Genomic DNA, 117,263 nt, shown 5'->3' on the forward strand with positions numbered 1-117,263 from the left:
TAGAATGACAATGAGGTGTGTATTGTGAGATGATCACGGAAAAAAGAAAAAAAGAAAAAGAATGACAAAGAGGTGTGATTACAGGTCATCGGAGTCAGCCAGCTAGCCCCGTTAGCATTTAGGGAACTGGCTGCAGCTGCATTTGAAGAGCGTTTGGTCCAGCTCTTACCGGTAGAGAGGTGTCTGGGTGCCAACTTGTACTGCCCTCCCCGACTGGCACCAAGAGAAAGCCATGCCACGTAGTCAGCCCCCAGGGACCTTCTGCCACAATCAGAGCCTCCTTAGGGCGATCAAATACACTGTGGGAAAAGGGTGGTTAGATATTTATATCTGTGTTCCAGGGGTGAAACAATAACTACAGGAATATGCTTCACCTTCTGAAAAATTCTCAGAGGCAGGATGTTCTTTAAATAGTTCTGTTTCCCTCTCCTAGTTAATGTGTGGAATCACGATTTTCCGGTCTTTAACAGAGATATTTAATTCTCATGCAAGTTAAAAAGGAATAAGGAGAAGAACTTGTGACTTTTCAGCAAAATCATGTGTTTGAGCTGGAAAAGAATCACAGAGATACTTCATCCTCATGAAGTATCCACAAATAGAAGAGTGAGATCTGGTTTGTCTCAGAAGTCATGGGTCTGGCTGGTGGAAGAGAACGGTAGACATACGGGCTGTTAGATGTCCAGCGCTCTTCCCCTTTCTCGGGAAAACTGTTTCCCCTTCCCCCCCAACAGCGTGGTTGTGGTAGGGCTTCCCATCTTGAGGGTCTTACCCGACTCCTGCCCCATCCCAGAGGTGGGCTCTCACCGGTCTCAGCCACCACCTTCCTGGCCACAGAGATTGGGTCTCGGTGAGCAGGTGTGAGAGCTAGAGCCTGTCCAAGTCCATCCCTGGAACTCTTCATGGCAAAGCTTGGAGGGAGAGTCCTCTGCTCACCCTTTCCTCTTGACTCATGATCCCAGAACTGTCATCAGCCGTGTCCCCAGCTAGGTGGAACAGCCTGGCATGACACTGACCGTCAGAGAGAAGCAAGGTGTGAGGTGCAGATCAAGAGTAACAGCAGTATCCCGGTTCCCACCACACTGCCCCCAGGTCTGCAGGCACGCCTCACAAAGTGTTCCCGTTAAAACCCACTGGTGTTTAAGCTAGTTACAATCAGGTTTCTGTTGCTTACTACCGAGAGTTGTGACTGATACACAGATTCCAGTCTAGAACCTCAGTCTCTTGACCCTAAATACAGCGGTCATACCACTACACCAAATCGTTGAAATTCAACACCATACATTTGATAATGCCTTGTAGTTTTCAAAATATAGTCCCTCAAGGGGGCTAACTCTGGAGAATTACAATATCAGGTAAGGGAAGAATATATTTCCAGTATAAAATTCTTAAGTCAGTCCCTGCTTTCTTTCCAAGCACCCCTTTGTTTCCCCCTAGTGCTTTTCATCTTTTTTTGTGTATAACCAGAGGAAGGTCTCAATTAGGGAATAGTTTATAACACCCATACCAAACACCTAAACTCAACACAGACTGATCCAAAAGTAAAGATTGTAACTCCTGGATCGGGAATAATACTAGAGAGACCTTAAGTATCAAAGATATAAATTATGTATCTCTAAAGAGATTTGAGGCAATGTTGCATCCATGGTAGAAGGACTGGAAGATAACATTGAAGAAAATTCACAGAAAATATAGTAAAATAACTAAGAAATATAAAAAGTGGGGGAAAAAGATGAGAGGCATAAGCTATCAGTCCAAGAGGTCCAACATCTGACTAACAGGTTGTTCAAACAGACAGGAAAGACAAAATATAGGAGAACAAATAATCAAACGAATAATACAATATAATTTCTCAGAGCTAAAAGATATCACTCTTCAGACAGAAAGGATATACCAACTGCCCAGCACAAAGAATGAAATAATCTCACACCCGGACTTAGCATTGTAAAATACCAGAACTCCGACCTTCAGAAAAGATTCCAAAGTTTCACAGAAAAAAGAGGTGCAAGAATCAGAATGGTGTTAGACCTCTCATCAGCAACTCAATTTCAGAAGCTAGAAAGTTCAAAGTTCAGAGGTCAAATAATATTTACATGGGTATTACCCACTTGAATCATGATCCATGTACTGTTGACATTTTCAGACATAACTGGACTTCAAAAATAGTTCTTAAACATATCCTTTCTTATTCAAAAATGTGTTGCAACAAGAAATGTGAGAGCAAGGTCACAGTTAAAGCAAAGCAAATATTTAACATGTGAAGGGATTCTCCACCACCCTGATTTTTAAACTACACTGAAAACTAACAGCTCACCTATCAGTTTGATAAAATCCGCAAGTTTGACAACATAATCCGTTGCCCAGACTATTGTCTGGGAAAACAGGTAGTTCCCTACCTGATGAGAATGCAAGATATTATAACTTCTACAGAAAGGAATTGTCAACATCTAACACAATTACATATGTATGTATCCCTTGACACAGAATTCTCACTTTCGGGAATCGATTCCAAAAATGCAATGACAAAAATATGATAAAAACATGAACCCAAGGTATCACAGCACTATCTGCAATAACAAAGACTGAAAACAACCCAAACAGCCACCAGCTGGAAACTGGATGGGTAAGTTGTCATATAGCTACACAAGGGCAGCATTATGTATCTGTAAAAAAGAAAAAGTATCTCTACATGCCACGGAGAGATAAATTAAGTGAAAAAAAAGCAAGATAAAAAAAAATGTAGTTTGCTACTGCACATCGAAAAAGGGAGAAAGGGAAAGAATGAATATATATACATATTTATTTATTTATTTTTAATTGAAGGATAAACCAAAAACAGTTTTTTCTAAAGTGCTTACTTGGGTGGAAAGTAACAGGAAGAGAGAAGAATAGAAGCTAGAGCTCTGTAGATACACCTTATTTTGTATATTTGATTTTGGAATCAGGTAAAAATTTTATAAATATTACATAATTATAAAACAAAATAAAAATTTTAAAGTGATCTCTAAATATTGCAATATTTAATATATTTAGTGGTAGCATAACTTCATACAGAAGAACAATTTCAAGTGACTAAAACATGAAGTTGACTATACATATCTTGTAGGAGATACTCCAAGAACAGCAGCAACAGCAAAAAAAACCCTGCCCCGGGTTTCCCTGGTGGCGTAGTGGTTGAGAGTCCACCTGCCGATGCAGGGGACGCAGATTCGTGCCCCAGTCCAGGAAGATCCCACATGCCGCAGAGCGGCTGGGCCCGTGAGCCATGGCCGCTGGGCCTGCGCGTCCGGAACCTGTGCTCTGCAACGGGAGAGGCCACGGCAGTGAGAGGCCCGCGTACCACAAAAAAAAAAAAAAAAAAATACAACCCTGCCCCAATCCCCAAAAAGAGATCTAAAACTGTTTTCAGTAATCATGTTGTTGATATTAATATTATTATTCTGAGATTGTATGTGTATTGTATATTGAGTAATTATAATTATTTAGGGGAATAGGATTTGAAATTTTGGAAAAAAGAGATGCAGCTAAGAAAGTTAAAGTTAATTAAACCTCCACGGTGATGATTTTGAATTTAAAAATATCAGTATGAGAGAAAAGAAAATAATTAAAAACAGGAAAACAAGCACAACAAACAAACAAAATATAAGTATGAACTCATGATATTTTTACCTTAAAAAATAAATGTTTCCTAGCTCTCTACATTGACTCGGCCTGAGTACTGTAACCAATTCAGTAGCAATAAGCACCCTTAGCACCCAGATTATGGTAGCTAAATATTTCCTACTGAAAGAAACCAGGAGTCCTTGCAGAAATGGCTGAATCCATAATCTGGGGTAAATAATGAGCCTGGAACATCTTGTCATTCCAGAAAGCAAGAAAGAACATCTTGTCAATCCATAATCTGGGGTAAGTAATGAGCCTGGAACATCTTGTCATTAAAGAAGCTATAAAAACCAAAACAAAGCAAACTACTAATGTAACCAACATGAAGAGGCTCTCACTGTCCAAATACTGTATGAGGTAATTTGTGCATCAGTAAAGATAACAGCTGTAATGGATTGGAACACACAGGTTTAATTGCACGAGTTCACAGTGATTCAGAATAAAAACGAAAACAAACAAACAAAACCTCTCACTGTTCACTGCTAGAAGATGCTAGAAAATCCAACTATTATTTTGAAAACTGGCAAAATGAAAAAAAAGGAACGAAGGAAACAAACAAGTAAATCAAATATTTGTCCCACCTTGATATGAACTGTACCTCGAGTAACCAAATAGTTCATAAAGGAAGGGTTTCTTTGTTTGTTTTCTTTTTTGTTGTTGTTTCGTTGTGTTTTGTTTTTTTCAGAAGGATGGTAGCTAATAAGTGAAGAAGGAATAAAGAAATCACCATTTTTACAATGCTTAATGCGTTAAAGGATCTCACTGGCTGATCACATCACACAAAAAGACACAACTGGACACTGTGTCTCCTGAGTGTAGGACACCACACCACATATGAGGTATTCTTGCCAAAAAAAAAAATAAAAATTGAACGTAAATCTGATCCAGCCTCCAGATCTAACTTCACTTTCCAGGAAATACAGGGAATGGGGAACATGACTAAACCCACATGGGATCCAACTGGCAAACTCTTCAGGGCAAATAACTCATTTCCTCAACAAATAAATTCCAAATTAAATTTTTAAAAGTAGGAGGGAGAGGAAGCCTACAAATTTAGCAAGAGACTTCAGAGTCATTTCAACCAATTGCAACACATGCAACTTATTTGCTCCTGATTTGAGCAAATTAACTATAAAGAAATTATGAGACAAACTGGGAAAATCTTAACATTGACTAGATATTTGATGCAATTAACTACTATTCATTTTTAGTGGGATAACAGTATTATGGTTTTACTTAAAAAAAAATCCTCCTTCAGAGATACATACTAAAATATTTACAGATGAAATGATGTATTTAGGATTTGCTACACAATAGTCCAGAATCGGGGGAGTGGATGGAGCTACAGATGAAACTAAATTACCCACGACTTGATGGTTGTTGAAGTTGAGTGATGGTTCCACGGAGTTTTATAATACTATTCCTGCTGCTTTTGCAAAAGTTTGAAATTTTCTATGATAAAAATTTATTTCTTCAAGAGTCATGCAAAGTTTGTATTTACTCTGTTATATATCTATGCTTGTTTCAATATTAAAATGTAACTTTTTACCAGAAATCTTTGACAGCAATGGATACCCCAGAGAGAAGTGCTGTGTTTACCTTAAGAATTTGTATACCCACAACATGACATTCTCTGCCCCACGTGGCAGGCTGAATAATAGCCCCCCACAACGTCCACACCTAATGCCTGGAACCATGTGAATACTACTCTTTATGGCAAAAGGGACTTTGCAGATGTGACTGAATTAAGGATTTTGAGATGGAGAGATTATCCTGGATTGTCTGGGTGGACGCAATGTCATGCATCTTCATAAGTAGGAAAAGAGAGATTTGACTACATAAGAAGAAGGTGATGTGACAAAGGAATCAAGAGGAAAAAATGTACGGCGGGAACACAAGCTGAGGAATGAGAACAGCCTCCAGAAGCTGAAAAAAGCAAGGAAACAGATTTCTCCAGAAAGGCCACCAGAAGGAACCAGTCTTGGCAACACCTTGATTTTAGCCCCAGAACTCATTTTGAATTTCTGACTCCCAGGACTGTAAGATAATAAAACTGTGTTGTTTTCAGCCACCATGTTGTGGTAATCTGTCATGGCAGCCATAGGACATGAATACACCCAGTTTGCAAGTCCAAGGTGTCCTGGACAGAGCTTGCAGGCTGCCCTACCTGCCTGTATCCCAGAAAATGGGGCTCCCAACACCTGAGTAGTGTATTGTGAGAATCGCAGAAAACACGGAACACAGTGGCCAGCTTAGGTCATTGTCCAGTAAATGTTTGTTCCCTCCTTTCTTCTCTTCCTTTACCTTCTCCCCTGTACTCGATCTGTAATCACAAGATAGTTAACAAGCATGCGCATTTCCTGTAAGAGAAAACATTGAAGGAAAAACAACTTTACCTTCAAGTTTGGGGTTATAAATTAAAGTGAGAAGAAAAACAATACCAAATGTCAAGGTCTTCGAGGTATTTGTTAATATAAACATGTCATTATTATCTCGGAGAGCTGACCTTGATGGGAGTATTAGTTCCTACTTATGTCAAAGGGGAAAAAAAATTTTTTTTAATCTGTTTTTCTACCAGGGCACTTTCATGGGTGTTTAAAAGTCAAGATTATTACCAGACCAATAAATTCATTTTTAACAATCTGAAGTGTGAATTCCAGTAATATACAGATGTGATTCCTTTAGACAGAGGAAATTGACTTAAGTGGGGTTTTTTTGTTGTTGTTGCTGTTGTTTTGAAATGGTCCTTTTACAGACAATTTATTTTATTTACAGGTCAGGTAAAATTTACATACAGTGAAAAAGCATATATTATATCTTAAGTGCACAATTCAATGTTTTGAAAAATGCATATGCTCATGTAACACATCTGTGTCAACAGAAAACAATTCTATCACACCCAGAAAGTTCCTTTGTGCCTCTTCCCAACCTCTCCCCAACTGCCATCCCCAGAAGCAACTAAAAAAATTTTTGGCATAGTTTTGCCCTTTTTTAGCATTTCACATATATGAAATATACTGGTTTTATTCGCATTTCCCTGATAGCTAATTCTATTAAGCACTTTTTTATGTGCTTATTGGCTATTCACATATCTTTGTGCAATTCAAGTCTATTGCCAATTTTTTAATTGGGTTTTTTTTTATTATTGAGTTATATATTCTGTATATAAATTCTTTATCAGATATATAACTTGTAAATGTTTTCTTCCAGTATGTGGTTTGCCTATTCATTTTCTGAATGGTCTTTTTTTTTTTTTTTTTTTTTTTTTGCGGTATGCGGGCCTCTCACTGTTGTGGCCTCTCCCGTTGCGGAGCACAGGTTCCGGACGCGCAGGCCCAGTGGCCATGGCTCACGGGCCCAGCCGTCCGCGGCATGTGGGATCCTCCCAAACCGGGGCATGAACCCGTGTCCCCTGCATCGGAAGGCGGACTCTCAAGCACTGCGTCACCAGGGAAGCCCTGAATGGTCTTTTTTGATAAGCAGAATTTTAAAATTTTGGCAAAATACAATTTATCACTATGCCAATTTCTAGTTTTAAAAAAGCTACTGAGATTATGATTGGGATTGCATTGAATATAGAAATCAATTTGGGGTCCACTGACATCTTAACAATACCAATGTGTGTGGTTTCCCCCATAAGCATGGTTTCTGTCTCTAAGTTTTAGGTCTTATTTAATTTCTCCCAGCAATATTTTGCAGTTTTCAGCCTTGCCCATCTTTTTGTTAATTTTATTCCTATGTAGTTATAGGGCTTATTTTTACATAACAGCAGACATTTTTAATAGTATCAGAAAGCATAAATTATACTTGAAAAGATGTGTATTCTGCAACTGGAGGGTATAGTGTTCTATACAAACAATAAGATCTAGATGATTGATCATTGTATGAGTTTGCTAGGACTACCATAACAAAGTACCAAAGACTGGGTGGCTTAAGCAACAGAAATTTATTTTCTCACAATTTCAGAGGCAAGAAATCTGAGATCAAGGTGTCAGTAGTGTTGGTTTCACTCTGGGGCCTCTCTCCTTGGCTGTAGACAACCACCTTCTCGCTGTATCCTCACGTGGTCTTCCCTCTGTGTGTGTCTGTCCTACTCTCCTCTTTTTATGAGGTCACCAGCACATTGGACTAGGGCCCATTTTAACGGCCTCATTTGAACTTAATTACCTCTTTAAAGATCCTAACTTAAATCCCTAAATTTATGCTTTTTACTTGATTTAGGGAATTTTCAGCCATTACATTGTCAATATTTTTTTTTCTGTCCCATTCTCTCATTCTTGCTTTTTGGGGTACCATTTACCCATATGCAAGAATGCTTTATACTGTCCCACATATCACAGAGTCTATTTTCTAAATCTCTTTTCTCTTTGTTTTTCAGATAGAAAAAGTTCTGATTATCATTCCTCAAGTTCCCCAGCCGTGCCCACTACCATCTCCATTCTGTGTTAAGCCCATCCAGAGAATTTTTCATTACACATGCTGTACTTTTTCAGGTCTGGACTTTCCATCTGTGTTTTGTTTTTGTTTTCAGTTTCCCTTTCTTTGCTCAGATTCCCCCATGTGTTCATTCATTTTGGTTATATTTTCTTTTTAGACATTTGGACATATTTGTAATAGTTGCTTTAAGGTCCTTACCTGCTAATTCCAATATCTAGATGATCTCAGTGCTGGTTTCAATTGACTTCCTTTTCTTCAGACTAGAGAGAAGTTACGTCTTTCCTATGTCTTTGTAATTCTAGTGTTTCTATTGTATACTGAACATTGTGGATGACATGTTACGGAGACTCTGGATTCTATTATCAAACTCTGCAGTGTTGATTTTTTTATCTACAGGCAGTTAACTTTGCTGGATTCAGACTCCAGACTCTGCTTCTCCTGAAATGAGAGGTAGCTGAAATCTCCATTCCGTTCTTTCAGCTTTTCAGTTGTTACTTGCCACCGGGCTCCTTTGACTCTTCCCTTGCACATATACAGCTCAGGAGTGACCCAAGGATTTTTTGTTAATTTATATTTTGAAATAATGTAAGACATACAGAGGTGTTCAAAAATAGTACAAAGAGCTCCCAGCATCAGCAAAACCAAGAAATTAACATTGGTGGAATACTATTAACGAAGCTATCGATTTTATATTGATCTCACCAGATTTCCCACTAATGTCCTTTTTAATTTTTAAAATATTTTTTTCCAGTTTTACTAAGATATATTTGACATACAACATGTGTACGTTTAAGGGGTACAACATAATAATGTCTTTTTTCTGATCCAGGAGCCAATTCAGAATGTTACGTCGCATTACTTGTTACGTTTCTTTAGTCTGCACCAATTTGTGATAGTTCCTCAATTTTTCCTTGACATTCATCACCTTGACCGTTTTGAAGAAGACTGGTCAGTTATTTTGTAGAATGTCCTTCAATGTGGTGTTTCCTGTCGTTTTATCATGATTAGATTGAGCTTATGCATTTTAGCAAGAATACTGCAGAGGTGCTATGCTCTCCTCAGTGGGTACATGATGTCACTATATCTTATAACTGATGATGGTAACTTGATCACTTGTGTAAGGTGTTATCTGCTGGATTGCGCATTGTAAAGTTATCGTTTTTATCTGTGTAACTAATAAATAATTTGGAGTACATATGTTTTAAACTATGCACCTGTAGTTTTTCTTCAAATACTTTCACCCACTAACTTCAGTATCCATCAGTGCATCTTGCCTGCCAACAGTTACTACCATGGTGTTCTCGTGGTGGTTTTCTATTCCCATCCTTACTTCTCCATTTATTTATTATAATTCTTCTGTTAGGAAGGGCCATTCTTTCTCTACCATTTATTAAGTCATTTATTTATATCAGTGTGGGTTCATGGATATTTAGTTTATCCTATGGGTTATAATCCAACACTGTTGTTAACTATAGATTTTGCTCAAGTTGTTCCAGATTTGGCTATCATGATCGCTTTCGGGTTGGTTCTGTACCATAGCCAAGGATATGAGCAATGTTTACACACAGATTTGAGGGTTTATTCTTCTGTGACCCTGTACTTTCCAGGACTCCCCTCCTCCCACTTTCTGTAATTTTTTTTTTACATCTTTATTGGAGTATAATTGCTTTACAATGGTGTGTTAGTTTCTGCTTTATAACAAAGTGAATCAGTTATACATATACATATGTTCCCATATCTCTTCCCTCTTGCGTCTCCCTTCCTCCCACCCTCCCTATCCCACCCCTCTAGGTGGTCACAAAGCACCGAGCTGATCTCCCTGTGCTATGCGGCTGCTTCCCACTAGCTATCTATTTTACGTTTGGTAGTGTATATACGTCCATGCCACTCTCTCGCTTTGTCACAGCTCACCACTTTCCAATTACTCAGTCTGTTGCCCCAAGCTCTGTCCTCTGACTCCTCGAGCCAATGAAACTTTTGTTTTCTGTTTGAGTTCAAGCTATTCCATGCTATGAGGAATGAGGAAACATACAAGCAGAGAAACTGCTGTATAAATACAAACGTCACCCAGTGCCGTTCCCTTTTTCAAGAGTTGGCTTCCCTTCAGTTTCTGCCTGCTTTCAGTCACTCTCCAGTGCCTCCAAAGAGTTGCTTTATCATATCTCATCCAGATTTTATAATTGTTATCTGTGGGCTGGTTAGTGTGATACGCACCATTCCACAATTATTGAAAACTATTTGATTGGTTTTTAATTTCATAATTTCCTACTTCAAGAACCTGAATTAGCTGACAGCTGTTACATCATTCTTTGCAGCCTTAAGGTTTCTGGTTGTTAGGAATAAGTTTTGTTTATCTCATGGAAAGCTTTTAGTATGATTGACGCTATCAGCAAATACTGATGTTATAGTTATTGTGTAAAGCATGGTCTTTGTCTTCAAAAACTTTAAAAAGCAGTTAAGCAAGTAAGGGCATGTACGGAAGTGAATTTTAAAATGTGGTAGGTCCTTACCAGAGTATTTAAGCATTTGACACTAACAAAAGTTGGTGAAGATGTGGAGCAACTGGAAATCTCATATTTTATCAGTTACCTTTTTCTGTGTAACAAATCACCCCGAAATTAAAGGCTTAAAAGAACAACCATTTCACTATGGTTACCAAAAGGGAAAGGGGTGGGAGGAGAGGGATAAATTAGAAGTTTGGGATTAACAGATACACACTATCTATATAAAATAGATAAACTACAAGGACCTACTGTATAGTACAGGGAACTATATTCAATATCTTGTAATAACCTATAATGGAAAAGAACCTGAAAAATATATGTATTTTTTATATACAGTTATATATATATATATATATATATATGTATGTATAACTGAATCACTTTTCTGTATACCTGAAACTACACAACATTGTAAATTAACTATACGTCAATAAAAAATTAAAAACAAACAAACAAAAAAGAACAACCGGGACTTCCCTGGTGGCTCAGTGGTTGGGAATCCGCCTGCCACTGCGGAGGACACGGGTTCGAGCCCTGGTCCGGGAGGATCACACATGCCGTGGAGCGACTGGGCCCGTGTGCCACAACTACTGAGCCTGCACTCTAGAGCCCGCGAGCCACAGCTACTGAGTCCGCGTGCCTAGAGCCCGTGCTCTGCAACGGGAGAAGACACCACAAGGAGTGGCCCGCGCACCGCGACAAAGTGGCCTGCTCGCCGCAACCGGAGAAAGCCCGCGAGCAACAACGAAGACCCAATGCAGCCAAAAATAAATTAATTTTAAAAAAAAAAAAGAGCAACCATTCAACTAGCTCAAACTCTCATGATTCTATTGATGATCCATTTAAGTCAGGCTCAGCTGGGTGTTCTTTGGATTTCGGCTGTGCTCACCCATGGGTCTACAGTCAGCGGCTGGTCAGCTGGAGTGCTCCAGTCCTAGGCATTAACTGGCTGTTGACTGGGCAACACGTCTCTGATCACCCAACAGGCTGGCTTCTGCTTATTCACAGAGTAACTGGGCAGGGGTCCGGGACAGTGGGCACATGGCCTTAAGGCCTAATATGTTGGCCTGAAACTTACAAAACTTAATAGTCCTATTTATTAGTCAAAACAAGTCACAAAATCAAAAAATGGAGGAATCTGCTTCATTTCTTAATGTGAAGAGAATATACAGTCACTGGGTGTATAAGGAAGAGGATTGTAGGCATTTTTGCAATACTCCATATATATACCTGTGAGCGTGTAAACTGGTATTGACACTTTTGAAAACTGTTTAGCTATACCTAGTAAAGCTATCCCCATCAATTCCACTCCTGATATATACCTGATATATAAATTAGTACTTATGTCCACCACATATGTGAAAAAGAATGTTCGGGGCCTTCCCTGGTGGTGAACTGGATAAGACTCCATGCTCCCAATGCAGGGGGCCCAGGTTCGATCCCTGGTCAGGGTACTAGATCCCATGTGCAGGCTGCAACTAAGAGTTCCATTGCCACAAGCAAGGAGACTGCATGCCGCAACTAAGGAGCCGGTGAGCTTCAACTAAGGAGCCCACCTCCTGCAACTACGACCCAGTGCAATCAAATAAAATAAATAAATAAAATATTTTTTTAGAAAAGGAATGTTCATAGCCCATTTATTCATAATAGCCAAGAAAGCGAAAAGAACTCAAATGTTCATCAAGAGGAGAATGGATAAATAAATTACAGAATATTCGTACAATGGAATACCACAGAGGAAAAAGAAGAACATGGTGAATAAAAGAAGTGAGATACAAAAGAGTACATATTGTAGTGTAGATTTATATGAGGTTTGAAATTAAGCAAAACTAATCTGTGATGATAGAAATCAGAATAGCAGTTTCCTTGGTGTGTATGAAGAGTGGAGGCTGGTCATCCACCAGGAAGGATCCTGAGGGAACCTGCTGGGGCACTGGAAACATTCTGTATCTTGATCTAGAGGATGCTCACGTGTGTGTATGTTTCTGTGTGTGTAAGAGTCCTCAAGATATATACATAAGGTGTTTGCATTTAATTATACATCAATTTTAAAATAGTCTTTTAAAGGGTGGTAGTGATGCCAAATACATGTGATTAGCGTTGAGGGGAGGAAAGTCACTGGGGCCCGGCAGGATCAGAGAAGTTGTCTTGGGCCGTGGGGAACTTGCACTTGAAGGAACCGAATAGGAGGAAGATCCAGGGATTGGCCGAGAAAGGGGCAAGCGCTCCCTCTTGACTCAGCTATTCTCACACTCTGCATCAGTCCACCTGCCAATTTTGCAAATCCCCTTGACTCCAACCTTCCAACCTCCTCAGTTTAAAATGAGAAAAGAAAAAATTATAGTGACTTGGACAGGTACGTGTTAAATTGCTTAAAAGTGTAAAAACATGTACGACCCCAATTAAGGTAGAGCTGGTAGCATAATAGTTCGTTTCAACACATCCTTAAAAGTCAGAGATCCTCTTATTTACAAAGCAGAAATAGAGACACAGACATAGAGAACAAACGTATGGATACCAAAGGGGAAAGGTGGGGGTGGGATGAATTGGGAGATTAGGAGTGACATATATACACTATTGATACTATGTATAAAATAGATCACTGGACTTCCCTGGTGGCGCAGTGGTTAAGAATCTGCCTGCCAATGCAGGGGACACGGGTTTGAGCCCTGGTCCGGGAAGATCCCACATGCCGTGGAGCAACTAAGCCCGTGCGCCACAACTACTGAGCCTGCACTCTAGAGCCCGCAAGCCACGACTACTGGGCCCACGTGCTGCAACTACTGAAGCCCGCGTGCCTAGAGCCCATGCTCCGCAACAAGAGAAGCCGCCGCAATGAGAAGCCCGCGCACTGCAACAAAGACCCAATGAAGCCATAAATAAATAAACAAACAAACAAATAAATAAATTTACCCCCAAAAATCACTAATGAGAACCTACTGTATAGCACAGGGAACTCTACTCAGTGTTCTGTGGTGGCCTAAATGAGAATGAAATCCAAAAAAGAGGGGATATATGTACACATACAACTGATTCACTTTGCTGTACAGTAGAAACTAGCACAATAGTGTAAAGCAACTATACTGCAATAAAAAAGTAATTTAAAAAAAAAGTCAGAGATCCTTTATCTTTATCTTTTTATCAACAAGATCTCACTCAGCCTTGAAATTGAACCGCTCTTTGGTCACATTTCTTTGCTGCTAATAGCCTAGGTCACCTCATTTGCCCTTCAGTTCCCAGCGGAGAAGGAGTCCCTGTCTCTTCTCCCTCCCTGTATCCATGCCTGTGTCTTAAGAGCATGACGTTCTTTGTCAATTGCTTTTTGTAAGTCACGTCCATGAAGACTGCCTAGTGCCAAGGGGCGCTCAGCAGACTGGGAGTCGGGAGACACAGGTTCTTATCTAGACTCAATCACTAATTGGCTGGGTAAGCCTGAACATGTCACTTAAGTTTCTGGAAAATACTATGTGTGTGTGTGTGCGTGTGTGTGTGTGTGTGCACGCGCGTGCACATGGGTGCGTGCTGGTGGATGATGATGGTAACCTGAGGTTGGGAAACTTTTTACCAGAGGTTCTCCTTAAAGGACAGGCAGAGAGCTGGAGACCGTGACTAGTTAAGGCAAGAAATAGAAGGAGTTCGTCTGTATCCAAGGTTGGTGTTGTACACAGAAAGAGATGGATGGATTATGAGAGAGGGGGGTGAGAGTAGAGATGAAGAGGAGATGGACTCGATGGAGGATGAGAAATGAGAAAAGAAGCATGGTGGGGTGGGAGGAAAGGCCACATTCGCTGGCAGGTGACAACAACAGCTTATATTTACGGGCGCCTCCTACCGACAAGGCTGCTGTAAGTCCCATGCCTGGCTGTGCCCATCCATACTTCCCAGCCCCGCCCCCCCCCCCCCCCCCGCCGCCGCCGCCCCCTGCCCGGGAGACACATGCTGTGGTCATGCCCATTTCACGGATGAGGAAAGCCAGCTGCAGAGAGGTTAAGTCACTCGTCCAGGGCCACACTGCCGGGAAGAGCTAGAGCTAGGATGCAAAGTGGGCAGCCTGGCTCCAGAATCCATGCTTGTGTCCCCCACACTCTACTGTCCCTTTAAGCAAGGACTCCCAGGAGGCACGTGCACAGCCGCGCGCACAGCAGCAGCTGGACGTACGCGCACAAGGACGTGCACGCTGTACGGAGTGTCTTTTCAAGTGGATCTTTCATCTCCTCACTTTGGAAACGCAGGAGCTCACTTCTCCCTTTCTAATCGACTGAACCACCAAGGTTCAGTTCAGGAGGAGGGGTCCCCGTGGAACGCTGCAGGCCCCCCAGGTGGGCCTGAAGTTATCCGGGTTCACTGTCTACACCATTAGTGCCCAGCTTTCCTCTGGCAGTGTAGACCTGAATCAAGAAGACGGGAAAGTTCATATATTGGAGGGAGAGTCCCCATCATTCTGTGCATTTGGATTTTGTAACTAATTCTAGGGATCCTCTCACATTTAGAGCTTCTCATTCCCAGTACTTGGAATGAGAGGAAGAATGTTCCTGTTGACTGCATCTGTGCTCCTAGAAAAGTGAATGTACAACTTGGAGTCAGGCCCTGACCAGCAGAATCCTTGTCCCGTGTGTCGTCAGCAGAGGGCTGGTGAACCCTATTCACCCTGGGGCCCTATTTCCCAAAAGCACAGTCCATGTGGGATCTTGACACAAAAAACAGCCTGTCTGAACAGAGGCAACTGACTGATTGCTTCTTGGGGGCTCAGATGAAAGCTGGGAAGTGTGCTCAATTGGAGAGGAGTGTTCTTTTGGTTTAATTAATTGCTGACGTGGACACGAGAGGTTGCAAGTTCAGGGTTGACATCACTCAGGCCCTCGGATAAGGAATCTAAGCCAGTGATTTGCTGGTTGCTTAATAGCACCAAGCACGGCCTTAATGCAAGTCAAGGGCACTGACAGGCTTTTGATTTGCTGATTAACTTTTTAGGTACTTAAGGTAGAAAGTGACTGTCCTTTCCAATCGTAGACCACATCTTGCCTTTCAAGGGACCCTGGGGGATCTGTTTTCCTGTCCTGACGCTGAGGGCCAACCTGGAACTGCACTGGGACTGCAGGCTCCAGCCTTGTAGCTCTGTTTGTCTTGGAGTTCCGTCAAGCAGGGCAGGATGGAACGCTCTACTTGAACACTGAAGATGTCAGGCCCACCCCTCTGACCTTCCTCTGAGCCCAACGGCTCTGATAAGTGGGCAGGCCTTGAGCCTGGAGACCCACAGACACACTTGGATGATTTTACAGAAATCAGCCGGGCAACCTCCTAAGAGCTCTGAGCAGCTCCGGAGGGGCCACCTGCCAGCGCTGCAGGCATGGCCAACCGGACCAATGCCTCTACCGCATACGACAGCTACGAATACTACCTGGACTACTTGGACCTCATTCCCGTGGATGAGAAGAAGCTGAAGGCCAGCAAACGTGAGTCCCGAACTGGGAAAGCTGGCCAGGCAGAGGGTGGGTGGGGGTGAGTCCCGAACTAGGAAAACTGGCCAGGCAGAGGCTGGGGGTGAGTCCCGAACTGGGAAAGCTGGCCGGGCAGAGGCTGGGGGTTGGCCCAAATGACTTTTCTCCATTCACTTAAGAACTACAGCAGATGCCACTGGGAAGCCAGAACATGACTTGAGCTCGTGGATGTAAGGGAATGGCGGGGGGTGGCAGGTGTACCTGTTATCTTCTGTAATAAGTTTGGAACTAACCTCCTGAGAAGCTAAGACACTTTGGGAGCAGAATCTACTGGTAAGATAGATTTCTTGATAGAGTTAGATTTGTCTGGGGTTCCAATAAGCTAGATGAGTTTCTTCAAATTGCAGATTTCACGTTCTCTGTTGTCTCTATACAGATGTGGGAGAGAGTTACTGTGTCCACTCCTAAGATGTGTGACTTACTAATTCTTATTAAAATACCCACCAGTGCTTCATCTTCACAGTGTCAGGAAGGACAACCAGACAAGTAAACATCCTTTTCCTCCTTGCCCCAGCCCAGCCTTTATCTCTTGCATAACTTGGTACTTTGTCAGCGATCTCCTCTGATTATTCCAGCTAGTCAGTCAAGATAATGAGTTGACTGAGTGAATGAACATGAAAAACAAAACAAAACAAAAACAAAGTCTCAGTTTCAGGAGCCCATCCTCTCTGCCTATTCTGAAGTCCCTTGGGTTCCTTGGGATTTCACTACCATCACACACTATGTCCTTCAAAAAATGAACGCAGTCCTCCGAAGGAACCGGATGCTTCTCGTATGAAAAGAAAGATAGTCTGTTACACACCAGCTCGAAACTGAAATTCACTCGGATGGTATCATTTAATAAAAGGAGGCAGATCCCTGGCAGGGCCCTTGGGGGAAGTCCTATAGAATGTCTGGTTAGGAAGTGTTCCTGTTTCCTGTTTCATTTACAACTTGCAGAAGCTAAGGACTTCTGTTTCATGTTTGCTGAGGACTTCCTGTATCCCTGGCACTGTAGCAAAACATTTGGGGGGAAAATGATTTGGCGTGTGTTTTCTGATTACAAGGTATATAATCATGACATTAAAATGCAGGGTTTTTTTCACCTACGACTCACAATAAGGAAGACATATAGTAATAGGGAGAAAGTGGCAGATTTGAAATCAAAGCCCGCATAAGTATATTATCAAAAGTTCAGAACTTCGGGATACATATTGATCTGGACAACATGTAGATCTGCATTCAGGAAAGACTTTTTAAAATTAACACGAATTAAATAAAATTCTGGCTCAGCTTCAGACACCCCTGTCCTTTCGTATGCCAGACACCCCTCTCAGCCACCACCTGGGCTCCAAAGAGTCTCCCAGCTGCTTTGGGTGGGAGGACCGTTTGCAACTCTAGAATCTTAGAACACATGATCTCAGTCCTCTGCCCTTCCCCCCTTACCCACAAACAACTCCCATTTCTGACGAAAACGGCTGGTGTTCTCTAAATTGTGTATGAGGTTTGAGATGTTCTTTCTTGCACATTTGAACTAGAGCTGGAAGTTTACAACCTGGGGAGCTAGAAATGAGATCAAATAAGAAATTCCTCCTCAAACTCCCAAACCCAGTAAAGATTATCTCAGTGAGGAATCTCACCAGAGAGACAAGTCACCGCCTTGCCACCCCCCAGACAAGCTAGATGTTGGGGGCTTTTGACTCCTACAGGGGGAAGCCAGTTGCTGGGTCATCTCTCCCATGAAGAGTAAACATCGATTGGTATTTTCATAGCAAGGATTCAAGTTATGCGTCTTAGGGGACTGACAAAATAACTCTCCCGTATCTGCATACAGACAATAGGAAACATGATATCTACAATTTGAAGAAACTCACCCAGCTTATTGGAACCCCAAACAAATAAATTAAACTCTATCAAGAAATCCATCTTAAGGAAATTCCCTGGGGGTCCAGTGGTTAGGACTCGGTGCTGTCACTGCCGAGGGTGCCAGGTTCGATCCCTGGTCGGGGAACTAAGATCCCACAAGCCATGTGGTGGTGTGGCCAAAAATTAATTAACTAATTAAAAAAATAAAATAAGAAAAATTTTAAATCTCATTTATTTTTTAAAAAATCCATCTTAAAAGAATATTCTGTCTCAAAAGTATCCTAGTGTCTTAGAATGTTAACTCCAGATTTATTACAATGGATATCAGATACCATTTTATACCCAACCCCTAGATATCAGGAATCTTTGACACCCACAGGGAGAGGTGCTCCTTCTGGGATCCTTTATTCCTGTTTGCAGGTGGATTCCCAACCACTGCGCCACCAGGGAAGCCCTGACCACATTTTTTAAATATATTTTTTAAAGGTTGATATGCTCCTTAGTAAATGACTTCACTCTACCAGTCAGAAAAAAATCAGTGTTAACGTTTTGGTGCCTAGCCAATTAGGGTGGTTCTGTGTCCGTATCCTCATGTGCACACAGGCACATACACATGTGCATGCCTGGACATACACACACACCTATACACCCACATACAATTGCACTCCTACTTTGTGTGCTGTTTTGTAATGACTCCTGCCTGGAGCTGCTGAGGGGAAACTGAGGACTCCCTTGGGTGCCCTCTCTCCTCCCTGGGCCTGTCTGTAACTGTATGAGGCTGGGTCCAGTGGGTGCTCAGCAGAGCTCAGGTGGGGAGGACAGGCCACCGGGCTTGTGGGAAGTTGTGTTATCAGCTGGTGACAATGACTCCATTTTCTGGTCCCTTTGGAAAACATCAACCTACAAGCTTATCTCCTTCTGCCCCCTGGTTTCAGTCTCTCTCCATCTTCACTTCCATCTCCTCAATCTCTTCTTTCTCTTGCTGCCATACTGAGGGCAACCAACCTTCTAGGTTTGCCCAGGACTGTCCCATGGATGCATATTGAGAAACCCAGGCACGTCGGATGGTCACCTTAATTCTCCTCTCCTTCCTCAAGCCCCACAAACATAGGAACAGGGCTGCCACTAACCCCCATGGTAGAGAAAAATTAGAAAAAAGCCTCCTCCTTTGGGCACACAGCTAATCACAACCCATTCAGGTGGGGTCCCTTGAGCAGTGTGCAGCCTGTGTAACTGTTCACGGCATCCCTGCATAGGAGGGACTCCAGGCTCAACCATGTGCCCTTTGCTCTTTTCCCTGCCCCTGCCCTCCCCAATAGGTCTAAGCCCCCTTTTCCTCCTGGTAGTCCCTCTGAAATTAGGAACTGTCAATTTTGTTTTCAGTCTTTTCAAAGACATCCACTTCCGCACCAGAAACACTCCATACCTTTTCCCACCTTCTGGCCATTGCTCATGATTAATTCAACAATCAAAATTCTGTACTATCCATTACGCATCAGACAGTTGCACTGGGAGCTGGAGGTATAAAAGCAAATGGACTAAATCCATGTCCTCGATTTTTTTTTAACAACTTTTTTTTTTTTTCCCGGTACGCAGGCCTCTCACTGTTGTGGCCTCTCCCGTTGCGGAGCATAGGCTCCGGACGCACAGGCTCAGCGGCCATGGCTCACGGGCCCAGCCGCTCCGTGGCATGTGGGATCTTCCCGGACCGGGGCACAAACCCGTGTCCCCTGCGTCGGCAGGCGGACTCTCAACCACTGCGCCACCAGGGAAGCCCAACAACTATTTTATTTTATTACCATGTTGATCTATTTTGTGATGATGTATTTCCAAGTAGGTTACAGACCTCATGACACTCCTCCACCAAATTTAGGAAACTATTAAAAGTTAGGACATCACAGTACATCTAAACTCTTCAACAATTATTTCTTAGTATCATCTAATCTCCGGTCTATGTTCAAATTTTCCCAGTTCCCCCCAAATGTGCATGAGAGCTATTTTGTCCACTCCATGCTGATGAGCTGCGTCTGGTCCCTGGAGTCTGTCTTAGTCTAGACCAGACCCTTTTTGTAGATGACACTGGCTCGAGGAAGAGATCAAGCAGGTTACTCTGTTGATCCTCAACTGTCCCGTCAAATGGGAGATACTGATCAGTAATAAACATTTATTCAGTTAATGGTGTTAGGCTGGAGATTTGCGAAAGTTGCCCACAGAGCACAGGGAAGGACAAGTAAGTAAGTAAGAGAGAAGTAAGAGGTGAGAAGTAAGAGGTGAAGGGGAGAAGTAAGAGGTGAAGGAAGGCTTCCCAGGGAAGATGTGGCAAAGCTGAGTCCAAAAAATCGATTAGAATTTGCCTGCTACTCAGGGGGCTGGCGCAGGGTAGAGAACAGTTACACTCCTGTAGGTAAAAGATGTGTTTCCGGGACGGTGTTTTGGGAAGGGTGACAAAGGATGAGCTCCGGATCCCCGGGGGCCAGGTTCTTGCAGGCCAGCCTTGGCGGATCCCTGTAAACTGCAGGGAGTCATTTAAAATTGTAAGCAGGGAAGAGACAAGGGCCGATTTGCTTGCTAAGAAAATGGCTCTGGTGAACATATAAATGTGAGGGTCAGTAGGGTAGTGGTGACACGTGGGCAAGAAACAGCCATGTGCTGGGGCTGGAAGCATAAAGTTGAAAAGATCCCTACCCTTAGGAGTTCGCAGTATAGGAGGGAGCGGCCGCATAAATGAATGAATGAGCGTGCTCTGGTGTTACAGCCATGGGAATAGAAGTATGTGAGGCTCAGAGAGGCCAAGTGACTTACTTAATGTCACGCAGTTGACTAGTCACAGAGCCACGACCTAAATTCCAGCTCTGTTGCCTCAGGACTCTTCCCAGGACACTTTTCATGATCAGGGGGCAGATTCTCACCAGGATGTCAGATCCAGCAGAGCAGGAACCTTTGTCCACCTCTCTCTCTTTCTCCCCCACGAGCTCCTAAATAGTGCCTAGCACACAGTAGGCACACAATAGCTGTTTGCTGAATGAATGAATAAACTAATGTGAAGTAGGCTGCTCTTGCACACATAATTAATTTTTATGATGAATATTTGCACCAATTATCAATTTATTGCCTCTCAGCTCTGAATGTGCCCTTCAAAATAGGCTCTGTGATCAACGATGGAATTTTCTTTAAAGTGAGCACGTGTTAGGCTTTCTCAGGAGAGGGCTCTGGAGGGCACCGCTGGAGCACCGGGGCTGGGGGTTCAGCAGTGAGGGCGTGGGGACTTCTGGGGGAACTAGCCCCGGTCCCTGGCCCAGAACACCGTCTCCCTGAGATCTTGCAGCCTCCGTGTGGCAATAACCTCTCTGCAGCCACGTAGACAAAGAAACCAAAGCCCCCGGGGAACCTGTGGTCGGTGGGGGAGGTGCCACAACTCCTCCATCTTCCTCTCTTCCCCCTCAACACCCCCACCCACCCACCAGGCCTCCAGAGGGCTCTCCATGGTTTGTCTAGCAGCTCCAGGCAAACTCAGGCCTGGCTGAACGACCCAACCCTTCTGCCAACCAGTGGCCAAACCACATCTCCTCCAGGGAGGTCTGAACCCCTTCCAAGTTTGTCCTTCCTGGGTGTTATAGGCTGAATTGTGTCCCCCGGCCCCCCACCAAATTCTTATGTTGAGGTTCTAATTCCCAGTACCCCAGAAGGTGACTGTATTTGGAGATAAGACCTTTACAGAGGTGATTAAGTTAAAATGAGGTCATTAGGCTGGGCCGTAATCCAGAGCGACTGGTGCCCTTGTAAGAAGAGATTAGAACACAGACACACACAGGGGGATGACCATGAGAGGCCCCAGTGAAAGACAGGCCAAGGAGAGAGGCCCCAGAAGAAACCGACCCTGCTGACACTTTGGTCTTGGACCTCCAACCTCCGGAACTGTGAGAAAATTAATGTCTGTAGTTTAAGTTACCCCAGACATGGTCCTTTGTTACAGCAGCCTGTATTAGTCCTTTCAGTCTGCTATAACAAAGTACTATAGACTGGGTGGATTATAAACAAAATAACTTTATTTCCCACAGATCTGCAGGCTGGGAAGTATGCAACAGACACATAGGGAATGCCCTGCGTTGTCTCCATGGACTCGAGGGCAGGGCACCCTCTCCTACAAGATGAGGGTCTTGGGGGACTCCTAATACTATCTACTGTCTCTAAAGAAAGTTCCTCAGAGCTAAGCATCACCAAGTCAGATTTTAAGTAGTCAAGCCCTGTCTTGGTCTCCTTGGGCTGCTATAACAATATATCACAGGCTGGGTGGCTTAAATAACAGATATTTATTTCTCACAGTTCTGGAGGCTGGAAGTCCAAGATCAGTGTGGCAGTAGATTCTCTGTCTGGTGAGCACTTGCTTCCTGGCTTGTAGATGGCCACCTTCTCTTTGTCTGCTCACAAGGCCTTTCCTTGGTGCAAATGGTGAAAGAGTGTACGTGTGTCTCTTTCTCTTCTTATGAGGTCACTAATCCTAATGAGGGCTTCACCCTCATGACCTCATCTAACTCTAATTACCTCTCAAAGGCCCCATGTCCAAAAATCATCGCACTGGGGATTAGGGCTTCCACATATGAATGGTGGGTAGGAGACACAAACATTCAGTCTATAGTGGCACCTTTGTCTTGGCCATCAGCTGAAGCAGACAGAGAGAATTCACTATGCACATCCTGTCTCCTAGATATATTTCAAATCAGATCTGGCTGTGTATGCTATTTTGTACCCTGCTCTTACTGACCTCACAGTATTTTCTTTTCCCATGTTGTTAAATATTCTTTCACAAAACTTTTGCAAATAGCTGCATGGTGTTCTAGAAATATGTATCTTTGAGCATATAGAATGTTTCCAGAATTTTGCTCTTATAAGCAGTGGCCTTGGGGAGAGAACTTCTTCCACTGTTGTGTGTTAAGTAACGATGTCTCGCCTATTTCTGTCCTTAGTATTTGAATTCAAAAAAGTTCACTAAAAAAGAAAAAGCCTAAAAAATGCAAAAGCAGCAATGTCCCTCATCCAATCTCTGTGCTCCCGTTATCACTGTGTCACTTTTGTTTTCTGTGATGATCAGCAAAAGGCAGCATTGGGCAGTCTCAGGGATGCTCTGTTACTTGGCTTCGAAGGTACAGTAAGGTAAGCGTGAGTCCAGGTGAGGGTGCAGAGGTCAACCACAGCAAGCAGGTGACCTCCTTTACTGACAAATGTGACTTTCTCTCCCTGCCAGTTCCTCTGGGCTGGATCGCCAACCCAGTCAAACAAATCAGAAGGCATCATATCCCAGGTCTGCGCATCAAAGACAGAAAGATGCTGGGAATGCTTTGGGCAAAGAGGCAAAGCTCTCGCTCAGATCGTCTCACTAGAAGGTCACCTAGGGCAGCTGGTAGACATGGTGAAGTCCAGGCTGGGTTGAACTCCTGTGTCAAGTAGAGAAGACAAAAATAGAAGACAAAAATCCCCGAGCTCATGTGTTAACCTAACAAGCAGGAAGGATTTTAAGATTTTTGTGTTCATGCCCAGACAGTGCAATTTATTCCATCATGGTTGGGCAGATAATTGGAAACGTCTAGGGATTTAGATATACTTTTATGAGCATTCAGTGCTGACTTGAAGGCTGTGGGTTGCCCTTTCCCAGGATGGCTTAAAATCTGGTGTGATTCTGTTACAGGGACGTCACAAGGATTGTTACCCTTGTGATTTTTCAGACGTGGCTTCTGTTTCACGGAAAGGTTAAGAATCTTCCCAACACTGTCAGAAAGGTGGAAAATGCAAGTCTGTTTCCTGAGACCCTGCCTGAACAGACTGATTACACGTTTGATCTTCTATTTGTTCCCTTTTCAGCGGCTAAGCTTAGGAGAAAAAAACAGTCCCATTTTCCAGTCTTATAGCAACCATACAGATTATTTTAATACCATGAGTCTCCAGATGCTACTCAAGTACTCCCTTGCAGGGAGGAGTGAGATGAGTTGATTTTCCTTGGGTAGTGTCTGGCTTTACGGCTGTATTAGTTACCTCTCAGGTCAGTATGTCTTCTTCCTTTAATTAGAGGTTAGGAAGAATTTGTCATGGCCCATATTGACTTCTGCTGATGCACTGCTTCTGGCGGCTTCAATAATAAGGCAGTCTGGTAAGCTGGGATGAAGTGAGAGAGTGGCATGGACATATAGACATCATCAAATGTAAAATAGGTAGCTAGTGGGAAGCAGCCTCATAGCAGAGGGAGATCAGCTCAGTGCTTTGTGACCACCTAGAGGGGTGGGATAGGGAGGGTGGGAGGGAGACGCAAGAGGGAGGAGATATGGGGATATATGTATATGTATAGCTGATTCACTTTGTTATACAGCAGAAACTAACACACCACTGTAAAGCAATTATACTCCAATAAAGGTGTTAAAAAGTAAATAATAATAAGGCAGTCTATTCATCTGCTTCTCTGACAGCTAGGAGAGGAAAAACACACCACTAACCAATCTCTTCTGAACACAATGCATAGACTTCAGGGTAAAGATTGAACAAAGGACCTCTATATAACTCTTCTCTTTTGGTCGGAGGGATGAAGTTCAGGTTACAACTTTAATTATGATGTTTAAGTCTTCAGCAAATGGTCAGTTCCATGGGTGTGACGTAAGCAGTGAAAGTGATTTTTAAACAAAGATATGAGTATGTTTACCTTGGAACAAATTTCCCATCTAGCTAGCCCCATGTGGAGCTGCCAAACTTGAATGAGTCTGTCATTGCTCAAAAACTGCTTGGAACTCTTACTTTGGAAATGACTTTGGTGGCCATGACACATTCTATGAAATGTCCACAGAGATAAATTATGTATGTCTTTGGAGAGTGGATTTGCTTCTGAGAAATAGTTAAGAATCACCCAGAAACCAATCAGGTGAATGGACTTAAGCTGATTGATACCAGCTGGGTGTCAAAAATAAAATATCTCATAAAGTAGCAAAATTGGTGTGTGTGTGTGTATGTGTCCTTCAAGGTAATTGCAAAAGAAGAATTTATAAATGTTTGATCATCGTATGTATTTTAGGAAAATTTAGATGACTGTGGAAGAGAGCAGATGATTATTTTGAAGGTCCGCATTCATTTGGATTTGTCAGTTTTGATATGTTCATTTAAAAAGTCAATTTTTTTACAGATTCAATAGAGAAAATTGGTTAAATTAACAGAGTTCCAGATAAAACAGATGTTGATTTCTCTTTCATGTACAAGTTTGAAGGATGGGATGGTATGTCAGCTCCATGAAATCTTCAAGAAGTAGCTTTGTTCTAGCTCATATCTCTGCCATCCCTGCCATCCAAGCCTGGCTCTAGCCATCACATCCATGTTCTGGGCAACAAAATGGAGTAAGGGCATAAGAAGGGACATGGGTTTTAGAAATCCAGCCATCTCTGCAGAAGGACTCCTAGAACCGTCTTGTAACAGCTCCACTCACATCTCATTGGCCAGAACCTTGTCTCATGACCCTACTAACTGAAAGGGAGGCTGGGAAATGTAGTCTTCATGCCAGGAAGCCATGTGACCTGCTAAAGGAGGGGTTCTATTACTATGGAAGCATGTGAAAGCAAACATTAGGATTGACAGCCAGCAGTCTATGCTACAATTACCTTCACTCATAGCTTACATTTTAGTGAGCTTGAAGGATACTGTGATATTACTTGCCACAAAGCCCTCGTAACTGAAATAATATTAGTTCTATTTATACATTGGTTCACGACCATTAAACAAGGAATTGTGCCATGTACATTGCATATACATATTATTTTATTTAATTTGCCTAACAGCCAAAAAACACATACTATTATCCCCATTTAACAGATAAGGAGTTTATCTGTTAATAAATTTAGAGATGTAAAAAAGATTGCCTGAGATCCAACAGCTAGGAAATGACCAAGTCAGAATTTGTTAGCCTCCAGAGCCTAGGCCCTTAACCCCGTTATTATTCTCCAAGAAGGGAAAAACCTTGGGGTTAATTTTATTCTAGGGCCTTGGAGAAGAGGGAAGGGAAGGGGAGTTTTCCGTGGCTGGACCAGTTTCATTGTCAAGCCAGCCTGGTGATCCTTGTTGTAAAGACAAGCCCATGGATGTTTAAACACTTCCAACACTGGGGAATGACAGCTCTCACCCTTGGTACAAAACGTTCTCTCAAGCACTTAGGCTGAACCTTCAGGAAGAAGAGGAAAAAACCCTATTTTCTTGGTTGTGTTTTTCAACAGAACACGATGAAATAGAATGTAGTACAGGAAACAGCTGGTGGCTACTGTTCGCCTTTTGGTCTGGCGAAATGAAAATTTCACTTCTCTGAAGACGCTGTGTTCTGGGAGCGGTAACATCTCATTTCCTGCTCGGCGTCCGGAGATAATGACCAAGGGCTGGGACAGACAGCGTGAGCCTGGGGGAGGGGAGCCTGGGAGAGGGGAGGGGGCGTCTCAACTGCTCAGCTTTGGGGGCTGTTTTCTTAGAGGCTCTGACGGAACTTACGTAGGTGCCAAAGACCTCAAATCCTGCATTACCTTTATGAAAGTAAAAGAGCGTTAGTGTCTGCAGAAATCTGAAACTTCCTTATACAATAAAAATCCCAAACCATATTTTCTGAAAACATACATACTCTTATACTTTGAGGGTTCTACAATAAATTGGGACTCTTTGGGACAGAGTTGGACCGAAGCAGGTATTGTGGAATAATACACAGTGAGCAGGCAAGGAACACTAAGAAAGTCAGAGGCTTCTTTTTTTTTTTTTTTTTTTGCGGTACGCGGGCCTCTCACTGTTGTGGCCTCTCCCGTTGTGGAGCACAGGCTCCGGACGCGCAGGCTCAGCGGCCATGGCTCACGGGCCCAGCCGCTCCGCGGCACGTGGGATCTTCCCGGACCGGGGCACGAACCAGAGCCCAGGCGGACTCTCAACCACTGCGCCACCAGGGAAGCCCCAGAGGCTTCTTTTGATTGACGTATACACACTACTGTATATGAAATAGATAACTAATAAGAACCTACCGTACAGCACAGGAAACTCTAGTCAATACTCTGTAATGGCCTATATGGGAAAAGAATCTAAAAAAAAGAGTGGATATATGTATACGTATAACTGATTCACCTTGTTGTATACCTGAAATTAACACAACATTGTAAATCAACTATACTCCAATAAAAATTTTTTTAAAAAGTCCTTAAGCTTAAGACGGATGGCAACAACCTCATTTCCTGTTTCCCAGGAGCCCATACGGCCCCTACAACAGTCTGTTGCTCTAGGGCACCCCCATCGGTTTCTCAGGTCAGGGACAGAAAGCAGAGAGGATGTGAGAGTCAGCCTGGGGGGCTTTGCTGTCCTTGCAAAGCTTTGCTGTCCTTGTCCTCTCTTCAGCGTGAGTGCCGAGTTGCTGATGCATTACTAGGTGGTGGAGGTCCAGGATTCTTTTTGCAGATACTGCATCTGTTCCTTATTACCTGGTATCGACACTTTTAGGACCTAAAATCGACTCTTTCAAAGTCTCAGTTTCTCCCTCTACCTGTCTTGGATCATAGAGGGCAGTGGTAACGGTCTTTACTAAATTACTATTATTTACCCCACAAATGACTCATAGATCTCTAATCCTCCATTCAGTTATTTGTTCACCCATTTATAAACATCTTTTCATTTGAATCCATCACAAGAACATCTTTTGTTTGAACAGAACCCAGCAGAAGGCAGGGCACGGCTGGCATAGGCAGTGCAGCAGGAGTGCCGAGGGTGCTGGGGGAGAGATGCAGCATCCTGAAGGGGGTCCGCGATTTCTGGTGGGCAGGTTGGCCCCCTCTGAATCCTGAACAGCCCCCAGCAAAGCCTGGCTCCTGTACGTGCTTAATACATGCCTGTTGATTACTATCCTTCAGTGGCTTCCTTTGGTCACACATGTAGGTGCCTAGCATATCCTGGTCTGGGGCATCTTGTCCTGGGGGCATGAGTGTGTCTGGGAGAAGATACTTGCAGACACTAATTATGAGCCTGGTCCTCTGTGCCCAGAGCCAAAGACAACCCCCAGGAGAAACTATAGCCCCGCAGTTCCCTAGCAACTTGCCGAAAGTTCCAGACCCAGAGTCTCAGAGAAAGGAACCTCCTGACCTGCCAGGATCTACCCAGAGCCCAGAAGAGACTAAGCATCTTTCCCGTTTTCCCTGCGTCCTTTCACCTCCGGCCACAGATACAGCCAGAGTAGTGGCTGCAGTAGTGCTGCTTCCTCCTGCCACTGCCCCGCAGCTGGGCCTGTCCCTCGGAAAGAAAGGGACCGGCTCTTTCCACCTCTAGCAGGCTGGCCGTGGCAGACCTCGGGTGACAGCTCCACAGCGGGAAGGGCCTGGCCCTTCCTGCGGCAGGTTGGCACAGTTGCCTAGCGCACATCTTTTTTTCTAAGTCTCTGATCTCGGGGTCTTTGAAGCTGTCCCTAACCAGGCTGCTAGGGGCTGCAGCCCCCACAGGGGAGGGGAGGCCGTCTTGCCTCGAGAAGTTGCTCACAGCTCTTTCTTCTCCCTCCCGAGAGGAAGGGAGGAGGGGAAATCCATTCTCTGATCATCAGTAGCAGCTGAAAAAGCAAACCCATGAGGTGTCACCCAACTTCATTCACTGTTTTTTCCCCTCAATAAGCCCCCTAAACTCACCGAGAGGCCCGTGGCCCTGGGAAAAACGCCAGGTCCCTGCTGCTGCCCGTTTCCTTCCCAAGGTTATCATTAATGGAAAAATCTGCCCCCGTACCTCCACCCCCCATCACAGCCAAGAAGACTTAGCCCCAGAGCCCCATCCCCACAGCACATGGGGGCCCTCGCTTCCCGGCCGTGGGCCCTGTGACATCACACTGACGTGGAGACACGTGTCTGCCTCCCACAGATTCGATCGTCATCGCCTTCTGGGTGAGCCTGGCAGCTTTCGTGGTCTTCCTGTTCCTGCTGCTTCTGTCCATGTCCTGGCCAGCCTCCCCGCAGACAAGGAAAGTAAGGACAGGCGGAGGTATGTGGTAAGTGGCCACGTGAGGGGCTAAATAGGGGGTACTCGTATGTCCCAGGTGGAATATCATTAGGCCATAAAAAGGAATAAAGCCCTGATTCATGCCACAACGTGGATGACCCCTGGAAACACTGCTACGTGAAAGAGGTGAGGCACTGAAGACCACACGTGGTGTGATTCCCTGGATGTGAAACGTCTAGAAGAGGCAAACCCACAGACAGGAAGCAGATTAGCGGTTGCCCAGGGCTGGGAGAAGGCAGAGTAAGTGGGGCTGACTGCTAAGGGGCACAGGGTTTCTTTGGGGCACGAGGTAACTATTCCAACATAGATTGTGGTGATGGTCGCACAACTCAGGGAACGTACTAAAGACCATTGAATTATAAACTTTAAACGGGTGAACTTTGGGGTGTGTAGACCATAAATCAGTTAAGCTGTTGAAGACCATGAAGCGGAAGTTAAATTGGAGGCACAATCTGTGCGTTCCAAGTAGTAACTAGAGCCGAGCTCGTTGTATGTTAATTCTCCTGTGCTACGCAATTGGCCTCCCGCATCCAACTTTCCCTTCCAGCTGAATCCGCCCAACACAGCCACCGCCGTCCCAAGGACAATGCTTACAAGGGGCCCTATACCCCCTCTCTCCCTGCCATAGCTCCTGGGACCAGGGGTGGGCAACCAACCCGGAGACGGCTGGCCCAGGGCTGGCCACTGCCCCTAGAGACACATGGCCTGGCAGGGGAGCTGGGGCCACGAGGCACTGAGGGGGCCAGAGGAAGATGGTGGCTGGGTACCATGATGGACCAAGAACTCCTGGGATGTGGGAACCGTGAGTCAGCACAGCCAGCTGGGAGCAGGGAGAGGTGGGCAGAGCTGTTCTGAGAGGAGGGGAAGAGGAGCCTCCAAGCCCCTGAGAGAATCAGAGGGCAGCCCCCTGCCTGATGGGGTCCCCCTGCCAGTTCCCCGAGGGCCTGTGATCTGCGGATTCACAGACCTGCCTGGAGGGGCCTCTTGTCTCTCCCACCCCCTCGTCCACCCGCCCTGTCCACAGTGTCTCATGCACCGGGTCTACACACACCAGGTCATTCTGGTTCCCTTGGTCACATGTGGGAGGCGGGGACCAGCTTTCGAGCAATGAAGAAATCCATTCTTTCAGTTTTCAGAACTCACGTTGAAGCTAAGCAGATTTTTACCCCCAAGAGATCCCCGAGGGACAAACTAATGAAATTGACTTTCTTTTCTACTCTTCTGCGGTGACTTGGAGCAAGCCCTGTGCTAGGGACAGCTTGCGAGGATACTCAGCTGCCTCCCAGCGGAAGCTTCCCCAGCCTGGTGGGCACAGGGGCTTTGCGCATCTTCTGGGCTACAGTTTTACCACAGGGCAAAATAATGACGCTCTTTGTCCTGACTGGCCGCATGGCTTACTACAGAAAATGCTCTCCAGGAACTTTGTGACAAAGAATGCTCAGGACTGCCAAATAGCTCCTTAGTTAGATTTAGGAAAGAGAATGCTGAGCTGCTTCCCAAAGAGTCGTTCTTTCCATGATGGAAAAAAAAAAAAAAGATTGTGCTAGCATCATTTGAGTCATCTGGAAGGAGGGCTTAGCTCCCTCGTGCTCCCTTCCTGGCCTTCTTCATTCACATTCCAATTATAACCACATCTGAACTAGTTCTCTAGCTTAGACAGCTATCGGTACATGGCCTCATCTCATCCTGATACCCACAAGGCAGTTATCATCCCACTTCACTAATGAAACTAAAGGCAGGCGGGATGTGTCCTGTGCCCCCAGCACCTCGAGTGCAGGAGGGTCCATCCAGGGAGGATGGATTTCTGGCTCAGATACAAGTTGGCATGAAGTACGGACACGAGATGAGCTACACTCAAACACGTGGATGGACGGAAGGTCAACCTCCCCCCCTCCCATCCCCCCACCCCTGCCTCCACGAGCTGTGAATCTGTGACATGAGGTCAGAGGGAAAGCCCCAAGGTCAGGGTCACCATCAAGCATTTCCTCTTCTCTTCCATTTCTCCACTGTGGTAGCCTTGGTGAGCCAGGCTGAGCCCCCGCCAGCCCTGGGCCTGCTTCCCCGGCAGAGGGGCTCTCGCCCTGTGACTCTCCCCTGCAGGCTTTGGCCAGGGAGGAGGGTGCAGCAGGGAGTCCCCTCCCCAACCCGGGGAAGGACAGTTCTCTGGGCAGCTTGGACACTTCCTTCCCTCTGCTCTGTCCGCAGGAACAATGCCCAGCACCACCCAACGTGCCCCTGGAGTCTCGGCCTCAACCTCCCCTTCTGTGTCTGGAAGCAACCCCAGCACCACGGGGCCCCCCAGGGGACCCCGCTGCCTCTACCGAGCTCAGTCGAGGAACCAGGTGGCAGAGCATCGGGCCCCAGAGCATCGGGTCCAGCAGCTGCAGCAGGAGAGTCCCTCCACCTCGGCCCCCTTCCACCCCCCCCAGGGCCACCCTGCTCGCCTCTGGGAGCTGGCCCTCGATGGGGACCCACACGGCACCAGCTGATGTCAGGAACTTCAAGCCCAGTGAGCCTCCCCTGCAGACAGAACCTCCCGATGGTAGAACCAACAACCCAAACCAGGGCCATTGCTGAGTGAGCCGGGGAACTCAAATCAACCTGGACACACACGTGCCCTCTGAAAGCCTGGTTACAGGTAGCACGATGTGCAACTAGGTCAAGAATGACTGTACAAGGGGGTGCATGTATGCATTTACCCAAGGCTGGCAACAGCCCATCTGGCCGAGGGAGGAGGCCCCAAATATTGCTCGTTTCCTTTAGTGCACTTAACCTGCCTATTTACTGCTCATGCTGCTTTGGGAAGGATAGAAAAGTAAAATATGTATGAATTAAGATTAAAAAATATTCACTGATCTCTACCATGTCACTTCATAGTTTCCGCTATTACTTCTGCAATGTTTTTTTTATCAACTCTGAGTTCACTGGCTGATCTGCACCTTCTTTAGGACGCCCAGGGAGTGCCTGCCAGGTCCCCCTCCATCCCCCGCTGACACCCACTGTCACTAAGACGGGGCAGTGTGTGCCCGGCCAGACTCGCTGACTGTGGTCAGGGGACCTGAGCCACACCTCCGACCTCCCCAAGGCCTTTCACAGACAGAGCCCAGGGCGGCGTCTCCCCGGACAGGGCAGTCGGGTGCAGCAGGCAAGGCTTAAGCCCGAGTGGCAGGAGGATCCCGTGCTGTGTGACTTCGTGTGACGTCTGATCTGAGAGCCCCGATGGACCCAGTTCTCTAGTGCCTGACAGCCTGCCCCTGGCAGGGTGCCAGCACCATACCACAAAGCCCATACACCTCACCCCCTCCATCCCAGGTGACTGAAAAATAATCCTGTAAGGTGAGGGCCAGGCCTGGCCTCGCCAGCCTGGGGGACAGCGGGTTAGAAGGGAAGATGGGGGAAGGGAGACTGATGGGCTCCAGAGATGCAGAAAGAGGGCAGAAAGGACCACATGGGCTTTCCAACTTGAATCTAAATGTAGGATTCTGGCTTCACGACATTCTAAGAATATTGTTGTGGGTGTTCTGCAGGCGAGGGGATAGGGGAGGTAAATGCTCCTTGTCTTCTAGACGATGAGCCCCACTGTGGGAAGGGGACAAATGCACAGAAGCGTTACTCTTGACTTGGTAAAAATCTTAAGTCATTAAAAAAACCAGAAAAGGGCTTCCCTGGTGGCGCAGTGGTTGACAGTCTGCCTGCCGATGCAGGGGACACGGGTTCGGGCCCCGGTCCGGGAGGATCCCACATGCTGCGGAGCGGCTGGGCCCGTGAGCCATGGCCGCTGAGCCTGCGCGTCCAGAGCCCGTGCTCCGCAACGGGAGAGGCCACAACAGTGAGAGGCCCGTGTACCGCAAAAAAAAACAAACCTGAAAAGAGTCTAAACAACACTGGAAGGAGACAAAAGTGTAAATGTTTAAGCTGAAACCAAGCCATTGCCAGTGCAATAAACATCATATGGGCAAATAAGCAGCCACCTCCCAGGCGGCAGACAGGGAATGCGCGTGCTGACGTGGCACGAGGGCCCAGCAGACCCCTGGGCACCTACCTGGGTGTGCAGGAGGGTACATGCAGAGCTTTAAATGATCAGGACCAAATTTTATCTGGGAAACCCATGAAACTTCATAGTCAACGTTCGTCAGCTACAGTATCAATTAATGTAGGAATCTTACAAGTCAAATCCTGACCTCTGAAATGCAGGTCTCTGTAGAATAAAAAGAGCCTGTGATCACATCAATTAAACAAAACACAAAAACCTAACAAAAACAGACGTTTATTAACAAGTTATAAAATTCTAAATCCCCCTTTGAAACAGAAGTTTTAAAAATATAGGCTGTCTTTCCAAAGCAGAAGTCAAAACAATTCCATACTTTAAGGATTTAGTGTAACATCCTTTTTATTTACTAAAATAACTTAACACTGGCAGGGCTTATTTATTCAAAAAGTTCCACAAAGCTATGTTTTAAAGCCTTAAGGCAAACTTTACACGTCTCTCTCCTTGCTCTTCTGCCTGATATATCTCTGGACACTTCGGCTTTAAAGTCCATGAACCCCTTACGCACTCAGAAGCGCCACCTCGATTTGTGGTATTTCTTTGAGGAACAATGAGCCCCTAAGAGGAAGGGTCCTCGCTGACTGGGGCTCACGGCCCGAAGGTCCCCAAGCCCACTGTAACCCTGACCGCTTTGCACACGTGGTCCCTTGAGCTTATTATTTATCAGTCAGTTAAATGAAGCCAACTTTTCCTGTCAGGACACCTGGTCAACATTCAGAGCTTGTCATCTCGCAGGCCTTCCATGGAAACCCTTGACTCAACCTGACTCCTAGAGCCTGGAGCCAGAAGCGCCAGCCGCAGGGGGTTAAGTGTCAGGGATCGCGGCCGCGATGTCCTTGCAGAGCCTGACGACGGCCTCCTCGTCACCACCTTCCCCGTCCTCCGAGGCGTCGAGGACCATCCGGACGTGGGTCAAGAGGGTGTCTGGCCGCTGGGCCCCCAGCCAGACGTCCTTAATGTACAGAGACACCAGGAACGCAGCAGTGGCTGAGGAAAGGGACAAGGCCATTAGAACGCAATCCGGTCAGTCAGAAAACAAGTCACCCGCCCACATGCACAGGGGCCCGGGGCTGTGCGAAGCCCCAGACGGCAGTGAGCGCGCACTGCCATAAATTAACTCCACCTTTGCTTGACTATAAGTCAACCTTTCTTGTTCATTTTAAAATTATCTTTTCATGCGATGAATGAATGTGTGTGAAATGTAAAAAAAAGTTACTACAAGTCAAGCCTCTTCCTTGGTGCTGACCGCCCAGGCCAAGAACCACAACCGAAGCTGGGGAGGAGCGGCCCGGAGTCACTTCCCATCATCCCCTCAGTGGCACAGGTGAGAAGGTTTACAGGCCCAGATTCAATTCCCCGACTGCGGCCACAGGAGAGGGCAGGGCACCCCGGCTACCAGGTGAGCTCACCTGCTGCGCTGTGGGCCCGCCCCCCTCCCTGCTCCCCGTCGTGTCCCTCATCCCCCAGTGAAGGGTCCACCCTCCCGGATGGAGGAGTCACCTGCACATGGTCACAGCCTCCCTCCTGTCCTCCTACAGCCTCTGCTGTTCCCTCGTCTGTGCAGTCACACCTTTATTAAGAACCTGCTAAGGGCTTCCCTGGTGGCGCAGTGGTTGAGAGTCCGCCTGCCGATGCAGGGGACACGGGTTCGTGCCCCAGTCCGGGAGGATCCCACATGCCGCGGAGCGGCTGGGCCCGTGGGCCATGGCCGCTGAGCCTGCGCGTCCGGAGCCTGCGCTCCGCAACGGGAGAGGCCGCAGCAGGGGGAGGCCCGCGTACCGCAAAAAAAAAAAAAAAAAAAAAAAAAAGAACCTGCTAAGCGCCAAGCACATGAATTGTGTGACTTGTGTGTGTGTGTGCGCATGTGTGTGCTCTTGTGCACGTGTGCTCGAATGCACACACACACACACACACACACACACAACCCTGGCCATGACATGAAACGTAACTCTTCACGTGGGTAATAACGATAGAAACTTAGGAAAGCCGCTGCTCTGCAACAGAGCGTCCCGGTGGGACACAAGGCTGTGATGTGAGCACCTTTCTCCACTGTTAGCAAAACCATCACTAAAGGTTTCTCTCACCTGAAGGCAAAGGCAGAGATTTCCTCTCCCCCTGCACTCAGGGCCCCATGGCCGTCTCCGCGATCCTCAGAACCGTGGAGAGGGGCCCCCAAAGGCTTACGACAGGCTCTAAGGAACAGGAGACGCTCCCCACCCCAGGCCCACTCCCGCATTTCTTCAGCCTCCGACCTGAGCACCAGGCTTACCTCGCGTGGCTGCATCCTCCGCGTTCAGAGAAGAGAGGTGGACGACCTCGAGTATCGGCCGGTAGGGGCTCCCGGCGGGGCCGCGGGCCGCCCCCAGCTGCAGCATGACGGCGTTGAAGAGGCTGGCCGCGCTCTGCTCGGGCCCCGCCAGCCCCTCGGCGCCGCAGAACCTGCTATACAGCCTGAACATGCCGCTCGCCACGGCGCTGTCCTGAAGGAGGTCGGCCACCACCGCTGGCTGCGGCAAGATGCGGTTCCTGAGCCAGCCCAGGAGGCCCGCCGTCTCCACCCGGCCGAGTGGGCTCGCGGCCGCGGAGCGCAGCACCCAGCCAGCCACCAGGACGGTGACGGCGCCCACAGGGCCTAGGCCTTCGCTCTCAGGTTCGGGGTCAGGAAACACGGGCCCCCAGTGGGTCAGGATGGACCTCAGGAGGCCCCTGCACACCTCCAAGGTGGACGCCGGCAGCTCGGGGTCCACCGCCTCCTCGGCCTCCCCAGGCCTCCGCTTCCGGCCCCGGAGGCCTTTGGCTCGGGCTGGCCCAGCTGGCTTGTTCTTATCCTTGAGCATTTCTGTCTCACACACACACACGCGCACACACACACATACACACACATCACACACACCACACACATACACGCACACACACACGCACACATACACACACACCACACACACACGCACACATACACACACATACACGCACACACGCACACATACAACACGCACACACACCACACACACATACATGCACACACACATACACGTACACACATACGTGCGCACACACGCACACACATACACACACGTGCGTACACACGGACACATACACACACATACACACACACGGACACACACACACATACACACACACACACACACACACACAGGAAAGAGAAAAGGTGGTGAGACTGGTGTTCCGCCCACCCCCTAACACACACACAGATGCAGATGGTGGGGCGGCCCACGGGCTGTGCCCTCCCGGGACGCGTCCCCACGCTTGGAGCACAGCGAGTGCTCAGTGCTTCCCTGTGACCCGTCGTGACTGCTATCGTAGCAGCTGAGCGCTGGTTAGCGGCAGAGCTGGGACTCAGAGCCGGCCCCCCGCTCCCTCTCGGGCTATGAAGACGGACAGGCCCTGTCTCTAAGCTGCAGACATGCCGCTCAGGGACGGTAAGACGCCGGCTGCTCCGCGGGGCAGCGAGCACAGCTTGGGGAGCGGGTCCGACACTCACTCAGCAGCTCCCTGACTTGGCATCTCTCCGCGGCTGCTCTCAGGTCCTCCTGGAGCCTGACATCTCTCTCGACGAGGCTCCACTGGTGCAGGAGGATGAGGGCATCCCTGGTGGACAGCACAGTCTCGTTCACGGTGAAGCGGTTCACGTCCCTGAAGGCCTGCAGCACGGTGGCCCGGTACCTCAGCACGGAGTCGAGTGCCCCGAAGAAGCTGGTGAGCTGGGTGGAGGCCAAGGTGGGCCTGCGGGAGCCAACGCCACGGACTGAGCCAGGGCCACCTCCTTGTCTGGCAGCCCAGGACCTCGTCCTGCAGCTCAGCACACCGTCCACTCACAGCCCGGGCGACCCTTCACAACAGACAAGAGCGTGGAGCCCAGCGCACAGCGCAGGAAACGGGGAGCCCCTCCAGGGGAGGCAGAATGGAGTCTGAGCTCCGCCCTGGAGGCACAGAAAGCGCTCTGGAAACCGGGAGAGCTGGGCAGAGCCTGCGGTGGGGGTGCTCGCTGCCACGCTAAACAGCTCCAGGACCGCCAGTTCCTCTCCGACTCAGGAACTCTCAGCCTCGAGGGAAAAGGCTCGGCAAAGCCCGGGGACGGCACACCCACGGCCGAACCTGACGGTGGGCACTGCGGGGACGCACATCCCTCCGAGTTCTAAGGAATTTAAAATTCAAAACCATCTGCCTTCCACAATTTTAACACTTACGATCAGTATTCTGAATAACAATCGGTTCTCAGAGACCAACGTGTCTCTCGGGACAACCTCAAAATAAGAAACGGGCTCTCTGGCGTGAATCCAACAATTGAATTCCGAACAACAGAAAACCAAACGCCTGGTTCTTTATCAAGAAAGTTTCATTCTGAGATGACACTCCACTGGCTATCGATCCTCTGGTTTCAATCAGCATACCCCTGTTCCCAAGTCAGAAATCTGAGGGCACGCAGTGTATATTCTCTAACACAGTAGAATCCGAGAAGAACTGAGCTCTCCTGAGGAAACCAAGAGTGTAATTCCAAGGGGAAAATACTGAAATTTTCAAGGAATTCATGGATAAGGGAGCCCACAGGCTAATGAAAGCGGAGGCGAGTTTGGGAGCAGCTTAACTTTCCTAGGCTTAGATCATGGAAAATATGTTCTTTCTATAAAACATTTTGAGTGCTTGGATCCAAAAGTCCACTAGATGGTTTGCTGCTAAAAATGATCTGGAATGACAGGCTTTAGGTTTTTCGAGTGTGCTAAGTTCTCACGGCCTTGAAAGGAACCTCCTGAAGTTGACGTGGAAAGAAGAGCAGCTGAAGTAGGTTTCCTGACGTCACCGAAGGGATGGCAGCCCCCGCCCAGAGCCTACCTGTGGAGCCGTGACCTCCAAGGGGTCATGGCCAGTGGGGAGGGGCTTACCTCAGGTGCTTCGTGAGCACAAGGAGAACGTAGAGGAACTCGTCGACCAAGTGCAGGGCGAGCAGCTTCGGGGGCTCCTGGGACCCAGGCTTGCAAGGAGGCTGCTCCCCTGCCTCCACGCCTCTGTCCCCCAGGGTGGTCACCCACAGTGTGTGCAGCAGGGAGATGAGGTTGGAGAGCAGCTGAGTCTCCAGGAACCTGAAATCAAATGTGGGAAAGTCCACTCACTGTCTGTCACATCCTCTCCTCCCAGTGACATCTCCTGGAGGGAGTGGGCGGCAACCATGGAAGACACTGCAACGGTGGTGACCATCCCAAGTGGCAGACTCCTCCCCTCTCCCCCAGCCATCTATCCTCCCGCTGCAGCCCCCAAAGAGGGGGACACAGCATCTAAGTGAACACAGGATGTCCGCTATAGAAACGCAGCTCCACCCCAGGGCGAGCCCCCAACCCTCCTTTCTAGACAGCCAACCACCTCAGTCCCCACTGAGGGACATTCTGGAGCTGCTGCGGCACCGTAAGAAGAGGCTTCCCGCCCACGAGAACAACTCAACCCTGAAGCATAAAGGACAGCCAGGAACAGGTAATCAGCCCATGCTGCCTTTAGATATAAGACATTACTTTCTTTCAGAGAAAAATCTTTTAATTCTTTTAAAAAAATGCACAAAAGGAAAAAAAAATGCATGAAAGAGCCTGGATGTCCCCAGGCTTATCATCATAGGTAGCTGTTTGAAAGAAAGATCCCTACCACCAAGGGCTGTCTGCTGAGACAAGGTCTTCATCTTTTCACACAGCCACAAACTTAGGAGAGTGTAAGGAATCAAAACAGATCACACTATGGACTGAAGCGTGTCCCCCGCCCCATTCCGATGCTGAAGCCCTAACCCCAGTGGGACTATATTTGGAGGTGGGGCCTTTGGGAAGCCATTAGGCTTAGAAGTCATGAGGATGGAGCCCCCATGATGGGATTAATGTCCTGTAAGAAGAGAAAGAGACCAGAGCTCTCTCATTCTCTCTCCCTGGTCATGTGAGGACACAGTCGGCAGTGTGTTTGCCAGGAAACGAGCTCCCACCAAACCCAACCATGCTGGCCCCCTGATCTCAGACTTCCAGCCTCCAGAAGGCGAGAAAATGAAACTGTGTCGTTTGAGCCACCCGGTGACAGCAGCCCCAGTAACAAGACAAACACCCACTCCAGCCCTCGACGCTGCTCCGGCACCGGCTCTTCGCCGAGCACCTTGACCCTGGGCGGGAGTGGAGTGCGAACCCACATCACCGCATGAGCGTTCCTGAAACAGGACCTCCCTGTTTCTGCCTCAGGAAGGGCAGAGATCTTGAAACCTCAGATGGGGGACCCCACTCCAGGGGAGGAGCCTGGACCTGGCACAAGAGACGGAAAGGTGGTGTAGAGGATGCTGTTTCGGGAACACAGATTCTCCGGGACACTTCCAGCGGACGCGAGAGATGGCAGGAGGTGGCACGGTGTGTGCACAGCACACACACTCTCTCGCTCTCACACACACACACACAGTCACACACACAGACACAGTCACACACACACACAGACACACACACACAGATACACAGACACAGACACACACACATACACACACACAGATACACACACACACATACAGACACACACACACACAGTTACACAGACAGACACAGATACACACACACAGACACACACACACAGACACAGTTACACAGACAGACACAGATACACACACACAGACACACACACACACACACACAAACACACACGGTGCTTACTTGCTCTCCAGGATGTGTAGGACCCACGTTAAGAGGCTGTAATCCCGCAGGATCTCATAGGCAGATTTGGCATCCCGGGCAGCATTCTGCAGAATTTCCAAAACCCAATTCTGCAAACCCAGAACAGAAAGTTACTCTTCAGTGGGAAAACCTGACTTACATGATCCAGGGAACACTTTAAAAAACAGAATGCTATGTTCCAGTTACAGGCGGGGGCTGCACGTACCATCTGCTAAGTCCGCAAGGGTGGTGGCCGCGTGGGACCACCCTTCCCCACAGTGACGGCCAGAGCACACAGACGGCCACAGCGAGCTCGGGCCCGGGGACGCCCACCCGCTAGTCCACCACAAGCAGAGACGCAGCACGGAAGCCACACGGCCCGCATCTGGGGCAGCCTGAGTGGGGAGGAGGGCGGACCCGTTTCTAGCCCAGCCATGAACTGCAGGCGGCTCGTTCATTGCCTTGATTTTGCCACCTGGAGGGGACAGAACGGTGGGACTCCTGCTGGAGCTGTTAACTGGGTGCCTTAGAGCTCTCACAGGCTGTAAACAATAGAAATCTACCGCACTCGAATTCGGTTTATTCAAACTCACTGCTATTTACCCACATTTTACATGATACCACAAGCAGAAGCTGACCCGGCTAGAAATCAGTCAAAACACTGATGAATTCTCCCAGTTATGTCTCGCACAACATGAGCTCTGGCTCCAGGGGCAGAGCGAATGTGCAGACTCCCTCGTCAGCTGTGAGGCAGGCAGGTTCGACTCCCGACTCATTTTCCCAGCCGAGTTTTGAGAACCTGCAGCTTCTGTGCATCGTGAGACATCCTGGTGGCTCGGGCGTGTCTCCAAGCACCTCAGTCATTTATGGGGTGACGAGTTTCTAGAGCTTTCAGCCGTTCCAGAGCCACCTGGGTACTCATCACCTCCCTCCCTCTCCACAGGCCCTGCCCCCAGGCTAGGGCACCGGAGGCTAACGTAGAATCGGGAGGCCAGGCTGGGTGAGACTCCACGGGGACTAGGCTGGCAGATGGAACCCCGTGCAAGGGCCCAGGCCTCAGCCCCCCAGGAGCACGGGCCGCCTACCTGGGCCACGTCGTCGCAGAGCGGGCTGCTGAAGAAGGACAGGATGACGTGGAGGACGCCCCGCCTGGCGCAGAGCTCGTAGCAGTACTTGTCCCGCATCCCCTGGCGCAGAAGCCCAAACATCCACTCCCGCTCCGTCTTCTGCTGTAACCCAAGCAACCAAGAAACTATTGTTAAATAAGTGAAGGCCTTTTCCCCTGAAAACTCTTCCAACGCCAGTACTTTCAACTGGGGGCAAAGGCTGCAGCACAGCCGTCCCCACCCTCCGTTTCTGGGTATGTTATTAAAAACCCTCCATCTCCTCTCTGCTTCCGTTTCTCCAGGTCAGGAATAAGGGACCAAGTCAAGTTTACACAGTGAACTGTGCTTACTCACAGGGGGTGTTCTGCAAAAGCACATTAGTATTCAACCCAGGGCTTCACCAAGAAAATACAGCGAGGAGGCCATGACTCGAGGCCTCTGGAGCAGTCTGTGAGGTCTGAGAAGACACCCAAGAATCAAGGTATGGAATGGGAAGCGTTTCCACACACAGGCCCGCCTGGCCCCGAGCTCCACCCCAGCCTGTGCTCTGCAGCTGACAGTCTCCTCGGGGAAACGTCAGCGCAGTGGCTGAGCACCCCATTTAGGAGTCTTTCCAGGACCCCGAGACCTCAGAGCCTTACCTCGAAGTCCGAGCTGTAGAAGAACTGGTAGAAGCCTGGAACTTTGTTCATGTTCAGGTACTCATGGGACAGCAGGAACTTGTTGACCTTCAAATACATGTGCTCCTCTGTGAAAACAAGCAGACAGTCCCTCACCACAGTGCCAAGAGGACACCCCGTGGCCGGCTGGAGTAGGGGAGCAGGACCCTGGGGGGCGGTCAGACATAAATCCCTGCCCCCTCGGGGCTTTCCAATCCTTATCCAGGTTATTAGTTCTCAAGAATTAACACGCAGTTAAGACACCTTAGTTCTACACAGCACACGGGCTTCTCTTGCGGCCCAGGAACCACGTGAGGATGTCCAGTCCTTCGGAGACGTCACCCCTCCCCAGGCATCAGCCCACTGCCTAAACTCTAATCAGCTGGTGGGGAGAGTGGGGCCTGGCCACACTTCAGACAGCACAGGGCTAACACCCAGCCCATCGGCCTCCCACTGAGGAAACCGCCACAGCAAAGGGGGCTCACACGCGCCCTGGGTCACTTGGCCCTTGAATGCAACGGGGCCGACACCTCCTCCCCCCGTCCCAACCCTGGACCACTGATGCTGCCCTGTGCTCCAACACCGACAGGAGGTCTGATGTGGGACAGCTTGCCTGGGGGGCACAGACTGGATGGGAGGCCAAGGCCATCCACCGTGACCTCTGCTGGGGTATTTTCACAGAAGAGTTTGTTCCTTTGCAGTCTAAATGGCTAATTACCTTCTTTCCTCCCGTAATTTCTAAGGTAAAGAAAAAAACATGTAATAAAAATGATACGGGGGGACTTCCCTGGTGGCACAGTGGTTAAGAATCCGCCTGCCAACACAGGGACACAGGCTCAAGCCCTGGTCCGGGAAGATCCCACATGCCGCAGAGCAACTAAGCCCGTGTGCCACAACTACTGAGCCTGCGCTCTGGAGCCCGCGAGCCACAACTACTGAAGCCCGAGTGCCTAGAGCCCGTGCTCTGAAACAGGAGAAGCCACCGCAATGAGAAGCCCGCGCACCGCAATGAAGAGCAGCCCCCGCTCGCCACAACTAGAGAAAGCCCGCGAGCAGCAACAAAGACCCAACGCAGCCAAAAATAAAGATACGGAGGACGTGAAAATCAAATCTGAATTCTAACAGCAACTTGACGACAGGTTGATTGTGGGGCCTTGAACAAGCTATTTAACCTTGGGGGCCCCAGCTGGGAGGCTGTCTCCTCATCTAAAAACCATGTTACCTCCAAAGAACCCTGTGGTCCCTAACGTTATCAACATTCTACGACTTTTCACTAATTCCAAAAAAAAAAAAGGTCCTATGATAGACTGACTGGTGCTCACACTACCTCGGCGCTGCCCTGCTGTGAGGAACAAAGTGGAGTGTTTCGTGTTCCATGCCCTGGGTGACACCTGCATGGGACCCACAGGCCGCTTGTCCTCTAGCTGGTGAGCTACACTGACGCCGACCCCCGAGCTCAGAGCGGCAGCTGCCAACACGGACGGGCCTCCGTGTCAGGTCCCTCTAAGCGCTCGCGTCCGGATCCGTGACGCCCCCGAGCAGCTCTTTGGTGGGAGCTGTGATTGGCTTTACCACAGCTTTACACCCCTACAGGCAAACAGGAACACATCATCTCCCCCCGTCATACACACTCTTCTGCGCCGTGCACGTGTGACCCTGATCCGTCTCCCTCACCTGTGTGGGGGACTGGTTACGCCTGCGGGATGAACGCCTCCAAGTGGCCTTGCTCAGCCTCAAACTTTCCACCTCACCCCAACCTGATTCTGTCAGTGGTACCTGGTTTCAAAACTTGCAAGGCTGCTTTGGCGATGAAGAGAGTCAAGGTGAAGGTGAGTCTCATGTTCTTAGTTCGGATCCCGTTCCGGACTACGTCCAACAGGTACAGTACCTTCAAACCAGGAAAAAGGGGCGGAAAAAAAAAGAGAATTTGCAGAACGTCTGTGATCAGCCTTATCTTGTACAGCCTAAACCACGGCTTTGCACAGTGGCCTGCTCCTCGCATCCCAGGGACCACCCAAGGTGACGCCTGTCCCCACCACCTCAGGGCGCAGCTTCTGAGGCTCTGTGTGTCCTGGGTGACAGCTGCCGTCACCCCTGAGTTCAACAGAAATTAGAACTGCTCTGCCCACCGCGACACAAGAAGACCACTTGTAAGGGGAGACCTGTCTCCATCTCCCAGGGCTGAGGACCCGAGACAGCCTCAGGCATCACCCCCCCTCCCCCAGCAGCGGACAGACTTTGTCCTGTATCAGTCTCCCGGCAACACCTCTGATCTCCTTAGGAAATCCTTCCACCAGGCCGGGCGGAGAGCCATCCCCGCAGCCCCGCTCACCTGGGGCTGCTCCCGGAAGCGTGCCCCCTCCAGCTGTGAGTAGTAGGCTGCCAGCACGGAGTAGGCCGCGGCTCGCATCAGGGGGTCGTAGCTGCTGAGGGCTGTGACAGTTAGGCCCAGAGCATTTGAATCCACAAATTTCCGACAATCCACCACAAATTCTGAGGGAAATAAAATACAGCCTTAACTACACACACACATACACACACACACGCTATGATTCTGTGACACTCGTGCAACACAGAGAATGCCATTTGCTCTCGCGTCTTACCACCATCAGCTATGGGTGCGTGCTAGGTACAAGAAATGCAAGTCTTCCTCCTGCACTCCTTAACGTCTGCTGAAGCCGGGTAAAAGACTCTCTCCCCTTCCGTGGCAATAACCACATGCCTTCAGTTTCTAAGATGCTTGTAATCCCAAGAATCCCAGGAATCTTTCATTACTTCTCACAAATACCCAGTGAACCAGAGATCAGAGGTGGCATTCGGACCCGCCACTGAGATCCCAGCATGCGGAGGCCTGGGGGACACAACCGGAGGGTCAGCAGAGAAAGCTGGCTCTCCGGTCTACCGTGTTCAGCCCTCGCCTCTGAGTTCCCACCTACAAACACAGCCGAGGAAAATACGTAAGGCGGCGATGCTGGGAGATACAGCCAATGCGAACTGGTCTGAGCTGGACTATCGATTTTACGAAGGATTAACTTATATCCACTCTGCAACCCTAGTTCTTTCTTCAAACAAATGACAGAAATCTCACAGAAGAGTGGCTCACCAAGCCCGAACAAAAGCTACAGCCCAGAGCTGGCTGGCTGATATTCTCTCAACACCTGTGAGCCCTGAAAAACGCACGTTACTCCAGGAGAGGATGTGACGGGAGAGAAGGTCGGATACATGAGGGGACCCACTTGATCACACCTGCGATTCAGGACACTTCAAATCCTCTTTAACAAAAACCCAGGCCTTTTTACAATATAAACATTGTCAAGAAAAACCTCAGAACAGGGATAGGTCACCTGGGGAGGGTGAGATGAATTGGGAGATTAGGTTTGACATAAGTACACTGTAAATCAACTATACTTCAATAAAACAAACAAAAGACCAAACAAACATAAAAGAAAAATGCACTAATCTGATCAGCAGATTAGACATTGAAGAAAAAAAGAACAGTGAACCTGAAGACAGCAGCAGAATCTAACCAAACTGAAACACAGAGAGAAAGAAGAATTTTAAAAGCATGAGCATCACTGAGCTGTGGGACAATTTCAAGCAGGCTAATGCATGTATAACTGGAGTCCCTAAAAATGAAGAAATAATGGCCAAAACTTTTCCAAATTTGACAAAACCACAGACCTACAGGCCCAAGAAGCTCAATGAACACCCCAAACACAAAAAACATAAAGAAAATTACACCCAGCCTCATCATAATCAAATTGCTTGAAACTGGTGATTAAAAAAATCTTAAAAGATTTTTTTAAATCTTAAAATCTTAAAAGATTCCGCTCAAAACATAGAGCGGAACAAAGATAAGAACACTGTTTCTTGTTAGAAACAATGCAATCCAGAATCAAGGTGACAACGTCTTTAAAGTACAATGAGAAAAAACCCTGTCAACCGAGAATTTCCTACCCCATGAAAATCTTTCAAAAGTTAAGACTGAAAAGCTGAAAGAATTGATCACTAACAGCCTTGAACTATAAGAATTCTTAAAAGTATTTTGATGAGAAGGAAAATGATAGAAGATGGAAATCTGAATCTACACAAAGGAATGAAGAGAACAAGGAATGATAAATATGGGGTAAACAAAATATTTAAATCCCTTGAAAAGGTAATTGACAGTCTGAAGCAAAAACCACCACATATTGTAGGCTTTTTAACATTTATCAACAGATGGAAAATGTATGATAATTATAGCGCAAAGCCAGGAGGGGAGAGATATATATTATTGTAAGGTGCTTCTACTATCCATGAAGTGGTATAATCTCACTTGAAAGTAAACCACAATAAATTGAAGATGTATACCTTAAACCCTAAAGCAACCAACACACACATGCACACAAAAACACATATACACACACACACACGTACGTATGCTGACAAGCACACACACAAATTATAGCTAAAAGCCAAAAAAGCAGATAAAGTGGAATCAGATTGATAATCACATTAAATGTAAATGGTGTATACATTCCAATTAAAAGGCAGAGACGGTCAGATTGGATATAAAAACAAAACCCAAGTATACGCTGTCTACAAGAAACCACTTTTAACCTCAAGATGCAGATTTTAAGTAAAAGGATAGAGTGGTGATTATTTTGAAATGTAGAGAAATAGGTAATCACTATGTTACGCACCAGGTACTAACAGTGTTGTAGGTCAACTATACTTGAAAACAACAAACAAACAAACCCACAGGAAAAGAGATCAGATTTGTGGTCACCAGAGGCAGGAGGTAGGAGGAGGGAAAATGGATGAAGGTGGTCAAAAGGCACAAACTTCCAGTTATAAGATAAATAAGTATGAGGGATGCAATGTACAACATGGTAAATATAATCAACACTGCCATATGTTATATATGAAAGTTGTTAAGAGAGGAAATGCTGAGTTCTCATCACAAGGAAAAAAATTTTTTATATTTCTTTAATTTTATATGTATATGACATGACGGATGTTCACTAAACTTACTGTCGTAATTGTTGCATGATGTATGTTAAGTCAAGTCACTATGTTGTACACCTTAAACTTATACAGTGCTGTATGCCAATTATATCTCAATAAAACTGGAAGGAAAGAAACAGTAAAAGGATGGAAAAAGAATAATTAGAAGACTCTTGGGCTCTAACAGCTTATGGACTAAATTTTCTCATTTCTAACAAGTGACTACTTTTGATGGGAAGGGGAAAAAATGCCAAATGCTTTACAAAGCATCAAACTGAGGGATAAAATTATATTGTTTTGGAAAAGATGAGATATGTTTAAGATACCTCCATACCTTCATAACAAACACACATAAATGGAATAAATCTGGAAAAGAGAACACTCTAAACATTTAATATTACACTCACTAAAAATAGCTAGTACTCAGCAGGGATATTTTTAGTAATCATTGACACTCTCTAAGACAAAAGGATTTTCCACGTGTCCGTGAGGAAAAGTCAATTTCATGTTCTGTGGTCATCTCTGTTATTCTCCGGAAGTCTTGGCTTTGTAACATGTATGGAAAAGAGCTTCCCTTGAGTGTTGAAAACCTAATAGGCTATCAAAAAATAGTTATAAATACCATTCTCTTTGTTTTAAGAACTTCATAAATAGAGATTCGGCCTTGTGATAACAGATTTTCAAACCAAAATGGCTTAACCAGGACAATTATCAAGGATTAAAAGAAAAAGCACCCCACGTTTTATGGGCTTTGGTGGCAGTGCAGCTGTGCTGTCGGAGCATAAAGAGCTGTTCATCACGCCTCCTCCCACACCACCTCCTAGAGGCGGCCTGGCCAGGAAGGCTCGTCACAGGGAGCGGTCCATGGAGCCTGTGTCCAGTGGTCTGGTGAGAACCGCACGTGGGCCTCCCTGTTCTGTGAATTAGGAGCCAAAGAGTTCAGCCCGGTTCTCTTGAGGACAAGAATTCGCTGTGGAAAAAGCATTTGTCACTGCCATTGCTAACAGCCTTGGCTGGCCCTGCTTTCCAGCCAAGGACTCACAGAAAAGCAGCAGTGAGGTTAAGAAAACAGGTTCCATCTTCAGCAAAGGCAGCGAGACGAGTTCCTCTGAAGCCTGGCCACCACGCACACAAACTAATCAGATTTGTGGTCACCAGAGGCGGGAGGCAGGAGGAGGTGACCCAGTTGAGGACTGCAGAATGTTGAGCAACACTTGGACCCGGGTGCCACTGCAGGAAGTACAAACACGCTGTGGAGAACTTGTGCTACACACAGCATGGATGAATCTCACAAATATAACGTAGATAAATGAAGCTCACACAAAAGAATAGAAAGTGTTTAATGCCATTTACATAAAGTTCCAATACAGGACACCGGTCCCTACTGGGGAGGAAGGGGCCCTGGCCAGGAAGGGGCCCGAGGAGGAGCTGCCGATTCTGTTCTGTTCCTATCTGGCCAGTGGTTTCACCAAAACTTGAGTCACACATATATGATTTGCACTGGTGTCTATACATCACACTTCAATAAAAGTTTACTTAAAACATTGTTCATGTTTAGTGATCCACCAGGGCAACAGTAAATGGAAGAGTAACTTTTTAAAAAGTAATAAATGAAAAAACAGATGCGTGACAATTCAACCACAGTAAACCTTTGGCCATTATCCTGTTCACAGATTTCTGTTCTGTTCAACTTATCATTTTACTGCTAGGAATTTTCCTCTCCTGTTGAACTGGTATTACTTCCTTTTATCAGATGATGAAATTTGTTTGAAATATTATGCTTCCATTTTTTTTGTTGTTCTGGATTATAAGTAGCCCAGAGCAAAATTTAATGAACCTAGTTTTTCTTGGTTTGCTTATTTGTTTTGCATAACTATTTCCCTATCCACTTATATGCTTTTTAAAATGTTCTACTTCAACATGAATGATTTTGGTATAAGCAGTATTTTAAGTTACTGCAAGTCCTTTCTGGGTAGACATGCTCTGCAAATTTTTCTACCTATATTATACCAATAAAATGTAAAAGCGGCTGTATTTGGAGATTTCCCTAACTTGAAAGAGCATTTACTAGTTACCTCTCTACACAAAAGGCCTTCCAGATCCTGTCCTTCCCCCTTACCCCCACTATCCAAGATTCCGGGAAAAACACTGCCCTGATTTTTACTATTTCTCTACTGTTTTCCAAGCCTTTGCCTTCTGTCTCCTAAAAGCTCTCCTGAAAGAGCAACAGACTAAATGATTTGTTATAATTCACTCAAGTTGCATCATATTTTTAGACTGTGGAAAATCTATTTTCATGTTTGATGAGAAACAGACTTAGCCAGCACTGCCAAGACCTGGGGGGAATCAAAGAGCGTAGTAGATGTGCCTCACTTGGCCGCTGCTAAAAGCCACCAGGGCAGTTAAGATATCTGCTGGCCATCATCACCATCTGACATGTGCATGAAAGGAAATGCCCCTGCTCTCTTGCAAAGAAACTCTAGCTCAGCCACAGAACCCAGTGCTCATGGAGAGGCTAGTCTCTGAGAACACAGCCCTCTCATCTTTCTGTTAGGAACTAAGGGCAGTGGTAGAGGATCAGCAAATCCATAAGGAAGAGCATTTGAGTATAAAAAGACCATCAAGTTTAAGAGGGGAGAAAACAGGGCAATCAGTGAGGCATGGTTTCCTGGTGCACCTAATCTACACGGCCATTACAACCAGGAGGGAGGAGTGAGGGAGCCCCTCAGGCTTCATGCTAGCTGGTCCCCACTGGGCATCGGAGGGACCCTAATACAGAGGAAGGACGAGGCTCCCGCTTGGTGCCAGTGGAGGCCACGTGAGGAGCAGTAATGGCCACTCCTGCCCTCCCAGCCAGGAAGTGTCAATGCAGGGGCGCCGGGACTCCCCAGCCCGGCAGTAACCAGGAGGAAGGGCGAGGAGGACAGATGGAGGACCGACAAGTGGGGATGGGATCGGAACACCCACAGGCGAAAAAATGAAGCCGGACCTAAACTTCACATCTTATACAAAAATTAACTCAAAATAGGCCACAGACTTAAATGTAAAACCTACAACTATAAAACTTTCAGAAATAAACATGGGAGAAATTCTTTAGGATGGAGCGATGGGCAAAGAGTTCTTAAGACTTGACACCAAAGCATGACCCATAAAAGGAAGAAATGATGAACTGGACTTCATCAAAATTGAAAACTGCTGCTCTTTGAAAAACTCTGTTAAGAAGGTGAAAAGATAAGCTACACAGTGGGAGAAAATATTTGCAAATCACATTTCAAACAAGGGACTAATAGGTACAATATATAAAGAACCCTCAAAGCTCAACAGTAAAAACAAACAAACAAACAAAACCCATTAGAATAAAAGGGCAAAAGACGTGAACTGATGCTTTACCAAAGAGGATTACAGATGGTACATAAGCCACAAGATGTTCATCATCATTAGCCATTAAGAAAACGCAAATTCAGGGCTTCCCCGGTGGCGCAGTGGTTGAGAGCCCGCCTGCCGATGCGGGGGTCACGGGTTCGTGCCCCGGTCCGGGAAGATCCCACATGCGGCGCAGCGGCTGGGCCCGTGAGCCATGGCCGCTGAGGCTGCGCGTCCGGAGCCTGTGCTCCGCAACGGGAGAGGCCATGGCAGTGAGAGGCCCGCGTACCGCAAAAAAAATACACACCAATCACCGACAAAATGCCCCAAACCAACAGACCTGACCGGCCTGGGAATCAGACGCTGGCCTTTACCAGCATGTACTGATACACATTTCTGTTCTTTCTGTCTCTCCGAAGCATTCACCCACAAAGATTCCCACCCTCAGGGTAGTAGACACAAAATACAATTTCAAAAATATACTTAAACCAAGAAAAAGCCAACCTTAGCAGGCTCTCACTCATTGTCAAAGACAAAGTCTCTCATTTCTGCTGGTATGTGACCACTATTCAGTGAAAATTCAGAAAATGCTTTTGTCATTAAAATTAGGAAAACATCAAAGACAAAGGGACACTCCCAGATTTTAAAATTATAGTTAAAAAAAATCACTGTGTATTCAAAACATTAACTGTTACTTTGCTGAAGATCACTGGAATGGAAAGGCGAGAAGGCAGCTGAAGATCCTTCAAGAATTATTTTCAAGATTAAGGTCCTAATTTGGTAATTACGGTAATAATCATGCCCCCTCAACCCACCCGGAAGGCTGCAATTACCTGGCCTGGTCAATTCACTGAAGAGGTGAAGAAGGAAACAGGGGTCATAAAGGTCACTGAGATCCATCGTGCTCCTGTCTTGAAATATCGGTTCCTGTGTGTCCTGAAATAGCCCGAGACAAACAGAAACGTATGGTGCAACTGCAGAAGCGTAACACCATGTGAATGTTTACCCACTATTACCTAGAGTTCAAATTATTATGAATATCCAAACCCATTAAAAAACGGTTCTATTAAAAAAAAACAACAACCGTGCTTGTACATGAAATTATACCTTTGATATTTGCTTTGGTGGAAAGAAGTTATAAGAGAAACAAGTATGGTCCGTGCTGGTAAGTTCTGAAGCTGGGTGGTGGGTACATGGGTCCTGTCTCTGTACCTTTGCATATGGTTGGAATTTTACTTATAAAAAGTTAACAAATCACAAGAAAAGCAGTGCTTGTATTTTATAGCAGCTAAAACCTGACGGCTCCCCCCTGGGCCCCCCGCACCTCGGGGGGCAGCAGTCTCCGGCTCTGGGGGAAGTGGAGGACAGTCTTCATCATGCGGTCCGGATCCAGCAGGCGGAGGATGTCCCCGACGCTCGGCTGCTGCCACAGGGACTTGCCCAGGCTCTGGCACGTCTTCTGATGCTCCACGGCCGCTGGGCCCCAGGTTAGCAGCCTAGAGCCGGATGGGAGAGCAGACTGGTCACAGGGCCCCATCGGGAACAGGGGTGACGATGGTGATGACGGCACTGCAGGCAGCTTTGTCGAGCAGCTAGCATGCCAGGCACTGAGTACATGTCCTGTGTTGTATCATTTAATCCCCAGCATAACTTAGGGGGAAGGTGGGAGTGATGGAGAGGTTGACAATGATGAGGGTGGTGTGACAGTGTCGGGGATGATGGAGGCCAACACTACTGTAAGCCTTTCATGTGTATTCATTTCACTTAATCTGCACGGCTATCCCATAAGGTACGTACTAGTGTCATCCTTATTTTGCAAATGCAGGAAGAGAGACACAGAGAGGATCTGGAACGCTGCTCAGCTGGTCCCCTGCCCAGCTGGTAAGTGGAAGAATAGGAATTCACATTTGGGGAGTCTGGCTCCAGAGTGTGTGCTGGACACAGCGGCAGAACCCTGGCAGCTCAATGATGCTCTACTGATACAAACCTTTCCTCGTTGCCACGGGGCCGTGAGCGGACCAGGTCCACTGCACAGCCTTGGCGCCGTCCCCAGCTCTACCTTTCGCACCACCAGTCCCCATGGCAGCCGCCCAGAGAGGTCACCTTGCCTTCCTCCTGGAAAGCGACTGAACCCGTCCGCGCCCAGGGCGCCCTCGTGTGACTTCCATTAACCGGAGAGGGGGTTCTGAGGCTGCGGGGGTTGGGGGGGTTCTGAGGCTGCGGGGGTTGGGGGGGTTCTGAGGCTGCGGGGGTTGGGGGGGTTCTGAGGCTGGGGGGTTGGGTAGGACGGCTCGCTCTTCACTGTGAGCGAGGCTGCTTCTGTTTTCTCTCCTCTCCCTCGTGTACACAGGGGCTGTTTATTCCAGAAAGAATACAACTGACGCAGCACCACCTCCAAGGCAGTAAGTGGGTGAGGCCACGAGGGGAAGGGAGAGACAATGTTTATTCATGACCTGGACTCTTTTTAAGAGGCAGAAAATGGTTCTCTTTACTGCTTTTTTTGTGGCGGGGGGCGGAGGGCTTCTAGGCTAATACATCTTTAATCTTTAAAAAAAAAAAAAAAGAATTCTACAAGGGAAATATATTTTTCCCTTCCCTGCAGAGTTCTCCTGAACTATTTTTCTTGGCCCAGTAAGCTTACTTCCTGTCTCAGCACACAAAGCTCTTCTTACGTACTGGGCAGATGCTGGGGTGCTGGCCCCAAATTAAGGAGAAAAGAAACTAGGGCAGCAAAGAGAATCTCAGATGCTGTCTATGAATAGTTTAACCCCGGCCCTTGCAGAGCTCAGGCAGGGCCCAAAGGGAGAGGCATCAGCCCAGCCCCTCAGGGCCCAAAGCCGTGCTGGCCAAGGAGCAAGCGGCCCCTGGGAACCCAGGAGAGACAGACAGACAGACACAGAGACAGACAGACAGACAGGAAAGAGACAAATCCAGGGACAGACACTGCGCGCGCGTGCGCACGCACGCATGCACGCACAGACAAGGAAGAGGGCGGAATTAACATCCAGCCAGCGCTCCTCAGTCTTTTCCCAGATCCCCACCTAAGTCACTCCCACCTAAAGGAAGGCACCAAGAGAAAGGTTTTCAGAAGAATCAACTAAATGACCCCCAGGTCAGAAGTGACAGACACACACTGCCAACCAGTGAGGTGGCCCAGCCCAGACAGGCCCGGCCATCGGGGACCATCCTCACAGTGAGAGGCCAGAGCAGCCCACGCTGGCAATGGTGTGTGAGCCGAGGGGTCCACCCAGCCCCCCTTTTCCCTGGGGGAGCTCACTGGGTGGGGCCTTCAAGACCTGCCGTTCTCACCTCCAGGCCCAGCGCTCACCTGAAGTTGACCAGGCTATGGCTGTTCTGTTCGTAGGCCCGCAGGAGAAGTAAGATCTTCTGGTCTAAAGTCAGTTGAGGGTCAGTTTAGAAAGCTTCCTGGTGACCCCCGAGACCTCATACACTCTGATCACACCGCCTGGTCCCCGCACCCTCACCCAGGACGCTGAGAGAGGCTCCGTAGGCCCCGAGGAGCACCGCGAAGTGGCTGCTCTCGCAGACAGAGGGGCACAGCCTCACTGCCACCGACATCAGGTCCACCAGCGCTTCTGGAAGAAAAGAGCACTGAGATGCCCGGCAATACAGGGGGATGGGCACGTGCAGAGTAAAAGCGGAGAAGGAAGCACTGCAGCTAACACGAATGCTTGAGATAGCCTTCTCTAGACAACACTGGTCTGAGGACTGCACCTGGTCCCTTCCCTGCTTTTTCCTTTTTTAAAATAAACACATCTTTGACGAGGCTGCCATCAGCCTCTCCAAGCCCCCTCCCAAACTTTAAGGCAACAAAGATTTTTAAACCTAAGCATTTCTCTCCATGATTATGTTACCAAAATCTCTAATATTTCTACTCCTGCCTGAAAGCGGGGAGCCTTTCTACTTTTTCTACTGCCTGTACCAGGAACTTGGGTAAGGGTTCTCTCCAGCTTAGCAGTTTATTACAGACCAGCTCTACAGTGATTCCTAACAGTTTGGGGATGTCAATTTTGTCTCTAAACAGGGTATGGCTTCGGGAGGGCAGGACCCCTCAGACCTCTGCCATCTCCCACAGTCTTCGCCATGCTAACGTAAACGCTCACCGAACCGACCATGGAAGAAGCCTGGGCTGTACGAGTCCCTAGCAGGGACCCACCGACAGGGACCTTCGAACGCTTCGACCTTGATAAAAGTTTCAATCACCCCATTAAGACATTTAACGCAACTAGACAATTTCTCCCAGGTGAGAACCCCCCCCCCTAACTCCCCCTAACTCACTCCCAGGTTTTAACGCTCGCCCACGATACAGCAGAAAACCTTAAATCTGGCTTCTGAAGAGAGGTCTGCGTTTGCTGTGTGACCCCAAGTCAGAGAAAACATTTCTTGAGCTTGGATTTGACAGACATGAAATATTCGGACACCGTTTGGGTAATGCTTCCTTAGCTCTGAGAACACGTGAAATCCAGGAATAAGCTCTGCGTCTGAAGTGGGAGGTGGGGTAAGGAATCACCTCTGACGGGACTGCCTGGGGTTTCCTCCTCTCCAGCCGTCAGCAAAGTGGGCAGGAACAGGGAGTGCTGGGTGAGCATCACGTGGACCACCGAGAGCTGAGTGAGCCGCGAGCGTGCGGCGCTTTCCGGGAGATACAGGAGCTGGATGGCAGCACAAAGGGCCTTTAAAAATGCATGGTCCTGATACCGAAATCTAGGAGGCAAGAATCAAAGGGAAAACTAGCTTCATAAACAATAGAAAACCTTTTTTCTCGACATTTTATCAAGGAAAACTTCCAACACGCCACACAGGTGAGAATCCTGGAGTGCACAGTCATACACCCATCACCCAAACTACCCATGCTGCTGCAGCACACCTGCAGCATCACATACCTAGTCGCCCACCCATCACAGGGAGCACTTCTGACCTGGCCTACCTGCCAGGTCAGCTTCCCTCCTTCCTTCCTTTCAGCTACTCAAAACGCCCCTCTAACGGTTCAGAAGCCTTCTCATCTTAAATCCCTTTAGAACCCACTAAAGAAATGAAAACATCATGCTCTGGTGAAAAAAGTTTTTAATCATATGTGAACGTTGTTAAGAATCACTTAGCACACAGGGAACATTCCAGAAACGCAAATTAACCAAAGACTCAAAGAAATGTCGTCATGTCACGAAGGTAATCCTCGGTTGCCATTTACCTCTGACTCATCTTCACTTATTTCTCTCTCTTGGGTATTTTTCTCAGTTTCAAACTGATGAATAATCAGGGAAATGAAAATTACAGGTGCAATGAAATACCGTTTCATGACTACCTGACTGCCAAAAAGAAAGAGTCTGACCACATCAACTGCCGGTGAGGAAGCGAGGACAAAACGAACTTCCACACCATGTTACGTGAGCTTGGAGAACAAATCAAAAAACCTAGTAAAACTGGAGCTGTGCCCACATTAAGAGCCAGCAAGTGACCCCTCCCCCAGAAAATCTGGCACCTGGGCACGAAGAGACATGCAACGTTCACTGCAGGCTCGCGAGGGAGGAAGGAAGGAAAGAAGGGAGGTCCTGTCCACCAGGAGGACACGGGCTACGTGAACTGGGGCACGGTCGTAAGACAGAATGCCCTACAGCAGTAAAAAGCAATGACTTGGATCGCCATGTATCAACATGGGTAACTCAAAAACTTCTGAGTGCAAAAGAGGGACAATAAAGTGATACGTCGGTATACAATGTCAAACTCAATAAACACTGTGGTTTATTATTTAGAGACATACTGACATGCAACCAAAGTGTTAAACACACAGGGCCATGACAAAACTCAACCTCAGAAGAGTGACACTTTGGGACAAGGGAAGGAAAGGACGCAATTAGGGCAAATAGAGAAAACTGTCAGCATTTATTAAATCTGGGTGCTCCTGTATTGTTCTCTGCACATTTCTGGCTTTTAAAAAATATTTCAGTAAAAAAATTTATTTATTATTATTTTTTTTGGCCGTGCTGCGTGGCTTGTGGGATCTTAGTTCCCTGACCAGGGGTCGAACCCGGGTCCTTGGCAGTGGGAGCGCAGAGTCCTAACCACTGGACCACCAGGGAATTCCCCAAAAATATTTCATTTTTTAAAGGCTGCTTCTCTCATCGCTGTTAGAAGTACACACATGTCAACGGGCAAATCATTTTCCCTCCCCAACACTGCCGTCTCGTCTCGTCTGCCCAAAATGGGAGCAGCATCTTCTCCACCACGTCCTTTACACTAATAACAAGCTACACCACTGGCCCTGCACCAGCAAAGACACTCGCCGCCTTACTGAACAGCACCAAGAAAATAAATTCAACTTACTTGAGTCCAGTCTTCACAAATTTCTGCCAGTCACCAGGATCAACTTCATTAAGTGAATTCTAGGAATAAAGAAAGCAAGAAATATATGTGGAATATCCAAATTAATTTAAAACAGAGGACACAGAATTTAAATTACAGCCCTACAGTAAATATGGAATATGGTTATCTAAGCAATTCGCAAAAGCTTGTGGTTGCTTCTTACTTTGATTTTTTTTAATTGTTTTGTTATTTCCACTAGTAGCTCTGTCTTAGCATACCTATGGTCACCAAATGACCAAAAGAAAATTCCCAAGTAGTTGTGTAACTTTCCCCTTTGTCCACCATTCTGAATAGCACTGACTGATCTGCGACACACAGAGGTGCAGCCACATGTGACTGTTTAAACACACGAGAGAACATCTACCCAGAGCAAGACCACTGCGCCCTAACAGGGCCAACGTAGGTCCACAGTCCCTGACGTGGAGAAACATCTCCAAACGTGGTGCATTATGTTACATCGGAAGAGTGGCTGCTCTGGGGGGAAGGGGACCAACTGGGAGAAAGCACAAGAGAGCTTTCTGGAATGATAAAAATCTTGGATAGCACTGTGGGCACAGGGGTACGTGTATCTGTCAGCACTAAACGACACACTTAAGACCTCATATTCCACGAGATGAAAACCACACCTCAATTACAAGGAAAGGGCTGCTGGAGATGCTGACGGTGAGGAAGCTGTGCACGTTGGGGGAAGGGGGCATGTGGAAACGCTGAGTTTCCGCCCAACTTTGCTGTGAACCTAAAACTGCTCTAAAAAGTTAAGTCTGTTAAAAGCGGGGGGGGGGGGCAAGAGCAAGAGAGAGAGAGAAAGAAAACAGCCAAGTGGGGTAAGGAGGGAGGCCTGTCCCAAGAACACAAATCCCTAGAAGAGCAGAGCCCAGCACCCCCGGCTCCACAGCTCGACTCCCTTACACCCCAGGAATGCTTCTCCTCCTCTTCCCTAGCTCTACTGGGTCAGGTTCCTACAGGCCTTAAGTTCACAATCCTGTAACACAACACATTAAGTTCTTCAGGAAGCTAATGATCTCTGTGCAAAAATGTAACATCAAAAACAAAAGAAAATAAAGGCCCAAAACAGCTAAATATTTCCAAATTTTACAAAAGCTCTGAACTCACAGAGCCAGGAAGCTCGCTGACCCCAAAGCACAGAAAACCTGAAGAAACGACGCTCAGGCATATCGCAATCATGCTGTTTAAGCAACGTAAAGAAAAAACTCCTCAGAGCAGCTGGAGAAAAAAGGCATCATGGAAAGAGAAATACAGATAAGAATGAGAGATTTCTTATCAGAAACAATGCACACCGCAAGACAGTAAAGCAACATCTTTGAAATGCCTGAAAAAAATAAAAACTGTTAGCCTGGAATTTTGTACCCAGTGAAACTCTTCCTAACTCAGCCTGAGGCCAGTATTACCTGATCCTAAAGCCAGACAAGGACACTGCAAGAAAATACAATTATAAGCTAATACCCCTCATGAACACAGATACAAAATTTCTTGGTAAAATGTCAGCAAATCAAATCCAACACTATATAAAAATGAGAACACATCATGACCAAGTAGGTTTATTCTAGGAATGCAAGGCTGGTTTAACGTTCAAAAATCAGTTAATATAATTCACCCCATTAACAGTCAAAACAAAAAACAATACCATATAACCATCTCAGGAGATGCAACCAAAAAGCATTCTGACAAATTCCTGCAACCATTCCTGATAAAAGATGGCTCATCATTTCAAAGTTTGCCCTCCACCTGCCCGTCACCTCCTAGACATGGCTCCTATCATCCCCCACCAGGTCGAATTCATGCCACCTGGCTTGAATGTATCTGCAAACCTGGGTTTGTCTATCTCATTCTTTCCCTTAAAAATTTAACCAGGGGCTCTAATAAGAGACACCTACCAACAGTTCGTTTAATCTTAGCAGCATCTGCTTCTCTCGATCCTGGGTGCCATCATCTTGCTGGCCGCCGCTGAAGGATGCGATCAACCACTGTACACAGGCCTCCAGCAGAGTCTTTTTCCAAGCACGCAGCTCTTCTGCCGACCCTTCCAGGACAGCCAAGACAGAGTCAGCCACGACCCAACTGCGGCAGAAGACAAAACTCAGAGTTACAGGCATGGCCCAAATCCCTCTAGCTTTAAGTATATATAATCCAACATCACAATGGGCCGTATGAGGCAGACGCCCTGAGCCCTGGTCCCTACACTAACTACCCAAGCACGGAGATCACAGGCCTCCCCTGCCCCTTACGCGAACTTCAAAGACGTACCAGAACTTTTACGACTAGGGGAAACACTATTAGCACACCAGAAAAAGGATATATTGTCCAGACTTTGTCTAAATCAGGCTATCTCAGCCTCAGCACTCCTGACATTTTGGGCCAGATAATTCTCTCTTCGGGGGGAGGGGAGGGGGCCTATCCTATGCATTACAGGATATCTAGCAGCACCCTTGGCCTCCACCCTCTAGCAGCCAGAAGCAACAAGCCCCCCATGCCCATATCGGGACAGTAAAAGGTGTCAGGCATTGCCAACTGTTCCCTGGAGCGGGCAAAATCGCCCCTGGTTGATAACCACGGCTCTGAGGGAATCAGAACCACCCACTTATGGAGATGAACTTGCTCCAGCCAGGATGAAGTAGAGTTCTCGGAGGAACTGCGTTCTCCCCAGCTGCACAACAGCAGTACAGCGATTTCCACTGCTCTATAACCACTACAGGGAAAAGGGAAGCTGAGACAGGGAGAGCCATTAAACAACCCGAGCCTTCATACCTCCTGTGACTGCCTGGAGTCTGAAGCAAGCGGGGCAGTCGGTCCATGAGGACACGGAGGTCCTTGGCTCTTGCAAATGGGACCAGCTGGGCCAGGATCTCCTGATGCAGCCCAGACTCTAGGGGCCCGTCAGCACTGAGAAGCCTGGTCTGCAGCGGCCTCCACAGGGCCTTCCTCAGGACAGGAATGACAGCAGAGGACACTGGAGCAGAGACAAGCAGGAGAGAGAGGTCAGCGCCGTGGAGCATGACAACCGGCTCACAAGGGCTGGTGGCTCTGTTTCAGGAAACCTGTGACCTGGGTGATGTCACACTGGTAGCACGAGACTGACCACGGCAGGAGCTGTGACGCCACGGAAATCGGCAAATGCTACAAATCAGTCTCCCCCAAGAGCCAGTGGTTAAAACATTTACCAGCACGCCACCAGTCACCTCTCATCACTCAACCCTAACAGTCCCGCAGGCCCTGGGCATAGCCCTGGCTCGAGGGTCATGACGAGACGGTGAGCACCCAGGTCCTGAACTCACTGGGGAACGAGAAGAGCACTGAGAACCACTGGCCGGAAGACGCCCTCCTGCAGGGGTGCTCTTACTTTTTAAAAACATCTGTTATTGATGATATGAAGCTATGCAGCACAGAGGCAAAGCAGTGAGTGAAAAATCATTCGTACACACGATAAAAATGAATTAAATTGAATTGGAGGTGATCAGGAAGTGCCTTGGACCTGAAACCCAATGGGTGGAGAGAGAAGAGAGAGTGGGGCCCAGCCGACCCACCAACGCTCCCAACGGTGGGGAGAGGGGGACGGGGCAAAGGACCATCACCCGCGCCACTCCCTCAACCTAACAAGACCCAGCCGGGGCCGCTCCTTCCTTGGCCCCCAACGGCCATAGCTACCGCCCACCGCCGGCCCCAGCTTCCCGTGGGTAACTCGAGGTCGATGGGAGCTCCATCCTCAGAGCTGGGTCAGACATCGGAGGAGAAACAGAACTAAATGATACCTCCAGAACGTGAAGTCCCAGGGCTTAAGGGTAGACACAGTTCTCAGCCCTCCTGGCTGCCCAAACCCACCCTTCCTGTACCTGCTGCGGGGCGCGTGAAGTGTTCCCGGGTCCTGCACTGGAGGTACACGCGGACGACAGGGAGGAAGTCGTCCAGGGCCTCCTGCAGGCAGAGCCCCAGGCTGGCCCGCCTGCACCACCGCTCAAAGCGCAGCAGGTGGGGACGGCTGTGCTGCAGGAGCAGGGCCGCGGTGCCCAGGGCCACCGGCGTCCGCCGGGCCAGGCAGTAGTCGAGCAGAGCGACCCCGACTGCGGGGGCCAGAGCCGGCTCTCTCTGCAGAGCCTGGAGGAGCACGGCGTCCAGCTCGTCCACGGCCAGCGCGGGCAGCAAAGCCCCCAGGCCTCTCACGTACTCGGAGGCCCGGAGGAGCTCGCCGCTCTGCAGCTGCTCCTGGGGGCGGCTGGTCAGCAGCTGGACCAGGGTCTCCCCGAGAGCGTTCAGATGTCTCTCCTTCTGGCGGGACTTAGTGGATCGCTGGGCCACGAGGTGGGCCTCGGGCAGGCTCAGCAGGGCTAGGGTGACCTCCCGGAGCTGGGAGCCCTCCATGTACGGGTGCAGCCCCCGCAGGGCTTCAAGCTGAGGAAGGGCCTTCGGCATCAGCGTGGCTGCGCGGGCCCTCCGGTTCCGCAGCTCCTTCAGGACACTCTGGGTGATGGCCTCTGAGTACCTGGCCAGGAGCCCCAGCTGACCAAGGCTCTGCAGGACGGGGGCACTCGCCAGCAGCAGCTGAAGGACCCCCGCGCTGAGGTGGGCCGCCAGGAGCTTCACGAGGACGGGACTGAGGGTGTGCGGGGGGAGCGCCTGCTGCTCCAGGGCCAGGTACCAGCCCTCCAGCGTGGGATGCTTGAGGATGGCCACGAGCACCTCCTCCAGCGTCTGAAACACAGTGACAGGGCACAGGCCTTACCCACGGCCCAGCCAGCGGCTGCCACTGAGGAGGACGGAGAGCAGAAAGAGCTTTCCTAAGCCACTCCACCCTCCAGCCCAAGCCCCAGTGCCCCTCTCAGGGGTGCCCGCAGCACCCCAACCCAAGCCCAAAGCTCTTACCCCATCATAACGCACCTCCTCCCCTGTACAATGACGGGGCCTGCACTGTGACTCGGTCAGTGACCCCCAGACCAGCAGGAAGCTGACGGATGCAGCCTGAATGAATTGACCATGCAGTAAAACTGCTCTGCACAGTCACTCAGGCAGGGCCGGGCCACGCAGAAGTGCCAAAATGGGATGACGATCAACTGTCTCCTGGTTTCTCCCTAGCAGCCCTGCCCTCCTAAATAAATCTGGTTGAGGGACGTGGGTACCACCCAGCCACCAGGGCAGGGCTACCCTGGCTTCGGAGAGGCTCTGTGGCTGGGGAAGATGGGTAGGGGTTAAACGATCCAGAACTGAAGGTGAAACTGCGTCCACTTCCAGAAGGAGGCTGGGCCTCGAGTGACCCCCTGAGGAACTAGCTCTGACCCCAAGACTAGTTTAAACCATGGAGCAGAGAGCAGCTGAGTGTGCTTTGCTGGATTAGATGATGACTTGATACAGCCTCGCCGAACACGATTCCTAGTCAATGAAGTCACCCAGTCCCCAGGGACAGAAATAAATTTTTTTCCTTATTTACTCTTCAGGAAGGAAAGAGGAGCCTATCACACTTTCCAACTGAGCTTTCCCAAACAGAAAGAAAAACAGAAAAGCACACATCAGGAGTGCTTTGCCCAACGACTGGCTAACAGGTGGTCTTGCACCAACAAATGCCCCCCCAAGAAAGCCCCCTTGGAGATCAAAGGAAGGGAGCCATGCGTTCGACTGTGAACTGAGGAACACGCCTGCACCCAAACCCGGTACAACAGGTCAAATGGCAAATGGTGAGAAAGATTCCGCCTGGCCCCAGTTCAAAAGCTGACTCACGAGACTGCCGGCAGGAGAGGAAGGCTCCCTCTTCCCCAGGCAGTGTGGTCGCTGTGTGTGTTCACGAGGAAGGGCCCCTCCCACTGCCCAGCCTTCACTCAACTCGGGCTGCAATGCTTTAAGAGGAAAATACGCAGTCCGAGTTCTCAGGACGCTCACGGCACAGTGGGAGGGAAAGTGCTCGCAGCAGGGCAAGTGTGAGCAGAGAAGTGACTGGAAAGATGAACGCCCCAAGTAAACCGTGCTTCTCTCGGGGAGGGCGGGGGATGCTGCTTAGGGCCTCCTTTGGAGTTCTCTGCATCTCCCTACTTCCCTGCAATGAACACGTACTTGCTTTTAACCAGAATGGAGGGAAAGCCAGTGGCTGTGACCTCACAGGAAAAGGCGAACCGGAAGGAGACCCAGGGAGGAAGGGCGGCGGTACCTTGTCATCGGCCAACTCCAGCGAGGCCATGGACTCCACGTCCAAAAAGAGGTCGGACTCAGCCTGGGCGGCCTGGCGCTTCTGCTGGTTCTGGGCGTCCAGCTGCTGACAGTGGATGACCAGGTGCCTGAGGAGGTCCAGGAGGAACTGCAGCAGGGGAGGCCCCGTCCTCCTGCCCAGCTGTGAGGACCAGACACACACGACCCTCAGGCCCAGGAAGGGCTGACAGTCACCAGAACACTGACTGCCGCGTCCCCCCAGGGCCAGAAGGGGAGAGTTGCCAGAAACAAGAATCAAGGAGGGAAGCAGGCTAAAATGGCAACTCCCGGTAAACTGCCAACAACCTCAAAGTCATTTCTTTTTCTTTTTTTCTTATAAAAGTTTTTAAAATTTATTTATTTATTTTTGGCTGCGTTCGGCCGTCGTTGCTGCGCGTGGGCTTTCTCTAGTTGCGGCAAGCAAGGGCTACTCTTTGTTGCCGTGCGCGGGCTTCTCTTTGCGCTGGCTTCTCTTGTTGCGGAGCACGGGCTCTAGGCACGTGGGCTCAGCAGTTGTGGCACATGGGTTCAGTAGTTGTGGCACGTGGGCTCAGTAGTTGTGGCTTGCAGGCTCTAGAGCGCAGGCTCAGTAGTTGTGGCGCACGGGCTTAGTTGCTCTGCGGCACGTGGGATCTTCCCGGAACAGGGCTCGAACCCGTGTCCCCTGCATTGGCAGGTGGACTCTTAACCACTGCGCCACCAGGGAAGCCCTCAAAGTCATTTCTTAATAAGACTTGTCCTCCTAAGTCTTGATGAAACACACAGATTTATTTTGACCAAGATGAGGGGGAAAAGCCCACCTCAGAACCTAAACCAAGGGACTTCCCTGGTGGTCCAGTAGCTAAGACTGCGCTCCCCATGCAGGGGTCCCGGGTACAATCCCTGGTCAGGGAACTAGATCCCACATGCCGCACCTAAGAGTTCGCCTGCCGCAACTAAAAAGATCCCGCACGCGGCAACTAAGACCCGGAGCAGCCAAATAAATAAATACTAAAACAACAACAACAACAGCAACAAATGTAAACTAAAAATCTGTAAACCACCTCAGGGACAGAAGGCCCAACAACGAGCCGCCGAATTAAAACTCATAAAGGCAGAGGGGACGCCTGGTCGTGCCGCGGACCCGCTCAGCCGTGGGAAGGGCCCCGCCCAGCCTCAGCTGCCCCAGCGACCACGTTCAGCTGCGCGTGGGTCCAGGTCTGAGATCTGTGCCTCTGCCCCAGGGAGAGGGCACAGCACCCGGAGCCGAGGCTCCCAAACCGCGGCCCGCCCGGGGCCCTGCACGCTGGCCACCGCCCTCTCCGTGTGCGGACAAACGGTGCGACAGGGGGGCCCCAGGCCTCCATCCACACCGTCACTCAGTGTGGACCCGACCGGCAGAAGGCACACTCTCTGCAGGTGGCGAAGCCAGGGAGCGGGGGCAGCGCTGACCTGGCCGAAGTTCTCCACGGTGCTCTTGAGGTACAGCAGCAGGTGTCTGGCGGAGCGCAGGGCCCGGTGCGTCGGGAGGTGCAGGAGGGCAGCCCGCAGCCGCCCCTGGACCCCCTCGTCCAGGAGTGGGAATGCGCCCAGGCCCTGGACCTGACCTTGGCCCTGGCCTGTGTAGGCCATCTGCAGCAGGGCACTGAAAGAGGAGGCTGGGGGGTCCGGCGGAGCAGGGCTGCCCGACGTCTGCAGCGCCTGGGAGACAGCAGGGGAGGAAAGAGAAAAGACAGATCGGCACCAGGGGCAAAGGGCACAGGGTGCTAAAACAGGGACAGGGCGACACGCACACAGAGGGGCGTTTCACAAAAATCACCTACTGATGCTACATCTAGGTGACCCTGTGGCATTTGATTCAAGTAAAGTCCCAACACGCTCAGTTACACGTATTTCCCGAGCGTGTGTCCACGTGAGGGCACTGAGCCGGGGAGGTATTTACACGCTCTGGAGAACAGGAGTCACACGGCACAGAGACAGGATTTTACTCACAGGAGTCACTGTGATTAATCCCTGGAAACTGGGAAATGCCACCCTGGGAAGGAGCCGGCTGGGGGAGCTGCGTGCCTTTCAAAGGCCTCCCCCGGGAGGACGGGAGGATGAGAGGACGTGGCCGGACGGAAGATACGTTCCTGAAGTCATTCCGGCTCCAAGTGGGTCATTTCTTCTAACTTAGTTCCCAAACTGCCTTCTTTATTCACCCCACATGGCTTTTCCTGTTATAACTCCAAACACTGTTTCCTAAGGCCAGTACAACTAGGCTGCATGGTGCCCCGAAACTCAGTGGGGCTCGACCCTGGACCAGCAACAGCATGACCCGGGAACCTGCTAGAAATGCAAATTCCCGGGCCCGCCCCAGACCTGCTGAATCACACGCCCAGCGACCACGTCTGAATGAGCGTCTGGGGGATCCTGACGCGCCCTCACGGGTGAGAACCGCCGAGTGCCTGACTCCACGGAGTGGACGCCTACACTTGGAGCACCGTGCAGCACAGCACAGACTGCTAACAACCCACGGAAGCTGCTGTGTGGCTCTGACCACGGCCTGTCAGGTGGGGAAGGCGGCGATAGCTGTGATGGGCCTGGGCTCTGGAGCCCAGAGGCCTGCCTGGATCCTGAGTCTACCACTGCCTGGGGGCGGAACTGCTCTGAACCTCAGTTTCCCCACGTGTACAAGGAGGATAGTTAAGTCCAGACCCCTCTCTGAGTTGTGAGGATTAAATGGCGTAAAATACGTGTGATGCGCTTAGGGATGAGGCCCTAACAGACCGTGACCGTGCAATCGACACAGGCTCCTGCTACCAAGTTCATAAGAGGAAGAGGTCCTCCCTAGCTGCCTGCTTTCTCAAGCGCGGCCACAACTGAGCGAACACACAAAAGCGCACCACGCAAAGTGAATTTCTTGCTCCACCAGCAATCCTAAGCACGCTGCATCAGAGCCAGACCTGCAGTGCCCCTTTTAAGAATGCAGTCCCCACCAGGAGAAAACCACTTCTTTCTTTCTTTTTTCACTTTCCCGTCTAGCAGAGCGTAGCCTGCTAGCAGCCTTCAGGTCTAACCGCTGAGCAGGCCAAGTCTAGGGGCCGCTGAGGTGTGCAGACGAGGGCCGTGAGGCGAGCGCGCACAGACCACTCTGGAAGGGAGGAGAAGGAGACCCCGCCCCCAACCCCAGCCTCAAAGCCCAAACGTGCAGCCAGCGGCGAATTCGGTTCTGCTGCATCGCGGAGCCCCTCGGGGTCTCGTCACACTAGCTGAGCGGCAGAGACACCACGTGCCTTCCTCTCCTACTCTGGGGAAACGAGAAGGTGATGAGCGTTCACCCTGTTAAGCTGTGAAAGCTACACAGCTGGGGTACAGCCCGCTGCGGCCCACAGGGAGGAACCTCTGGGGGTTTCTAGGTTTCTGCAGGAGTGGTGGTCGCCACAGCTCACCAAGGCCTCTCGGGCTGGCTCCGGGATCCAGAGGCTGTAGTATCTGTTGAACCTGGACAGCTGACGGCAGCAAGGTGGGAGCGGAGGCTCCAACTTGTCGTAAGACTGAAGCAGAAGACACAGAGCCAGAGGGTCTCTCTGGGTGTGGAGGAGGTCCGTCAACACCCCTGTCAGATACGCCACGATGCTTTCTCCTGCAAAGGAGGGACACGGCAGGGAGACGCTTGCTGGGACCGCCCTTCTGTGACCCATCAATAACACCAACTCCCACCCATATTCAAGACCCAGAAAGAGTCATAACCATTCTGCAAGCGATCACACGACCACGCTGGAAGGCAGATGCTACCACTGCAGACCATGCCAGACTTCTATTAAACATACAGCACACAGTCAGACTTCGGGTGCTGAGGCCCAGAAGTGGAGACCCAGGCGCTGAAGAGGTGAGGCCAAGGCCACCCGGGACAGGGACTTGCTTGGTGCAAACCAATCCATTTCCACTTCCTTGGCACACAAGCCTCCCCTGCAGTTAGGCTGGGACCACGCGACTCGCTCAGCCACTTCCAGGCCTGGCCAGAACACCCCTGTTTGACTGTCCACTCTCTCTTCCTCTTCCACAGTGACCTTGGAAGCCATATGTTGAGATGGCACAGCTACAGGATGGGAGCAGCCGGGATCCCTGAGCTACCTCCTGGACAACCAGGAGAGCACCTGACCTGTCCTGGACCAGGACACGGTCGAGAGAGAGACCTTTGCTCCTTAAGCCACTGACGCATTGGGGCGTATGTGTTACTGCAGCAAAGCCTGAGCAACGCTGACTAATTACACCACTGCGACCTGTGAGTGCTTTCTTGGGTCTGTGTTGCCTGGATACCCAGTAAGGATGAAGGACTTGTACCTTAGCATCAAGATATCAAGAATAAATACTGAAGAGAAAGTACCGGTGTTACAGCAGGTGTCTGTGCAGCCATGCAAACACATTATTTCAGACTCGTCCGTCAAACGCCCCATTTCCCAACAGCCTAGCCAGCCTCTAGATTCCTACCCCCGTACACTTAGTTCTACCAGCTGTGCAGCTATCACTTTGGTGGGTCTGAACCCCTGCTGCCTTGGGTTTTCAGCAATTATTTCCAAAGCCCTTGGAATCCCACCTCCTACCCCACAGAGACCCAGCTGGCCTGATGCAGCCACAACATTCTCACTACACACAGGTACCTGCTTCACTTTCTGTTCCAAGGAGCAACTTATTCCTGGCTTCCAGGGCAGCGGGGACCACAGCACTGAACGGGAACGTGAGCACGATCATGTCTTCATTCAGTAAGAATCCAACCTCCTCATCCAAGCCTTCGCTGCCCTCCACCAGGACATCCACCATGTCGAGAACATCTGAGGCAGAAAGATGGGAATCAGGGCCAGGCAAGAGGTGGCAAAGGAGTCTACTGCAAGAATCCCACAGGTAGGGCAAGCAAGAGGACGTTTGCAAAAAGAGGAAAAAATAAGAGCTAAACTTCTCTTGGGGGAAAATGCTTAGTGTAATGTTTGATTCTAAACAAATAAGGCATTATCTATAAAATCTTAAGACCTCTGCCAGACAAAATGCAGGACTATCCAGCTCAGGTAGTAACAGGTTGAAGTTTCCTCGCGTGACACTGAGAAGCCCAGAAACTTTAACCTGGATAGTCATGGAAACAAGCCAAAATCTGAGAAGCCACAGAGCATAAGGGTTGACGCACAGACTAGGGCCAGAGTGTCTGAAGCCAAATCCTGACTTTGCTACATCCTCGCTGTGTGAGGCTGAGCAGATTGCTTAACCTCTCTGTGCCTCAGCTGCCTTGTCAATACATAAAATGAGGATGACCCCCCCCCCAACTTGGGGTTGTTTATGAGGTTACATGAGTTAGGATTTATTAAGAGCTTAGAGCATCACCTGGCACAAAGCAAACACTGCACAAATAACAACAACGCAGCAAATAAGCCCTGCACCTATTTCCTGTTACATAAGCAAATGAGGGGATTTCCAATTCCAGAGGCGGCTGATCTCTGATGCAAAGAAATGGGACGTCTGCCCTCCGCACAAGGCTTCGGTGCCATTCTGTTTTGCCTCTAATACGCCACCGTGGCTGGCTCTTCAGAAGCCCAAGGAGCGCAGGGAGCGGCACCCACCGTCAATGTGGGAGATGGGAATGCTGACATCATCGGCGTCCTGCCGCGTCATGGAGGCCTGCAGGGCGCTGGCTTCCTGGACAAAGTCAGACGCTTTGTCCGTGTACGAATAGGGATTCGCCACCAATGTCAGGAGAACCTGAGCATTAAAGAGTCAAGTGGGAAATATTTAGATGGTCACACATGAAATGAAAAATGCCCCCAAATGTCGCAGGTAAAATAAAGGGAAGAGCAAAAATCTTAACAGGCCTTCAAAGAAAAATCGTTTTTCTGCAAAGTTTTTTAAAAAAGAACTTTTTGTTGTAGATTTTTTTTAAAATATCTCCTTTTCACATCAGACTATTGCTTTTAATACCGCTCTTAGTGTACCACTAATCCCTCCTACAAAAACAAACGCCCAAAAGGAAGTTAACAGCACACAGTGATACAGTCCCATTTCACAGATTCTAAAACTAAATCGTTCTGACATCTCAGCAAGAATTAGGAAGTGAGTCAGGAGGAGAGGCCTCTGGGCTCTGGTACATCAGAGATGCCTTAACCATACTGAGGGTCACTTAGTACGCCATCCTGAACGTGCTTTCTGTACGTGGGAAATACGTGCTCACGCGTTCCAAAAACTGAATCACAGCCTCCTTGTTCTCCTGCTCGGTGTCATCCAGGTGTTCCAGCCACAGCTCCAGCTCCTGCCAGGTGTGCTCAAACACCCCTGTGTCCCGCAGGATCTGAAAAATCAGGGAAGAACCCGCTTTCCGTGGGTCCTCTGAGACCACGGAGCACAGAGGGGGTAAAAGTTCCGTCCAGTTTTATCCTAAAAGCTGCGCTTCAGAACAACCCCCACTGTCGAGGGAAACGAGGAAAAGAGGTCGCTCTGGCTCGATCAAGGAGAACACAGTCCCTCATCTCACTGCTGCTTATTCCTCTCCTTCAACTCCTAAATAATAAAAAGGGAAAATATCCCACTGCTACTTGAAAGTCTGCTTTCCAACCTGGGACTTGACTCCTCCCAGCCACTCAGCCCTCAGCCTGCATGAAATTCTCCAAGACAGTGGCCCAGTCAGGCCGAATCTTCTCAACGTGGCTTCTCGAGACCCAGGCCTGGGCCAGAAGCACCACCTTACTTCTGTTCTAAGGGAGCAGGACTCGTTACGAGGCAGGACTTGGTTAAATGACATCCCCAAATGGCCCGACGACAGAACTCGGGGTCTCAGCAGCCCCTCGGCACGAGCCCTGCACAGAGTGCTCTGAGGGAGAGCCTGACGTGCCATTCCACCCACATGCAGGGAGTGATCATGAAATCACACCTGCACAACCTTGCAGAGGTCACGACCTAGACTTTCGTGTCCTCCACGCAGCTCAGGCGAGGTTGAAGGGTGGCAAGACCACTGGCACTTCAAAGGTAAAATCTCTGTGCCCTAAATACAATGAATGTGATTCTTCTAGCAACCTGCCCGGCCCCGGCCCTGACCAGGATGTCTGCTGCCCAGTGAAACCAAGGAACTAGATTTCCTAGCGCTGCAGCAAGACCTGACGTAGCCCTGGAAAATGAGTTCAAGTGTAAGAAAGAAGAGACGCCAACAAACTCCTCATTCCCTTCCGCTGACTCTGGCGACACCTGTGCTGTGGGTGACGGCTGCGGTCAGTCGCCAGGGCCCTGGAGGAGGCTGAGTCTGGAGCTGAGGGAAGAGGCATCGCCTATTAAATTGTTCCCCAGAGGGCCAAAACCTAATGTTTACTGAATCTAGAATGTGCCAGGCATGGCCTACTATTTGATCACACGTAACCTCCCTTGCAATCCTACGGTTTTGTTATTCCCGTTCACCACGAGAAAACTAAGTTCAGAGAGGTTAAGCAATTTGTCCAGTGCCACCCAGGAACAGCAGAACCAGGACTCAAATCTTGGAACAGGACTTCAAAGTGCCCGCTTTTCCCATTTCACCAGGTTGCCTCTTGGGAACACAGCCAGGTTAAGACAGAATACATTAAAACTGCCATAAAACCTTCTGTTTTTAAATTGTAACAGTCTTAATACATCCTTAATTCAACAACTGTTGACTAAGCATCTACTATAAGCAAGATTGTACAAAACGCTTCTAGAACTAGGAACCGGTAGAAAAGGCTCACCTTCACGATCAGAAGTTTGGTCGATGACTTGAGATGCGAATGGCTACTGGTCACAAACATCTTCATCAGTAAGTAAAACACGGATCGCTTTCCTACAATAATTTCTGCATCTGGGCCTTCCTGGAGTTTGAACAATAGAATATTATAAACGTAACAAAGGCCACTGCTTGCTGAGCGAACAGGTACTGCATGTCCAGTGTTCTTCCCGGCCTTTCATCTCATCTCATTTTAACCACCACTCGGCAAGCCTGCCGGGATGCTCTACACGAGGAAGCTCAGGAGTTAGGAGCTCCTCCCACCCCCCCGAAAGCAGCTGTAGTTAACAACAGTCACAGCAGGAAGCACGGGGGCCCTTCAGGTGCTTCACATACACCGACTCACTTTGTCCTCCCAACAAGCCTGCCGTGGGGACAACCGTCACCCCCATTTCACATGTGCAGACACTGAGGCACAAGGAGGTGATGGCCGTTTAATGACCGACGTGGGACTCAAGCCCAGGAGCCCTGGCGCAGACACAGCACTGGCTGGTGGCGGGTGGCAGGCGGGAAAACACACCACTCAGGGCTGCCTGACTCCATCCAACGCCAGGCTTGCTGCATTTCAGCAAGATGCCGGCGCGGACATAATCGGTTCCTTACACGCAAGCAAGCCTCTTAACAAAGGCTTCTGGGCTTTGAACACATGGCGCTCCAGATTCCCAGCCCAGACGCCGATGCATCTGTGTCTCCCTGGAGCGTCCCCGCAGCCCTGATCTGAGCACATGAGGGCTATTGTTCCCAAAGCCCAGCAGACCCATCTTATGAGCAAGAAATGAAGCATGGGATACAGACTAATATGTTAATACCAGTTCTTTCGAGGTAAGAGGCCTCTGTTCCCTTTCCAACTAAATCCTCAAGACCCCAATGGCCCAGTTCAGCTGGGGTAAAACACTAAACACCCCAGACTCATCCGTCATCTCACTGGGGTCCTGGCAGCGACCTCACGGGGGTTGTCAAGTTGAGAGCAGGGTCCGGGCAACGCCGCCTGGGTCCAATCATGGATCCCCTACTTACGGCCGGGACCCCACGGAAGCCTCCTAACCACTCTGCGCTCCAGCTGTCTCGTCTGTAAGTGGTGATAAATGAGACGATACATGGCACACTCGCGCCGAGCCTGGCATAAGTTCTCAGTGAGGACCGTCCTCAACCATGAGGCAGGCGAGCCTCCGAAAGAGGACTGAGGGGAACACAGGGATCCCAGGGCCACGGTGTTCTTCCACCCTCTGGAAATAGCACCTCTGAAAGTGCCAGGGTACGTTTCCGCACTCCTGGCTCCATACAAGGACTCAAAGAAGACGGTAAGCCATTGAAACAAGTCCTCTGAGCTACTCAGAAACACACGCAGACAAGGCTTCATTTGGCCTGGTCAGTTTCCCTCTTTGGATAGAAGTGACATGGCGTCCTGTGTTTAAATACAGAGGAAAATATCTGTTACATCTTGAGTTCCCTTTACGATTCAACATTATGTTCTCCAGAAATCCTAGAAGACGTGAGCAAAGACACAGAAAACAACGCCAGCCACCTTTACTGATTTTTCCACCAGCCTCAACCCTCTCGTGGCTTGGTGTCTATTCCCATCTCTGTCTTAAGTCCTTCCAGGATGAGGACAAAGGAGAAGGAAATGTATTTTGTTTATTTCCAAAGGGTTTTTAAAGGACAAGAAAAATGTAAAAGGGTCAAGAGAAAAAAGGAAAAAAACTCCCAACACCCAGCAATAATATATTTTCAGTAAGGATAGCTAAGCACCTTACTTTGCAAAGCAAAGAGATTCCTGGTTCACAAATCAGGACCTGGCCTCCGCTCTAGAGGCTTCTCTCTAAAAGGAGAACCGTCAACGTCTTCCTTCGCAACCAGCAGTCAGGGTTCTGATGCAGCTAGAGATTCCCAGGCCAGAAAGCCGAGGAGCCTGCAGGTGAGCTAACAACAGAGGCGGCGTCACGACCTCCTACCTGGGCCTTTAACCACAGAAACTTGCTGGCGGGCAGTGCCAGGGCCACCTTGAGAACAAGGTGCTGCAGGGTGACAGGCACCTCCTCACGCAGGCCCTCCTCTGAGATGACGCCTGTGGGTGGGAAAGAGGAAGACAGACGAGACGTCGGGGGGTGGGGGGCGGGCGCGGGGGCCCAGCTACTGCCGCCCTGGCCACGAGGATGGGACAGGGAACTGTCCAGGGAACTAGGCAGAAGATGTGGGGGTTCCGCCCGTCCTTGTCCTGTGGTCACCCTCACACAGGCTGTGCCCAGTCTCCTGCCTACACACCTCACTGACACATCCCCCCCGTCCCAAGGTCTATCCAAATCCTTCACCAAAGAGTGGGGGTGCTGCCTGCCCTTCCCTGCACTCGGCCCACATTGACCTCTTCCTACAGCTCAAAGCCCCCAGTGCACACTGCCCTCCAGGTACAGTCTCTCGTGAGTGTGACCCCTGGTGCGGGGCACAGGCCTTGCTCCCTAGACGGCAAGCATCTTGTGCACAGCCTGCGGCCGCCTGGGTCTGAGACAGGGTCCTCAGTCTCTGGCCTGATTTCTGGGTTAATCCTTTGCTCGGGAAGGACGTGGTACCAGATGTTAAATGGCCACTTTATAGTAAATCTCGTATTCTCACAGCAAGAGAACTTTTTGCCTTTAAACCATCAAAAAGTTAACTACAGCTTTTTGAATAGGATTATTTCAGTAGCTTATATAAATTCCAAGAATGATATTTCCGCAAGTCTTCCTCCGTAGGCCCAATTACAAAGTCAGTTTCATTAGACAAACTTTTCCATCAAGGAAACGTGGCCAGACAAGCATAATGTTACTTTTACAAGATGCGGTTTGAACTTCACTGGGTAAAATACGAGTAACCATGTCAGAAGTGCCTGTGCACGAACGGGACCTCCTTCTCAGGGGCTTCATTTCTGCACCCCTCTTCCTTTGCAAAGAGGCTTTAGAATTAACATCACATAATCTCATCTGTCTATCACCCACGGCAGGCAACTCAGCCTGGCTGGCTTCTCCCTTCTCTCTTGAGGCTGCCAAGTGTTCATCTGATATCTCCTTAAGGAAGACCAGCTATTTAAAACACATTGGTCCAGATGAAAACAGCCAGGCTGGTGGATCACACACGCCGGCCACAGTGCCCAGCAGCCTTCCCGGTCCTCGGCGCCAGAGCCTCTGCTCGTTTATCTACACTTCCTTCCTTCACCCGCACTGGCAGGAACAGCGGAGGGGCGCCCACCATCCCTCGAGACGCACCTTTCAGGAGCTTGCTGAAGTCAAAGTTGTACTGCATGACCACGTGCGGGACCACCTTCTGGTAGAGGCAGATGACCTGGAGCAGGGCGGCTTTCAGAAGAATGGTTTCTGCATCATCTGAACAAGAATTAAACAGCTTGAATCAGGAAACACGCTTGTTCTCTGTCCTCAATCAGTGAGCGATCGAACCACCCGTGACCCATCACTGTCAACTGTATGTGGAACACTGAGGCTGCAGACAGATCCCCATGGAGCGAGGTTTAAGGAGTCAACGTGGTAAAAGTCAAAGCTGTTCAAACAGGCTGGGTCTAAATCCCGATTTCACAGCTGTGAACTCGGACAGGGTAAAGCTACTCTGTCTCTCTGCTTCAGCGTCCTCGTCTGAAAAATGGGGACACGCAGCAGCGCCTACCCCTACGGGGCCGCGCAAGGATGAAACAGGACAGAGATATAAGACGTGAAGCCCACCGCTTCACCAGGGACAAGGTCTGAGTCAACACATCTTATTTCCAGGGGGACCATGTAGCCCACCGCTATCCGCAGAACAAAAGAGGGGCCTCCTCCCTCACGGAAAGGCCAGAGCACATCGCACTCATCATACAAGTTTTTAGAGAGACACAGTGCTTGCATAAATCTTGGGCACATTTCTAACAGATGTTAAAACTCAATGTACAAAAACAAAACACAAAAAACTCAATGTACAATGCCATGCTCATTCTTCTCCCTAAGCAAAGAAGGACACAGGATTCATTCAGAGCCAGAGAGGCCTTCACAAGTCCCTCTAGATCAGCCCCTCTGGACAGGAGGCTCCCAGGCTGCCTGTGTCAGTGGTATCTGCAAACAGAAGAGGCCCCTCACCGCTCTGGGGAGCCACGCAGGTAGCAGGGGTCTTGTTGCCCCTTTTCTTTGCTTTCTCGTCATCCTGTTCTGTCTCCTGCTTCCTAAGTGACTGCCAGACCCACACGATGGCATTCAGATCTGGTAAAATCTAAAAGGGAAAACAGAGAAACAAAAAGCCAGTCACCTTTAAAAGGAAGAGAAACAAATGAACGGAACCCACTAACAAGGAGAAGCAAAGAACAGAGGAGAGGGGCCAGCATGTGCAAGTGTGTGTGTGTGACCGAAAGAGGTCCCAGCCTCTGCGAGCTCTGGTTTGGGGTATAATTCCCAGAACTGAACACTGTAAGAATTTGGTGAAAACACAGCACCAATCATTAAAACAAACCCCTGAAGACTTGTTCGCCGGAGCCAGACACTGGGAACCAAGAAACTCATCCTTACGTCCGGCTGGGGGTACCCAGCCCAGCAAGCCCCTGGCTCTTCCGGGCAGCCACCCGGTCTGCGGACGCCTGGGCTCCCTGCTAACCAGACCGAGCCCCAGGGAGGAAGGAGCAGGCCTCCCATCACTGCAGCCTCAGTCCTTATGGGACCTGAGTCCCAGGAGCGCCCCAACCCCTCCCCTTCACTTCGCACCCGCCCTCTGGGCCCCCAAGCTCGCCTTTTCCCTCTGGTGTGCTCGCCTGTGACCCTGTAAGCAAAGCCCAAGCCTGGCTCCCGGGCCTACCTTGCTCAGGGCTTCTCTGAAGAGCCGCACAAAGTCCTCCATCATCGCGGCCGTGTACACGCCCGACTCCTGCCAGGCCCCTGTATTCAGGCAGTAGTCAATGGTCTTTAAGGCTCTCTCCAAAATGACGGAAATAAGGGACAAAGCTGTGTGTTTCACTGATTTGCTGTCCAGCTGGGAAGAAGAAGAGGTAAATCCACAAGTGTCTTCGGGCCGCGCTGGTGGACACGGAGCGCCCAGGCCCTGGCCCTCCCCAGGAGCCCGCCGGACCTCTGCGCTGTGCAGAGGTGGCCCGGGGACCCTGCCCACTTCACCTCCCGCAGATGTGACCTCAGCAGGTGCCGGGAGCACAGTTACTAAAGGTGGCGTCCGATGGTGATTCTTAACTGCTGTTCCACAGTCTGTTTTTGGTAACGTCTTCCCTGACCACCACTCGGCTCCACAGATTACCTGCCTCGACAACAGCCGAGATCCCACCGGGACCTGACCGGCCTCTCCACTTATCGTCAGGTGGAGAGATGATGGGCAAGGGCACCAGGCACCCGAGTCCGGCCAGCCACCTCTAGGCGCACAGCCTCCACCCCAGGCCCCCCACATCCAGACTCTCTACCTGGATTCAGACAGCCAGGAGGGCCTTCAAAACCCTCACTCGCTGAAGAGGTTCAAGAACCTGTGCTATTACCACAAAGGGGGAAAGGCTGGGCCCCGGCCGGTGGCAGTATGTCCCTGGGCCAGCAGCAGCGAGGATGGGCACCTGGGAGACACGTTCGATCTCAGGCCCAGCCCAGCCCAATGCCATCAGCCCCGGGTGACTCCCACGTACAGAGAAGTCCAGGGAGCACAAGCTGGGATGCTGCAGCTTTACAGTCAGGTAGAAACAAGAAGGTTTTCTGACGGGCCTTCAGTGTAATAACACCCCAGGCCCCCAGCACTCCAGCTGGCTGGCGTCTCATTTTACATGGACGTTGTACGCTAAAGCAGCGCTACGTTAAATGTCTTAAACCAATAACCACACCCACCCCATCATCACTTCAAAGGCAGGACCCAAACGAGTGTTACACCCACCAGCTTGGAGCGCAAAGCTCAGTCAACAGCCTGAGACCCTGTCTCCAAACACGTTCTTGTTTCCTGTTTCTAAAACAAGCTCACTCTTTTCTTTCTGATCTAAAATATACGCCATTAAAATTCTGCAGATAACACCGTAAAGAATACAAGAAAAACGTCATTAAAAAACCCCACGCACTCCTAAGTCCACCCCCCAGACACACCTGTCTCTGGTGTCACTTGTACGAACACACTGTCACAGCTCAGAAAGCGCCAGTGACGAGAAGGCGAAGCTGTGGCTTCCCCTCCGCTGGCCCTGGGCCTGCACAGGACGGCAGCCTCGGCAGGAGAGGAGGCCACGTGCTCTCCCCGCCCCATGGCCACCCTGTCCGGCGGATGCAACACCCCCTAGGGGCACAACCCCTCTTCTCCTGAAACGGCGTGACAGGGAGCGAGACAGCCTTTTATATCCCAGACTGGGGTGTGTACCGGGGTCAGCTCAAGGGGGAGTGTAAATGCAGCCGGCCGGATTGAAACTGTCTTCTACCCGTGAGGAGGCAGCATCAAGACACCTTCCTTTCAACTCTACTTTGCAAGTCCCTGGAATAAGATACCTTGTGTCCCTCACAAAACAGATGGGCAAGCTGGCTGGGGCCTCACCTTGATTCTAGGATTTGGCAACCACAGCAAAAGGCCTTCCTGGCTGGTCCCACCCAGGCCTCTTCCTCTTTACTCCAGCGCCTCCCCACGGCCCCCTGGCCACTCTCAGCACAGTCCCCGGATGGGTATCAAGAAATGCTCAATCCCACCGCACAGTCCAGTGAGTCCTCGCCAATTTATGGTAACTGCCCCACCACCACCGGAGCCGACCCACCACGGCAGACCCTGGTCCAGCCTGCCTGAAGGATGGGGACTCCGCCCACACCGAGGAAAGCCCAGGCCCTGCACTCCTCTGAGCACCTGGTCTCCCCCAGGTGGGTCTCGAGGCAACCTGGGTTTAGGAGGGGCTGGCTGGCCTAGGACCCGTGTATGCCAACAATTCATGGCTGTTCACCTAAGGCCATGATTTATGGTGAAAAATGCAAGGGTCCCTCTGGTTTCTGATGGGACTTGGGAACCTTTATAATAAATAATGACATGGACTTGAAGTATCAGTTTTTTCCTTGAACATGTCCTCCCCAAACTCCTCCAACAGCTGGTCCTCAAAGTAAATGTTCCCCAGAAAACTTAACACTATTCATTTAACCCACAAAAGAAAGGATTTGCTGGGCAGATTTCAGTCCTGCCCTAACCAGAGTTCCTAAAGTGATGAGACTTTAACACATGACATTAGGCTGTAGCTGAGCACGCTTCCCCTCCCACCCTTGGGAAGGCCCAGAGCCATGGAGGGGTCCTGCCGTCCCGGCTCTGTGCTGGAGCAGGGCAGGCACGTGCCTCGGGCCCCAGGGCACCGTCCGCGGGCGAGTGGACCCATGGAAAGCCTCAGAGGCTCCAACAAAGCACGAACCAGTGCATGCAGGCCGGTATTCTCAGCACAGTCCCCAGCACGGCCGGTGGGGCAAGCGGGAGAGAGTCTGGAGGCAGGGTCCCCACTCACGTTCAGTGCTTGGGTGAACATGATCTTATTGCACACCAGGGGCACGGTGGTCACCATCACCATGGCCAGGAGCCGGGGAAGCGGGATGAACTCTCTGGTCTGTAACGCCCGGGAGATGTCTGGCTGGGCGGCGTAGATCTAGGGAAGGGAGAACAGAGAATGAGCTGGTGGCGGAGGTTAGCTTTCAAGCCTGAGTCTGTCTAATTGTAGGCACCCAACAGTAAAGCCGCTGCAGTGAAACAACTACAGGAATAAAGGTCCAAGACTTGCCACAAGGAACAAGGTCTGGAATATTAACCCCAAAATCCACTTGTTAGAGACAAGTCGGGTCATGAGACTGTTACTGGGGACAGCGACCTTCAAAGGAGAGCCTGGTCTGTGGTCTGGGAGCCTCTTAAAACCTCTGTTGGCAAACAAGTCACTGCTAGAACTCACAACCGGATTATCTACTCACCAGTTACTGCGCTTGGCAGGCACCTAACAAAGTATGTCATCTTTTCAACACTTCATGACAACACTTTGGGGTAGGGATATTTTCTATCAAGATAAAACATGTTTACAGATGACAAAACTGGACCTCGATGAGTCTAAGTAATTTCTCTAGGGCCATGAGGCTAGAAGACAGAGAAGCAAGGACTCCCATCCTGCCCTGTGACGGCCGTGCACCTGCCCCTGCCCCTCCGGAGAGCAGCGGCAGAGCAGCTCCCGACAGGGGTGGTGGCCACAGGGATACCGTCACCAAAGTGGGGGGCAGAGTGCCTCCTTCTTGTCCCAAATACACACTGGGAGGGAATTCCCTGGTGGTCCAATGGTTAGGACTCAGCGCTTTCACTGCCAAGGGTGCAGGTTCGATCCCTGGTAGGGAACTAAGATCCCGCAAGCCACGTGGTGTGGCCATAAAAAGAAAAAAAAGTGAACACCCAAATACACGCTGGGACCACCGCACACACAGGCATTCAAGGAAAATGAGGGACTATGTGAATAAAAGTTTGTTTTACAGGTAACCCCATGCCCAGGTCAAAGCACAAGAAAATAATCCCAGGTGTGTCACCATTAGGCAGTCCATAAATCAGAGAGAGAGAGAGAGAGAAAGAGAGACAGAGACAGAGACAGAGAGAGACACAGAGAGAGGTGAAGCGAGCCGGGCAGTGCTGCCTAAGAATCTGTAGCAGACACTCCCTCTGGTAGATGAGGGGAGGTTGACACCCATGATCAGATGGAAATGAATTCATATCCACTTGAACAGACCACCAATTCACAGCTTATTTCAAGTTGTTCTAAGTACCTGAAATGGCAATCTTTAAAAACTATTGTACAGTTCAGACATTTCACTAATTCCAGCCCAACTGTGCCAAAACTCATCAAGATCTCACTCTGAGCAAAATCTGGTTGAAGAAGATGAAACTGGCTCAACCGATTCAAAAGCATAAACTTCAAAATTCAGCTCAGTGAAAAGTCAAATGTCCTTAGAGGATAAAGACACCAAATTAGCATCATCTAAAATACACCCCGAAGAACGGCTGAAAGAAGTTCCTCACCCTGCAGAGCTTATCAGAATGTCACTCACCCCTCACCGCTACCAACTCCTCACACCCACCCGCCCACGACCCCATCTAGCAGACTTCGAAATGCCCACGGCCTTCACCTTGTTTAGCAGTTTGATGTTACTGGACCAAGTGGACTGCACCCTTGGGAGAAAGGAAAACGTCACTTCCTTGAAGTACTTGTTCAGTAAGTCCGGGCACACTTTCAGGATGTTCACCACAAGTTCAGCGACCAGCTCATCGTCTGCTGCAGTTTTCAAACCCAGCAGGAAGTGCAGGAGAGTCAGGTTTCCTCCTCTGCCAGGGAGAGAGAGAAGAGAGAGGGGGGAGCAGGGAGTCTTCACAAAGCACTGAGAGCTCAGGAGGACAGGGGTAGCTCCGCTCAGTAAACACAGCTGTGACACAGTGATGGGCAAATTTCATTTCTGGTGAATTTCCCTCCCAGCAGAAAGTGAGATGTTTTCATGGTCTGTAGGGCTCCCACTCTCCACCAGAGGGCCTGAACTTCACCCCTCTACTTCTGAGTGACTGAAAAAGTCTCTACCTTGTTCTGTTCCCCACCTCTCCTTCCCTCCCTCGAGTTCCAGCTGACTTTTAAAGAAGAGGAAATTTTAGAATTTTCTTTTGTGATTTTACTGACCACTTCCCTCCAACCACACACAAAAATGCACATATGTAAAGATGTATGTGTGCGTTAAGTATAAAAATACAGAGAACGCATTTTTCTTTTAAAAGGATTACGGTTGGGCTTCCCTGGTGGCACAGTGGTTGAGAGTCCGCCTGCCGATGCAGGGGACGCGGGTTCGTGCCCCGGTTCGGGAGGATCCCACGTGCCGCGGAGCGGCTGGGCCCGTGAGCCATGGCCGCTGAGCCTGCGCGTCCGGAGCCTGTGCTCCGCAACGGGAGAGGCCACAGCAGTGAGAGGCCTGCGTACCGCAAAAAAAAAAAAAAAAAAAAAAATTGAATTTAGAGTATAATTTTGATCAGAAAGCTATCCTTTAAAAAGCTTACAATTCTTAATAGGAAAATATCATGAGCAAAACACAGTTTGTGCTTTCAAATGCATGGAATGTTAAATTTGCAAAGAGTGGGACTTCCCTGGGGGTCCAGTGGTAAAGAATCCACCTTACAGTGCAGTGGACATGGGTTCGATCCCTGGTCAGAGAACTTAGATCCCACATGCCATGGGGCAACTAAGCCCATGTGCCACAACTACTGAGCTCGCATGCCTCAACTAGAGAGCTCACGTGCCGCAAACTACAGAGCCCACGTGCCCTGGAGCCTGCGACACAACTAGAGAAGAGAAAACCCAGACGCCGCAACTAGAGAAAAGCCCGCATGCTGCAATGAAAGATCCTGTGTGCCGCAACTAAGACCTGACGCAGCCAAAAATAAATTTAAAAAAAAAAAAGGTTTACCTAGAAACTTAAAAAAAAATTTGCGGAGAGTGCCAAAAATACTAGACACACACACAATTTTAATGAACGATGTAATAAGATGAATAGCACTTAATTCAGCGTTTGCAACACGGGCCAGACACTGCTCGAGGCAGTTACCACACACTGCCTCTCTCCGAGGTGGGCACTAATTGTATTTCCTTTTTACAGATGAGGCAACATTGGCAGAGAGGAGCAGTAACCCGCTGAGGTCTCAGAGGCACTCCAGAAACTGTTCTCTGAACCTCCACAGTAAGGCTCAGCAAGCTCTGGCCCACCACCTGCCTTTGTCAATAAAGCTTTATTGGAACACAGTTACACCCATTCGTTTATTTATAGCATGGCTGCTTGGGTACCACAATGGCACGGCTGAGTGGCCACACTAGGGGCTGTATGGCACGCTAACCCTAAAACACTTACTATCCGGACCTTTAGAGAAAAAGTTTGCCAACCCTTGCCTACACTGTGATGCCTCACTTTCAATGCCTACTATGTGCCAGGCAGGCACACAGGGATTCAAAACAGACTAGTCTCTGTTCTCACCAATTCTTGCCTATTGGGTAATGAACAAGCAAATAAATAAATATGCAAGATGGTGATAAGTCACCATCAGAAGCAAGGGCCGGGCGAAAGGACAGTGACAGTGGAAGGACTGTCTCAGAAGAGGGTGCCAGGGAAGGCCTCTCTGACGTGGCGACATCTGCACAGAGACCTGCGGGAAACGCGGGAGCTTTACGACCACTGGGAAAGGAGGCATTTCAATTTTCTCAAAGCTTTCCATTAACACCCCACAAACAAAACTCCCTTCCTCTCTCCTAAGCACAAACATTTGTCTTTTGCCCGTGGCTGAAAAGATTTTACATAAACCATAGCTTATTTAAACACAACCACTAGTTGATTCAATATGCTCATTAAATGATCATCTATTTTATGGGTCTCCTTAATAGGGAAAAAGAGCCTTTTTAGCATGGTGTTATATTACATTAAGACTCAAAAAGTCTGCTCTTACATTTCAGCAGAAAACAAGCTTACTCTCACTGATGAGAGAAAAGCTACAACATCACCAAAACAAAATTAAAAGAAAAAGGAATGACGGCAAGTTAACTCATAATAATCACAGAATCAAAACAAGTTCAAAGCCACAAGCAGGGAAAAAAATTCCCACCAAATTAATCCCATTATGAGGGATCAGTCATCTTCTGACTGGTTGAAACCGAATCAAACCATCTCTATCCTTATAATAAAATGTCAAGGGGGTAAAACTAAGGGTCATTCATAATGACCAGAAAATATGTCCCATGTTCTTAATTGTCAAATGGGCAAAAAGCAGGTTAATGAACAATATATCTAACAGTAGGTCATTCTGGTTTAAATATTAATAACGTGGATATGTATTATAGGTCTATGACTCTAAAGAGAAAGTCCAAAAGAACATAATCTAAATCATTAGCTGTGGACTTTGTTTCCTTACTGATGAAATGTTATCATAATGGTGAAATATGAAATAAAACGTAAAAACAAAACTGTGAAATCCCAATTCATCAGCAGCTGGCCCCGAGGAGACGAGGGTTGTGTAGCTGTCACGAGTGTGGGCTGGGAACCAGATCTCCTAGGTTCCAGTCTGAGCTCTGCCACTTTCAGGGTGAGCGGCCTGCCCTCTGTGGGCCCATCTTCCTCATCTGCAAAACTGGGGTAGCAATGGTACCCACCTAGGACTGCAGGGAGGCATGAGAGGGCACCCCATCTCTGGGAAGGAGGAGGTAACAGAATTATTCTCAGATCCAGCTGACACACAGTTGCCGGGTGAACACACACAGCACCTTCCTGGGTGAGACACCTCACACCGTGTGTCTGAGTCAACTGCTACCCTGAGACTCTGCCCCGAGGGCACACAATGAACAGGAGCCCTCTGGGTCCTATTCTGAGTTCATCCCTAAAATGAGTCAGATAACGCCTACAATGCTAGTTCTCACCCACTACAGCTCCGTTATTTAACAGATTTCCACTGTAAGTCACGGATGTGATGACCTCTGAGAACTCACACTCGGGATTCACACGGGCATTGCACTTTACCTGCCGAAGGTACCAAGAGACGCGTCATAAAAATTAATCCCATGCTTGAGCGAACAGCAGAGATCCATCAGGAAGTTATGAACAAGCTCCCTCACCATGGTTTTCCCTGCGTCTTCAGCAGAAGTCTACGAGGGTTTCAAAGAAATTCAGTGAAAATCCCAAGTTCATAAGTCTTACGAACAACTACAGGGTAAAAACTGGACAATATCACATGCCTAATGGCAACTTAGAAAACATTTTGTGTAATTCAAAAACAAAAAACCCCACCGAAAAACAGAAACACCAATCAAAATTTAAAAATACTCTTATATGTGGAATCTAAACAAAATAAATAAATAAAACAATAACAATTTTTTAAAAAAGCTCACAGATGCAGAGAGCAGATTAGTGGCTGCCAGAAGTGGGGGTCAAGGGGGTGGGAAAAACGGGTCAACTGCGGTTTTCTGTTTGTTTGTTTTTTACTTTAAATAAATTGAATTTAAAATGTTCTTTTTAAAGTTGAACAAACAGGGAGTTGCTGGAACAACAAGAAACTACAGATAACTTGAGATTTTATGTCATTTGTTACTGTTTCCAAGCACTTCACAATAATCCTTACAGCAGCCCCGTGAGGCTGGCAGGGCAAACATGATGACACCCATCTCACAAATGAGCAAACTGTGGGTGAGACAGCTGAAGTCATCACTGAGTTAGGAAGTACACAGCACATCAGTATTAGGATCCCCAGCACTAAAGATTCTCTGTTTACAGCATATGCTTTAAATAGAACATTTTTTCTAAGCTTTTTCTTGCTTCTGCATTGTGATACTGCGACAGAAGAAATAAATATTTGGTCATCGTCTCCAGTTCCTGGCACAGAGCTCCTAAATCCCTCAGAATCTCCTAGGTGATAGGGGCATCCTTCATTCTAATGACGCAACTCTTAATGGGCCCCAGGAGAGCTTCAGGATGGGGTCTGGATGCCGGAGTGTAACCCGTAATGAGAGCATCACTTAATTCCCTGATTCTGAATGTCCTCACCTATAAAATAGAACCATTAAAAAAAAAAAAAACTCGGGACTTCCCTGGCGCTCCAGTGGTTAGGACTCCGCGCTTTCACTGCCTTGGGCCCGGCTTCCGTCCCGGGTCGGGGAACTAAGATCCCACAAGCCACGTGGCATGGCCAAAAAAAACAAAAAAAAAACTCTTAAGAGGGGCAAGTTTAAACCTGTATTTTTAAACAAGCTTATGAATGACTTAATTTCTCTTGGTCTTTTGAATAAAATTCCACATTTGGGAGTGTTTTTATTAAGCCCCTGAGGCTTCCTGGTTATAGAACGTACAAAACGTGTCCAAAACAAGAGGACATAGGCAAGTCGTGGAGATAAAAGGAAGCAAAACAGTGGGCTCTTGAGAGGTAAAGTATCATAGAGTTAACAGGAAGCCTGAGCCTTCATGACTCTGGCCAAGTCCATGTTCAGAAACACCCTGAGGAAACTCAAAATGAGGAGAATTAAAAAGTTCACTGGCTTTGGGTCCATGTGAGAGCAACTGTTCTAATTTAGCACTTGTTACAAAGTCAACTCCACATGTCAGTAGGTGAGGAAATTGAGGCTCCCTAGGTACTTAGGATCCTGAAGTAGAAGCAACAGGCCTTGAAACTCCAACTGCTGGAAAAGTGTGAAAAGAGTGGATAGGAGAGGAGAGGTAAGTGAGGCGGGAGAGGCAGCAGGGATCAACCCTGTCCGTCTACCGTGCAAGCTGCAGGGAAAATTCAGATGCCACACAGCTAAAGGGAATGATGGTTTTCACATTTAAAAAAGAAGTTTAATATCATGATACCTCAGAGATTAGAAAAAAATCTTATTGTAAAAAAGAAAGTTTTTTTTTAAATCATATTGCATGTGAGTTGGGAATTAACATAACCACAAGCCAAAAGAAACATCAAATGGGGGGACCTTCTTGAAGGCAGGCGTATGTGTAGATTCTTCAGTGTCCTGGCTCTGGGTATCACACACTAACAGTGAGGCCAAGCGAGAGCCAAAGACGACTGTACCTCAACGTTCTCCAGGCTCACGTCGACAATCCCCTTCCAGCTGTACAGAGACGCGATGTGGTTCAGTACTTGCCCGGTAAAGAAACGCACCTTCTGGGTTTTTGTGATATTTTTATTGTGAACTACCTAAAAACAACAAAAAAAATGAATTTCAAGGAAGTTGATTTTTAAAATCGTGTTTATTGGATTTCGTCATTATAAAAATAATGTAGGCCTGTGGCAAAATATTTAGCCAGAAAAAGAAAAAACGTAAAGAGAAAATTTCACCGGTATTGCCACCACCCTAGGATACTCACAGCCCACATTTGGGTACATTTCCCTTCCGCCTCCCTGTTCCCATCAACCACACAAAACATACGTGCGTATGTGTTAGGTTCTTGTTGGGGTGGGGTTTTTTTGGCTTCTTCGAGAATATACTTAATTATAGTTTTGTGCCTGCTTCTACTTAATGCAGCATGAGCTGTCTCCACATCATTAAAAATTCCTTTAGAACATCACTTCGGGGGGCTGAACATCGTTCTATCCTATGAGCGACTATAACTTAATTAACCGTTTCCCAGGTGTGTATAATTAGGTTGCTTCCAAACTCTGGCTGTGATTAGCAGCATCCTTGTACAAAGCCTGCCCTGCATCCCTGACTCTGGACTTGGAATTGCGGCATCAGTTCTCAGCTCCACACAAACCCACCCCCCCAGCTCATATCTCTGAGGGTTTATGTATTTCAAATACGTTCCCCGGGTGATTCTGTGGCAATCCCATCCCTCACTCCAGGTGTACAAACATGTTTAAAACCTCTGACACATACTGCTAGACCTGCTGTCTTCCAGAGGGGTTGCAACACTTCCTCCAGGAAAGTACCTGACTCAAAGCGTCTTTGCTGGCACTGAATATCATTGTTTCGAAAAGTCAATGCCAATTTGGTAGGTGCAAAGACCTGTACCTCATTACTTGCACTGCTTTGAATCAGGGTTTCTCAACCTCAGCACTACTGACATTTTGGGCCAAATAACTGTTGTGAGGGGCTGTCTTGCGCACTGTAGGATGTTGAGCAGTATCCCTGGTCTCTACTCACCAGATGTCCGTTGCATTTCTCCAGTTATGGCAACCAAAAATTGCCAAATGGCCCGTGGAGGGCAGAACCGCGCCCGGTTGAGAAGCACTAAATACTATGCTGATTAGCCATTTTTACGTGGGCTGCCAGTTAACGGCCTTTTGACAACTATTTATGTTGGGAGGATCATTGAGTTTTTCTAACTGATCATTTAAGGGGCTTCTGTATCAAAGACAGTTATCCTTGCAGCAAGTTTAAAAATTTCTGTAAGATGCATGTAAAAGGCAGAACATGCAAGATGACACAAAATAACATTTTGCCAGGTGAGTAAATGAAGAAGAGTTGTATTTACAGCTCAGTTACCCCAGTGGCTTCCTGTGAAATAGCGGGGAGCAGGGAGCAGCTTTTCTCCTGTTGCGATGAAACAGCAGCCTCGCCTGAACTGAAGTGGTGGCTTCAGTGCCTGTACCCTTCAGGACTGGCTCATCACCACCAAGTTTCTGCTTAAGAAACGGCTTCCCATTCAACCTATACAACAACCCATATTACCTACGATGTTATAGCTCTAAAGTCCTGTAAAACACTGGAGCAAACAAATGACAGGAACATTGATCACCAAAAACGTACCTTCGTTTTCAGTGTGGATAACAAAATATTGATGGTAGAGATCCTATCTTCCTTCAAGCCTGAGCTAAAGATGCAAGGAATAAATTCTGAAAGTAAAAGTTTCAAAGCATTAGACTCAAAAATACTTTGAATGAGAACCGATGAGAGAACATTACTGCTTAAAATGTTTGTTTGCTGTACCATTCTTAAAATGGTACAGCAAACAATGACATTTACTTGCCTTTTCTTTTGTTTTTCGTCTTTTTTAATTATACAAGTTCACAGTAGGAAAAACTTTTTGTGACATAGGAAATAAATATCTGAAGGCAAAACAATGACTGAACCATTAAAGTTCAATAGTTCCTTTAGTTCTGTTTTACTTTCCTTTTCTCATTAACTTCGGTAAAGTTAATTTAATACTGACGGTTTCAAAGAGAACGTATGTATGGTACGATTACAGTTTTCCAAAGTTTCTCTCTTCGCTTACACTTGCTCAGAGATGTATTTAATGTAACAGTCATCACTTTACTGATTGGTGGTAGAACTTGCTTTCTCTTCATACTTTTGGGATCACCAAGGACTCAGCCTCCATGGCTTGAAGCTGTATCATTACTAACATACTGGTGAAAAGCAGCAAAGCAATTACAATTTCTCTTCCTCCATACATGCTTAATGGGCACACATAATTTCTACAAAAGCAAATTCATTATTCTTAAAAAAAAAAATCAGAAAAGAGCAGACAGAAATTTAAGATCAACCATAACTCCACTACCCAAAAGTTAACACTGTTGATGTCTGGGTTACCAGTTAACTGTTAACCTTCTGACATATCCATATTCGGTTAAATTTAACTTTTAGTAAAACGGGATCACACTTTACCAGTTTTATAACTGAGTTTACACCCAATCCTATATCCTTAAAAAATCTGACATCTATATATATATTTCTACATCACTGTTAATAGCTGCATTCCTCCTTGTGACCAGTCCTCAATTTGCTCAACCCCTTGCTGGTGGGTAGTTAGGAGGAGTCCAATTTTCAGCTAATAAGAAAAAATGTCCCCTAACAAAACCTCTGCTCACATCCTTAACTATTTCCTTAGTATAAATGACTAGATGCGGAATGGCTGGACCAGCCCAACTGCACTGCAGGAACTTTAACAGAAGTGCATCCCTGCCCCTGTAGCAGCATGGATGGATAACCCCAAATCAGTGTCCTTTATTTAACAAATGGCCAGACGCCGAGAAGACCCAGAAGGATTCTGAAGAAACGCCCAGCCCTGGCTGCAGAGGGCATCCCACACGGGCCCGGCAACGAGCAGGACGTGTCCACTGCACCACGCAAAGGAAGCAAGCCTCCAAGGGGCCGCTGCCCAGACCAGGGTGACAACACCCCGGGAGCAGGACCCGCACCTGCTCGTAAATGGTCTCCGCAGCTCGTTCCGGAGGGGGCTCTGGGCTCCCTCGCTGGGGGAGGTGGGGGAAGGGCTGGCGGCCCCACGCTGTCCCTCCCCCGACAAGTGCCTGAGTCCCAGCCGGGACACCAGCTCCTCATCCCAGACAGGGCTTGATCCCGGGGGATCTTACTGGACAACTGCCCTCTCCGCGCTGCCATTCACAGTCTTGATAAAACACAAGTAGCCCTAATAGATTAAACTACGCCAAGCCTTGCTCTAGAGACACTGGCATCAGAAGGTGGTACTGTTGGAATTCTCTGAAGCTCTACTACTAATATTCTGGTAACACTAGGCATTTTTTAAAAACACAATTACTAAGAAAAGCAGGGTAGCCACGGCTATGAATCCATGTACTTTCTGGAACCATAAAGCCTCCTTTGTCTGCCTGAGTCTCTGAAGTGTGCACGTCTCCTTTGTTAGGCCCGCTCAGCAGCCAGCTAGCGAAACAGGGATATCTCTGTCCGCACTGACCAGCGGTATCAGAACCGCACTGACCAAAGTCTTGCGCCACACACACCCTTTACCCTAGTGTACACGGCAGCTGCAGAGGCTGCAGACTTTTATTAACCTGCAAAATGCTCTGGGGTAGGTTTTTCAAAACAATCACAAGCAGGCTGTGCCCCGAGACAAAGAGACACACCTACCTTTCAACTCCAGCACTTGTGCGATTGTGCTATCGTCGCCTGCGATCAAGAAGGAAAGAGCGAACTGAATGTAGGCCAGCCGGACGTCGTGCACTCCCTGGGGGCAAAGGAGACCTGCATGTCACGTGCATATCCACACACACACACACACACACACACACACACACACACACACACACACACACACACACACACACACACACACACACACACACACACACACCACACCACGGAAGTTTTCTCTGAGGAAGAAAATTCCAGGTTTCATGGATACTACGATTAATGTGTCAAAAGTTCCATTTAATGAGTGATGGCTCCTGGCGTCCAAGTGCGTATCTAATAAAAGGAATGTGTGTGCGGTCTAAGTCTAAGTCTAAGTCTAAAACCACTGGTCATCTCTTTATGTAAACAAAGGGTTTTTTTCTTTGCTCTTTCCCCTCTATTTCTCCTTCTCTTTCAAACTCTCTCTAAATACAGAAGTGTAGGTCTCCCCTTCCCCGACTGTAATATATACACATTTTTAGTTCCTGGATCACTTTGGTATAGAGCAGAAGACTCTCAGCCTGTCTGGATATGACCTACTCTTGTGTAATGAAACAATACATCTATGTTTTTGAAAATCCAGAGATAATGGAAAGGCTAGTGCTGATTCTGATGAGACATCAATGAGGTGACGTCTGGCTTTTATATTATAAATTTATATTATAAATTACAGATGCTGTCTCATTACAAACCCACCATGGCCTTCCCAGGACTGCAATCTGCACTGTCCTGCAGGCATCAGCCACTACCCAGGAGAGCATCCTCAGTGAGGGCCCAAAGGCCATGACCAACAGACAACACCTCAGGGGAAACCACTAGGGCCACCTGATCAGTCTTCCCTCCCAGTAACTTTAAGACAAACCTGTGTCTCACATTCCTTTTTTACACCCAAAGAACCCACAGCATATGATCATGCAGGTCTCGTCAGCTGGACCAGAACTAGCACATACGCTCAGATCCTCCACTGCTTACACCGAAAACTTTTCCCTATTTCAGTTATTCCAAAGGTACTTTAATTTGATGACAAGAAGTAAGTGAACATCACGGAGAATCACTGCCCTGAATGCCTGAAAAAATTAAGGAGTCTCCGCCTTCCAAGAGTCCCATTCCACTTAGTAGTGGCAGCAGAGGTGGGGGCAGTAGTGATGATGATGATAATGATGGTGATGATGGTGATGGTGGTGACGATGGTGATGATAGTGATGATGATGGTGATGATATCAATAACATTCACTGAGCACTTACTATGTGCCAGATACTATGTCAGACGCTACACATCTGTTATCTCATTTACTCCTTATAACGATCTGAGGTACAGATGCCCACAATACCCATTTTACAGATGGGAAAACTGAGGTTTTAAAAACTTCATTTAAGGTTACATAACTACTAAGTGAGTAAGTACTGGAACTGGAATGATACGAAATACCTGTACAAACACACTGCTTCATGCCCAACTTCACATCTGCCTACAGAGAAGTTCCTTCTTCTCGGGGGTCCCATGGCATTTTTGTTCCACTTTTTCTCAAGGTGCAAGGACCGTAGTTGGCACCATTTAGGCCTCTATGTATTTAATTAATTCTGTCTTGTTTTATTGGATATGTTTCTTCTGGAGAAAAGAACGAGCACCCGACCCCTGGTCTGTAACATCCGGGTGGAGGCCTTGCTCGTTCCTCGTACTGATGGAGTTTATCTCCAACCACGCCACAGAACACACGTCAGCAAGACCTTACAAGATCAATGCTGCTTTATTCCAAATACACTAAGAGCCCCAAACTACCCTCCTGCTCTGGGGACCAACCTGTGGGCCTCTTCACAATATGGAGTTTGGGTACAATGATGGCTGCAGTCTTGAAAGTGAGCTGCACTCCTCAGATTGTCAGCCACGCTCTAGTGCTTCACTCACCAACTCGATGTTAATAAAACACCATTTACACTCAAGATGCCATGACTCAGGCTGAGAGGATGCAAAGGTGACTCAGATACTGCCCCTGTCCTCAGGAAGCTTAAAGTAACAACTGCTCCCAAGCCATCCAGACGTCTCACCGTTCAAACAAACGTGTCACCTAATTCAAGCACAGTTAACTTCTTATCCTGGTCTACGTACACCTTACATTTCAAAAGAATTCTGGCAAAATGCTAAAACTTGCCTTATAAAATTAAATTAGGTTTGATCCTTTCCCAGAGAGTAGGAAAGGTTCCACAAGTTTTAAGGTTTTTTTCCTCCACTGAAGTACTGGGAGTCAGGGCCCTGGAATGTGGGCCCCAACCTGTCCTTGCAGGTCTTTCTGTCCTGCGCAAACACAGCAGAGTTGGACCAGATCCTCTCAGGGGGGCCTCCAGCGATGGATTCTGAACTGAAACAGAGGTTAGTTCTCACCTGCTGGCATCCATCTCGTATATCCCAGAGAACCCCAAATGTCAGATTCCTGACATTGTGGAGAACAAAACCCCCGAGACATAGCCCCTGCCCCTCTCCAGCAGCCACCACCAGGCCTCTCCACCTGACCACAGCCCCTCACTGCCCCGGAGCCTCCACCTTCCACCTCCAGCAAACTCCATCAAAGGCAAGAAGGCCACACGCCTACTCTTCATTCCTACCCTGTGAATTCACAGGGTGATTATCCCAGGAAGGAAACATCCTGAACTCTACGGCTTGTTCTGCAAAACACTGTCTAAAATAGACCAAAACATATTTGGTAAAACTGTTCTTGGCACAGGACTTTTAACAATGCTTTCTTTGGATGAAAAAATATTCCTAATCCTCTTTCTTCATGAAGCTTTAATAAGTCCCTCCGAAATGTTAAAAACACTCAAAAAAATTTATCTCCCAGCTTCTTCAATAACTAAATGGCATTAAAAAAAAAAAAAAGAAAAAGGTGGGGAAGAGGCAGAAAACTCAAAGAAATGAAGAGATTTAAGAAGGATATCAACCAACACGATATGCAGCTCTTGTTTGGACCCTGATTGGAACCACGAAGTGTAAAGACGTTTCTGAGATAGTCGGGGGAAGCTGAGGCCAGCCTGGGCGCTAGATGATGTTGAGAAATTATTAATGGTGTTAGGTACAATGATGGCACCGTGGTTTTGTTGTCTAAAATGTTCTTTCTGTTAGAGACACACACTGAAATATTGACGGTGAAATATATGTGGGATGTGCTGTAATAGCCTGCCCCCAAACAACCCAAAAGGTGGGCGGGGTGACAGGGTCCGAAGCTGGATGACAGGTACGTGGGAATTCATTGTGTCCCGTTCTCTATTTTTGAATGTCCCTGATATTTCTCATACTAGAAAAATTTTTTAATGTCTAGAAACCATTTCCTACAATATACAGAGTATCTAAGATACTTGATATAAATGATTAAAGGAAGCAAAAACACTTTCATTTCAACAACAACTCCCGTTTCACAGATCAAGAGAGACGTAGAATAACCTGCGAGGCCCTGAGATGAAGCAGCACATGTGCCGTCCTGCAGCTGGATCCAGGCCGGGAAGCCCAGCTTGGGTTCTCCCACACTGTGTCCTGGCGACTGGCCTGTCCACTGACATGTACTTTACTTAGATGGCTGGGCTGGCTGAGGTCCAGACACGGGTGGGAAAGGGAAGGGATTCTGACAGGTAATTACTGCCAGGCTGATTGCCAGGGAAGACCAAAGAGCCATGATATCTGCCCTAGCGTGCAAACAGCACACACATTCCTTTTATTAGATACGCACTTGGACGCCAGGAGCCATCACTCATTAAATGGAACTTTTGACACATTAATCGTAGTATCCATGAAACCTGGAATTTTCTTCCTCAGAGAAAACCTTATTCATAACCGAGGAAAACCCTCAGCACTGTTGTTACCATGATTAACCTTCAGTCTACCATCTGGCAACGCAGAAACTCTTAACCCCCGGGAAGCGCGGGAGAACAAGGTGACGCCTGGCCGCAGGTCACTTATTCTAACGTGGCTCCTCCGCCTGGGCAGACCGGGGTGGGCCCCTGTGGCCTGGTCCTGGTGCTCAGGAAGGGGGCGTGCAGCACGCAGCCCGGGCGGCTGTGGCACTGCCACCGGGGCACCAGCGGGGAGAGTGGACGCACAGACGGAAGAGGCGCTTCGGCAGCCTTCGGCTGGCACGCGTCGGGCGGACGGCCTTGCACCAGCCTGCGAGCCCTGAAACGCGTACTTTTCCCTCAAGAACCTTTCCAAACCCCAGTGCAACTTCTGGAGCCGCCAGGGAACTTCTTTGTAACAGCTCTCCTGAGAACCAAGCGTTCTCTCCGGCACAAGCCAGCCCCTTCTCATGATAAGACTTATAACTGGGAGACGCAAGAAACATAGTAAAAAGCCATAAACGTCGTCTTTGATGAGGTCACTGCCTTGGCCTCCCAAGGCTTTCCTACAAAGTGGACGGAACCCGCATGGGAGGACCAGGCCACCACCAGGGCCTCACCACGAGGCGCATGGAGACCGTTTCCACTGCTCTGTGAAGACGCTCACAAGCTACATCACCCTCACAGGCCAGGAAGGCACTGCGATGCTGAGCCCCCAGAGAAGCTGGTGTCGGACGTCCCTGTCACGCGGGCTCTGCAGGCGACCGGACCCTCACCGCCAGCCGGGAGGGAGGCCTCCCGCCCCATCTACGCGAGGACCAAGGCCAGAGAGAGGAGGACACGTGAAACACTTTGGCCCCCTCAAAGGGAAAGGACGCTCGGCACTCCTCACCTTTGAATCCCTCTTGGTCACCAGCGTGTACAAGGTCTTTTTATTCAAATCGAAATGGCTGCAGACGTCCCTGGCAGCCTCTGGACCCTGGGTCACCATGGCGGCCATCAGGTTCAGGCAGGCTCGAGCCATCCTGTTCAGAGACAAGAAGGAAAGCAGGAGTGTCAGGACAGCAGAAACACAAAGCCACCCCCTGAGAAGCAGCTGCACACTTGGCTGTGTGGTCTGCTACCCCCAAACCAGAAAACGGAAGGAAGGAGACATGCAGACACACTCTTTCTTTAAAAAAAACCCTCAGGAAATCTTCAAAGAAAGCTAAAAATCTGAGTTTGAGTAGGATCTAAGAACACAAAAGGCAAGGTCAGAAGAAGATGGCCGCGTCTGTGTCCAGTCAACGGTCATGTATCTGGACCCACATCACCCCTGCCTTTGCAGGGCACGGCGAACACTTCCGCACAGTGGGCATCCCCAAATGCGAGCTCCTGGCTGCCTTCCCATCCTGCAGTTACCCCAAATTCACGGTTACTGAGCACCTACTACATACTAGGCACCGTTTAGGTGCTGGGAGGATGGCGTTTTACAGGACGGTCAAGGCCTCCACCTGCAGGTACCCAGAATTCTAGGGGAGGGAGACAGCGAGTCGAGACGTCGATTATGGCACACGTATAGCTGTGGATGCGGCGGCCAGAGAGGGCCTCCCTGAGACGACACCTCTGCAAAGCCCTGAAGGCGGAGAGGGAGGGTGCCCGTGAGGACCTCGGGGAAGAGCTGTCGGGACAAAAGAACAGGCAGCTTGAAGGAGGTCTGAAGTGTTCCCAAGACAGCAGGGAGAGCAGCAGGGCAGGAGGAGAGGGCCCGGTCAACAGAAGGAGGGGCAGAGCCACAGTCTTGATGGCCCCGGAAGCTGCTCCGCTCTGTTTGTGAGTGGAGGAAAGGTCAAGGGCACTTGTGGGGCACGGAAGGCAGACCAAGCCCAGGGCTAGTCCTGCCACGGAAAGGCAGGCAGCTCACCTGTAACCCGAGGCGTACAGGGACTCACAGATGAGCTTCATGTGGTTATTCATTAGCTTTTTCACGATGTTGGTTCCCACCACGTGAAAATGGGAAAGGTCACTGGCTGTCCGCAATAATATGGCCTCGAAAACTTGAAATATTAAAAGCATCTGCAAAGACAGAACCGAAATGCTTACGAACCATCTCCTTTCTTTTCCTCTTCTACATATGTTTTCCTCTAGTCTTAGCCACAGCCACCTGCAGGTTTAAAACCTTCAACTTGCAGGATGACGCCTACCCAGATCCCAAGGCAAACACAGGGATCTGCCAGGCCCCAGGCTCTGGAATCAGTCTTGTTCCAATAGTCTAGCTAAATAGAGAGAGGCTTGCTTACAATTAAACCAAATGAAATTAAAAGAGAAATTTCTGCTACTGATTCAGCCTCACTGCTTTGGGGGTATTCAGGTCTACAGCCGTACAGCAATAATCCCGAGATTTCAACAGGTTCATAAATATCCCAAGTTTTGAACCTCTTTGGAACCAGAAAACAACAGCTCAATATATGTCTGTACCTGTGACACACAGTCTTTACCTATTTCCCTTTTGTTAAAGCAAACCACGGTGAGACTAAGTGGATCTAGATTAAGAATCTATGATCTTTCCTTCTGGTATTATTCACCACTAACAAGTTACTATTTTCCACTAAAATGCTTTCAAAGGTTATAATGCAAAAATGAATGTATCCCTACAGCACAGGCACAGAGCATCATTATCTGTAGAAAGCTGGTAATGTCTTGGAAATTTATATCACATTTCTCTTCATCAAGCTTAACACAACAGTAGCATTAACTTTTTCTTCTCTCCATCAGGCCAGGTCAGAAATAGCATACTTCACTTTCAGGGTGCTTCTCCCCACTCAGGAGCTGGAAAATCTCTGCACACTCAACAGAAATCTTTATGTACCCCTCCACGACATCATACACATCTTCTCGTGGCAGCTTCTTGGCCGTGGAAACAAAGGCTTCCAAGGCTGAAATGAGAGTTAGGATCAAATGTGAACGAGGACAGTCTAGAAACAATCTCAGCCGCTACTGCAACAGGGAGATTTCAGCAGGAACATCCAGGTGACTGGAAGTGCCACTTACTGAGATGGAGAACAGAGGAGCAGGGGGGAGACGGGGACATCAAGAGCTAGGACACGGTCTTTCCTCCATCACCACTAAGTCATAGGCAACATCTTTCAAGGGCACTGGTTTAGAGCAGAACGCTTCCTGATGCAGGCATCCTCCCCGATGTTGATACTCATCCACTCCTGAGCACCCTCTGGGCCTTTATCAATCTAACCCTGCTCTCCCCTCCTACCCATCCCTCCCCCACCACCATGAAGGGACTATATAATGGATAGAGAAAATGTGGGATATCTATACCTATATACAGAAATATATACAATGGAATATTATGCAGCCTTTAAAAAAGAAGGAAACTCTGCCTTTTGAGACAACATGTATGGACCCTGAGGGCATTAAGTGAAATAAGTCAGACAGGGAAAGACAAACACTGTATGTTCTCACTTACATGTGGAATCTAAAAAAGCCAAACTCATAGAAATAGAGAGTAGAATGGAGGTTGCCAGGGACTGGGGGATGGGTAAAATGAGGAGATGTTGGTCAAAGGGTATAAACTTATAGCTATAAGTCGCATAAGTTCCAACGAATCTAATGTACAGCATTGTGACTATAGTTAACAACACTGTATCATATACTTCAAAGTTATTAACAGAGTAGATCTTAAATGCTATCACCACAAAAAAAGTGGTAATTATATGAGGGGATGGAAGTGTTGACTAACCTTATTTGGGTAATGATTTCACGCTATGCATGTGTACCAACTCACCACATTGTACACCTGAAACTTACATATGCTATATGTTAATAATATCTCAATAAAGCTGGAAAAAACAAAACAAAACACAACAGAAAGAAAACCTTCCCTAACACCTGGATGAAAACAAAACCCTCTAACATTGATCAAATCCACTTCTCTGATGGTCCAGTGAGGTGATCCTACCACAGAAAGTTACGAGAACATATCAAAAGGGAGGGAGAATCCGAGACCAGATTCAAACACAAATCCAACAAAGCCTCACACAAGGGATTCACACTTTCACCCACTGCCTTCAGCCCTGCCACACCTCCCAACTCCTTCATCTGCACCCAGCACCTGTCAACTCTGGTTTCCTTCTGAAACCAGTTCAAATGCAGTGCCCAAAAGTACAGAGCTCTGGGCAAAACCACGAACGTGTCTAAGGTTACAATCCTTCAAATAATTAAACATGCTCTTTCTTCCACCAGAAAGTCTCCTATCCCTGTCCTTTAGAGGACTTGTGCTGGAACAGTCTGTACATGATTTTACGGATTGACATCTGCCTTTCCACTTGATCGTTCATAAGCTTCACGGTGGCAGGGCCCACGTGATTCTTACTCACCATTTTATCTCTACCCTACCAAATAACAACCCCTTGTAAATAATGAACAAATGAATGTATGAAATGTATAATTCTGTGCTACAGCAGGTATCATCTTCCTAGGACTGGCTAGCAGTTGCAGGTATCAAACGTTTAAAAACAAAATCTGTGGGGCTTCCGTGGTGGTGCAGTGGTTGAAGAGTCCACCTGCCGATGCAGGGGACACGGGTTCGTGCCCCGGTCCGGGAAGATCCCATATGCCGCGGAGCGGCTGGGCCCGTGAGCCATGGCCGCTGAGCCTGTGCGTCCGGAGCCTGTGCTCCGCAACGGGAGAGGCCACAACAGCGAGAGGTCCGTGTACCGCAAAAAAAAAAAATAAAAATCTGTGGACGACAAACTGGAAACTGAGGGTATTCTGGCCATTAACTTAATAATTTTTCAGTTGAGAGAAACACTGTCACTGTTTCATTTTGACACAGTGCCAGTGTTCCACATACTAGCATATTCAATTGTGTTTTGTCCTTGTAAATTAAATACTTTCTAACGGATTACAAGGAGTTGTGATGGGTGGTCACACTTTTCAAAAAATGAAATTATAGAGTCTGCTTTATATCAGTCACTAGTCTAATCCGGGTCAACTGACAAGTCCTGTGGTGGCTTCATGTGATAGCTTATTACCTGTTATCGGGTCAGTGTGAGCGTTGGAGAATCAGAGCTACGGAAAACAGAGCTGACAGCCATGGTAGTAGCAAACCTGCTCACTGAACAGCCCCGAGATGACTCACCGGCAGGACTCCACAAATAATCTGCTGTGTGAATGAGTAGTACAGTTATTCACTTTCCTAGCAGTTGCAGTAAAGAATTTTAGAGCTTGCTGAGGGATGCTGTCCAGGAAAGGGAAGCATACAGTCGCAGGGAACTGTCACAATCAAACAAGTCGGCGCCCTGGACTCGAAAGCACCCGGGTCTCGGTTTCCCGACTGCAAATCGGGAGACTGGTCTCTGCAGAAAGGAGCGGCTGTGTCTGCACACGGAGGCCCCACCCAGACCGAAGCCGGGAGGCAGCCTCGCACGCTCGCACTCTCTTCCCCGAGCCCCACACTCACCCGGCCCAGCGCCCTGCGGGTCCCTCAGCTGAGCCTTGAAGCGCACGCCCGTGAGCTCTTCGGTGCGGGCCCGCTTGGCTGCGCCCGCTGGGGGAGCCGCGCCGTCCTGGCCGCCCGGGGCCTTCCTCTTGGGGCGCCCCATGGCCGAGAAGGCGGGGGCGCACCGGGATCCACACACCCGGGGTCCTGACAACAGGACACACGCTGACAACCAACGCGTGTCTCGGGCCAACACGTGGGCTGAAAGGGGCGGGGCTGGCGGAAGAGGCAGGACCTCCGGAGGGAGGTCGGCGGAAGGGGCGGGACCTCTGAGAAGGGCTGTCCGACGGGAAGCAGGTAGTGAAGGGGCGGGAACCCGGCGTCCTGGGTTCCTCCTTGGTGCTAATGATCCAGCTGGCTTGCTGGCTGCCCGGGGCAAGCCGACACTCCACGACACCCCCGCTCGGCCGCGGCGGGGAGAGGCCCATCGGCGGCCTTCTCGAGCGTTCTTGGAAGGAAGAACCCCCAGGTCCTTCACTCCCGGAGGGTCCGAGCCCAGACGCGTGGTAGCAGCAGAGTCAGATCAGTTCTTGACCTGAGGGCGTTCTGATGAGGCCTCTTGAACCTGATTGACATGCAGCGGGATTCGATGCTTTGCCTATTCGAGGCCCTGCGGGTTGGCCGGGAGGGTGGATGCCCCTGGCTAAATGCCAGGCGGGCTTCTGCGGGGAGGTCCTTGGTCAGACACCCGGTCCGAAGTCGTGTGGATTCCCCTAACCCTGACCCCTAGCGTATCTCACATCTCGGACCAAGACCAGCTCGTTTGGTGGGATGTCGCCCCAGACTGACCTCCACTTCCCCCAAACTAATGGGAGGACGGGCACCCTTCCGGCCGTGCAGGGTGGGAGGAAAGGATCAAATGAAGTAACGTCTGTGAAAACCCTTCGTGGACAGCACGGCAGCCTCGACATCTAAGCCACCATCATTAAAATGGAGACAGCAAAGCCAGCTGTCCTGAGCAGAGAAAATGATGCAATGCATGAAAAACTGCTCTGATGGGAAAAAAAGTACTGTGTGTTTTTGTAAGATGTTATTAATTGGCTTGAGAGTCACATTAAATGTTCTGAAATAAAATGGAGGCATAAATAAATAAGTAAAAACAGGCTGGTGCATTTTTTAATACAACTTCATCAATACTTGTTTATGTGTTCAAATAAATCATGATCCATTAGATGAGTAATTTGGTGATTGCAGGAATTGTCTGTCAGCTTGTCCTTTAGTTTCAGGAAGTACCCTCCTGTGTTCTGTAAGCAGATCTGTAGTGAGCATCTGAGAACGTGGTTTTTTTGTGGCCTGTTGGAGTTTCAGAGTCTCTTATAGAAAAAGTCTGTGGGGTTGACCCTGAGTCCCTCACCTGACAAGACTATTGTGCCTGTGGAAATGTCTACCTTGTGGGCAGGTCAGAAGGAGTGGCCTGAAAATATCTGAGCTCTTGCAGTGGTACTAAGAGAAAGGGATATGCCCAGAATTCAGGCTGTAAAGGGCAATACTCTTGTTAGCAAAGACAGACTTAATTCTGACTAATTGTCCACATGGGTTCTCTTCTGTGGTTAATTGCCAACCACCAAGTTTGTTTTCAACCAGGGTGGACCTGACCAAAGAGACAGCAGGGAGAGGTAGGAAACACTCAAAAACTATTCAGTTTCTGCCTGTGTGGCCTTGGGCAAACAAAGACAGAGAGAGTGGGAGAACTTGGCGGTACTACCCAGCTGATAAGTAGTGGACCACTCACCCCATGTGTCCTAACCCCAATTTAAAAACCAAGAAACAGGGGACTTCCCCGGTGGCAAAGTGGTTAAGAATCTGCCTGCCAATGCAGGGGACACAGGTTTGAGCCCGGGAAGATCCCACATGGCGTGGAGCAACTAAGCCTGTGCACCACAACTACTGAACCCGTGCACCTAGAGCCCATGCTCCACCAGAGAAGCCACCACAATGAGAAGCCTGTGCACTACAATGAAGAGTGGCCCCCGCTTGCCGCAACTAGAGAAAGCCCACGTGCAGCAACGAAGACCCAACGCAGTCAAAAAAAAATAAGTGTCTATATAAATGAATACAGAGACCTGGGTCTTGAGCTTGGTTAATGTCAATCTGTCCTAAAAGGCAAGTTGACTAAGTATGCTGTCAAAAAGCCTCAGGATGCAGGTCTTCAAATCTACAAGCTTATGAACTGGTCCTTGGACTGTGGTGAATTAGCCAAGGGAAGAGTCCAGCCTCTAATAGACAACCAGTTCATCTCCACTGGCCATATTTCTCATTCACATCTGTTAAGTGAGTGTGTTTATTTATTCCCATTTCAATCTTACAAGGTTAAGTTCAAGTTCTGGAAATGGATAAAAGGAGAAGCTCAATCAAAGACTGTACCAAGTTCACATTAAAGCATGTTTATCACAGACTCTCAGGATGTGAGAATGATATATTGCTGTACACAAGCTGAGAGTTTACCCTGCATTATTTCATCTGGTTAAACGCTTGTTAATGCAATCACATTATAGAGAGTAGAGGTATGGAATTCCTTTCTCTATTCTGATACAAGTTTTAGTCTCTTTAGTGACGAATGTTTTAATATGACACTTACCTGCGATCAAAACTGTTCCATTATCTGCTTGTTTAGCAGTGGGAAGAATGAAGCATTCTTTCAAAAACAGTCACTATGAACTCCAGTGAAAGATAGTGTCCATAGGCTAGAAGAGATAAGTAAACCTACAGCAATATTTGCTATGTGCATTGCATTATACAACCAGCCATAATAGATTCCAAAAAGTATTACATGGTAGACTTACCCTCAAGAGATTTACAGTATCACTGGGATGATAAGTATCATTGTGATAACCTGATAAGTTCAATCACAGTAAAGAATTTAACCAAGAACCGAAGATGATATGAGATGCTACAAGGCCATGTAAAAATTATCAAATGAATTATTTGAGCAATAGATACATCACATTAGTATGATCCAGGCTAGGTGGTTGTGAGTTTCTTACCGAAATGAGAGTAAAGCAGTGAAGAAAACGGAAGCATTATATTTGTCTTTTTTTTCTCCTCTGAGACAAAGTTGAAGAAAAGCAGAAAATGTTCCCCTCTTGTCCAATATGGAACTAGCCAAAGTGTGAGGCCAGTCGATAAAAATCATGACATAGATGATGCTTGTCTTCTTAAATTTCCCCAAGTCCACTCTCTGCTCACCTCCCCACACATGCACACACAGCACCTTCTTGCTGCCCCCATCTTCCCAAAGCCCCAGTTGTTGCAGCTTTCCCAGAACTTATATCCCAGGACAATGCTTCCTCCAGAATTATTCATTTTTCTGCCTCCCTTCCTATGCTAAGTCCCCCTTCTTCCCCACACTTTCTCCTTAACCTGTTTCCTTACGAAAGCTGTTTTTAGCTAGCTATCAGAAGATAGAGAAATTTGGTGAATTTACCATAAGGTGTTGGAGAATAATATCAACTTGCAGCCAACCCATGAATATTTTTACACTTTAAAAGAGGGCATTTGGAGATCACAACTCCCCCAGTGAATTTCTAGTAGTTGCATTTTAGTCACTGTGACATTGAATGGGGTCTGGAGCTGGGGTACGAACAGGCAGGTCATGGGCCAGGAGGCAAAGAGCTTCTGAACATTCTGCGTGAATCTGCCTGTGAATTCCAGCCATTATCCCATATTTTATAGTTGGGGGGGTATGCCCCCGTGTTTAAAAATATACTTTCAAATCCATTCAGGAAGTATGCACTCATCCTACTAGGACAATTCCCATGAGAGTCATAGCCACAATAAATACGTATTGTGTTGATGACCAGGGTTTCAGATCAGACTGCTCAAAAATACTAGGTTGGGCTTCCCTGGTGGCGCAGTGCTTGAGAGTCCGCCTGCCGATACAGGGGACACGGGTTCGTGCCCCGGTCCGGGAAGATCCCACATGCCGCTGAGCGACTGGGCCCGTGAACCATGGCCGCTGAGCCTGCACGTCCGGAGCCTGTGCTCCACAACGGGAGAGGCCACAACAGTGAGAGGCCCGCGTACCGCAAAAAAAACTAGGTTATTGAGTTGACGGCCCTAATCTTTGAACAGTGAAATGTAGCAAAATCCATACCCAATTAAGAGATTAAAATATCAATGATAAATTTCAAAGCTATTGTGAAAACTGGTCTAACATCTTAGTCATTGGACAGAAATATGAGAAAATATAGAAAATTTAAATAACAATGTATTCAAACTAATACCTGGTATGAGAATTTTATACACACAAACAGAATACATGTTCTTCTTAAATAACAGGGAACAGTCATAAAAATCGACTACCTCCTAGGCCACAAAGGAGGCCCTAATAATTTTCAAAAAAAAAAAATCAACATCATACAGACCATGTTCTCTGACCATCAGGCAATAAAATTTGACTTGATAATAAGAGGATAGGTTTTTAAAAATCCCATAAGGGGCTTCCCTGGTGGCACAGTGGTTAAGAATCCACCTGCCAATGCGGGGGACACAGTTTCAAGCCCTGGTCTGGGAAGATCTCACATGCTGCAGAGCAACGAAGCCCATGCACCGCAACTACTGAGCCTGCACTCTAGAGCCCACGAGCCACAACTACTGAACCCACGTGCCACAACTACTGAAGCCCTTGCACCTAGAGCCTGTGCTCCACATCAAGAGAAGCCACCGCAACGAGACGCTCGCGCACCGCAACGAAGAGTAACCCCCGGGCTCGCCACAACTAGAGGAAGCCTGTGTGCAGCAGTGAAAACCCAACACAGCCAAAAAAAAAAAAAAAAAAGTCATGTAATTAAAAAAAAAATCCTATAAGCCTGGGAGAGGGAAAACAAAAACAAAACTTCTAAGTAATCCTTGGGAAGCATAAGGGAAATTATGAAAGACTTGGAATGCAATAAAACGAACACTTTACATTGCTTAGTCTGTGGGACACAGGTCTTAGAGGAAAATTTATAGCTTTAAGTACATTTATCAGAAAGCAAGAAAGGTTGAAAACAAATGAACTGAAAATACATATTCAAATCAAGAAATTGGAAAAGGTACAATAGAATCAACCCAAAGAAGTAAGAAGAAAAAAGTAGCAAAGATAAGGAGAGAAACCAGTTATAAAGAAATTGAGCAAAACAATAAAGAATATTCACAAACCAAAAGCTGATTGTTTTTTAGATTAAGTAAACAAACCTGTGGCAAGATAAATGAGGAAGGAAAAAGAAAAACTGCAGAACAAGACACAGGAGTAAAGGGGGAAAACAGGATACAAACATAGGTTTTTAATAGTAAATATTTAAATGTATTTAGAAACAACTATTCACAAAAACTTTCAAAACTCCAAGAAGTTAACAAATTACCCTTCTGGAAAAGGATAAGAATCCCAAAACTGACACAAAAAAACACTAGAAAATTTGGATAGACCAATAATTGTTAAATAAAATGATATGATAACCAAACCTTTCCCAAGGTACAGGTGATTTTCGGGTAAGTTCTTGCAATCTTTTAAGAAACAGATAATCCCTACCTTATTCAGTTTCCTTCATAAAACAAAAAAGAAGGAAAGATTCCCAACATCTTTTATGAGGCTAATATAACCTTAAATAGAAAATTAACCATAGATAATACAAAGTAAGAAAATGATGGGCTTATTTCACTTATGGACATAGATGTGTGTAAAGAAAATGTTAACTAACCTAATCCAACACTGCACTTAAAAAAAAAAGACACAAAATACAAGGATGGTTTGATGTCACATCTATGCAATGCACCACATTAACGGATTAAAGGAGAAAAATAAATTATCTCAATAGATGGAAAAATGCATTTGAAAAAATACCTAGTCATGATTTTTTAAATTCATATAAAACTAGGAATAGAAGGAACTTCTTTAACTTAATAAAGATTATATGTACCTAAAACCTACAGTCACCATTTTACATAATGGAAAGATTTTAGATGCATTTGAATTATGACTGGGAACAATAGGAAAGACACAGATGAATTCACACTCTGCTGCTCTCTATTACTAGAGGTCCTGGTTAATGAAATAAGGTAAGACAAAGAAACAAGATATGGAAGAATTAGAACAGACAAAACTGTCATCTACTTATAAAATTCAACAGAAATACAAACTAAATAAAAGTTTAGCCAGGTTGTCAGATATAGGATCAAGTTACCAAAATTGGTATCATTACCTCTACACTAGCAATAACTAATTTAAAAATGAAGCAGAAAACAAGACAACATCACAAAGGGAAAAAAATCTGTAAATTATTTCAGGATTCAACTAAAATGACTGCACAACATCTTTAAGGAGAAAATTGTAAAAGAAGATCTGACTAAACAGGCAATAAAATGTTCATGGAAGAATGTCTTCACAGTGTATATTTGTTAGTTAATTCTTCCTAAATTAAGCTATAAAGCAAATTATTGCCATTCCAGTCAAAATTAAGAAACTCAAAAAAAATCATGATAAATTTGTGTGGAAAAATAAAGGCCTATGAGTAGCTGAGTCCAAAATACTTCCTTATCATGCATGAAGACATATCTTAAAATTATAATAGTCAAATTAGAATGGTAGTGGTAAAAAAAAATAGACAAATAGACTGGTGTAACAGAATATAGACTCAAAAACAGACCTGTGTCATGGAGGTATAGGTTAACAACTCTGAAACTGCTTTTATGCATCCTGGAGTTAAACGAATAAGCAAATGGATGGAAAATGATGGGGGTCAGGTTTCTCACTGTTGAAGAGGGCAGTTACTAAACAACAAGGTAAGGCTAGAATGAACCCTGTGGGACTGATAAGAGTTGGAGATATCACTATGATCTCATATTTAACTTAATATAAACAGAGATAGATTGATACAGAAATAAGTATAGATATGCATTATACCTGGGTTTGTACACATGCATATATTTCCTAGCTCTTTTCACTGACAGAACCTAGAAGCAGTGACACCCCAGTAACAATGAGCACAACCAGTGCCCACATCTTGATTTCTAATACCATTACCGAATAAAAGGAACCAGGACACTTTGGAGAAATGGCAAATTCTAAGGCTGGGACAGAGCATGTATTAAGCAAGCCCTGAGCATCTTGTAGTACCAGAAAGTAAGACATGTTTCCCCCAAAATGGAGGATATGTCAAAGGGGCACAGGAACCAACTTGAAATAATTCCCAATGGAACAATTTGACTGACAAAATAATTACCATAGTATTGGATTATAATCCCAGGTATAAAATAAATGTACATATCTATACAGATATTAAATGATTGTATAAATAAATAAATGGGGAGAAGACCTTTCTTACAAGGTAAGATTCCTTACAAATCTTACAAAAGTAATCCAGGGCTTTCCTGGTGGTGCAGTGGTTGGGAGTCCGCCTGCCGATGCAGGGGACGCGGGTTCGTGCCCCGGTCCGGGGAGATCCCACGTGCCGCAGAGCGGGCTGCGCCCGTGAGCTGTGGCCGCTGGGCCTGCGCGTCCGGGGCCTGTGCTCCGCGGCGGGAGGGGCCGCGGCGGTGAGGGGCCCGCGTACCGCAAAAAAAAAAAAAAAAAAAAAAGTAATCCAAGCAATATATGTAGTTACTTCCTGCTCCAAGAGATGGAGCTTAGTTCATACACTCTCTCCCCACCTCCTCCAGTGTAGGCTTAGTGACCAACTTCCAAAGATTAGAGTATGGAAAAGGAAAAACTATAACTTTATAGTGGAGAAACATGACAAACACTACCTTAACCAAGTGATCAAGGTTAACATCACCAGTGGTAAGTGCTGTTGCTATCAGGTACCCTTGACATGATGTGATGAGAAGGGCATTTCACGTCTATAGCATCCTTCCCCAAACCCATAACTCCAGCCCAATCATGTGAAAGACGTCAGACAAATCTAAATTGAGGGAGTCTAAAAAATACATCACCTGTACCCTTTAAAACTGTCAAGATCATGAAACACAAGGAAAAACTGGGAAACTGTCAAAGATCAGATGAGACTGGGGAGACATGACAACTAAATGCACTGTGATGCCCTGGACTCCATCCTGGGACTGGAGAAGGACACTAGGGGAAAAGTTGGTAAAATACGAATAAAGTCTGGAGTTCAGTTAACAGCAATGTACCAAAGTTGGTTTCTTACTTTTAACAAAAGTACCAAATAAGCATGAAAAATATGGATATTAGATGAAACTGGATGAGGGTGTATGGAATTCCTCTTTTCAACTTTTCTGCAAATCTAGCATTATTCCAAAATTAAAACTTTATTCAAAAGAAAACAAAGATCTTTGCATATACAGGAGCTTGATATATGATAAAGGTAGCACTACGTTTTTCACAACGGGTTTTCCACCAGAACACAGCTGTCATGAAACCCACGGCTGAATCTAAGCCAAAATGGGAAAGGAAAAGACTCATATCAACATTGTCATCACTGGACACTTAGATTCAAGCAAGTCTACCATCAATGGCCATCTGATCTACAAATATGGTGGGACTGACCAAAAAAAACATCGAAAAATTTGAGAAGGAGGCTGTTGAGATGGGAAGGGGCTCATTCAAGGATGCCTGGGTCTTGGACAAAGTGAAAGATGAATGTAAGTGTGGCATCACCATTGATACGTTGTATCACCATCAATATCTCCCTGTGGAAATTCAAGATCACCAAGTATTATGTGACCATCATTGATGCCAGAGGACACAGAGACTTTACCAAAAACATGATCACAGGCACTTCTCAGCCAGACTGTGCTGTCTTTTTTTTTTTTTTTTTTTTCTGGTACGTGGGCCTCTCACTGCCGTGGCCTCTCGCGCTGCGGAGCACAGGCTCCGGACGCGCAGGCTCAGCGGCCATGGCTCATGGGCCCAGCCGCTCCGCGGCATGTGGGATCTTCCAGGACCGGGGCACGAACCCACGTCCTCTGCATCGGCAGGCGGACTCTCAACCACCGCGCCACCAGGGAAGCCCTGTGCTGTCTTGATTGTTGCCGGTGGTGTTGATGAATTTGCAGCAAGTGTTCCAAGAACAAGCAGACCCATGAGTGTGCCCTTTTGGCTTACACACTGGGTGTGAAGCAATTAATTGTTGGTGTTAACAAGAGGGATTCCTACAACCGGAAAGAGATACAAGGAAATCATTCAGGAAGTCAGGACCTACATTAAGAAAATTGGCTCTAACACTGACACAGTAGCATTTTTGCCATTTCTGGTTGGAATGGTGACAACATGCTGGAGCCATGGAAGGTCATCCATAAAGAAGGCAATGCCCAGCACTTCCCTGGTGGCGCAGTGGTTGAGAGTCCATCTGCCGATGCAGGGGACACGGGTTCGTGCCCCGGTCCGGGAAAATCCCACATGCCGTGGAGCAGCTGGGCCCGTGAGCCATGGCCGCTGAGCCTGCGCGTCCGGAGCCTGTGCTCCGCAACGGGAGAGGCCACAGCAGTGAGAGGTCTGCGTACCACACACACACACACACACACACACACACACACACACACACACACACAAAGGCAATGCCAGTGGAACCACACCGCCTGAAGCTCTGGATTGCATTCTGCCACCAACTCATCCAACTGACAAACTCATCTGTCTGTCCCTCCAGAACATCTACAAAACTGACGGAACTGATACCGTCCCTGTGGAGCCGGGTGTTCTCAAACCCAGCACGGTGGTCACATAGGCTCCAGTCAACGTTATAGTTGAAGCCAAGTCTGATGAAATGCACCATGGAGCTCTGATGAAGCTCTTCCGGGGGATTCTGTGGGCTTCAACATCGAAAAGGTGTCTGTCAAAGATACTCACCATGGCAATGTGGGTGGTGTCAGCAAAAATGACCCACCAATGGAAGCAGCTGACTTCGGACTGTCCTAAACTATCCAGGCCAAATCGGTGCTGGCTATGCACCTGTGTGGGACTGTCACCCGGTTCACATTGTTTGCAAATTTGCTGAGCTGAAGGAGGTTGATTGCCGTTCTGAGAAGAAGCCAGAAGATGGCCCCAGATTCTTGAAATCTTGTGAGGCTGCCGTGGTTGATACGGTTCCTGTAAGCCCATGTGTGTTGAGAGCTTCTCTGATCCCCCTTTGGGTCGTTGACTGTTCGTGACATGAGACACACAGTTGCTATGGATGTCATCAAAACAGTGACCAAGAAGGCTGCTGGAGCTAGCAAGGTCACCAAGTCTGCCCAGAAAGCTCAGAAGGCTAAATTAATATGATCCCCAATACCTGCCACCCCCATCTTAACCGGTGGTAAGAGAATGATCTCAGCCCTGTTTGTCTCAATTGGCCATTTAAACTGGTTACTAATATCAGTGTATCATAAAAACCTTCAGACGGAAAGAGAACGAATGGCACATGCGCATGTGTGTGTGTGTCAGTTTTAAGTTATTAGTTTTTAAAATCAGTACTTTTTAATGGAAACAACTTGACCAAAAATTTGGCACAGAATTTTGAGACCCCTTAAAACAAAGTTTAATGAGAAAAAAGAAAAAAAAAAAACCGAAAACGATGGCACCAAAGATCAATGGGAAAGAGATGGTGTGGTACATTGCAAAGCTCATCCACAAATCTCTCCCAGCCTGGAGTGCAAGCCTCTTGGCAGTGAGACTTCGCAGTTCCTTCCTCCGGAGGGGGAGGTGTTTCTTCACCCATCCAGGAACAGTTTGGATTCAGAGGTCTCCGCAGCCAAGTACCACTGCCACCGTAGAGTATTCCTGGCTTTGCTAGTTTAAATTATGACAGTTCTGTGCATTTTCATTATTTCCTTTACCATCTTTAGTCTTTATTCTTCAGTTTACTTGTTTTGGTGTTTGTTAACATTTTCACTACATCAACACTGCAATTTTACTTTGCTGCTATTGAAGTAATCCTGGACCACTAATTCCAAATGTAGTTATATTTTCAAAGAGGTTTTGTGTGGGGCAAATCACCCCCAAAAGTGCAGAATGGTAGGCAGGTCAACTTGAGCGTTCTGGAGATGAATAAAGCCTTGGGGTGGGGGGATGGTGACTGGTGTACACAGGGACCAGCGGACAGCCTTGAATGAGTGAGGGCGGCAAACCATGGGGGAAGAGCATTCCAAGTAGGAGCTACAGCAAATGCAAAGGCACTGAGGGGACTTCCCTGGTGGTCCAGTGGTTAAGAATACCCCTTCCAATGCAGAGGACAAGGGTTCGATCCCTGGTTGTGTAACTAAGATCCCAAAGATCCCACGTGCCACAGGGCAACTAAGCCCGAGCCGCAACTACTGAGCCCAGGCTCTCTGGAGCCTGTGCGCCACAACTAGAGAGATGCCCACGTGCTGCAACGAAAAGATGCAGCATGCCACAACGCATGACCCAACGCAACCAAATAAATAAATATATATATATATATATATATTTTAAATGCAAAGGCACTGAGGTAGCAAGGTAATCAGAGAGTTCAGGAAACAGCAAAAGGACCATTGTGTCTGCAAGGGAGGGAGGGCCAGAGTGGTAAAAATGAGGTCAGTTGGAGAGTCAGCCAGACACAGTTTATGCAGTTCTTGTTGACAAAGTAAGGTCTTCATAATATTTGGATTGTCTAGATTTGCAGTTCCCAAACTGGGCACCAAACTGCCCAGAGTACCGCAAGAAACTCACATATTGGAAGGTTTTTATAAGTTGAGGGAAATACAGCAATTCCTGACATCTATTGCAAACCATGAACTCAAGGTAGTTCATAACTTCAACATTTAGATTGTGCTACTTTTCCTTTTTTTTTTCTGCCTCTGCAGTCACATTGTGTTCTCTTTTTAAAATTTTATTTATTTATTTACTTATTTTTGGCTGTGTTGGGTCTTCGATGCTGCATGTGGGCTTTCTCTCGTTGCAGCGAGCGGGGGCTACTCTTTGCTGCAGTGCACGGGCTTCTCATTGCGGTGGCTTCTCTTGTTGTGGAGCACGGTCTCTAGGTGCAAGGGCTTCAGTAGTTGTGGCACGCGGACTCAGTATTTGTGGATCGCAGGCTCTACGGCGCAGTAGTTGTGGCACACGGGCTTAGCTGCTCCGTGGCATGTGGGATCTTCCTGGACCAGGGATCGAACCCATGTCCCCCTGCATTGGCAGGCAGATTCTTAACCACTGTGCCACTGGAAAGTCCCTGTGCTACTTTTTTTTCTTTCTTCTTCTCTTCTTCTTTTTTTTTTTTTTTGTGCTCTTTTTCTATCAAAGATGTCAGAGCTTTACAAAGCCGGGATTTCAGTGGTTACTGTAATAAAAAGCAAGTACCAAGCAAAATCTACATGAAACAGAAAATAAGGGTGGCAGTGTCCAATCTGATTTCAAGGTTGGAGAGATAGCGATGTGCCTAATGGGTGTGCATACCCCTTAGTAAATAACTGCGGTTATTTAAGAATAAAATAAAAAATATTTTTTCTTTTACATAATATACATTTTCCCCAAATAGCTACTTAATTAATTGTTAGAACATAAATACTTGCTAAGTTGTTTGGATCTAGTTATTTAATAAATTTTTAACAGTTCAATAATTTTTTTTGGCCTAGGGGCCCTGCAAAAACTCACTGGGACAATAAGGGCACCATGAACTGAGAAACTCTGGGAACCTCTGCTCTATACCCTTAAATGGAATTCAGTTTCATTGGTTCTGAATTCCTGTTAATGGACTTTAATTTGTTTTTTTTTTTTTTGGTTTTTGTTTTTTTTGGTAGTTTTAAGCTTCCCCTTGGGAATGATCATTTAAATTAAAAAAAATTTTTTTTGGTAGCTTTAAGCTACCCCTTGGGAATGATCATTTAAATTAAAATTTTCTTTTTTTTGTTTACCCAGGTTTCTAGCTGTATCATTCACAATAGCCAAGACGTGGACGCAACCCAAGTGTCCATCCAAAGATAAATGGATAAACAAAATGTGGTGTATACATGCAATGGAATATTATCTAGCCTTAAAAAGGGAGGAAATTCTGTGACATGCTACAACATGGATGAAACTTGGAGACATCAGGCTCCGTGAAAGAAGCCAGACACAAAAGGACAAATGCTGTATGATTACACTTAGGTGAGGGACCTAGAGTAGTTAGATTCATAGAGACAGAAGGTAGAATGTTGGTTACCAGGGTCTAGAGAAAGAGGAGAATGGAGAGTTCTTGTATCATGGGAACAGAGTTTCAGTTTTTGAAGATGAAGAATGTTCTGGAGATGGACGGAAGTAATGGCTGTACAACAATGTGCCTGTACTGAATACTACTAAACTGCACACTTAAAATGGTTGAAATGGTAAATATTAGGTTATATATGTTTCACCACAATAAAAAAAATGATTTATGAAATTCATGGACCGCAGTTATTATTCCTAAGGCAAATTAAGATTCTCACCTACAGAGGGCGCCCTTGTCAGTTCCTAGTACCTTTCCTCGGTGGGTTGCAGAAACTGTACTGTCTGAAGCTGCAGGTTTCTCCTCTCCCAGCACCTGTGCAGCAGTCCTCCCCCTTCCAGCCTCTCCCTCACCCTTCTGAAGCTTTTGCTAAAGGATTTTTACTGCTGTTGACCAAAGGGAAACAGACTTGGCTTATACACGACCACCCTTCTCTTCTCTTCCTTCTGGGAGAGACACAGTTATGAGAGGCACCAATATGGTCTATATATTCACCACTTAAAAATGGTGAACATACACCGGTCAGAATGGCCATCATCAAAAAGTCTACGAACAATAAATGCTGGAGAGGGTGCGGAGAAAAGGGAACCCTCTTGCACTGTTGGTGGGAATGTAAATTGATACAGCCACTATGGAGAACAGTATGGAGGTTCCTTAAAAAATGAAAAATAGAACTACCATACGACCCAGCAATCCCACTACTGGGCATATACCCTGAGAAAACCATAATTCAAAAAGAGTCATGTACCAAAATGTTCACTGCAGCTCTATTTACAATAGCCAGGACATGGAAGCAACCTAAGTGTCCATCAACAGATGAATGGATAAAGAAGATGTGGCACATATATACAATGGAATATTACTCAGCCATAACAAGGAACGAAACTGAGTTATCTGTAGTGAGGTGGATGGACCTAGAGTCTGTCATACAGAGTGAAGTAAGTCATAAAGTGAAAAATACCGTATGCTAACACATATATATGGAATCTAAAAAAAATGGTCATGAAGAACCTAGGGGCAAGACGGGAATAAAGACACAGACCTACTAGAGAATGGACTTGAGGATATGGGGAGGGGGAAGGGTAAGCTGGGACGAAGTGAGAGAGTGGCATGGACATATATACACTACCAAATGTAAAATAGATAGCTAGTGGGAAGCAGCCGCATAGCACAGGGAGATCAGCTCCGTGCTTTGTGACCACCTGGAGGGGTGGGATAGGGAGGGTGGGAGGGAGGGAGAGGCAAGAGGGAAGAGATATGGGGACATATGTATATGTATAACTGATTCACTTTGTTATAAAGCAGAAACTAACACACCATTGTAAAGCAATTATACTCCAATAAAGATGTTAAAAAAGTGGTGAAGATGCTACATTGTATGTTATGTATATTTTACCACAGTAAGCACTAATTTTAAAAGAAAAGAAAGGTTATATAGTGTCAGGCCTTTGAGGATTGGAAGAACTGATGTCAGATTCAACCAGTATTTTGTAGGGAAACGAGATCCCAAGAACTCAGGTATGTCACAGAGGGCTGGGAGACAGGGATGCTTCCGGGCAGAGGAAGAGCGTGGAGGCTGACAGAGTGGGCCAGAGGTGGGGAGAAAAAGGGGCATTCAGAAACCAGAGTCAGGGAGAATTCACAGAAAGAAAAAAAATTCTGGTGAAAAAGCCCAGCCTGGTTTCCTGACAGGGGACCAGGGCCACTGTCGTCCAGAGGAACAGGTCGGAAACTATTACATTTCCATCATTACCTAACAAGGCAAAGGGCATTTGATCACAAAGACATCCCTAGGGGTTTGAATGGAAAGCAAACACTGTCTTATGCTCAAGCAATAATAATACACTAAGGCCATGAGATGGTTATGTTTATTACCGTGTATGGGGCTTCTGCTCTGACTTGCCTCTCAGCTAGGTCCGCTCTAAACTGTACCACCATCCACAACTCAAGTACCAACAGTGGCAGAGCTGGGATTCGAACCCTTGAGCTCTGACCATGGAGGCCATACAATTACCCACTGCCACACGCTGTGTCATCTGGCAGGACAAGCTTGGTAGTTCAGAGCTAGATGTGTTTCTCCCAAACCAACTATGGAACATCCTTCCATCAGCACACTTTCCCTTCTGATGGCACAGAACAAGGTAGGAAGAGTAGGGGGTTGTGATCTCTGGAGAAAACTTCCCTGCTCTCAGGTGCGGTCCAGGCAGGCTGGATTCCCCGCAGCATTTGCTGTGTCACTGGCAGCAGGGAGCAGCCTCAGGGCTTCTGTGGGAACAGCGCTTTCCAGCCTCAGAGGGGAAAAGGGTGTCTGCTCCTTCCAGGATGGAGACATGCTCTCCTCCAGAAACGGAGTTTACCACCTTGAATACTTGGGAATGTTTACACTGAAAACTCCCAAGAATCAGAATTCAATCATTCACAGTGCTTCAGGAATCCCCCCCCCCAAGTTTGCTCATGCTACATTCTTCTTCTATAAAGAGAAAAATATGAACAACATAAAAATAAACTGAGAGAAATGAAAATATGTATTTAAGAAAACATTAAGGAATGTCTTGGAACCAGTATCGATTTAGCCCAATTTCCTGAAATCCTACATCTAATTTAAATAGGCTGTGGGCTTTTAGAGCCAAAATGGACTTTTTGAGTCCACCACTTTCATTTTGCAGACGAAAGTCAGGGAGGTCCAACGCCTCCGTCAGTGGCTGTCTGTCAGGGGCAGAGTACAGGCTATTGCACTTGAAGCCTTTGACCTTGGACGGACACCAGTTTTGAGCCCATATTCTTAAAGGTTTCCTTCCATAGGCTTTTGGGCCAAACATTCTCCCCACGGCCTCTCAAGTGCATCCCAGCCTTCACAGCCTTCAGCAAGCAGCCCTTTGCTATCGATGTGGCTCTTTCGTTTCAGCTCTATGAACAAACCACCGTTTGTTGCTTTTTAAAAATAAGCCTTTTGAGCTCTGGACAACGTTCGGCCTCAGTATCCTGAGCTGAAAGGTTGGTTTCTTTGCAGCTGACAAATGATGGCTTATGTCTTCTCAGAACGGCTGCAGCCCATCTTTGTTGAAAGCCCCAAAGCCTTACTTTGATAGCCCAGTGAGAGCACAGGTTCAGGCTGGAGTTTCAGTGCCCAGCACACAAACATCTTCCAAAGCAGCTTTGGCTATGTGGGGAGGGGAGTAGCCAGGATCTCAAGGAAGGAGGAAAATAGAGATGTAACTTAGAGCTGGAAAGGAGGCACAGAGTTGCTTCAAAAGGAAGGGAAAAAAAGGCAGGAATCAAGGTATGTAATTTACAGTATCCTGCAAGGATCCTCTTACACACAGAACGAACGCTCCAGGTACAGAGGCACTTCTCAAACTCACATGCGAGAAGGGGCAAGATAGCCAATGGTACCATCACATAGAAAGGAACGCTCTTAGTTAACTCCATGTTGACATTCATCCCCTAATTTCTGCACCTTTGCAGTTTAAGAGGACTTCAAATTCTGCCACAGATGAGCTGTGAGGGTCGTGCTGTCGGTTTCCATATCTGAGACAGGAGGTACTGGTAGTGCCTGGGCCAGCTTCATGGGTATGTGGCCTGTGTAGTAACTCAGGACCCTGTGCTCAGAGCCCACACTGGGTTTAATGCCCTGCTATCACTATCTTGAAATTCGGGATAATTTTTCTACAAGGAGCTATGCGTTTTCATTTTGCACTGGGCCAGTGAATTCTGGAGCTGGTCCTGGTTAGTACCCCATTGTTTAGGTATTTGATTGAATAATATTTTCAGAGAGGGAAATGGGGGCGGGGAGTAACTGGCTTCCACTTTGTTGGGGGCACACAAAGTATGAGGACCAGAGGGGAAAATAAATGGAATTCTTTAATTGTCTTGCAAGATTCCAAAATTCTTAAAGACATCAGGTTAGGAGTAAGATGATTTAACAGGGCGCAGCTGAGGGGAACAGCAGAGGGCAGGGAGGGACCTGTCCTCCAGCCTCGTCACTCACATCCCACAAGCACCCAGGCACACTGCGCTCTCCATCCTTCCCGAACACCTTTCCAATCTGGCCACTTCTCCCTTCTCTCTGGACCTGCAAAGTGCCAGCCTGATGCTCAGTCACAGCCTCCAGGCTCCCCTCCCCTCCAGACCATCTCCCTGGACCCACTTTGCGGTCTGTGTTTGATCTTTTAAAAAAATGGCTTTATAAACAACAAGGTTCTATTGTATAGCACAGGGAACTATATTCAAGAGCCTGTAATAGGGCTTCCCTGGTGGCGCAGTGGTTGAGAGTCCGCCTGCCGATGCAGGGGACACGGGTTCGTCCTCGGTTTGGGAAGATCCCACGTGCCGCGGAGTGGCTAGGCCCGTGAGCCATGGCCGCTGAGCCTGCATGTCCGGAGCCTGTGCTCCGCAACGGGAGAGGCCACAACAGTGAGAGGCCTGCATACCGCAAAAAAGAACCTGTAATAAACCATAATGGAAAAGTATATGAAAAAGAAAAGAATTTTTTAAAAGAATATATATATAGTATATATACATATACATATAACTGAGTCACTTTGTTGTACAGCAGTAATTAACACAACATTGTATATCAACTATACTTCAATAAAAAATTTAAACGAAAAAACAGTTTTATGGGGGAATTCCCTGGCGGTCCAGGGGTTAAGATTCTGCGCTTCCACTGCAGGGGGCACGGGTTCGATCCTTGGTTAAGGAGCTAAGATCTCGCATGCCGCTCTGTGAAGCCAAAGAAACAAACAAAACCACCCCAGCTTTACGGAGATATAATCCGCACACCACACAACTCACCCATTTATGGTTCAGCGGGCTTTGGCCTATTACATCATTCATTTTTTTGAAGTTGTGGTAACTACATGACATAAAAATTGCAATTTTAAGTGTACAATCAAGTGGCCCTAATTACATCCACAGTGTCATACCGCCATCACCACCACCTATTTCTCAACTCTTGGAAACCTCTAATCTATTTTCTGTTTCTACAAATTTTTGTATTCTAGATATTTCATGTAAGTGGAACTATGCAATATTTATCATTTTCTTATCTCACCTAGCATAATGTTTTTAAGGTTCCTCCATGCTGTAGCGTGTATCAGAAGTTCATTCCTTTCTATGACTGGATCACAGTCCACATTTTGTTTATCCATTCATCCATTGATGGACACTTGGGTTGCTTCCACCTCTTGGCTATTATGAATAATGCTGCTATGAACATGAGTGTACAAATATCTCTTGGAGTCCCTGCTTCCAATTCTTAGGAGTATAATCCCTGGACCCACTGTTGACCCCTCCAGTCCAGTTGCATTCAGAAGCCAGAGTCATCTTTTACCAACACACACCTGATTGTATCACTCATCTGCTTACAACCCTTTGCTGGCTTAAGACGGAAGTGCTCACAAGGGCTTAGGATAAAGATGGAAGTGTTCTGGGGCTTCCCTGGCGTTCCAGTGGGTAGGACTCCTCGCTTTCACTGCCAAGGGCCCGGGTTCAATCCCTGGTTGGGGAACTAAAATCCCACAACCTCTGCATTGTGGCGAAAAAAAAAAAAAAAAAAAAAAAAAGATGGAAGCGTTCACCAAGGTCTCTGGGTCCCTGAGCTCTGGCAGCTGACCTCTCCACATCGCCCTGCCCTGCCCTTTTCTCTCTGCTCCATGTCCTGCACGCATTTCTGGAGCCATGCTTCTTTGGGATTTCACATATGCTGATCCCTTTTCCTAAGATGTTCATCCTCCCCAAATATTGATACCTAGCTTTTGCTTGGCCAACTCTTCCCATCTTTCTCACCCGTCTTGTCTTAAAAAGGTCCCTAACACCTCCTTCCCTTCCTCCTTCCCTCCCTGGGTATCGTTCCCATGGCTCCTTGGCATTACCTGTTCAATGTCTGTTTTCCTCACTGTACCAATGACTAATACTAACTGAGTACTTACTCGTTCCAGGCCTTGTCCTACCCATGTCACCTGTTTCAACTCATTCAATTCTCACAATAAGCCTGATGCCTTTACAGGTAAGGAGATCTGGGGATGCCGTCACACCTAGTAGCAGTGTCCACACTGGCAACTGGAAACCAGCACATCCCTACGGGACAGTGGTGGCAGCCACCAGCCCTGAGGGAGCATTTGCCCCTCTCACCCCTAGCCCAAGACAGGGAGGTAATGGCCGGAATCCGAGTTCTCCTGGCCCTGCCCCTGCCCCTGCCAGAGCACGGTGTGAGACGCAGTGACATCCAGCTCGCCGGGATCCTTGTAGCCCACCTCTAAGAGGTTCCCCCAGGTAGGCCAGCGAGTCTCGGTTTTCTCTGTCCAGGCCTCCCCGCCGCACTCTGCGGCGTGCGCGGTGCCGTTCAGAGCCGGCCGGCGCAGGGCGCCCGGGCCCGCCCTTGGGCCTCATGATCTACATTTCCGCGTCAGGCCCG

General features: G+C 47.8%; 2 protein-coding genes and 1 pseudogene across 5 annotated transcripts; 2 read left to right on the plus strand and 1 right to left on the minus strand.

Annotated features, from left to right (window-relative positions):
• The first annotated feature begins 15,732 nt into the window (after positions 1–15,732).
• MRAP (melanocortin 2 receptor accessory protein) lies at positions 15,733–31,458 on the plus strand. Its single transcript, XM_060149434.1, has 3 exons — positions 15,733–16,054; positions 28,826–28,945; positions 31,169–31,458. The coding sequence occupies exons 1-3, from the start codon at positions 15,949–15,951 to the stop codon at positions 31,450–31,452; spliced, it is 510 nt and encodes a 169-aa protein (XP_060005417.1). The 5' UTR covers positions 15,733–15,948; the 3' UTR covers positions 31,453–31,458.
• Positions 31,459–33,214: 1,756 nt separating this feature from the next.
• URB1 (URB1 ribosome biogenesis homolog) lies at positions 33,215–97,918 on the minus strand. Of its 4 annotated transcripts, none has more exons than XM_060150833.1 (39): positions 97,698–97,918; positions 95,018–95,157; positions 94,146–94,297; positions 93,135–93,267; positions 88,382–88,478; positions 86,303–86,388; positions 84,625–84,750; positions 82,590–82,714; positions 79,182–79,377; positions 77,537–77,674; positions 74,896–75,069; positions 74,190–74,319; positions 73,332–73,448; positions 72,048–72,160; positions 70,061–70,180; positions 68,545–68,661; positions 67,940–68,078; positions 66,992–67,162; positions 65,780–65,973; positions 63,801–64,049; positions 62,332–62,511; positions 60,032–60,887; positions 58,950–59,151; positions 58,079–58,262; positions 56,145–56,203; positions 54,334–54,527; positions 53,288–53,398; positions 53,131–53,194; positions 51,127–51,298; positions 50,636–50,738; positions 43,786–43,946; positions 43,230–43,341; positions 41,436–41,542; positions 40,774–40,914; positions 39,689–39,798; positions 37,913–38,110; positions 36,514–36,755; positions 35,281–35,850; positions 33,215–33,998 (listed from the first exon to the last, which is right to left on the minus strand). In XM_060150833.1, the coding sequence occupies exons 1-39, from the start codon at positions 97,837–97,839 to the stop codon at positions 33,817–33,819; spliced, it is 6,807 nt and encodes a 2,268-aa protein (XP_060006816.1). In that variant the 5' UTR covers positions 97,840–97,918; the 3' UTR covers positions 33,215–33,816. The 4 variants fall into 4 exon arrangements, with proteins under 4 accessions (XP_060006816.1, XP_060006815.1, XP_060006817.1 ...); XM_060150832.1 differs by having other exon boundaries at positions 40,774–40,917; XM_060150834.1 differs by lacking the exon at positions 68,545–68,661 and having other exon boundaries at positions 40,774–40,917.
• An 8,195-nt stretch (positions 97,919–106,113) lies between these two features.
• LOC132520325 (elongation factor 1-alpha 1-like) lies at positions 106,114–107,931 on the plus strand (annotated as a pseudogene).
• Positions 107,932–117,263: the final 9,332 nt, after the last annotated feature.

This window comes from Lagenorhynchus albirostris, chromosome 5, assembly GCF_949774975.1.
Source record: "Lagenorhynchus albirostris chromosome 5, mLagAlb1.1, whole genome shotgun sequence".
Taxonomy (NCBI): Eukaryota; Metazoa; Chordata; class Mammalia; order Artiodactyla; family Delphinidae; genus Lagenorhynchus; species Lagenorhynchus albirostris.

What these genes read in the sequence shown, in the direction of transcription:
- MRAP (XM_060149434.1), top strand. Translation starts at nt 15,949, where the DNA reads ATGGCCAACCGGACCAATGCCTCTACCGCATACGACAGCTACGAATAC. An exon ending in GAAGCTGAAGGCCAGCAAAC is followed by an intron (nt 16,055 to 28,825) that starts GTGAGTCCCGAA and finishes TGCCTCCCACAG; the next exon opens with ATTCGATCGTCATCGCCTTC. An exon ending in GAAAGTAAGGACAGGCGGAG is followed by an intron (nt 28,946 to 31,168) that starts GTATGTGGTAAG and finishes CTCTGTCCGCAG; the next exon opens with GAACAATGCCCAGCACCACC.
- URB1 (XM_060150832.1), bottom strand. Translation starts at nt 97,839, where the DNA reads ATGGGGCGCCCCAAGAGGAAGGCCCCGGGCGGCCAGGACGGCGCGGCT. An exon ending in TGAGCCTGGAGAACGTTGAG is followed by an intron (nt 82,715 to 84,624) that starts GTACAGTCGTCT and finishes AAACCCTCGTAG; the next exon opens with ACTTCTGCTGAAGACGCAGG. An exon ending in GCTTCCGGGAGCAGCCCCAG is followed by an intron (nt 43,342 to 43,785) that starts GTGAGCGGGGCT and finishes CCTGGTTTGAAG; the next exon opens with GTACTGTACCTGTTGGACGT.